The sequence below is a fragment of the Pleurodeles waltl genome, chromosome 3_1 (genome assembly GCF_031143425.1).
Source record: "Pleurodeles waltl isolate 20211129_DDA chromosome 3_1, aPleWal1.hap1.20221129, whole genome shotgun sequence".
Classification (NCBI taxonomy): Eukaryota; Metazoa; Chordata; class Amphibia; order Caudata; family Salamandridae; genus Pleurodeles; species Pleurodeles waltl.
The window spans coordinates 1,868,515,045-1,868,659,223 of NC_090440.1; the positions used below are offsets into that span (position 1 = coordinate 1,868,515,045).

The 144,179-nt window shown below is 44.2% G+C and overlaps 2 protein-coding genes across 2 annotated transcripts; both read left to right on the forward strand.

Annotated features, from left to right (window-relative positions):
• The first annotated feature begins 27,021 nt into the window (after positions 1-27,021).
• On the forward strand, positions 27,022-32,349 carry LOC138285687 (gamma-crystallin-3-like). The gene is made up of 3 exons (XM_069225953.1): positions 27,022-27,124; positions 30,428-30,670; positions 32,017-32,349. The coding sequence occupies exons 1-3, from the start codon at positions 27,116-27,118 to the stop codon at positions 32,290-32,292; spliced, it is 528 nt and encodes a 175-aa protein (XP_069082054.1). The 5' UTR covers positions 27,022-27,115; the 3' UTR covers positions 32,293-32,349.
• A 42,436-nt stretch (positions 32,350-74,785) lies between these two features.
• LOC138283453 (gamma-crystallin-3-like) lies at positions 74,786-82,152 on the forward strand. The gene is made up of 3 exons (XM_069221407.1): positions 74,786-74,871; positions 80,160-80,402; positions 81,806-82,152. Exons 1-3 carry the CDS (start codon positions 74,863-74,865, stop codon positions 82,079-82,081), a joined length of 528 nt encoding a protein of 175 aa, XP_069077508.1. The 5' UTR covers positions 74,786-74,862; the 3' UTR covers positions 82,082-82,152.
• Positions 82,153-144,179: the final 62,027 nt, after the last annotated feature.

Sequence of the window (144,179 nt, forward strand, 5' to 3'; positions counted from 1 at the left end):
ATAGTTAATGAAAAAAGTGGCAAGTGGCCCATTTAGAGGTCCCCAAATGGAACGAAAAAGCCACGTATGATAAAAATGCATCTTGGCACTTAATTGAAGATGAAATTTAAGGCAGAAGTAAGTCACAAGGTACTAACTTTTCCATGATATGAGGGAAGAAGAAACAGCAAAGCAAAGATATCTAGTAGAAGACCCACAAGAAAATATTAACTATAAGAAACAAAAAAAGCACGGACAATAATACTATATACAGGACAATAAATATGACGAAAACTATAAGGGAACAAACAAAATGCAACACTTCTTTCACTTGTCAGCAACTTCACATGTATGATTCAAACAGGAAGTCACATCACAGGAAAATATGTTGAACTAACATCTTGGGAAGGGCAAATCACAAGATTTTCAATGCCCCTTTCATGTAATTGAAGCATCAGCCTGACAGACAAAGAAGTTCAATTTTGATACCTTTTACACAGCACAGAATTGCACAGTCAGATCACTGTCCTTCTATCTAGCACTCCACACTGATTGTAGAAACCCCTTTAGGTGGCCATGACCATGAAATGAGTAGCACCGTCTCAGACTGCCAGGACATTCAGTCATGGTGCCTGACTGCATCACAGATGCACTTTCTTCTTGTTGATACTCATAAGATTCCCAAAATGTATGTCCCCAGGATTAAGTAATTTGACCTTACTCAGATGAACAACAGCCCAAAGTGACAAAAGCCATCCACAACTCATAAAATCTGCAATCGCTTGATATGACTTACAAGAATACAGGTAGTGAAACTAAAGAATTATTGTGACAGGAATACTGTATGTAAGAAAGAGCCTCTTCTTGCATGGTCACTCCCATTTTTTGTGGATTGATGCTGTTGGTTTTTAACTCTGTGCCTTGGGAGGCTGCTAATCAGGCCTCCTTGCATTCTAACCCCTATAAAATGTAGAAATTGGCTAACAGCCTAATTTGCATATTTAAGTTTCCTGTAAGGCCATATGACATGGGCCTAAAATACATCCATGGCATTGAAAGTTATATCTTAACTATGGACTACAGATCTACTGTGCCATCCAATAATGTGACAAGAGAAACAGGACTCCAAGCCTACCACTTTAGCCAGGTTGCAGCAGTTTTAAAACTGCAAACTGGCCTTCTAAACTAAATCCTATTGATAGGAGAAACTCCCCCTTTTAAATACTAATACATCACCCCTATGTAGGCCTTGTAACCCACAAGGCAGAAAGCATGTAGGATATGTAGAAATTCAAAGTTAACATTTCCTTACAGTGACTAACCTTCAGCCTCAAATGCTATGTTCACTACTGCCAGACAGACTGCTCCATAGAGAAACAGTGGAAAGCTATATTAAATATTAATTCTGTTATCTCAGGCTAGGAACCAGCTAGATTTTTAACATTTATACAACTCAATGCTGAAGTTGGATGTTTAATAAATATTAAGGAAAATTGGCTTTTAGAACGTTACCTTTCCCTGCCTGAAGCTCCCGGAGTCATCTACCTGGTGAACAACCCTAATGAGATGTGAAAACTGCTTTCAGAGTGTAGACAATGGCCTGGGTATGGGGAGGTGTTTTGTTACTCTGGCAGGAAGATCAATTGGGCAGTGCCCAGGAGCCTAATTTACCTCAAAGGGGCCTCACTTGAACAGGTCCCTTCTTTTGTCCTCCCAGACATACAGACACCAAATCCAGCAGGTTAAAAGCTGCCTCCAAAACTCATTTGGAGTGACAAAGGAGGAGAGGACTGCTCATTACACGGACCACACCTCGAGGTGGGCACACAGGCTTTGTAGAAAGGGAGAAGGGTTTGTCTTTCTTGGATTTAGTGAGTGAGGGGTACTGTGGGACTTTTTCCAATAGTACACACAGGAAGTGCAGCAATAGACGGTATGGTTATCCCTGAGAACTTGTTTCCCTATTGGTTAGGTAGGGCCCAGGAGTCAGCCCCACAAGCTAGTGTCAGGCACAAATGTGGCATTCATTGGCACCTTTTTGACAATACATCTGGATCTATGGAAGAAGAAAAGAAGGACTGCACCTGCTGGTTAAAGCCTGTGCGTATATCTGAAGGAAGGGACCTACTTGCATTTGTACCCAGGACATACAAATGGACCTCAACGGTCAGTTGGTTTACTGTCTTTGTAAGCAAGAGGACCACAAGAAACTGCAAGAGACCTTTTCCTGAAGTGGCAACTGAGTAGTACCAACTGGACCTGACCTGGATCCTGCTAATAGTCTCTGGAGGACTGAGTTTCAACCCCAGACGCTGTTCCTGAGGCCCTGGTAGGTCCTGGAACCCTTGACTTTGTCAATTAGTCTTCTCCTAATAATCCTGAAAACTTGGTACTTGGAAATTTTTTGGACTTCAGGATCTCCAGATTACAGGGGCACATTTGCCAAGCTGATCCACCCAAGGTGGTTGCTGTTGGGCTAAAGAAACACATTTGCCTCTCTGGGAGCTTCTCTGCAGCACTAACTTCATTCCAGTGGTCCTTCAGCTAGATGATACCTGGCCTTGTGCAGCCCTTGTCAAACACAGCCTTCAACCTAGCCCTACTGGATGATTTAGAGCTTTGAAAAAAAGACTAATGCCCATATTTTGGGGATTTTGGCTAAGAAGGGCACAGGAAGTCACCTTCTTGCACAAAAGCAATCCTGAGAGATGTTTTCCTCTTTCTATGTGCTGCAGAAATCAGCACACATAGAAAGACGGAGAAATAAAGCTACTTCTCCTTGTTGTGCCTCCCCTGGTGAGGCAAAAGGTTTTGGCGCCTCCCCAGGTTTACATGGTCTTATAAATCCAGGGATGCGTCAAAATCCATAGGTGTTGCATGGGAACACTCAACGCAATGACCATGGAACACCTCCAATCAATGAATCAATAAATCAGATTTTTGTAAAGTGATACTTATCACCCAGGGGGTCTCAATATGCTGATGGGTGACGCAGATCAGTCGAAGAGCCAGGTTTTGAGGTCCTTTCTGAATTGAGCCAGCAAGGGGCACTACCTGAGGTGAAGCAACAGTGTGTTCCAGGTCTGCCAGCGAGGTAGGGGAAGGATTTTCCTCGAGCCATGTTTTTCCTGATCCTAGGGGATGGTGGCAAGGGCCAGTTGAGCAGAGTTGAGTTGCCTGGGGAGTGTGATGAAGGAGAAGCGGTGGTTGAGGTAAGCAGATCTGATGTTGTGTAGGGCCTTGTAAGCGTGCATCAGGAGTTTGAAAGTGATACCGTTTGTTGATGGGGAGTCAGTGTAGGTTTGTCAGGTGGGAGAAGATGTGGCTGTAGTGGGGGGATATCCAAGATGAGTCTGCCCGTGGCGTTCTGTATTCTCTGGAGACTTGTTTGGAGTTTCTTGGTAATGCCGGCATAGAGTGCGTTTCCGTAGACGACTTTACTGCTGACGAGTGCATGGGTGACTGTTCTTTGCGAGTCAAAGGGGATCCACTTGAAAATCTTTCGGAGCAGGCAGAGGGTGTGGAAGTTCGAGGTTGACTTGGCAGGCCATAGACAGCGAGGAGTTGAGAATGATACAGAGGTTGCGTGCGTGGTCGGTGGGGGATGGGGAAGTTCGAGGGCAGTGGGACACCAGAAGTTTTCCCAGAATGTATGGGTAGGGCCCAGGGTGAGGATCTCAATCTTTGTTGAATTGAGCCTGAGGCAGCTGTCTTTCATCCAGTCAGCGACTGACTTCAGTCAGTTGTGAAAGTTGTTTTTGGCTGTTGATGTTCATCGGAGAGGGATAGAATTAGTTGTGTGTTGTTGGTGTATGAGACTATGCTGAGCCTGTGATGTCTGACGATCTTTGCAGATGGGGTCATGTAGGCAATGAAGAGCATGGGGCTCAGAGTGGTAGTTTCCTTCGGTTGTGAGGTAAAAGATGAGAGCGTGGCTCTCTGGGTTTGGCCGGTGAGGAAGGAGCAGATCCACTCAAAGGCTTTGCCGGGGATGCTGGTGTCGTGCAGTCTGGTGCACAAGGTGGTCCAGGAGATGGTGTTGAATATGGCAGAGAGGTCGAGGAGGGTGAGGGCAGCTGTTTTGCTGTGGTCCAATAGGGTGCGGATGTCATCCGCGGCTGCTAGGAATGCAGTTTTGGTGCTGCGGTTGCTCCTGAGTTTGGATTGGGAGGGATCTAGGATGTGGTTAGTCTCAATTAAATCAGTGAGCTGTGTGTTGAGTGATTTTTTGACTACCTTGGCAGGAAAAGGGAGCAGTGAGATTGGTCTATAGTTTTTCAGTTCTGTTGGGTCTGCAGAGGGCTTCTTCAGTAGGGGGTTTATCTCTGCATGTTTCCAGTCATCCGGGAAGGTGGTAGTCTGGATGGAGAGGTTGATGGTATGGCATAACAATGGTGGAGCCAGCTCAGTTGAAGATGTGGTAGTGGCATAACCCCAAGTGTGCCCCCGAGTGGATGGAATTCATGAGCTTCCCTCCCTTGCACAAAGTAAGGCAACACAGCGATTTGCCCTGCCTTTACTTACACTAAATTTATGAGGTCATTGAATGCCATACAAAGTGACTTTGCATGGTCTCATAGATATGATTTCAAGGTTTGCAATGCTGTTGCATCACATAAAGTGACACAACAGCTACAGAAGGGGCTTGTAAATATGCCCCTAAATCTGAAGGTAGTAATCTTGACTGGACTAAAGCACCAAAACTATCTGGCCAGTGACAGAACTTTCCTGCCAGAGAAGTTTCAATTTCTCTCACCCAGAGCTTTTCCCACCAAAACCAACAGCATCACCAGGACCTTGTCTAATGCCTATCTGATGTACTGTTTGGATATAGCCTGCTGGCTTGCCCCACTGAAGAATTTTGACTTCCAGAAAAAAGACTAAAGACTAGTTTCCACCAGTCAGCCCACTGGAAAATATGAGGTGGCATTGGGCTTGGCTCGCATGGAGCTGAGTCCAAAGCCATCACTCAGGGGCCTCCCTAGCACCCTCAAAATGTGCACTGTCTGCACAGCAGAGAGTGTACATTCCAACAGTGCTGGGAAAGCATGGGCAGTGCAGGGACCCCACTTGTGGCCCCTTGCACTTGTTGTCTGCCAGCCTTTTCATGGAGGTTGAACCGCCATACTTAACTTGGAGCAATTTTTAAAGTATTTATGCAGTAGCAAACCACTATTAAAGTCACAATATCAAGCAGACAAAATCCCAAACCCAATTAGAAAAATAGATAAAAATGTAATCAACTAAATTACACTAAAACAACAAATATCCAATAAGGGGGAACACCAATCAGGTCTGTCCTGGTGACGTTCAAAGTTACTATCCTCTGGATTTAGAGAATCCACTGCCAGAGGCACCGGAATTCTTGTTTGGTGATGATGGTACTTCGGCACCATTGTGACTGACTACCCTCTCTTTCATACTCTAAATCAGGTAAATCTTCAATAACAGGAGTACACTCTTGGTCAGAGTCCAAGGGCAAAGTCCAGTCCAACTCATGGTGTGCTTATTCAGCTGGGGACATTAAGAAAAAGGCCACTTGCAGTTTTTAGGCACACAGGAGATCCGCCAACTGACCCTTTGTCCAAGGGTACATGGGTGAGTATGCCCAGTCCTTCAGGGTCCCTGTCAGGTCAAACACAGTATGTCCAGTTATCTTCTATTCTACCACAGGTGCAGATGTGTTCTTAAATGGGCACCTGGAGGTGTCACCTTAATGCCTGTGACCAACTACTGTGTAGGGGTGGATCCTGGGCATTTCCTAGCCACTGGAGTAGGTCCTGGGCCAACCCCACCCACTTTTCCAGTAGTTTCTGGTTTCTTTACTGCAAACAGGCCCAGCATGTCATGTGTCAGGGCATTTTCACGATGGTTAAAGCCTCCAGCCACACAAACAATTGGGCTCTTAGGGGTGATTGAGTGAGTGTTCAGGGGGTCTAAATTATGGTATGCCTAGTTTCCTCCTACATCTAACACGAAAATCAAGTGTGAAGCAGGCACTGTACCCAGAACAAACTGAGAAGACAAAATTGGGTCCTTTGACATCCAGATGAGGAATCAACAAGAATTGTCTTGGAATCCTGTTCTTTCCTTGCCAAGTGTGTAAACAAAACTTACATGTGGCTAAAGAACTATCCCAAGCAGAAGTTGTTTCTGTGGTGTCACAGGATGCCCACAGATGAGTCATCTCTACCCATCCAGGTCAACTTGCTGTTTCCTCCTGGGGAGGCAATTTGCATCTCAATCAAACATATTCAAGGCTAAACTCAGGCTAAGAGCTGGCTAATTAGCACTCTAACTGTTCAGGCAGGTAAGGGGTAATTTTTAAAAGTTACATTTCCTTACTGTTTATTGAAATACAATTTGACCATTGAATTGGATTTTTAATAACTATTAGAAATAGTGACAATTATATTTCTAGCCAGTGTCATTCCTGGGAAATATTATTAGTATTTAAATTTTTACTCTGGGTGTTGGCATAGGATAGCTAGGCCTGCCACAATGAAAATACAATTGACATTGTAGGAACCTGGTAAGAATAAGTTTTTACGTGTCCCACTTTAAAATACATTTCACCCTACTTTGTGGACTACAAGTCATACATTGGGGTGATTTACTCATTTTTTTAAATGGAAGTCTTTACATATCAAAAAATTCTATTTTACAGGTCACACTGCAGCAGTCAGGATACAATGGTAGGCCTGAAGCCATATTTTCTCTAGTGGATGGCACAAAAAGGCTGTGTTCCATAGGTAATAATTAACTTTTCATGCCATAGGTGTATTTCCCCACCGAATACTATGGCCTTATAGAAAAGTTAAATATGTAAATCAGGGATTAGCCAATTTCTCAATGTTTTAAGGGGTTAGCGCTCACATAATGGGCACTGGACAGCAGTGCCTCAATATGAAGAGTCTAAAAGGCAGAAGTGAAAGTGGGTCCAACAATAGGTGAAAAAAAGATAGATTTCCTACATGTAGTCAACAAAAGTGGTTTCAGCGAGCATGGCAGAAATCTGGAGTGACCCAGCAGAAAGGACCAGGTCCAACACACCTCCATGAGTAATTCCTATTAATTTATGGCACTGACATCCTAACCTCCAAGCATTGCAGCATTTAGACTTCAAGAAATTCGGTAAAGTCACTATCTTTTTATTTATGAAAGTATGACTGCCATGACATTCCCAAAAGTTTAATGTAAACATGAGTAACAACGTTATTACTTTCTGTTGCTGCTTCCCACAGTAACCAAAGGAGTTAGAGAAAAACACACTAAGAAAATGCAAGTAAAACTCTCTTCTAGGAAAAACATATTTAGGAACTTTCCTATATTTGGAAAGAGTGCCCTACACTAGCCAGAAGAAACAAGTCTGCTTCTAAATATACTGTTTAATTGTTTTTCCCTATCTTTCCATATCCCTAGAATATATTTTTCACATAAAGGCCCACTGAATAGCTAACCAATTTATAATGTTCTCCACAAAAATATAACAATCCTCATATTCATTCTAAAAAAAGAAAAACAAATTTAATTCTGCCTGACGCTAATTTTGAATCTTCCATTATAAAACAATATAAATACTTGTATGGTTTTAAAACCATTAGGACTAAATCAACAATGTAACTGCACCTTGAAACATCAGGATTATGTTACCATACAGTTGATTTGTGCAAACAACAAGGAGGATATCACCGGGGTTTAAATTTATTGGCACACTTGCATCACATGGAATTCCATAAGGTCGAACATGTATATTTAAATAAACCTAGGTTTCAGGCATACACTCTATATTAATTTCCACTTAGCAATATTTGGATTTGGCAGAAAAAGTTTTGCAGGAACTCTGAAATTGGATGTGTGCAAGTAGTGCAATGTTATTAATGTTAATTTGGTCACTTACAAACACTGGATACAGGTGCTTTTCTTTTTGCTTTGTAGTCCATGAATCATTCAGTGAAATTCAATTTTGGGTGGTTTGTAGCATGAAGGAACCCTTCAGGGAATTTTAGATATACAATATCAACTTCCTCCTCAGAGTCCTTTCATGGGGTTGTTAGGCCCTCTGATAATTTTGAAAGTGATAGTGGAGAGAATTCATTGCTTTTTCTTTATCTGCATCCTAGCTGCTTTACTTAAAAAGTAAGGTATTTGTGTTTGATTGGCTACTTGTTGAGGGAGGCACAAGGTGCCCCACTAAACATTTTTTAACTCTTCATTTTTTTGTTCTGTTGCTGAAGGACCTGGGGATGGAGATTTAGGCCCAGGATAGGCAAATGTGGGAAGTGAGGTACAAGAGTACATGGTATATTGTAAGAGTGATAAGCTTGGTCTTTATATTATTACTATTTTCCCCTTTTTCGTAAATTAAATCTCTGTTGAACTACATTTTCTTCCCGTCCAGGCCACAAAGGATTTAGGGTCAAGGGTGGGGAGGAAATCTGGGTTATATGCCAACTGGGTGTAGGAAGAGGAAAAGTAGTTGAGCCCTTTTTGATAGCTTTATGTGCCCATATGTCCAGGACAGATCTTGTGGTCATTGCTAAATATGTGGTTTAGGGGCGGGTGTCTTTGAAAAACTGGAACAGGTTCCACAGTGTTCTGAAGGCTAGTGCCCAGGCAATACTGAGCCACGTTCTCTCACTTCACAACTACCCACTCAGAAGCAAACCAAAGATGAGCTTCCCAATTCCATTTCTGCAGGTACGGGCATGGTCGCCCCCTTCTGACAATGGTATCATCAAAATTTTGTTTGGATATTTGGGGTCGTGCCCCACTCTCCAAGATAAAGAGCCTTAGTTTTTTCAGCAGAAAAATGCTGAGATGCTGAATTTCGATCTAAGGGATAGGTGTGTGCAATGTCTGGATTACATAAAGCACCCTGAGGAGATTATTCATTTTGCCAATGTGATAAATTGCGTAACTAATTGAGGGGGGTGAAACCTTACTTAAACAAGAATCACAATCCCTGTCAGGATAAAGCCACTAGCAATTCCTAAATTAACAAGTGCGCAACCCTCTGGTAGCTTGGCACAGAGCAGTCAGGCTTAACTTAGAGGCAATGTGTAACGTATTTATTCAGCACTTTAACAAAGTGAAAACAAACAACATTAAGGATCCCACACCACATTAGAAAAATAGAATACATTTAATAAATTAAAGAAGACCAAAATAACAAACATCCAAGCAGTAAAACCGGAGATGTGTAGGTTTTAAAGAATTATGTCAAAATAATGCCAAGAAGCACAAAGTGTCCGCTGTGAGTTGCATCTCCCCGCAGCATGCAAGTGAGATGCAACTACTAAGTCAGATTTATCAAACCGTGCAAGACCACCTTGGGTGGTCCTTCATGGCTTGATAAAACTAGAGTAAGGCAACACAGCGCAAATGGCTGTGTTGCATAACTGTTCCCGAGGGAGGTGTTCCAAATGTGGAATGTGGGTGATTTTGGTGGTTTCCCACACTTATCAACACTGCTGCACACTTAGAAAGATAGAAATAACTTTGAGGATTGTTTTATGCAGGAAGGTGCTCTTTCCTGCACAAAACCAATCTTGCCTAGAATGCAGGCACACTTACACCATGGCGCAAGGGTGTCTTCAGTGCTAGGAAGCAAAAAGGGCACCAGCACAAGGAAAGGAACGGAATGAGCAGTATGATGTTAAATACTGTGCATTTATGCCCTTTCCCTTACAGGCATCATAGCGCAGTAAGGTGGCGTGGTGTGCTGGGTGAAGTCTGATAAATCTGCCCTTCGATGCAGAGCTTTGTGAGGTCCTTTGTTGAGGATCTACGTATAGTTGAGGCAATGAGTGATTCAGGGGAGAGAAGTGCAACACAGTTCACATTCTAGGGACCTATGAGGCTGCCTTCTGAGGTCCTACATCATTGTCGAGTAGGTCATAAATGAGAAAGGCTTGCAATGTGAAGTCCTGTGTCATGTATGTTGCATACCAGCTGGTTCCAAGGAGGCTGTGGGCCTTGGGGTGGAAAGTTCTATGTTATCAACAAGGGGCTTGCATTGCAAAGTCCTGAATCGAGGATGCGTCATACCCCGGCTGGTTCAAAAGAAGGAGGCCTGCATGAATGTTGAGGATGCTGTTTGATTAAGTGGCTTGCCATGTGAGTGCTCGCATCAAGGATGCAGCTCACAGCAGAAGTTCTGATGAGGCTTTGGGCTGTGGTGGTGATGTGAAGTCCTTGGGATGGGCAAGTCCATGCAGCAGAGGTGATATGTTGGTTCTGCTTTGAACTGCACCATACAGCAGAGGAGATGTGTTGGTTGTACAGTTTCTTAGTCCAGATGCTGATTACAAAAGACTAGTCCTTGTGTCAGTCTGGTGGTCCTGGGTTCAGGTTGTAGGCCTAGACCTTATCACCAATGCGAGAGGTCAGCACAACAGGGCAGCAGTCCTTCAGGTCAGGAGCCCAGCAGAGTGGCAGTCCTTTCAGCAGCACAGCAGTTTTTTTTCTGGCAATGTCTTTCTCAGGTCCAGAAGTGTATTGAAGAGTTGGTGTTCTGAAGTCCAATAGCCTTCCTTTGGAGTGGGAGAAGCATCTAAAGGTTTCCCTATGAAGTGTACAGATTTCCTGCCTTCCCTGCCCTGGCTCCAGACTAACTACAAGGGGTGTGCAATCCTTTGTATGAAGGCAGAACACAACAATTCAGGTGTAGGTGAAGCTGTGCCTAACTCTGCCATCTCATCTTGCCAGTGATGGCCAATCCAGGAACACTTAAGCTCTCTCTTGTGTGTGGTTGTCTAGGAGGAATGCATAAAGACCATGAGCTAACTACACCTAGTCACGTGGCCCAGAGACAGGCTGCAGGCACTCAATAGCTAAGGCAGGAAAATGCCAACTCTCTAAAAGTGGGATTTTCAAAATTGTAACAAAAAAAATCAATAAAAGAGGAATTTTCATTACAATTCTAAATAACCACAAGCATCAGCTGGCAACCTGTTCCCATTTGGAAGTTCTAGTTTATTATAGTTATGGGAAAAAAGCCAGCACAAGTATAAGGGTTCCGCCTTCTTAGGTCTTCAAGGATGGCGTGACACATGGCTGGCCAGATGGCGTTGTCCACACTTCAAGGTAAGGTGTGATATCAATGACAAGATACAAAACATGGGGCCCATCGGAATAGTGACAGTCTCTGCAGTGGTGGGACTGGGTCACCAGGTATAGTGAGGTTGAGAGCCTGGGATTTATCAGTGTTTACTTTAAAATCCAAGACATGTTCAAAAGTCATGTTGTCAGTGAAGAGGTGCACCTTGTGAGTGCTACCTACAGAAGTGAGTCCTGAGATTCTGGTAATCTCTTGGATGTGGAGGGCCAGTGGCTCCATCGCTATGGCAAAATGAAGGCGAGAGAGAAGGCATCCCTGTCTTGTGCCCCTTTTGATTTTAATGGGAGGCAGATGAATCTGTACCTCACATTCTATTTGCTTGTGCAGCTTATGCTTGACCCCAAGAGATGTGGTAAAAGCACTTATGTAAACAGTTGGGCATACAAAGCCATTCCTCTGCTTTCAGAATTTTAAGGATTGACTCTCGCCCTTTGTTTGGTTCTTCAGTAGCTAAATTTCGCTGATGCATGTGGAAAATAAGAAGAAGGGTGATCCTTTCAGAGCTGAAACAAGTGTGAGTTTGGACTTTGCACTTTATGTCGATTTGTGAGACTTCTGCCTCTTGTGCTAATGTTTTGTCTACTTTTAACTATGTATGATTATCTGTTTTATGTATTTAATCATGCTTGCTTGCCCAAATTCCGTAAAGATTTTTATGATTGATATCATGCACTTCTGTGATAGTCTGCACTGTTGTTTTTACTCTTTTTAAATTTGTCAAACAAGATGTATTTTATTCCATACTTTTATGTCTTGAGTGCCTAAATAAAGTTATTAGAACTTAACTGTACTTAATGGGAGGCTTCCAGGGGCCATTAGGTGAATGAAAGCTGAGTGAAAGGTATATGCTATCATACTCCTGCTGCTAATCTTCAGAGCTATCCCAAGTCTGAGTAGGCCCTACTGGAGGAAAGTCCAGCTCAAGCATTCAATTGCTTTCTCTTCGTGCAGAGACAGCATCGGAGTAGGGATTTTACACCCATGCCATCATAGACTGCTCAGGAAGTTTAGAGTGAGGGTAGAACAGGCACTGAACAAACACCAAAATAACTTAATTGCTCATCTCAGTGCTAAATAGGTTAATACACTTATAAACATGATATTACACACTGTATAACCTCAAGTACTCAGAGACTCTGGTTCAGGGACACTGCCCTATGGGCAAGGATACCCCTTCTGCTCACCACACATCCCCACATTCCTCCATTCTCTCTCAGTGACAGGGTAACTCTGGTGTACATCTCAGGCACAGGTACAGTTCACCTGCCGACCCCAGGCTGATTCATGTCCCTAGCATCTCAATGTACTGTTTCTCACCAAATGTGGATCTCAGCCAGAACTTGGTGCCCTTTAGTTCATGTCCTCTACCCTGTGCAGGAAAGATGGACCGACTGCTGGAGTGCTGGGCCTCTGCTCTGATCCCTGGAGCAGGTCTGGCAGTATGGTGATTCAAGAGGCAGCGTCAGGCAGAAGTACAGCTGAGACTTAGGATCAACAGGCCATAACAGGATCCTCCTCCCTGGGTCAAGGTGGCAATGCAGTCCGTTTCTTCCAGGTGGCAATAGATGGACCACTTGTAGGCTCTTCAAAATTCAGCTGCAGAAGCATAGTGCAATGAGCCACTTAATGCCAGTTAGTGCCTTGGTCAGCCGTGCAGACACTTGGGGACACAGTGAACAGGTGCTACAAGGAAGCAGCTTCAAATACAGTGGCACAGTCTGCTCCAGAATACAAATCAAACCATTGATTTTTCAAGTCTTCAAAATTCAGATTGCTTGGTTTATGTGCTGGTATGTTTTTTAGCTTGATTCAAAACTAATGAACTCTATGTCCAACCATTTGCATACAGGAAATCTCCCCTTCAGTCCCAAATTAAAAACACATAAATGAACAAACCTCATGCTGCATCTCTGACCTTCCTTATCTTTCACAACTATCAGACAGGGGCGGCTCCTCTATAGGGGGAGCGTAGCCCCCCCACTAGCAGCGGCAACTGCAAACCTTTTTCCTAAAAATGATCATAAACTATGTTTATCATCGTTTTTGGGGAAAAAGGGGTTGGGCCACGGGGGTGACAAGTGTGAGTGCTCAGCACTCCCCCTCAGAGAGCATGTGTGTTTGGGTGGCCATCTCGGCACAGGGCACACATGCGCACAGGGCTCTCTTCAGCCCAGCATCACGGTTGATGGGCTGGAGGGAGCCTGCACAGGCTCCCAGTCTACCTGGGAGAGCCCAGTTAGGAGACTCCCAGCCAATCCTAGCGCTGCTCTAAGCAGCGTCGGGATAGGCACAGGGCATTCTGGGATCCTGTGCCTGCCTCACCAGCGAGATGGAGGAGCAGAGGAGTGTCACGGCGTGGGAGTAAAAGTACGTGTTTTTTTTAAAGAAAATTGTACATTTTGACAGGGCCCGCCGCCCTGCCCCTTTCCATCAGTGCAAGCTATGACTGCTACCAGACCTTGAAACAAAAGGACAGTAGCTGAATTTTACGCAAATCCATATGTAATACATACTTTTAAAAACTCTTCTCTATCCATTAATGTTTAAATATTTCTCTAATATCTTCCACACATTGCTTCAGCAAACACAGTACCACATCAATTAAAAAATGCACAGGTACAACTTCTAGTAAAAAAACAAATGGATTAGACCCCTTATGTGACATAACTTGTCTAACATAATTTAACCATCTTTACTTCTAGAATTTCATAATGACAACCTTTTCAAACACCAACCCTGAAACATGCTCCCAGCTCAAAACTACACAAATACGTATCCTACCATTCTAGCAAACGGGACATTTGTTTACTTTGAACAAATGTAGAAATTTAATGAAATAGTTTCCAGGCTCAATGTTTTCCATTCAACTACTAAAGAAACATTAACACATTTCAATAACCTGACCATCAAATTTTACTACATGATGTTATGACTTGCATGTAAAACAAGCATTCGCAAACACAATTTATATGGCCTTGAGACTCTGCCAATACAGACTTATTGGCTTTTGCGTTTGAAATGTTAAAGTGCAAAATTATATGCAAAATTGCATGATAGCGCAAGATGCAGCTCAGTAGCTAATTGCAACTGTTGGGCCCGCCCCCAAAACATAAATAGGTAAATAGCGTGTGAGTGTGCTTTCTTTTTTTAATGAGTTGGTATAGCGGGGTGGGTCGCAAAGAGGAATTTAAAATTGTAAAAGTGGAAAGGGCAGGGAAAAAATAGACTAGAAGGGTGAGATGGGGGAGCATCATGTAGAGTGGAAGAATATATAAGGGTTCAATAAAACTCATATATTCTCACAGAGTGAAAAAGGTAAAAGAAAAATATAGCGCCCAGAATATAAGCAGTGAATGGACATAAGTGATCCAATGAAAATGATGGTACAAAGCTGTGCTCCAGGGGAGACACAAAAAGAGACACAAAAAGAGGAAGAAAAACCATTGCGTAAAAAGTAAGAAGTAAATAAGGCAGGAAAGACCACCAATGATAAATAATGAGTTGATCCAAAGTTTACTTTTGTACATATTTCAATGCATTGGAGACAAGAGGTTTTCAGTAATGGATAGCTAAAGCTGTCTGTAAATGATACCTAAAAAGAAGCACTCACAAAAGGACCAGGTTTAATGTAGTACCATATGCAAACAATGGAATGGACAATTGGACAAATCTATGTGCATATTTGTGCTTAACTGTCTTTGTATCACACAACCTCTCACCTGATTGACAATCGCATCACAGGAAATGTAATGATTTGACCAAGATCACCATTCAGTGTAGCCCACTGACCCATAAGAAATCACAAGAAATTACATGAAATGAAATGGCAAAAGTCAACAAAGTGGGAACATTAACTAACACAGTTGTTCACTTCACTTCACTAACACTTCAGTAACAACTATTACATGTGGTACAGGTGAGAACCAGACTATGAAAAAAGTGATTTGATAACAATCACACATTTTGGTGATGTGCAGAAGGTAGATTTACAATTTACATTGTTTAATGATAACACATGAACACTTTTGTCACAAGAACACATCTTCCTGGTGGGTAGTAAAGATGTGAAAGGACTGTTAAGGACATTTTATGGAAGGATGTTGCTGTAGCAAACAAAATAAAAATGAAATGGTAAGTTTCAGAATAGATTTGTTTGAATAAAAGGTGGACTGTGACAAATACCCCTGGACACATGGGTACCAAATCATCCAGTGAATAGAACCCAGCTGCAGTGAGAGCTGAGGCAATCCCTTCACACACTGAGGGATTTGTTGCAGTCAATGGGGCTTCGAATTCTGATCCTGGATCTTCAAATGCTTCAAGCTTTGCTCATAGTTTGTATGTAGTAAAGTGCTCTTTCCATGCAAACATTGTTGGAATGCTGGGTGACAAAGAGAGCCTGACTAGTAGACCATCTCCAATGGGTTTCTGGTGCTGTAATGACAATACATTGTCCTTCTTTCTGACTTCAGGACCTCGATGGAACTGAGAAACCAGTATTTTGTTTTTCCTCTTGATTTTGGAGTCTCCTGTGCCCCACGACAACAGCTCTGTGACACATTAGCCACTTTGCCATCAGCAGAATTGTTCCCTCTTCTGCCATGAGGGGATGGAAGGAAGACTCTTTTTCCCCATGTCTAGACCAAGTATATTTCCTAATAGGAGGTACTATTTGATGGTTAAGAAATAATAGAGCAGAAAAGCAGCACCCTTTGAGGCAGTCCAGGTCCGAGTGTCCTAGTTTTACGATTGGGAGAGCTACCTTCCTGCTATCCTCCTTGGTATATCACACATCTAACGATTTACAGCTCTGAAGAGACATGTATTCTTTACATATGCTCATACCCTGTCAAAAGTCAGGCTGTTCTGTCTCATGATCCACTACTGGACCTCTGAGATCTACCAAATAAGAGGTTGGGTGTCTGCCTAGACTTCAGAGTGGGTTTTCTTCCACACCAAATGTTCTGTATAAGACTGGGCCATTCCGTGGCTGTGCCAGGTAAACGTTATTTATGGATTCTTAGAGTATGTGAATTTAGCATGGTCATAGTGTGATTTTTTTCAGTCTGTTTGGTTTGCACATTCAGGCTGCAAAGACTAAGGCCCTCATTACAACCCTGGCGGGCCACGGTATTTTGGAGAAGGGTACTGCCAACAGGCTGGCGGTACCTCTCCCCAAAATATGACAATGGCTGTTTGGCTCAAGCCAAACGGCTAATGTCCACCAGGGCAGTAACAGCCGCCGGGCTGTAGACTTCAGTCTCCAGCCATGCGGCCGTCACTGTCCCACCAACGGGATTATGACCCCACCTACCGCCATGATTTTCGTGACTTTCTTACTGCCATGAAAACCATGGTTCTAGGCACTAACAGGCACCAACATACGCATGCATACACACACTCATAACCACATTCACCCACGCATGCATACATACATTCACACACACATCCACACACACTGACAGACATACAAGCACACACGTGTTCACACAACACAACATACACGCACACTCACACCCACACACCCGCATGCACGCACACACAAACATACAACCACACCCCCTCAAACACACACAACACTCCCCACCCGCCTTCCCTGTCAGAGCACCCGACTTACCTGCTTGCAGGGGGTTCTCCGGCAGGAGACGGGACGTGGCGCTGCTGCCAGCAGCAGTGTCCGCCAGCAGAACATCAACATCGCCAGACCGTATCATGGATCATGATACGGTCTGCGGTGCTCTGAACTGGTGTGGTGCTGCTGCTGGCAGCAGCGCCACCTTACCGCCGTCCACCGCCATGACCGTAGCCAGAATTCCGCCAGCCTTCTGGGGGAATTCCAGTTACAGTCACAATATGGCAGACGTAGGTAGCTGCAGCAATGGTGTTTTGGCGGCCGTTGCCGCGGCGGTAGGCAGTCATTACTGCCATTGACATAATAAGGGCCTAAGTGTACATTTTTCAATAAAAAAACAAAAAAACTCAAAAGTAATGCAGTGTAAGCAGCAGACGCATCCACCGGGGATGCACCGCTGGCCCTATTGTCCTGTGAATCTACATTTCCATCCCATTTCGTGTCTGCTGCCTTTTTTATTCTGGTGTCTAAAAGTCATGCTTAGTCTGAAACAGGTTCCATGAATTGAGCCCTCCCAGATGCTTGAGATGCTTGTTGCTACTCCTGGACCATGGAGTGACACGTAAATCCCTAAGACCAGCAGCTCATGGAGATAGCCATAACTGGGAACACTGAGCCACAGCATCATTGCAATCATCACAACAGCAATCGTCCTTGCAAAGAGAAAAGATTAATAAACTAGCTTGATGGATGAATTAGCTTAATACGCAGCTACAAGCAGATATGTATTTGTGACAAGGCAAGTGCAAGGTATAGAACATTGCTTCCATGAAGTTGTGCACTGAGTAGCTCTGTAGTCCATTCAATTTAGAGGGGAATCCTTTTGTCTGAGATCGTTGGCATTTTCACTATCACATAGCGGCCATGTAAACAATTTCCCACACACCCCAATGCTGGGACAGGCTGTGCATTATGCTGTGTCGCAATGACCCTGCTGCTGTTGACATTTGCAGCAGGAAGTGCTGCTGCTATGACAGCCTTGCATGACACTGAGGCTGCACATACTGGCATTTTGACTTTGGAGGTGGTGGGACTTGGGGCTAGCAGGGCCAAAACTAATTAAATATGTATAAACGCTGGAGTAACTGGTAGGGGCCCCCAAAATAATCATGTTTGAGTCCAGAAGGTGAATGAGCAATAAAGATCCCTTTAAAGTTTTTTTTTTATTTTGTGACATTGGTGTACATTCAAAGACAGAGGTCAAATGTCAGGTTATGTCTTGAGAAATTGATACTCATTCTTTAAATAAAGGAATTGGTGTTTACTTTTCCTACTCTGACCCATTGAGATGATTTTGTAATGTGAAGGATGTTACAATATTGCTTGGGTACAAGGGGTGTGAAAGGAAAGGCAGTAGAATGCATTTTTTTGTAAAACACAACAGCATTTAAATATGTGTAGCGGTCATTTACAGGTATTTAAAGTATATCACCAGTTAGGATAGCAGGAATAAAACACATTTTTGTAATTATGAAGAGTGATGTTAACAATGAATGTTATAGGACCAAAACAAACCTAGACAACTTCATAAAGCTCAAAAAGCATCATCATTGAGGGAAAAGCATCGCCATTGAGGTTTTTTAAATGTATGTTGGTAGTAAGTGCTTCTGTGGGTTTTCGAAGTTGTGGTTCTCGCGTCTGATCTAGTGTCCACTTCGCTGTGTGAAACCTGTTTTTGCGTCCAACACTGCCTGCACTCTGAAAGCCTGACGTTGCCGTGGATGTAATAGCTGCCTCACCAGCTGGCAAATGCATCACAAGGACTAAGTACGAGATCTCTCCGTTCCGCCACAACTGCCATTCAATTCAACGTGAGCTGCGAGAGCCGCCGCAAGACACGATGCAGGAGACGCTGGGGGTGCTGCCGGCCAGAGGGAGAGACGGAACCATTAGGCTAGGAGTGGCCTACATCTCCACAGCTACGGGCAGTGAAGAAAGCTGCGGGAGCCGCTGGACGTGCTGGTGTGCTATCGCGGGCAGCAAAAGCCGCAAAGGGAGCCGCGCGCTACAGGCCAGAAGGTGAGCAGGAAGGAGAAGCGCTGCGGTAACTGGACCTGAGCAGCCCCACAAGCCCTACGAGCCCGTTCAGCTCACTCAGCTTTTACGGTGCCTGCTGGCCTGTAGCTGAGCCTTGCAGTGCCATGGAAACCCTTCCGAGCGGCTGGGAGGCTGAGCTGGTGGCCTTCCCACTCGCTCCTTTCTCCCGTCCCTGCTACGAGGAGTCGGCACGGCCATTTTTCTTGGCCCCATTAGCTCTATGGACACGTTTTGCACCGCACCTATGATGTTGCGGTTTTATGAGCTTTAAGAGCCAGGAGGCTGTGTATAGTCTGCCCCCCAACTGACAGCATCAAGTGGTGGATGGGCACAGGTCAATTTAGCCATTGATTGTTGTGTTCACTCTGCATCATGCCTGTTTTGCCTGACCCTAACGAAGTCGGAAGAACTACCTCAACTTAATAAGTTACTGCATGTTACTGCATGTGGAGATGTTTACTTTAAAGAAAGGGCTGTGACGGGAGAGACGGAGTGACGCACTGAGTGAGACGGAGCGAGCGAGACAGAGCTGAAGCGCTAACAAGGGCGCCACTGTAGACGCGGACGAGGGCATCCGCTGCCGTTGCGGCCGTTGCTGTTGCCATGAAGGCTACTGAGAGAGGCAGGGTGAGCGCAGCTGTGTCAGTCACAGCAGCGGAGTGAGTGCACCAGGGCCACAGGGAAGTGGCCCAGCCAGGTCTGGGTGCAGCTTGTGGGCCCTGTGTGCCCCGCTTACCCACCGCACCTCCCAACTGCACCTCGCTCCTCACCTACCTCCTCACTTACGAAACCTATGAACATTCAGCCCTCGGACACCCAGCCCACTGCTGTACGTCGCCACGTGTACAACTTCACCTACTATTACCTAAGCAGAAGGTGTAGTGCTCAGGGCCTACCAGGGCCCACCATTCTCTACAGGTCGCAGTGAGCGCAGCAGTTTTTGCAAACTGCAGCAGTGAGAGTGCACCGGGGTTACACGGAGGCGGCCCACTATGTTGGGTGCGGCTTGTGAATCCCCCGGGTGCCCCGCTCACCTGCTGCTGTAAGCCACTGTAATCCTGCAATCCTAAACATCAGGAAAAAGCTAATTGCGCTTCTCTTTCACCAATCCTGGCCAAGAGATAGCCACCATGAGATCAGGGCTACTCAGGATTCTAGCAAAGAGCAAAGTCAAACCTTTAAAACCCCAAAGGAGGGCGCAAGGCAAGGGAAAGTGTTCAGCGAAGCACTCAGCGCCAAGTCTGCAAAGTAGCAGACCGGATCAGCTGGTAGTGCCCCTCACTCCTTTTCAGCTCTACTTCAAACAAACAGGACTCACTAACAAGGCTGACTTTTTGAAAGACCCAGCGGCGTCTTTCTTCTCAAATCTTGACACCGACATGGGCCTTCCAACCCCACTGATTCCACAACCTCTGATCACGGGGCAGCTGGGGCCCGGGCTGCTAACAAACCTGACACAACAATTAGGGGTAGCCCTCCCCTGTAAGGAAACATCAAAGGACCAAGCTCCTGAAGAGCTTAGTGATCCCCTGGTCCAAGGGCAACAAATCAACTTCAGTTACTTAAGTAGCCCAATAGCGCACAAAAATTCGCAAGCAGGTAGAATCGTGACTATGGCTCAGGTACATGCCCAGGAGTGGGAAACTTCTCCAGGTGCTCATCTACAGGTTTTAACGGGCAACCCTAGTAACTCCGAGCTTCCAATCTCTACGGGTAATGCGACAGAGGTACATAAAGACACTGGGTATGTGAAAACCCACCAACAATCGACCCCAATCCTGTGGTCAAATTTCAACACACAGGGGAACAATGAGAGACTGGACATTGGTTCCGAAGTAATTACAGGGTTGGAAGATTCCTGGTTACAGTCGCTCTCTATAACAAATAACAAAGACCTGGGAGAAGCGCTGGACTTAAAAACTTTTCCTCTAGTGAATCCCAAGGACCAGCAGTTGAGCCATCATCTGGTGGTAGGAAGCATTAAAAACAGTATTACTACGCACCAACAAGAAATAACTTTTAAATCGATTATTGAAATTTCTGGTGAGATGTCCGAAATACAATCACTTGAGGAATTAATGGTACAAAGCAACTCAACTTCTTCACCTTCCAATAATATCCCCTCAGTGTCCATTAACAGGGAAATTCTATTAAAAAATCCCGCCCACGCAGGCCACCCTACTTGTGATATGGGAGATCTAACGCGACTACACACCTCATTGCTGAATGCTCTACATACTTCAACAGCGGTTCTTAACATGCAACCAAATAAATTAGACTTGCAAATGGATCTAATGAAGGTAATGGCCACATGCATTGCTGACATCAATCACAAACTGGACTCGCTGGCCATTCGTCCAATTGAACAAAATTGCAACCACCAGCACATTCCTTGTAATTGTGGCCCAATATTAGATAAGCTGTGTACGTTACCACAAGTCTTAGTAGAGATTCTGCAGGAAGTTAAACAAGGAAAACCAATGAGGCCATCCCCAGGAACCAAGATACATCTCAAAAGACACCAGCCTTTGGGGTAAGCAGCCAAGCAAAAAAAGATGCAAACATTCAGTGCATTAACCCAATGGTCACAGACAGATCAGTTAGATCTTCACAGTCGGAACAAACAGCATCTACCAATTTGGAGAGTATAATTGAACAGCCAGCTCCAGCACTGAAACCCCTAACAAAGAGACAAAAAAAGCGAGCAAGAAAGGCAAGGAAACAAACACGTGCCAAGGCAATTAATGACAATCTGTATTCCATATTTTCAACGCTTCGGCAACCACAAAATCGAGCTTTAGGAACCGCTAGCAGCATGCAAATCTCAAATAACTTCAAAGCCATAAGGGAGGGGGTAGTCACCAGTCCAGAACAACAACTCACTGGAGAACATCTACCTGCTGACTCACCAATGTTGCTCAAATATAACATGCCACACCCAACATCCCAAGACCAATTGAACGGGCACGCATTGGCCACGAGGTTGGCAGCTCCTTGTCAGGGAGACCTAACGGCAGGAAATTGCATCTACAAGGATAAATCTGAGACCCGTTTAGATGCCCAATTACCAGTGAAGATTCCACCAGAGCCACCCTCCTATGCAGCTGTCGCACAAGCCACTATCTCACTATCTACAATAACCCTTACGGACAAGACCCAGGGCATCTTGTCGAGTCTCAAAACATCTTCCAGGCGAAGATCGTCCGCCCAGGTCAATGTGGGGCAGGTTATAGTAATCCCCGCAGGCACAAAGAACAATAAATTCACTCCTTTAGCAGAAGACTCGCAGTCCAGAGTCAATCTGTTCACCAGAGAAACACACCTGTCACCGACCCTAAATCTCAAATATCCTTCTAGGGAGGTCGCAACTACTCATCATGATGGACTAATAAAGACAAAAGTAATGATTCAAAATACTTGAAAACTAAGCCTTTTTGAGCAAACAATCATGCACGCTCAAAAGGGCCCCAAGTAGAAACAAGTCGGAGGATGGTCAACGGAACAGGCCTATGCCAAACAGAATTATAGAGCATTCCCAATCTAGTCATGTTATTGAAAATGATAGGGAATCACAGCAGGTCATTCTAACCCCAGATTATGACTCACGCGGCCAACTAGATAGCCTGAACAGGGGCAACATTCTGAGGCTTTTGGCAGAGCTTCCTTAAACTAAGAAAATTATGTCCCCAGATTTAATATCAAGGAAATTCCTCTCAAACAGCGCTCAGAATGACCGGGAACAAACTCTGACTATGTGGAGAACAAGCGAAATCGCTGCATTAATTATGGCAGTTAAGCATCAGTTTGAAAACTGGGGTATACGGCTATCACAACCAACCAGCCCACGTTATCCTTTTCCCCTATTGTTAAATCTGAAAAGTGAACCAATCCAAAAAACAGAGTCACAGGCCCGCAAGCGCAGGTGGGGCCCGGACGTCGGGGAAGCAGGACAGCATCAATCCAAATGGGGGAAAAAGATTCAAATACCTCTATTGACCCCCTAATTGTAGGTAATGGAGTACAAGACTAATGGAGATGGATGGCACGTACCTTAAATTCAAGGAGAAGTAATTGACCCACCATACGCAATGCACTAGATACAGATCAAAGCCCGACTGTTACTATTATGTCCTGGAACATTGCAGGAGCAAAAGCAATTATTAAAGAAAGATTTACAGTAATGTCCAGTTGCAACTACTCGATAATAGAGCTTCAAGAAACATGGCTGGGAGACCCGATAGAACTAGGAGGCTATTCTCTACACCACATTGGAGCTGAAAAATCAAACAAATCAGGCAGGGCAAGCAGTGGTCTAGCCACATGCATCTCTACGGCACTTCAGGTCACAACAGAACAGCTAGCCTTCTCATTGACAGACTTTTAGGCAATAAAAATCCATTTTAGTTTCAATCATCACGCTCCACTAATTATCCTTAATGTCTACGCCCATCCGCGGAAACATCGTAAAGTACTTCTCTTTGAGAAGTTACTACAAAAGGTAGAAGAGATACAGTGCGCTAATCCAGCATGGGACATCTTAGTAACAGGCGACTTTAGTAGCAACCTGATATATACTCCAGAACCTGACGAGCTATTGGCAGCAGAAAACGCAATTTGGTCAGTGCTACCACAGTTACCGTCAATACAGATGAAACTGGATATAAGGGGCAAGCAATTGGTAGAGGCCTTAGAAAATCTGATTATGAGGGTGCTAAACGGCAGGGTGAAAGGTGATGTCCCGCCCAGCTTTACTCATCATAGTGCAAAATCTGCAACTACAATTGACTATACTGCCGTCTCTCTTCCCCTGCTGGTACATGTTAAAAAATTCAAAATCATACCTACTCTTCACATATACCATTCGCTTCAGCACATAGAATTGGCTTGGAACGCTCCGTGTTTTCTTCCAGCCATAAATGAATTAGGAGCAGTACCCTCTGTCAATCTAAACCGCTTGTTTTGGACGGAGTCCTCTTTACCACAGCTGTGCAAAAATATAAAAATCCTGCTTCAATCAACAGCACGCCAAGATCTCTCAGCTGGGGAAGTGTGGTCCAGCTTTCTACAGTTAGTACCATCACTTGGCTCGGCCAGGCGTCAAGCTCCAAATCATAACCGGAGGTCACTAACTATTCCACCAAATATCTTAGAATTAAGAAAGGATCTCAGACGTAAACTCAGATCCACAAAAGATAGACCTCCTACAGAATCTTTATATGCCCAAATAAAAACCCTTCGGAAAAATTATAAGAAATAGCTATGGCAAATACGAACCCAAAAGGAGGATGATTTCTGGATCAAATTACTTTTCAACTTAAGAAAGGCTAATACTAGAGAATTCTGGATGTCAGTGAATGAAATAGACCGAAAAGTAAGAGTAATAAACTGTACTTCAATTTCAGAAGATAAATGGGTGGATTACCTGTTAGACATCTTTTTTAAGCCAACCCCTCCTGTAGAAAATCAGCAACTGAAGGCTTCACTAAAACCTACAGACGTTCCTCAGAGTGATATGAGATTCAGTGCCAATGAAGTAGCCCAGGTGATCAGAAGGAGCTGTAGTGACGGGGCTCCCGGCCCTAATGGTCTCTCCCAAGCCATATTTAAGGCGGATCTCGATTAATGGTCAGCCACTCTGTCAATATTATATGCTGAAGTCGAACGTAACAGTACCATTCCTGATAGTTGGAAAGGATCCATCATTAATCCTATATACAAAGGAGGCAGCAGGGCAAACCCAGCTAGCTATAGGCTGATAGCTCTAATTGGCAGTGAGGCCAAATACTTTGCCTCTTTAATCCTAGCAGACCTGCTCACCTGGTCTAATTTAAATAACCTGGTCCCTATGAATCAAAATGGTTTCCGGAAGGGCTATGGCACAGTGACTAACATTCTTGCGCTAGGAGATATAGCCAACCGAGCAAAGAGCTTAAAGAAAAATTTACACATATGTTTTGTGGATTTCAAAAGTGCTTTTGATTGTGTGGACAGAGCAAAACTTGGGTACGAATCAAGGTAACAGACGGCTCAAAAGTTTCCAGGAGAATACCAACAAATATAGGATTAAAGCAAGGCTGCGTGTTGGCCCCGCACCTCTTTAACCTGTTCATGGCAGATCTCTCTGCAAAACTAGACGCAACCAACTCACATTCTCCAAGGATGGGAAGTCTGGCTATAACACATCTATCGTATGCTGATGACATTGTTCTGTTAAGCAACACAAAAATAGGGTTGCAACGACTGTTTAATGCCTTGGGCGAATTTGCAAAGACAAACAAACTAGAGGTTAAACTTCAAAGACAAAAACAATGTCAATAGGCTGCTCTTTGAATCCTGCAAACAAAATAAAATTGAATGGTTTCAGTCTTGATACAATCTGCAGCTACAAATATCTTGGACTTACAGTAGACAATAAGATCAATTTTGTGCCGCAAAACCAGTATATTCTACAGAAGTCCAAAGCCTTGGCGTTCACTTTCTGCACTCTTGCTAAAAGATTAACGGGCCCATCATATAAACCACTAATGTCGGTTATATCCGCTAAATTCCTTCCAGCAATTACATACGGAAGCGCAGCCCAATACGGGAAAGATGCTAGCCTTCTGGAAAAGCAGCAAATAAAAATCTATAAGCAAGTCTTCAATCTTCCTCGATCTGCTTCCCCTGCACAGATAAGGCTGGAATTTGGTCTAACACAACAGCAGCTAGACAGGAAGGCCCACACAATAAAGATCTGGTACAAAATAACTAAAAACACTGTCAGCCCGCTGGTAGCGGCACTATGGAGTTCAGTAAACGGCAATCCTAATTCAGTATACAACAGATACCTGAACAACTCCTTGCAAGAGACGAAAACAAAGTACCTATGTGATTCCAACATGTTGTATTCCCTTTTGTGTCAAGCGATAAAAAAGAAAATAAGTATCCAATCTCTTCTAGATGATAAAGCTAAACATTCGCAACGCTCACACGCCTGGCTGGTAATGCACACTTATACCACCATGGCCCCATCACAATACCTGGCCGAAACCTTCGCACTACACATCAAGCATCTCTTCATGACTCTGCATTTGGGAGCATCTCCTGCTAGAGCGGATCAACCATCGTAGAAGAATGGAGGAGAGACTTCCTGCAGGCTATGCAAAGGCCTGAAAGAAGATATGGTTCACCTGATTTGTATTTGTCCAGCCTTAAAAGAAGCCTGCAGACAACTATTAAAACCGCTTTTTATGAGAAATGGGACTCGTTCCTGTCGGTCAGCGGTGATGTCAATTTTTGATCCTAATGATGCACAATCAATATGCAAATTTATCAAATTCTTGACTGCACACACCAAAGACGTAAACCTGCCATCCGGGATGCATACTTAATCACGGGCATCTTAGAATTAAGAAACTGATTTTAGATCCTCGCATGGTTTCATGGCCAAGGAATTTACGGAATTTTATAGAATTTTAGAGATGTTTTATCTTTAAATATGTTGTATTATGAGATGATTGTTATGGTTTTTAATCACTAAACAATAAAGATTATTATTTATCATAAAGTGCAAATGATAAATATTCACTGATACTCCATTTTCACATATTGTTTATATTAGTAAATCTGCATGTCTGTGCAAATGTAGTGGCCATTGCAATGGAAAATGTGCTGTCTGTGAATGACAGTGCCTTACCAGACTATGCTTTAGTAATATAGTTGTGACAGTGTGCTCCAAAATGCACCACTGGTTACACACCACCACTGCTGAATGGTCCTGTCTTATTTACTACATATGTTCTTAGGGAGACAGTTTGATTTTCTGCAATCCCTATGACTTCATTGATTTTCCACTGATGGCAGCATCCCTGACCCCCTCTGTGATTGTTTCAGCAACATTGTGTGCAACTGTGCAAAACCTATCTATACATTCTCTATTTATTCACTTTTATTGTTCTGGTGGCCAAATAAAACTAATCAAGATCGTGGAAATCTCAAATCCTTGGGACGCGTTTCTGTTGCATAATCCTTCCAACTGTATCTAGCAGTTGAAAACCGCTTATTTCCAGTCAGCAGGAATGCTTTAAAAGGTACCTTGTTTAAAGCACAATATGCTGCTTTCAGACAATGATGTGCTTTGGTTGGTATTCACAGTCAATAGGACTCCCCAGGAAGGGAATACATATAATCCCAGCACGCGTGTTATAGAACTCAGAGGGCCTCTATACATTCACATTAGTGGGCAGAAACCGTTGTGTGCGTGCAGTGTATTGTTCTCCTGCAGGCAGCAGGTTCACAGGGTGTATATAAAGGCTGCTAAGCGCCCATCTACAGCACCGAGGTCGACAAACCATTCAGCAGCCAACATGGGGAAGGTGAGTGAGAAATGCCAGGTTGTGATTTGTTTTATAAGAGAGACACATTCATACACAAGAATCTTCTCATTTATATGATTAGCAGGATCTGAGAATTTAATCCGGGCATGAACATTTGATATGCACCAAATTAACCGTAATATAATTTTATTTCTAAAAGATTCCTTCCTTTATAGTTTTGTTTGGCACTTTTATATCACCAGCTGATCACAAGGAGGTATTGGCTTGTTGAAGTATTTTCTGTGAAATCAGGATTTATTATGGAAGGCCTTGGTTGACCATTGCCTTACTGTACTACATCGACACATGGCTTGGCCTCTCTTAACACACAGCAAGCATATGTCATTTGAACAGCTAATATAGCGTATTAAAATGACGTACACATTTTATGTATACAGATGCTGTAGCACATCTTTATTAGTTTAGAGCTCTTCATGTTGGAACACACCAGATCACCCGGCCATCTGATGTTATGCAGTGCGAAGTTTACCTACTTAGATAGCCACACAGGGTTTTCTATAAAAACAATGCCTTCTTGAACAAGGAGAAATGCTTTCATTTCTCAAAAAATCCACCAATTAATTGCATGTGTGCTGAAATTTACAGCACACATTATGTGTGGTATTTTCTAACTTTGTCTAGACAAAGGAACATGTACTGCAAGTGTGTGCTTCCAACACAAATCCAGGGCTAGACTATGCGCCCTGCCCTCCGTGAAGTTGGGGGTCACACAAGGCAGCCTTTTAGAGCGCCAACTAGGAAGGGCCAATCATAGCAGATTGACTCTTTTGCACAATGCAGTGCAGCATTACGCAAAGGGGATAATATTCTGTGTGCTGTGTGAAAAAATAGTAACTCTACCCCATCGTTTCCTTCAAAGTGGGCAGGCTACTTCTCAACATGCTTTTCTACTGTGTGGTGGTGGTGGTATGATCTTCAGTTTATTACAGAAACTGCCTCAGCTCTACTCTTTCCACAGCTGTTTCACCATTTGTGATATGATTACCCTGTTTTGGGTTTTCAAGTCTTCTTTCCTCATGGCCTTCTATTTAAGCCCCAAGCAAAAGGATTTTCCCTTGGCTGTATTGAGGCAAACTATTTCCGCCACCGGATATTTATTATCTACAACTAATCCACACCTGGAATTAGAACAGTAATAACCTTACGAAAACTCCCAATACTGTTTAAATAATAGGATTTTAAATTAGTTTTCCTTTTACTTAGCTACGTTCTTTTCAATCCATACCCTGGTTCTTGTTAAGTACAGCAATCCAAGTTACACAACAAAAGATCAGACATAAAAATGTAATTTTATCATTATCATCTAGTATAGGTAAAAGTAGCCATAAACATATCTGTCCATATTATAGATGAACTTGGCTAGACAAAAGGAAAGTCACTGGCATGATTTTAAGAGCCGTTTTTCTAATATTTAGGTACTGATATAGGTCTGCATAATATCAATTAACTTGTTTTAAATTGCTTTCAGTTTTGGCACATTAGGGAAATGAGGCACAAGGATTCAATGTGAAAACTGGTCTGTGGCCTATAAAATCATCAAATAGTCATTAGCCGGCAATTCCCTTGTTTAGGTGTTTCCCAGGATTTTTCTTTATTATACAATTAAGAAATGAATTACTCAACAGTTGTTCAGAAGGAACAGTATGAAATGCAGACGGAGGTCTATGGAAGTCCGTCCCCAAGGTTTGAACTGTATTGTCAATCAATCAATCAATCAATCAAAAACACTTGTTAAGCGCGCTACTCACCCGTTAGGGTCTCAAGGTGCTCAGGGGGAGGGTCGCTAATGCTTGAATAGCCAGGTCTTGAGTCGTTTGCTGAAGGTCAGGAGGTCCTGGGTCAGTCGTAGGTCGACGGGGAGGGAGTTCCAGGTTTTGGTGATGAAGTGAGAGAAGGATCTGCTGCCAGCTGTGGTACAGTGGATGCAGGGGGTGGTGGTGAGGGCGAGGTTGGCAGAGCGGAGCTGGCGGTGGGTGTGTGGAAGCTGAGACGCTCGTTGAGGTAGGCAGGGCTTTGTGGGCGTGGATGAGGAGTTTTAAGGTGATCCTCTTGTTGACGGGGAGCCAGTGTAAGTCTCTGAGGTGGGCTGAGATGTGTTTGTGGCGTGGGATGTTGAGGATGAGGTGTGCAGAGGCGTTCTGAATACGATGAAGTTTTCTCGCGAGCTTGGCCGTTGTTCCCACTTAGAGTGCGTTGCCGTAGTCCAGTCTGCTGCTGACGAGGGCATGGGTGACCGTTCTAGTTTCAATGGGAATCCATCAGCATGCGGAGGGTGTTGAAACAGGAAGATGAGACGGTGTTGACTTGCTGGGTAATGGTGAGCGATGAGTCTAGGATGAAGCCAAGGTTGCATGCGTGTGTGGTGGGTGGTGGGAGTTGGTGCGGTTCTGAGGTTGGCTGGCCACCAGGAGTCGTCCCATGCGGAACGGTTAGAGCCGAGGATGAGGATCTCAGTCTTGTCCAAGTTTAGTTTGAGGCGGCTCATCTCCATCCAGTTGGCGAAGGCATGCAGTCCGTTGTGGAGATTGATCTTAGCGGTGGCGGGGTCCTTGTCCAATATGAACCTACTGATCTTGCAGCAAGGCTTTTCTTGTTACTCCACTAGTTAGACATTGCCACAGAAGTGGCCTCCCTTACCAGGGTGACAACCAAGTTGAGGAATATTTTGCTTCTTCACAATAGGTCCGCTACAGAGCAGTCAGTCCATATAAAGCAGAATAAAACTTGTCTTTTAATCTATTTTACAAAAAAATTCTTAGGTCGTTAGCTGGTTCATTATTTTAAGTTTCTCAGCACCAGCGACACTTTTGTTTACTTAATTGTGCTCAATAAATCAAAAACAAAAGATTTAACTGAGAACTAGATTTAGATATGACTTTTCAACCCTTAATGCACTAAACTCAATATTCGAAATTTCAACCAACAGGCAATTTCGTATGTCTTACTTCTATTTCACTATTATGGTTTCCCTGCAAATTAACTAGCAACAAGGAACCTGAGCCAAAAGAAGCATTGTGAAACTCCAATATAATTATTTGCTATTAGATACTATTAGCCCAATCTGGAATTGATTTGGTAAACCTGAACCCACAGAATGAAAGCACGGGCTGCAGGTGATCGATCTTTAGTGCTTGACATGCATTAATCAAGAGCTATGAAAATAATGTGTGGTACTTCACCTTTCATATCGATGTATTTATTATCTTCTGTTCCACTACAAGTTTATCCCAAGAACATGCAGAAATACATTTAAATTATCAATGTGTGTAATTTTTGTTACAGATCATCTTCTATGAGGACAGGAACTTCCAGGGCCGCTCCTATGAGTGCAGCTCTGAGTGTGCCGATCTGAGCACCTATTTCAGCCGCTGCAACTCCATCCGAGTGGAAAGTGGCAACTGGATACTCTATGAACACCCTAACTTCAGGGGACACCAGTACTATCTTAGAAGGGGGGAGTACCCCGACTTCCAGCACTGGATGGGCTTCAATGATTCGATCAGGTCCTGCCGCTTGACCCCACAAGTGAGTGTTACTCTGTTTCCTTTTGTGTATTTGGAGTGTCCTTTTAAGTTTAGCTCTTCAAATATGCTAATCTATAAAATAGTCTCATGACCTTTACTACTTTTTGGAATTCACAAACTAGAAGTTTAATTTTACTACTAGTGTAAGTTTACTTTTGTGAATGCGGCTCTTAATTTGCATCTACCCTATGCCAAAATGGTCATATACAATTAAGAGGGCAGCCATGCAATTCTAGATTGCAACACACCAAGAAGAAAATAAATGTGTTGGTGGTTTGTGAAGGATAGAATTGTGTGGCATGTCACATAACATTCCCACAGTATATTATTCAGGCACATCCTGCAATCTTATATTTGCAAAGTTAACTTCCAGTGCTTTATTGGTTACTAAAACTACCTTGAAATTAGATGGTAAATTCTGACTAGACCTATTCCTTCTCTATAAATGTGTGTCTTTGTGATGTAATGAAAGGTACTTGATGGTCCACAGGAACCATTATGTGAGTGTTCTTGTTATAAGGCAATGTCATTCATTGAATAGTTCTATTGGTTGTAGTAATGCATCCCTTTGACTCTTTGCCAGGTAAAGTGAAATGGGCTTGCACCAGGTGCCGGCCTCCGTTGTGCATAAAATTCTGCAAAGTACTGTCCCCTAGTAGGAGTAGTTGCTGCATCAGTCAGGGGCATCATCCTGGCCTCCTGACCCACATCACAAAAATTACTGACTGTCTTGCAGGAATTCTAGAATTTTAGCCAATCATCTAGACCACCTCTATACCACTGATTGGCTTGGCCAATGGGGCAAGTGCCTGTTGCCTAGTCATCTGCAGATTTCCCTATTTCCATTAAAAGTGCCACAATGAAAATCAGAGTCTATTATCACATGCATGTGATTTATAATCTCCACTGCATATTAGTTATTGCTGAAACTGCTGCACCTCTATTTTATAATACAGAACTGCACCCCACACAGTAAAAGCAGGTCAAACTGAGTGTTGATCTGGTTCATATAACCAAGAATGCCTTATCCAATACACTTGTTCAAGGAAATAGGAAATATATGTGAAAAATAGTTCTGTAGCACAAAATACCAGCTTAGAATTATAAACATATGTGAATTAATTGTTGTCTTTTATTATCAATTATCGTTTCTGAAAATATAATACTGCCTGTTGTTATACAGACAGAGATCACAAGTTTAGTTTGAAAAGCGAAGTAATGTATTCCAATATTTTTTAGCAAAGGTTTTGTCATTCAATTAAATTATCCAGTTTATCTTTTATTTTTTAATACATTTTTATTTTAAGAAGGGTTTTAATACTGATTTGCCTTCCCTCGCCATTACAGCACCGTGGATCCTACAGAATAAGAGTTTATGAGAGAGAAAACTTTGGAGGTCAAATGATGGAGTTCTCAGAAGACTGTCCACATGTGTATGAGGAGTTCCGCTACAATGACATCTATTCCTGTAATGTGCAGGATGGGCACTGGGTCTTCTATGAAGAGCCCAATTACAGAGGACGTCAGTACTACTTGAGACCCGGCGAGTACAGGAGATACAGCGACTGGGGAGCCTCAAGCCCCAAAGTTGGTTCTTTCAGGAGAGTTAGAGATCATTATTAAAGTTACCTCTTTTGCATAGGCCTGTACATGTAACCAATAAATTCATATGCAACATAATTTTGTTTTTTGGGGTACTTATTAATATTGCATTGCTACATATCTGTGAACATCTGATTTAAGGTAAAGAGAAGTCAAACATGTTCACAAGAAGTGTAAATATCTCTATATAATATTTGAATGTATCACTAATAATCACCCTAAGTATGTGATTCTAAGTATCAATTTGACCAAAGTAGATTCATGTTTCAAACCTCAACACTACAGCACACCACAACTATCTCTTTCCCATCCCCATCCTCCTTGAACTCTACCATAACTTTCACATCTTTGACCATAACACCGTCATACCAACATCTAATCTAGTTGTCATTGGCACAGCACTCTCCTGATTCATCACTTAAAGAGATAGCCAATTCTGTGTTATGGTGTCACTATATTATCATTCCTACCCTCCTACAAAGGGGCATCATTGATGAGCGTGTGCTAATAAATACTGCTTGTTGTTTATGTCCAAATATTGTTCTCCTTTGCCTTCTCTGATGTATATCTCTTTCAACAACAATTCTAATGCCTTGACATCATCATGCATTTGATGGTAATTCACTGCCTCATTCTGAACTCAGCAAAACATATTGTTCCCTGCCCAAGGTAGTGACCATTTACTTACACATCTAGAACTCCATTTTCATCACATGTGCTTCAACACTTGAAAACTAATAGAGTTTGGAGAGTTTGATGAAGTATCCCCTCTGAAGAGAGTAAAATGGACTCAAGAGACTATGCACACTACCAGAATGTTTAAAAACAATTGTACCGGGTACCAACAGCAGAGATAAAATTAGCTTTTAAATGGGTTTGCCAGGTGGGAGGAGCATATGTCATATATTGGATAATTTGTCTGACCCTCCTAAGCCAAGGGCCCAAAGAGGCCCACTGGAAAAAAATATGACATTTTAATGAATGAACAGTTATGAAGAAGTCTCTTTTACATAGTATAACCCCAACTTTTTGCATTAACTGTTGTGGCTGACTGGTAAATGTGCAGTTTACCGCTGCTAACCAGAGGTAATGTGCCTGTGCCTCTACTTTCAACATGATGAAATTGGTATACCACTAATTAACATATTTAACCAACCTATTAGTCTCAAGTATATGGTAGAACGTCTACCCAGGGCCTGTAAGTTAAATATCACCAGTGGACTGTAGCACCCATTGTGCCATCCACTACAGTGACACTGTAAACCATGCCCTCAGGACTCAGGCCTGCCATTGAAGCCTGACTGAAGCAACTTTTAAACAGCAATTATATCTGTCAAAATAAACCCTTTTGTCTGGTCAGAACATTTATTTGGAAGATTATTATGTCACCGCTAGGTAGGACTTACTGCCAATGAGGTAGGGTGGATGGTATTTAAAAGTAGAACATGAAGAAATGTAAGGTTAAACATCCTTACAGTGAAGAAATCCTAAAAACTATTTTCAGTGTAGCAATGCTGGTATTTCTAAAGAAAATACTGGATTACTATGTTACATTTAATAATGCTATTTTCAGTTACAAAACAGCTAAAAGTGTAATAAAAGGAATATTTTTAATAGTTATTAAAAATCAAATTCAAAGGTAACATCTATTTTTTATGATTATTAATGAGAAAGCACTTTCAGAAAGTTACTTTTTTCCTGTCAAAAGCCTCTAGAGGCCCGTTTTTATGAACTCCAACTATGACCCAGCAGCTGGATAGAACCTCAGTGAAGTATGAAAAGTGTTCCTAGTGCAGGGACAAAACTTGGGTGTGCACTGGTGTTTCTGTTGCTTCAGCAGGATGGCCCTTTGGGCTGTACCCAAGAACTTGATGATCTTTAAAGAAGGCCTACTCATAGGCTGAGGATAGCTCCTTTCTTTTTTCCCCCATCCAAGCATCAGGCTCCAATTACAGCTGTAAAAGCACCCCCAGAACTGGTTTAGAATTACCATAGAGGAAAGTTTACCTTCAATATTTCTCTTTCCCTGTGTAGAGTCCAAGTGCCCAACCCAAACGTTTTGCCATGTTGGATTTAGACAGAGAGGGGCACTGTGAGATCTTTGTTATAGGGCACACAGGAGGTGCTGCAAAAGTGGGCAGGGTCTCCTCTTACCCAATCACCTGGTGTTAAGTGCACTTCTTTTAGTCCATTTTGTTTGTCATAATATGTTGTTTTACAATTCTTTCATTTTCAGCATGTTCCCTTTTCCTACAGAAGGGGACCATTTGCTGCAATCTTTCCTACCCTTCCAAACTAGGTTGTCTTTTGGAAACAGTTCTCTCCCTCTTAAAATTCTAAATGTACTATACTCTGTTCCTGTGGGAGTAATTCTATATGCCTGGACTGTACTGTTCAACTCGTTTACCCAATTCTTGCCAGCTTTAATAGCTGCTTGTATGCTGGCCATTATCACTTGTTAAAGTGTTTTACCAGCAGGATGGTAAACTGGGATTTTTTTCCTGTAACTCTATTCCTGTTAAAAAAAATTCCATAATTCTCAGAATTACATTGTTGTCTATTCTCACTTAAAACATATTTGGGAATATCGTCTCCTAAAAATAGCCTTTCTAGAAATGCAATCACAGCTTTAGCATCAATTTCCTCCATCTCCTCAGTGTCTGTCTATTTAGAATAATGATCCATTACTACAATTCTATACTTCGGTACACCCCATTCATATAAACTGGGTCCCAGGGAGGTTATGCTCCTCATGTCCCATGGATGTTTTGGGTACTTCCGTTCACCCAAAGATGGTGTAAGCATAGATTGGGTTTTGTCTGAATTTGCACGTACTTCAAAGTTCTTTACAACCCTTTCTATTTCTGTATCGATCCCTGACTACCGATACATAGATTTCACTCTTTTCTTTAGCTTTACGATACCCAAACGACCTTCATGATTTACATTCAATATTGTCTTCAGAGGTACTAATCTGTCTTCTCTGAAAATGTTTCCTGCCTCACTAAGAGATAATTCTTCTTTAATCTCTCACAACTTCTTACATTCATCCTGTAATTTGTTTTTATCCGTCCAACCTGTAATAATGAATTATTTTATCAAACTCATATTTTCATCTTATTTGTTTTTCAATTCCCATTCATCCTTCAATATAACATTTTTGCTATCCTAAATCATTGCCACAATGAAGTCATTCCATTATTTTTCTGTTTGTTTATCAATTGGTAAAAGCTAGTAACTGAAATAAACTGCTACCTTGTTCAGTTTTCCAGGTAAATATTCAATTTTCGTAAAGATAATCTAACAATCTCAGACTCATTTTTGATATTCGTGATGTTTCTCTAATATTGCCTTTAGAAGTAACTACTATCATGACTTTTTTTTTTTAAATGGGTTGCAAAGATTATTACTTAAATCCACAATCGCTGGAAAAAATAACCAGGAGAGAACTGAGGGCCTTGACACTGAAGTATTTGGAAGAACAGAGATGGGAAGAGGAATCAAAAAAATCCACCGTAATGTCTAACCAACTAATTTTGTCTACGGATACCATTCAGCCTTACCTAGTAAGCGTGGTAAACCCCCGACATCGATTTGTTCTTACAAGACTCCGTCTAGACATCTTCCACCGGTTAGTAACTTTTCCGACCATGAATGACTGGAGTACAATTTTAAGAGTTTGTCCTTGTGACGCGAAGGCCCCCCAATCCACAATGCACTTGGTCCTTTTCTGCAAATTTTATAACGCACAAAGAAAACGGTTTTTACTGCCTCTTTTAAGGTTGATTAATTTGCGTCGGTGCCGCGACGTGTATTTTAGCTTACAGCTTTTATCCTCAATTGAAATGTGTGGAATTTTAGCAAACTTTTTATGCACAGTATTGACTGTAAGGAAGTCTATGGGAGTTTTGGACTAATTTTATTGGATTGTTTGGAATTTTTTACCTTATGGAAAACACAAAAGAGAAAACAAAAACTGTAAGGATATTTGACTTGGTATTGGTGTAAATCTATTAGGGGTTTATATATCTGTATTGAATGAATGTAGAATGTGCTTGTACTTCCCCTTATTTTATTATTTATTTCTTTTACACATATTTATTTATCATTAAATGTGTTATTATTTGATACTTTAATGGCTGGTTGAAAGCCGAATAAAGTCTGTTTTGATGAAGTACTATCATCAGTGGTTTGTGGCTCATTTGGAATGTATATCTTGAGTCCCAAATATACTGCCTAAACTTTTCCATTGCCCACACTGCTCCTAACATTTCTCTATTTATTACGGAGAATTTCTCTTCAGCAAGTGACAATGAATGGGAAGCATGAGCTACTGTACATTCTTCTCCTGATTCAGATGTTTGGGTTATAACTGCACCAAAGCCTTTCCCACTAGCATCAGTGCTTACAAGACTATGGGGGTCATTCCGACCCCCGGCGGGCGGCGAGCGCCGCCCGCCGGGCGGAGACCGCCAGAAGACTGCACCGCGGTCAAATGACCGCGTCGGTCATTCTGACTTTCCCGCTGGGCGGGCGGGCGACCGCCAAAAGGCCGCCCGCCCGCCCAGCGGGAAAGCCCCAGCAACGATGAAGCCGGCTCCGAATGGAGCCGGCGGAGTTGCTGGTGTGCGACGGGTGCAGACACTGAAAATCTGAATGGGGCCCTGTTAGGGGGCCCCTGCAGTGCCCATGCCAGTGGCATGGGCACTGCAGGGGCCCCCAGGGGCCCCATGACACCAGATCCCGCCAGCCTCTTCCTGGCGGTGTAAACCGCCAGGAACAGGCTGGCGGGAAGGGGGTCGGAATCCCATGGCTGCGCTGCTTGCAGCGCCGCCGTGGAGGATTCTCTGGGGCAGGGGAAAACCGGTGGGAAACCGCCGGTTCCCCTTTTCTGACCGCGGCTTTACCGCCACGGTCAGAATTGCCCCTGAAGCACCGCCAGCCTGTTGGCGGTGCTTCCTCCGTCCCCGGCGGACCGCCAGGGTCGGAATGACCCCCAATGTGTCCCTGCTTAAAAACCTTACAAAGGTCTATCCTTACAGATATATTTTACAAATATAGCCTGACAACATTTCATTTGATGTTTTCAAAATCTGTTTGCAATTGTTCATCCCCTTTGAATTCCTGCCTCACTTTTAATAATTGCCTCATTCTTGATGTTTTCATGGCAAAGTTTTCTACAGACAGAGTAAAATTCTATAAGTTCCAGAAAGGATCTTTCATTATCTTTAGACTTTGGAGCTGAGAAATGTCTTCTAGCTTTAGTGATGTTTTTCTTTGGTGAAATATCCACACTACCTACTTCGTCTCCCAGATATGTTACTGAATTTACTGAAAATTTGCATTTCTTTAATTCAGCCATTAGCCCCTTATCAGCTAATTTCTTTAATACCAACTTCAGTCAATAATCATGTTCCCTTCTGCATCAACCAATTACTAGTATGTTGTCTTGAAAATAAGGGCCAGATGTAGCAAGCAGTTTTGCCCATTCTGTATCTATGGGAAAAAGTGTTCGTACATATGGCCTAAGTCACTTCCTCAATACCTTTGAAAAGTCATCCGGTGCTGAAAAACTGCTGCCACTGAAGCACGGGCAAACGGCATTGAACAAATGTATAATGTCCAAATGGAGTGATAAATGTGTAAGATTTCTGCTAAATGTATCTAGAGGGACCTGGTGATAGTCGCACGTTAAATATATTGTTGAACACCATTTGTATAGTTGAATTGAGATAAAAGTTAATCGATCTTAGGCAATGCAAACTTGTCAATACCATGGTTTTTATTCAACACACCAAGGTCTATGCATTGTCGTAATCTCCCGTCAGATTTGCGTGCTACTACTTGGGGAGCTAACCATTCTGCACTTTCCAGTGGTTCTATGATCCCTTTCTTCTCTAAGACTTTTTCAATTCCGTCATGCCATTTTCTCTAATACTCACAGATATTTTTCTGACCTTGTGACAAATTGGTTTAGCCCCCTTCATACAATTTTATTGACAAATCCTTTCAATTTTGCTATATCACCAGAAAATACACTCAGAAATTGTGTCTTGATCTCTTCTTCAGCATTTATTGCCGAATCACCCAGTAAAATTACTTGGTCTCCATTGTTCGTATAAAGTAAAGAGCTCCCTGGTCAATCCATCGTAGTACTGAGGTCCCCTTCTCAGCTACATTCAATTTTCCCCTGGTTGTTCTGTCCCCAAATTTAAATTCTATTTCTTTAAAGCTTGCCATGAGGATCTTTTCTCCCAGGAAGGTGACTGGGCGTATATCTGTGGAACTCAACTGGTCACCTAAAACTGCTATGAATACATCTTCCCACACCGAACGTTGTACCATGGTTTATGGAGCTCCTGAATCTGCAACCACTTGTATATGTGCACCACAAATGCTTACATCACATTTTGTTTGTTCTTGGAACTAATATTTACATCTAAAACTGCATCTTTATTGTTGAGTATACCTTCATTGCTAGTAGAATCATTTTCTTCTTTTACATGTTATTCCTTATTTAACACACATTTGACTGTATATTTTCAACTTTTTTTGCAGATTCTAGCATAGTGGCCCATGATCCCACAATGAGCACACTTAGGTGGTCATTATGAACTTGGAGGTGTGGCCTGCCATGCCGGCGGTGGCGGGAAAACCCGTCAGCCGGCATGACGGGCCACGCCGCCACATGGCTGCCATCGGCGGCCCTCACTCACTGCCAGGCTGCCTCCGTCAGGCAGCCTGGCGGCGGACGGAATCATTATCCGGCAGGGCAGCGGTGCTGCCCCTCGGATAATGATCCCGCAGGCCCCAGCCTTTTTCTGGTGGGTTTCCCTGCCAATGAAAGGCTGCCAGAAGGGGTGCACCAAGGCACCCCTGTGGGTCCCTGCACTACTTATGCACTTGGCATGGGCAGTGCAGGGGCCCTTGTGCTGTGCCCCATCGCACAGGTCACTGCCCAATTTTCGGGCAGTGATCTGCGTGACAGGTGCAGCTGCACCCGCCGGACAGAGGCATTGGTGGTGGCTCCATGTGGAGCTGCCACCAATGTCCCGGCCCACAGGAATGTTCATTGTACGGCCGGCAGGGATCTGGGGACGCTGGCGGTCAGTAGTTTGACTGCCAGCATGAACACAGCGGTTTCTACCACTGTGTTCATAATGAGGGCCATAGATCTGATTGCAGGACAAATTTAGCGTTTGGCTATATGCCCCTTGTTACCACACCTAAAACACACTGGCCTTTTGTTCTCTAATTCAGGTTTGCTATTTATTGATTTCTTCCACCCAGAATATTTGTGCATTTCCTGTCCACACTCTTTTCATCTTTTTTAGAATGAGTTACCTTGCATACTGTCTCTGCTTTGCTACTATTCCTTAGAGCTACTTTATCACACCTTCTTGACTTTTCAGCTGTCTTTACTATTGCAATAATCCTACTTAAAGGTGAATCACCACAAGCCTATGGTTTTTCTTGAATATTTGCATTACTACAGTACACAACTATTTGATCCCAAATGAGATCATATAAGGTCCCAAATTTGCAGTTGATTGGCAAATTGTTTAGTGCGAATACATAGTGTTCTACTGTTTCATTCTTCATCTGTTTCCTTTCGAACAATGCATACCTATTGATAGCCACACAAACAGTTCATTGGTAATAGGCATTCACATACTCCAAGGCATCTCTAAATGCGTCTGTTGAATCAGCTCAGCTGTCTTTCTTTTCAATCTGATTGTATATACACAACCCTTCAGGACCAAGACTATGTCACAATATATTTTTCTTTCTAGACAGTGTAAATTCCTCATCATTCTCTTCCTCTAAGCATGATATATAGTTTACTAAATATTCTGTCTAGTCCAACCATTTTACTAAAGGATCACCTGGTCTGAGAAGAAAAGGTACAGGAGGAGCGAGACACTTATTTTGAGAACTCATTTTAATTTACAAACTTCTAAAACGTATTATCAATATTTAGCAATAGTTAATTTACATGCAGTTAATAATAATCTGTTCAACCAAGGTGTGCGAATCACTGAAATGCGCACTCTATTCCATAGCTCATCTTAAATGTTTACCTAATATGGTGTGTGAATCGCCAAGATTAGCATTATGTTTAAGGTGTGCGCATCACTGTGATTCATGAAAGATTCCTGTGACGTGCTGGAAGTATTAAAATTAGAAGCAGCTTACAAGAACAGTGTGTGTATCACTGGACATGCTACTAAACTGAATTATGCCAATTTAATATGGTGTGCGCATACCATGATGCCTTCAAAAAAGTAAGTGAGCCCAAACTAAGATGGCTCTCTGTGTGACTCGGTGCTGTGTCTTTTGCATGCACATCCAGGGGATGCAGTATAAAGTGGTGCAACATAGGGTTCTTCTTGCTTCCATTACGTACCCTAAATGCACATATACCATTCTTCAATGCATGCAAGCTGTAGGGTGAGCAGTTCAACAAGTTGGAGTGCAAGGGGCCCAATTGCTTCCCCTCCCAGTTGCTCCTACTCACCACAAACTTCTGAAATCGGGAAGAAGTTCTCAATTATTCCTTTCCTTTCTACTGCCAATTCATCTCACGGCCAAGATCAGTAGGAATACCTTCAACGCTGGCAATACAGGAACTACCAGCTTGCTCTTCTTCTGTATGCACTCCAGCCCAGAGTGAGCTCTATGACAACTGCACTTCCTCCTTGTCACCAAATTTGTAAGATAGACTCCAGTACTAAGCAGGTAAGTTTACTAGTGCATTTATGAAGGAGAGCAATGCTAGTAACGTCTGATCACACTACAAGGTTCTCTCCAACGGCTCCAACCCTCTCCTTATGTTCCTGCATTCTAGAACATGTTACCTAGGTACATGCAACTAGCATACCACAAAGTTATGTCCCGGAGTACTGGAATCTTCAACCGTGTCATAATGCTCCTCTTAACATCCTGAGAAACCTGTAACTTAGAAACTTCTTGGCTCAAAGAGCACTGGAGGATTGGGCAAATCTGCCAATAAGATCCAATAAAGGTGCATTGCTGCTGGGCAGAAGATTCAGGTTCCCCCACACCTATCTTTTCTGTCGCATCAAATCTGATTTAGTGGGTCTTCACACAGAAGTTACCAAACCTTGTCGAGCTCTCTTCATCCAGAGACTGTACTCTAGTCCTACCAGAATAGTCTGCACTCTAAAACTCCAAAATTAGAAGTGTTCACTGGACGAAGGTGTCAAAAGTATGAGGCCGGTGAGGGACCTTCTTTGGGCATGAAATAAAAATTTCTCCTGCTTTCTCTCCTAAACAGAATACCAGTAACCCAAGACCACTTTCAGCCTAGTTGGATCTCTTCAGTCAGGTGAAAGTTGATTCCAGTGGCGCAGTGAGCAAGGGATCCATGGCTAGATATACCCAGGGGCATTTAGAGCATTATATCAAACACAAATCAATTGACTGGAATAATGCTTGCAGGTAGTCTAACCATATTCACTATTGTTTGTTTTTTCCCACCATGTCACCTCAGATTGGCCCCAGGCACATGTGACTTAGTTCAACTTTGACAAAGTTATGCCATTTGATATACTGCTAATTACTTAGCTGTCAATAATGTTATCATTAACTATATTACTTGGAAAGATTTATCAAATGCATTATGATATGCTTTGAGGGCTAGTATGTAACTCATTTCAAACCATCAAAGTTAGCAATTTTGAATTTCTTTTTTGACCTAAAATGATATTCAAGTCTGGAATACTGCCACATTTTCCTGTATTCCAAGTGTGGTGATTCAATCTTATCAAACTATATCTGATTATCTGTTTTTTAGGGAACCTATTACAAACCTAATTGATTCGGTGCGGGATTATGCTTGTCAACCCTTTTGGGTATTCTTACACTGTGAATTTATCTTCTAGTAGGACATTTCCTTATTGAATGATACATTCTCCATATTTCATGCTTTTAAACAGAAAACTTTGTGATAGATCTCATAATATAGACCAATTATGCCCCATCAGTTTAAGAGTCATCTGAGTTAGTAGTTATCACAAACAGTCCAAAGTATCTTTCAAGAGCATTATGATTACCCCTTCACTCTATAGTTTATTCTTCTATTATGGATCATTTACATACATTTTCATAGTGCAAGGTGTGCTCCTAATGCATTGCATATTTATTTTCCTTGCTGGTTTGTCCACATTATTTGTTATTCCCATTCTGTATTTTAATATATACTTCTCTTCTTTAGAGAACTTGCCTGTTCTGATGTGTCTTCAGTGAAAAAAATGGATCTTGGGCTTTGGACTGCTTTTCACTTCATATCATTTCCTTATTGAAATCTGGAGGACATCCCATTAGGTTCAATATCCTGTCAATTAGTGTACAACTGTCTTTCATTTAACTGTTTCAGAAAAAGTTCCAAGTTTTTGAAATGGTTGCAGCTGACGCATTTACTTTTGTAAAAATTGTTTTCAGAAATCTTTTGAACATGTACATCCACCTATCTAATCCTATTTAATGTCTTCTATTATCTGGCGAGTTTCTGTTGTCTCTCTTCAGTGACTTTTGTAAATTCAATTTCACTCTAAATGTAAGTGGAGTTGCATGTCTGTCCTTTAGGTTATGATGGATGGAAACATTTTTCTCATAGACAGACAATATAGGAAACAATGAGGAAATGCACTGCAGGTGGGCCTGTACCCTGTAACTAGCATTGGTGTGCTCGTCATGCAACATTTCCTCGGTGCACTGTTCTGGACAGAACATCATTTGATAGAAATAAAAAGACAGACTGTTGCTTTAACACTGGTTGTTGCCACCCCTGCAATGGCTTTTGGTTTCATTTGTTAGGCAGCTGCCATTCTACTGCCTGGCCAATGTACATAGCCTAGATTACATACAAAAAAAAATATGACATGGCTTTGGTAGTTACTGATAGTGTCCCAGTTCCCTACCCTCCAACCATATAGCCTTTGGCAATGAGGTCAGATGGAGGCCTTGACAGTGGGGCAGCGGTGGCAATGCTGCCAACAGAGGTAAATGTGGGTTGACAGGACATCAAGAAAGAAAAGGAGGACATTAGAGAGCAAAAACTGATGGAAATACACTTGAAGGTGCTGATGGAAAGCAATAAAATCCTGATGAAAAATCATGAGAATAAGAATACCATAATGATAGCTCAGAATGGGCTTTAGCTAGCACTGCTATTTCCCCACAACCACCCTCTTCCTACTCTGCTTTACTTACCTATTATACATATTACATAACTCAAATGTACACCCCTTTTTTTACTCTTCTGTCACAACCCCTCAGCTGAAATCAAGTTTTAATTAGAAATTACAAACTGCTGTTTCGATTGCAAAGCTCACATGCAACTGAGCTCTGAGGAGTCTTCAGTCATATGCCTCCTAATTTACCCAGGACCAGAAACTCCGGACACAGAGGAGAACCCATGAAGTGTTCTGAAACATATGGGGCTCAGACTTTCAGAATAAAATGCTCCCTCTCCAAAGGTCTAATAAGCCCAGAGCTTTCAATAACATTAAAAGGAAAAATGGTTCCAAAAAATCAAGCAACATGACTAAACTTAACCACCTACACAGAGTCGATACACTGTAGAGCGATAATCTATTGGTTGTCCTTGCCTTCAACTACTTGCATGTTATCTTCAAAAGGAGTGTGAACCAGATGTTGGAAATGTTTGAGAAATTCAAAATAGATCTTTCTAGAAAATAATAAATCTTTAATGAGAACATTGCAGATAAGGAAGATAGGAGGCCCGTCATAAATAGATCTGTCAGGGATCAGATAAGCAGTCTATCACATTATAAAATAAGCAGACACCGAACAATGGCCATGGCTATGCCTCAATAGCAGAAAGGCATTAGCATGAATGAAAACACATGTGGGTCATAAACCAGTAGGGTGGTGAAGAAAATAATTGGGTTAATATGTTCTGTTTATACCATTGAACTAAAGCATTCTGAAAACATATTGTTAGAAATTGAAGCAATGCCACCAATGAGGCAACTATATTTCTTACATAGATCGCAGCTCCACTAAGACACTATTCACATAGACTTGTGAATAGTGAAAAGAATGTAGTAGGCAGAGACTGACCAACTTTAGAAAAAGGCATCTTACAGGAATTGGGATTGCAAGTACTTGTATGGTCCAATCAGGATTCAGGTCTATTGGTAAACGGCCTCAATCTGTTTTGTTCTGTTTGAAATCTTCATTCTCATTTTGTCTGAAAACCTTGAGGGTGTTGTGGGTTCCTCCTCTCCACCTCCTTTGTTAAATGTTTAAGGTATGCAATAGTAAGCAATTGTAAAGGATATAAAGGTTATATATGATTATATATTCATTTTGTTTTTCCCTGGAAGGATTGTTGTTTGGAACTGTCACCATGCACAAGTAGGGAAACGTAGTTCCAGTGAACTTAATCCCTAATTAATATTGAATTTTTGCTAGTACTGCAGGTAATGTTGCTGAGCTTTACACGGGTAATGCATATTTCATTTTATTTTTACTTGCCAAGTATGAGACTTTTATTGAGGTACTCACTACCTTTTCCATATCTTTTACTGATACATTGATGCAGCTCCAGGAATTCTTTGGCATCCCAACCAGAGGGTAGTAACTTTAATGAGATGAATCATGCAAGTCTTTATGACATCACTTGTATGGTTCATAGGTTTCATATGGAAAAAGTGTGGGTGTGCAACATAAGTTAACCTCCTGACAGACTGACTTGCCTGCCAGCCCTCTGGATTTTCATTATGTCTTCTACAGCCAGATATTGGCCTCTGGGTTTGGTACTTTATTGTGTATCCAAGTACAGTTAATAATGGTTAAGGTTGGCTGTTTAGCTAATAGTCTGTAATAAACATTATGAATGTCTGACTGAACTAATAGTCACTATGGCCACCACCAATGATTTATTAGTTAGACTTGCACAAATACAGGCAAGTATACCTTCTCTTACCACTACATGAGACATCAGATGCTTCCACTAGCAAGATATACCAGAGTGGATGATACACTCTGGGCATATGTGAATGACAGCATAAAATCCAGCAACCACAGCTCTCCGTTGAATATTTATTGGGGGCTCTCTAAAACTATATGCATTCCTTGCACAATAGAATTTACATTACCTGTGCAGGCCACCAGTATTTGAAGGCAACCTTGTGATTTTTCATTTTGGTTTCTTATCCCTGTGGAGAGGCTACCTCAAGAGCCTTTCCATGGGTAATTGATAGCCACCCTTTGTTCTATAATTGGAATAGGTTCTAAGGTGTGTGAACACTGACAAGGTCAGTAGTACATTGAAAACACATTACAGAATTGAAAAAAGAAATTCAAGGTTTATACTGTTACCTAAGTCAGTTTAATCAGTTTGTTCATGAGCACCCTTGAGAGTGAACAAAAAAGCAGTTTTTCCATGCCGTAAAAGTTGGCTTAAAGGATGGCTTGAGATTCTACAGTACAATCAACAGCATCCTCCTAACTATTTTCTATCTCTAAATCTGGGATTTATGAACTTCTATATGGTAAGAACATTAAAGAGAATGAACATAGATAATATATATCCTTGGCCTTTGATTACCAATCTCCTAGACCAAGTTAAGAGTTTACCCAAATGTCATGGGGCATATCATCATAAAACAATGTGACAAATAGAAAACCACACCTTAGACCAAATCCTATATCAATATCAGTAAGCAACTATTGCCCTTTAGTATGTTTTTACATTGGCTGCATTTTAGCACCCAATGGACAAAGCATTAGGCAAATTTGGTTGACATTTATACAGATTCTCTATTACTTTTTCCAGCAGTTATGAGAACTATGTGAACACATTTAGAGGAGGTTGTAAAAACTGAGGCGTAGTATTTGCAAAATCACAGAAGTGCACATTTTATTCACTCACCAGATAATTTTGGCACTTTATATAGGCATAGAAAAGGATACTCAAAATGTGCAGGTTTGTAGGATCCAATATTGTGACAGGAATACTTTATGTAAAAAAGTGCCTCTTTTGTATGGTCACTTCCATGTTTTGTGGATTGATGCTGTTGGTTTTTGACTCTGCCTTGGAAGGTTGCTAACCAAGCCTCATTGCATTCTAACCCCTATGAAATGTAGAAATTGGCTAACACCCTAATTGGCATATTTAAGATTCCTATAAGGCTATATGATGTGGCCCTAAAATACATCCATGGCATTGAAAGTTATATCTTACTGTGGACTACAGATCTACTGTGTCATCAACTAGTGTGACAAGAGAAACAGGACTCCAATCCCACCACTTTAGCCAGGTTGCTGCAGTTTTACAACTGAAAACTAGCCTGCTAAAGTAAACCCTATTGATAGGAGAAACCCTCTCTTCTAAATGCTAATATGTCACCCCTATGTAGGCCTTGTAACCCATAAGGCAGAACACATGCTTTTTAAAAGTAGGACATGTAGAAATTCAAAGTTAACATGTCCTTACAGTGACTAGTCTTCAACCTCAAATGCTATGTTCAATATTGCCAGACAGGCTGCTTTATAGAGAAACAATGGAAGGCTATATTAAATATTAATTCTGCTATCTCAGACTGGGAACCAGCTAGATTTTTAATATTTATTTAAAGGTACAACTCACTGCTGAAGTCAGATGTTTAATAAATATTAAGGAAAATTGGCTTTTAGAAAGTTACTTTTCCTGCCTGAAGCTCCTGCAGTCATCTACCTGGTAAACAACCCTAATGAGATGTGAAAACTGCATTCGGAGTGTAGACAATGACCTGGGTATGGGGAGGTGTTTTGTTACTCTGGAAGGAAGCTCAATTGGGCAGTGCCCAGGAACCTAATTTTTCCTCAAAGGGGCCTCACTTGAACAGGCCCCTTCTTTTGTCCTACCAGACACACATGCACCAAACCTAGCAGGAGAAAGGCTGCCCCCAGCACTCATTTGCAGTGACAAAGGTGGAGAAGACTGTTCATTTGCAAGCACAACACCTCGAGGTGGGCACACAGGCTCTGTAGAAAGGGTTTGGCTTTCTTGGATTTAGTGAGTGAGGGGTACTGTGGGATTGTTTCAAATAGTACACACAAGAGGTGGAGCAATAGACAGTAGGGTTATCCCTGAGAACTTGTTTCCCTATTGGTTAGGTAGGGCCCAGGAGTCAGCCCCACACCCCACAAGCTAGTGTCAGGCATAAATGTGGCATTCATTGGCACCTTCTTGATAATACTACTTGATCTATGGAAGAAGAGAACTGCACCTGCTGTTTAAAGCCTGTGAGTATATCTGAAGGAAGAAACCTGCTTGCATTTGTACTCAGGACAAACAAGTGGACCTCAACGGTCAGTTGGTTTACCTTCTTTGAAAGCAAGAGGGCCACAATAAACCGCAAGTGACCTTTTCCTGAAGTGGAAACTGACTAGTACCAACTGGACCTGACTTGGATCCTGCTAGTGGTCTCTGTTGGAGTGAGTCTTGACCCCAGGTTCTGTTCCTGAGGTCCTGGTAGGTCCTGGGACCCTTGATGTCTTCTAATAATCCTGAAAACGTGGGGCTGGGAACATTTTTGGAACTCAAGATCTCCAGAGGACAGGGGCACATTTTCAAAGCTGATCCACCCAAGGTGGATGCCTAGGGCCGAAGAAACACATTTGCCTTTCTGGGAGTTTCTCTGCAGTACTAAATTCATTCCAGTGGTCCCTGAGCTAGAAAGTAGCTGGCCATGTGCAACCCTTGTAAAAAAAACACAAAAAAACAAAGCCTTCAACCTAGCCCTACTTTAGAGCTCTGAAAAAAAGGCTAATGCCCATATTTATGGGATTTTAGCTCAGAGGAGCACAGCAAGTCACATTCCTGCACAAAAACAATCATGTGAGGTGTTTTCCTCTTTCTATGTGCTGCACACAAAAAGAAATGAGGAGAAATAAAGCTACCTCTCCTAGTTGCACCTCCACTGGTGACGCATATCCCCAGGATTACAAGGTCTTATAAATCTAGGGATGCGTCAAAATCCATGGCTGTTGCATGGGAACACTCACCGCAATGCCTATGGAACACCTCCAATCAATCTATCAATCAATCAGATATTTGTAAAGTGCTACTCTTCACCCAGGTGTTCTCAAGGTGCTGATGGGGGACTCAGATCATTCGAAGAGCCAGGTCTTGAGGTCCTTTCTGAATTAAGCCAGCTACGGGGACTGCCTGAGGTGAAGCAACTGCATGTCCCAGGTCTGCCAGCGAGGTAGAAGAAGGATTATCCTCCAGCCATGTTCTTCCTGATTCTAGGAGTGATGGCAAGGCCCAGTTGAGCAGAGCGCAATTGCCTGAGGGGATGTGTTGACGGAGAGGCGGTGGTTGAGGTAAGCAGGTCTGATGTTGTGTAGGGCATTGTAAGCGTGCGTCAGGAGTTTGAAAGTGATGCTTTGTTGATGGGGAGCCAGTGTAGGTCTTTAATGTGGGAGGAGATGTGGTTGTGGTGGGGGATGTCCAGGATGAGATTGGCCGCGGCGTTCTGTATTCACTGGAGTCTTGTTTGGAGTTTCTTGGTAATGCCAGCACAGAGTGCTTTTCAGTAGTTGAGTTTACTGCTGATGAGTGCGTGGGTGACTGTTCTTCTCGGTGGGGATCCACTTGAAAATCTTTTGGAGCAGCCACAGTGTGTGGAAGCGCAAGGATGAGACGGCGTTGATTTGGCAGGCCATAGACAGAGAGGAGTCGAGAAGGATGCAGAGGTTGCGTGCGTGGTCGGTGGGAGATGGGGCAGTTCCGAGGGCAGTGGGACACCAGGAGTTTTCCCAGGCTGTGTGGGCAGGGCCCAGGGTGAGGATCTCTGTCTTTGTCGAACTGAGCATGAGGCAGCTGTCTTTCATCCAGTCGGCGACTGCCTTCAGTCAGTTGTGATACTTGCTTTTGGCTGTTGATAGTTCATCGGTGAGGGGGAGAAATTGATGTATGTCATTGGCGTATGAGACTATGCTGAGCCCGTGATGTATGACGATCTTGGCGAGTGGGGCCATGGAGAAAATGAAGAGGGTGGAGCTCAGAGAGGTGGTTTCCATCGATTTTGAGGTGAAAGATGGGAGCCTTGCTCTCTGGGTTTGGCCGGTGAGGAAGGAGCGGATCCACTCAAGGGCTTTGCTGGGGATGCTGGCGTTGTGTAGTCTGGTGCACCAGGTGGTCTGGGAGATGGTGTTGGATTCAGCAGAGAGGTCGAGGAGAATGAGGGCAACTGTTTTGCTGTGGTCCAATAGGGTGCGGATTTCATCCACGGCTGCTAGGAATGCAGTTTCAGTGCTGTGGTTGATCCTGAATCTGGATTGGGAGGGATCTAGATTGTGGTTAGTCTTGAGGAACTCAGTGAGCTGTGTGTTGAGCGATTTTTTGATTACCTTGGCTGGAAAGGGAGCAGTGAGATTGGTCTGTAGTTTTTCAGTTCTGTTGGGTCTGCAGAGGGCTTCTTCAGTAGGGGGTTTATCTGTGCATGTTTCCAGTCACCCTGGAAGGTGGTAGTCTCAATGACGTGGTTGATGGTAAGGCAGTCTGACTGCAAGGGTGGAGCCAGCTCAATTGAAGATGTGGTCGTGGCATAACTCCAAGTGTGCCCCCTAGTGGATGGAATTCATGAGCTTCCCTCCCATGCACAAAGTAAGGCAACACAGTGATTTGCCCTGCCTTGCCATACACTATATCTATGAGGGCATTGAATGCCACACAAAGTGACTTTGCTTGGCCTCATAGATATAATTTCAAGGTTTGCGATGCTGTTGCATCACACAAAGTGACACAACAGCTACACAAGGGGCTCTTACATATACCCCTGAAGCTGGTAATCTTGACTGGACTAAAGTACCAAAACTGTCTGGCCAGTGACAGAACTTTCGTGCATGAGAAGTTTTAATTTTTCTCCTCTCACTCACAGCTTTTACCACCAAATCCAACAGCATCACAAGGACCTTGTCTAATGCCTGTCTGATGTACTGTTTAGATGTAGCTGGCTTGCCCCGCTGAAGAATTTTGACTTCCAGAAAAACACTAAAGACTAGTTTCCACCAGTCAGCTGAGTGGAAAATGTGCAGCAGCATTGGACTTGGCTCACATGGAGCTGAGTCCAAAGCCGTCACACAGGGGCCTCCCTAGCACCCTGGAAATGTGCACAGCAGAGAGTGCACATTCCAACAGTGCTGGGAAAGCATGGGCAGTGCAGGGATCCCCCTTGTGGCCCCTTGCACTTGTTGTCTGCCAGCATTTTCATGGAGGTTGAACCTCCATACTTAACTTGGAGCAATTTTTTAAGTATTTATACAGTAGCAAACCACTATTAAAGTCACAATATCAAGTAGACAAAATGCCAAACTCAATTAGAAAAATAGATTAAAATGTAATCAAACTAAATTACACTAAAACAACAATTATCCAATCAGGGGGAACCAGAGATATTCATTTTGAAAGATTCAAGAGAAAATAGCACCTAAAAGCACTAAGGGCCAGATGTGGGTAGCGTTTTGCATGGCGCGCATCGCCATTTTGCGTACCGGTACCGACTTGCAAAATGGGAATGCGACGCGCAAATAGGAAGAGATGTCCCCTTTCTATTTGCGACTCGCACCGCGATGCTAAATTTCTTTTTGACTGCGAACGCGTTCGCAAAGCAATTCACTGTTACCACCAGTGTCACACTGGTGGTAACCCCTTCCCCTTTGTGAATGTTGCCATAAATGTTTTTTCAGAGCAACGGACCACTGCCTGCTCTGAAAAACCAAAACCAAATGGTTTCATTATTTTTTTGTATTGCAACTCATTTTCCTTTAAGGAAAACGGGCTGCAATACAAAAAAAAAAAAACTGCTTTATTTAAAAAGCAGTCACAGACATGGAGGTCTGCTGTCTCCAGCAGTCCACCATCCCTGTGAGTGCAGGGAATCGCAATGGGGTCACAAAATGCAACCCCATTGCGATTTGCAGTCGGTGTCTAAGACACTGTTCTGCATCCGATTTTGTGATTCGGAAATTGCGAGTCACTCCGACTTGCAATTTCCAAATCGCAAAATCAGAAATTGGTACATCTGGCCCCAAGCACCAATGGTAGTCAATGGTCCCCATAGACCGGTCAATAGGCATAATTTCAGGTTGACCAGGATGGAGCAAAGGTCAGATACACCAATCAGGTCTGTCCTGGTGAAAGATACCCCCTTCCATCTTTGAGTCTGATTTAAAGTTCAAAGTTAGTATCCTCTGGATTTAGAGAATCCACTGCCAGAGGCAGCGGAATTCTTGTTTGGCGATGATGGTACTTCGGCACCATTGTGACTGACTACCCGCTCTTCCAGTCCAGTCCAAGTAATGGTGTGCTTATTCAGCTGGGGACATTAGGAAAAAGGCCACTTGCAGTTTTTAGACAGGAGATCCGCCAACTGACCCTTGAAGTCCACTTCCTTGTCCAAGGGTACATGGGTGAGTATGCCCAGTCCTTCAGGGTCCCTGTCAGGTCAAACACAGTATGTCCAATTATCTTCTATTCTTCCACAGGTGCAGATGTGTTCTTAAATGGGCACCTGGAGGTGTCACTGTAATGCCTGTCACTAACTACTGTGTAGGGGTGGATCCTAGGCCCTTCCTAGCCAGAGGAGTAGGTCCTGGGCCAACCCCACCCACTTTTCCAGTAGTTTCTGTTTTCTTTACTGCAAACAGGCCCAATATGTCATGTGTCAGGGCATTTTCATGATGGTTAAAGCCTCCAGCCACACAAAAATTGGGCTCTTAGGGGTGATTGAGTGCGTGTGTACAGGGGGTCTATATTATTGTATGCCTACTTTCCTCCTACATCTAACACTAAAATCAAGTGTGAAGCAGGCACTGTACCCAGAACAAACTGAGAAGAGAAAAAAAATTGAGTCCTTTGACATCCCGATGGGGGATCAACAAGTGTGTAAAAAAACTTACATGTGGCTAAAGAACCCTTCCAAGTAAAAGTTGCTATTGTGGTGTCACAGGATGCCCACAGATGAGTCATCTCTACCCACCAAGGTCAACTTGCTGTTTCCTCCTGGGGAAGCAATTTACATCTCAATCAAACATACTCAAGGCTAAACTCAGGCTAAGAGCTGGCTAATTAGCACTCTAACAGTTCAGGCAGGTAAGGGGTAATTTTTAAAATTTACATTTCCTTACTGTTTATTAAAATACAATTTGACCATTGAATTACTCTGGGTTTTGACATGGGATAGCTAGGCTTGCCACAATGAAAATACAATTGACATCGTCGAAACCTGGTAAGAATAAGTTTGTACTTGTCCCACTTTAAAATACAGTTCACCCTACGTTGTGGACTACAAGTCATACATTGGGGTGATTTACTAATTTTTTTAAATGGAAGTCTGTACGTATCAAAAAATGCTATTTTACAGGTCACACTGCAGCAGTCAGGATACAATGGTAGGCCTGAAGCCATATTTTCTTAACTATTCATGCCATAGGTGTATTTCCCCAATGAATACTATGGACTTATAGAAAAGTTAAATATGTCAATCAGGGATTAGCCAATTTCTCAATGTTTTAAGGGGTCAGCGCTCATATAATGGGCACTGGACAGCAGTGCCTCAATATGAAGAGTCGAAAAGGCAGAAGTAAAAGTGGGTCCAACAATAGGAGAAAAAAAGATAGATTTCCCACATGTAGTCAACAAAAGTGGTTTCAGCGAGCATGGCAGAAATCTGGGGTGACCCAGAAGAAAGGACCAGGTCCAAAACACCTCCATGAGTAATTCCTATTAATTTATGGCACTGACATCCTAACCTCCAAGCATTGCAGCATTTAGACTTCAAGAAATTCGGTAAAGTCACTATCTTTTTATTTATGAATGTATGACTTCCATGACATTCCCAAAAGTTTAATGTAAACATTAGTAACAACGTTATTACTTTCTGTTGCTGCTTCCCACAGTAACCAAAGGAGTTAGAGAAAAACACACTAAGAAAATGCAAGTAAAACTCTCTTCTAGTAAAAAAACATTTAGGAACTTTCCTATATTTGGAAAGAGTGCCCTACACTAGCCAGAAGAAACAAGTCTGCTTCTAAATATAATGTTTAGTTGTTTTTCCCTATCTTTCCATATCCCTAGAATATATTTTTCACATAAAGGCCCACTGAATAGCTAACCAATTTATAATGTTCTCCACAAAAATCTAACAACCCTCAAATTCATTCTAAAAAAAGAAAAACTAATTTAATTCTGCCTGACGCAAATTTTGAATTTTTCAATATAAAACAATATAAATACTTGCATGGTTTTAAAACTATTAGACCTAAATCAAAAATGTAACTGCACCTTGAAACATCAGGATTATGTTACCATACAGTTGATTTGTGCAAACAATAAGGAGGATATCACCGGGGTTTAAATTTATTGGCGCACTTGCATCACATGGAATCCCATAAGGTCGAACATGTATATTTAAATAAATCTAGGTTTCAGGCATACACTCTATATTAATTTCTACTTAGCAATATTTGGATTTGGCAGAAAATGTTTTGCAGGAACTCTGAAATTGGATGTTTTCAAGTAGTGCAATGTTATTAATGTTAATTCGGTTACTTACAAACACTGGATACATGTACATTTCTTTTTGCTTTGTAGTCCATGTATCATTCAGTGAAATTCAATTTTGGGTGGTTTGTAGCATGAAGGAACCCTTCAGGGAATTTTAGATATACAATATCAACTTCCTCCTCAGAGTCCTTTCATGGGGTTGTTAGGCCCTCTGATAATTTTGAAATTGATAGTGGAGAGAATTCATTGCTCATTCTTTATCTGCATCCAAGCTGCTTTACTTAAAAAGTAAGGTATTTGTGTTTGATTGGCTACTTGTTGAGGGAGGGATAAGGTGCCCCACTAAACATTTCTTAACTCTTCATTTTTTGTTCTGTTGCTGAAGGACCTGGGGATGGAGTTTTAGGCCCAGGATAGGCACATGTGGGAAGTGAGGTACAAGAATACATGGTATATTGTAAGAGTGATAAGCTCTATCTTGACATTATTACTATTTTCCCATTTTTCATAAATTAAATTTCTATTGAACTACATTTTCTTCCCGTCCAGGCCAAAAATGATGTAGGGTCAAGGGTGGGGAGGAAGTCTGGGTTATATGCCAACTGGGTATAGGAAAAGGCAAAGTATTTGAGCCCTTTTTGATAGCTTTATGTGCCCATATGTCCAGGACAGATCTTGTGGTCATTGCTAAATATGTGGTTTTGGGGCGGGTGTCTTTGAAAAGCCGGAACAGGTTCCACAGTGCAGGCCACATGGGGCCCATCGGAATAGTGACAGTCTCTGCAGTGGCGGGACTGGGTCACCAGGTATAGTGAGGTTGAGAGCCTGGGATTTATCAGTGTTTACTTTAAAGCCCAAGACATGTCCAAAAGTCAAGTAGTCAGTGAAGAGGTGCACCCTGTGAGTGCTACCTACAGAAGTGAGTCCTGAGACCCTGGGAATCTCTTGGATGTGAAGGGCCAGTGGCTCCATCACTATGGCAAAATGAAGGAGAGAGAGAAGGCATCCCTGTCGTGTGCCCCTTTTGATTTTAATTGGAGGCAGATGAATCTGGACCTCACATTCTATTTGCTTGTTCAGCTTATGCTTGACCCCAAGAGATGTGGTAAAAGCCCTTATGTAAACAGTTGGGCATAGAAAGCCATTCCTCTGCTTTCAGAATTTTAAGGATTGACTCGCGCCTTTTGTTTGGTTCTTCAGTAGCTAAATTTCGCTGATGCATGTGGACTATAAGAAGAAGGGTGATCCTTTCAGAGTTGAAACAAGTGTGAGTTTGGACCTTGCACTTTATGTCGATTTGTGAGACTTCTGCCTCTTGTGCTAATGTTTTGTCTACTTTAACTATGTATGATTATCTGTTTTATGTATTTAATCATGCTTGCTTGACCAAATTACGTCAAGATTTTTATGATTGATATCATGCACTTCTGTGATAGTCTGTACTGTTGTTTTAACTCGTTTTTAAATTTGTCAAACAAGATGCATTTTATTCCATACTTTAATGTCTTGTTTGCGTAAATAAAGTTATTAGAACTTAACTGTACTTAATGGGAGGCTTACAGTGGCCATTAAGGTGAATGAAAGCTGAGGGAAAGGAATATGCTGTCATAATCCTGCTGCTAATCTTCAGAGCTATCCCCAGTTTGAGTAGGCCCTACTGGAGGAAAGTCCAGCTCAAGTATTCAATTGCTTTCTCTTCGTGTAGAGACAGCATCGGAGAAGGGATTTTGCACCCATGCCATCACAGACTGCTCAGGAAGTTTAGAGTGAGGGTTCAACAGGCACTGAACAAACACCAAAATAACTTAATTGCTCAATCAGTGCTAAGTACGTTAATACACTTACAAACATGATATTACACACTATATCAACTCAAGTACTCAGAGACTCTGGTTCAGGGACACTGCCCTATGGGCAAGGATACCCCTTCTGCTCACCACACATCCCCACATTCCTCCGTTCTCTCTCAGTGACAGGGTAACTCTGGTGTACATCTCAGGCACAGGTACAGTTCACCTGCCGACCCCAGGCAGATTCATGTCCCTAGCATTTCAATGTACTGTTTCTCACCAAATGTGGATCTGAGCCAGAAATTGGTGCCCTTTAGTTCATATCCTCTACCCCGTGCAGGAAAGATGGACCGACTGCTGGAGTGCTGGGCCTCTGCTCTGATACCTGGAGCAGGTCTGGCAGTATGGTGATTCAAGAGGCAGCGTCAGGCAGAAGTGCAACTGAGACTTAGGATCAACAGGCCATAACAGGATCCTCCCCCCAGGGTCAAAGTGGCGATGCAGTCCGTTTCTTCCAGGTGGCAACGGTTGGACCACTTGTAGGCTCTTCAAAATTCAGCTGCAGAAGAATAGTGCAATGAGCCACTTAATGCCAGTTAGTGCCTTGGTCAGCCTTACAGACACTTGGGGACACAGTGAACAGGTGCTACAAGGAAGCAGCTTCAAATACAGTGGCACAGTCTGCTCCAGAATACAAATCAAACCATTGATTTTTCAAGTCTTCAAAATTCAGCTTGCTTGTTTTATGTGCTGGTATGTTTTTTAGCTTGACACAAAACTAATGAACTCTATGTCCAACCATTTTTATACAGGAAATCTCCCCTTCAGTCCCAAATTAAAAACATGTAAATGAACAAACCTCATGCTGCATCTCTGACCTTCCTTATCTTTCAAAACTATCAGACAGGGGCGGCTCCTCTATAGGGGGGGCGTAGCCCCCCACTAGCAGCGGCAACTGCAAACTTTTTTCCTGAAAACGATTATAAGCTAAGTTTATGATCGTTTTTTGGGAAAAAATGGTAGGGCACGGGGGTGACAAGTGTGAGTGCTCAGCACTCCCCCTCAGAGACCATGTGTGTTTGGGTGGCCATCTCGGGCATAGGGCACACATGCGCACAGAGCTCTCTTCAGCCCAGCAACACAGTTGCTGGGCTGGAGAGAGCCTGCACAGGCTCCCAGTCTACCTGGGAGAGCCCAGCCAGGACACTCCCAGCCAATCCTAACGCTGCTCTAAGCAGCGTTGGGATAGGCACAGGGCACTCTGGGATCCTGTGCCTGCCTCTTAAGCGAGATGGAGGAGCAGAGGAGTGTCACGGCGTGGGAGTAAAAGTATGTGTTTTTTTAAAAGAAAATTGTACATTTTGACAGGGCCCGCCGCCCTGCCCCTTTCCATCAGTGCGAGTCGTGACTGCTACCAGACCTTGAAACAAAAGGACAGTAGCTGAATTTCACTTTAAAATACAGTTCACCCTACGTTGTGGACTACAAGTCATACATTGGGGTGATTTACTAATTTTTTTAAATGGAAGTCTGTACGTATCAAAAAATGCTATTTTACAGGTCACACTGCAGCAGTCAGGATACAATGGTAGGCCTGAAGCCATATTTTCTTAACTATTCATGCCATAGGTGTATTTCCCCAATGAATACTATGGACTTATAGAAAAGTTAAATATGTCAATCAGGGATTAGCCAATTTCTCAATGTTTTAAGGGGTCAGCGCTCATATAATGGGCACTGGACAGCAGTGCCTCAATATGAAGAGTCGAAAAGGCAGAAGTAAAAGTGGGTCCAACAATAGGAGAAAAAAAGATAGATTTCCCACATGTAGTCAACAAAAGTGGTTTCAGCGAGCATGGCAGAAATCTGGGGTGACCCAGAAGAAAGGACCAGGTCCAAAACACCTCCATGAGTAATTCCTATTAATTTATGGCACTGACATCCTAACCTCCAAGCATTGCAGCATTTAGACTTCAAGAAATTCGGTAAAGTCACTATCTTTTTATTTATGAATGTATGACTTCCATGACATTCCCAAAAGTTTAATGTAAACATTAGTAACAACGTTATTACTTTCTGTTGCTGCTTCCCACAGTAACCAAAGGAGTTAGAGAAAAACACACTAAGAAAATGCAAGTAAAACTCTCTTCTAGTAAAAAAACATTTAGGAACTTTCCTATATTTGGAAAGAGTGCCCTACACTAGCCAGAAGAAACAAGTCTGCTTCTAAATATAATGTTTAGTTGTTTTTCCCTATCTTTCCATATCCCTAGAATATATTTTTCACATAAAGGCCCACTGAATAGCTAACCAATTTATAATGTTCTCCACAAAAATCTAACAACCCTCAAATTCATTCTAAAAAAAGAAAAACTAATTTAATTCTGCCTGACGCAAATTTTGAATTTTTCAATATAAAACAATATAAATACTTGCATGGTTTTAAAACTATTAGACCTAAATCAAAAATGTAACTGCACCTTGAAACATCAGGATTATGTTACCATACAGTTGATTTGTGCAAACAATAAGGAGGATATCACCGGGGTTTAAATTTATTGGCGCACTTGCATCACATGGAATCCCATAAGGTCGAACATGTATATTTAAATAAATCTAGGTTTCAGGCATACACTCTATATTAATTTCTACTTAGCAATATTTGGATTTGGCAGAAAATGTTTTGCAGGAACTCTGAAATTGGATGTTTTCAAGTAGTGCAATGTTATTAATGTTAATTCGGTTACTTACAAACACTGGATACATGTACATTTCTTTTTGCTTTGTAGTCCATGTATCATTCAGTGAAATTCAATTTTGGGTGGTTTGTAGCATGAAGGAACCCTTCAGGGAATTTTAGATATACAATATCAACTTCCTCCTCAGAGTCCTTTCATGGGGTTGTTAGGCCCTCTGATAATTTTGAAATTGATAGTGGAGAGAATTCATTGCTCATTCTTTATCTGCATCCAAGCTGCTTTACTTAAAAAGTAAGGTATTTGTGTTTGATTGGCTACTTGTTGAGGGAGGGATAAGGTGCCCCACTAAACATTTCTTAACTCTTCATTTTTTGTTCTGTTGCTGAAGGACCTGGGGATGGAGTTTTAGGCCCAGGATAGGCACATGTGGGAAGTGAGGTACAAGAATACATGGTATATTGTAAGAGTGATAAGCTCTATCTTGACATTATTACTATTTTCCCATTTTTCATAAATTAAATTTCTATTGAACTACATTTTCTTCCCGTCCAGGCCAAAAATGATGTAGGGTCAAGGGTGGGGAGGAAGTCTGGGTTATATGCCAACTGGGTATAGGAAAAGGCAAAGTATTTGAGCCCTTTTTGATAGCTTTATGTGCCCATATGTCCAGGACAGATCTTGTGGTCATTGCTAAATATGTGGTTTTGGGGCGGGTGTCTTTGAAAAGCCGGAACAGGTTCCACAGTGCAGGCCACATGGGGCCCATCGGAATAGTGACAGTCTCTGCAGTGGCGGGACTGGGTCACCAGGTATAGTGAGGTTGAGAGCCTGGGATTTATCAGTGTTTACTTTAAAGCCCATGACATGTCCAAAAGTCAAGTAGTCAGTGAAGAGGTGCACCCTGTGAGTGCTACCTACAGAAGTGAGTCCTGAGACCCTGGGAATCTCTTGGATGTGAAGGGCCAGTGGCTCCATCACTATGGCAAAATGAAGGAGAGAGAGAAGGCATCCCTGTCGTGTGCCCCTTTTGATTTTAATTGGAGGCAGATGAATCTGGACCTCACATTCTATTTGCTTGTTCAGCTTATGCTTGACCCCAAGAGATGTGGTAAAAGCCCTTATGTAAACAGTTGGGCATAGAAAGCCATTCCTCTGCTTTCAGAATTTTAAGGATTGACTCGCGCCTTTTGTTTGGTTCTTCAGTAGCTAAATTTCGCTGATGCATGTGGACTATAAGAAGAAGGGTGATCCTTTCAGAGTTGAAACAAGTGTGAGTTTGGACCTTGCACTTTATGTCGATTTGTGAGACTTCTGCCTCTTGTGCTAATGTTTTGTCTACTTTAACTATGTATGATTATCTGTTTTATGTATTTAATCATGCTTGCTTGACCAAATTACGTCAAGATTTTTATGATTGATATCATGCACTTCTGTGATAGTCTGTACTGTTGTTTTAACTCGTTTTTAAATTTGTCAAACAAGATGCATTTTATTCCATACTTTAATGTCTTGTTTGCGTAAATAAAGTTATTAGAACTTAACTGTACTTAATGGGAGGCTTACAGTGGCCATTAAGGTGAATGAAAGCTGAGGGAAAGGAATATGCTGTCATAATCCTGCTGCTAATCTTCAGAGCTATCCCCAGTTTGAGTAGGCCCTACTGGAGGAAAGTCCAGCTCAAGTATTCAATTGCTTTCTCTTCGTGTAGAGACAGCATCGGAGAAGGGATTTTGCACCCATGCCATCACAGACTGCTCAGGAAGTTTAGAGTGAGGGTTCAACAGGCACTGAACAAACACCAAAATAACTTAATTGCTCAATCAGTGCTAAGTACGTTAATACACTTACAAACATGATATTACACACTATATCAACTCAAGTACTCAGAGACTCTGGTTCAGGGACACTGCCCTATGGGCAAGGATACCCCTTCTGCTCACCACACATCCCCACATTCCTCCGTTCTCTCTCAGTGACAGGGTAACTCTGGTGTACATCTCAGGCACAGGTACAGTTCACCTGCCGACCCCAGGCAGATTCATGTCCCTAGCATTTCAATGTACTGTTTCTCACCAAATGTGGATCTGAGCCAGAAATTGGTGCCCTTTAGTTCATATCCTCTACCCCGTGCAGGAAAGATGGACCGACTGCTGGAGTGCTGGGCCTCTGCTCTGATACCTGGAGCAGGTCTGGCAGTATGGTGATTCAAGAGGCAGCGTCAGGCAGAAGTGCAACTGAGACTTAGGATCAACAGGCCATAACAGGATCCTCCCCCCAGGGTCAAAGTGGCGATGCAGTCCGTTTCTTCCAGGTGGCAACGGTTGGACCACTTGTAGGCTCTTCAAAATTCAGCTGCAGAAGAATAGTGCAATGAGCCACTTAATGCCAGTTAGTGCCTTGGTCAGCCTTACAGACACTTGGGGACACAGTGAACAGGTGCTACAAGGAAGCAGCTTCAAATACAGTGGCACAGTCTGCTCCAGAATACAAATCAAACCATTGATTTTTCAAGTCTTCAAAATTCAGCTTGCTTGTTTTATGTGCTGGTATGTTTTTTAGCTTGACACAAAACTAATGAACTCTATGTCCAACCATTTTTATACAGGAAATCTCCCCTTCAGTCCCAAATTAAAAACATGTAAATGAACAAACCTCATGCTGCATCTCTGACCTTCCTTATCTTTCAAAACTATCAGACAGGGGCGGCTCCTCTATAGGGGGGGCGTAGCCCCCCACTAGCAGCGGCAACTGCAAACTTTTTTCCTGAAAACGATTATAAGCTAAGTTTATGATCGTTTTTTGGGAAAAAATGGTAGGGCACGGGGGTGACAAGTGTGAGTGCTCAGCACTCCCCCTCAGAGACCATGTGTGTTTGGGTGGCCATCTCGGGCATAGGGCACACATGCGCACAGAGCTCTCTTCAGCCCAGCAACACAGTTGCTGGGCTGGAGAGAGCCTGCACAGGCTCCCAGTCTACCTGGGAGAGCCCAGCCAGGACACTCCCAGCCAATCCTAACGCTGCTCTAAGCAGCGTTGGGATAGGCACAGGGCACTCTGGGATCCTGTGCCTGCCTCTTAAGCGAGATGGAGGAGCAGAGGAGTGTCACGGCGTGGGAGTAAAAGTATGTGTTTTTTTAAAAGAAAATTGTACATTTTGACAGGGCCCGCCGCCCTGCCCCTTTCCATCAGTGCGAGTCGTGACTGCTACCAGACCTTGAAACAAAAGGACAGTAGCTGAATTTCACTTTAAAATACAGTTCACCCTACGTTGTGGACTACAAGTCATACATTGGGGTGATTTACTAATTTTTTTAAATGGAAGTCTGTACGTATCAAAAAATGCTATTTTACAGGTCACACTGCAGCAGTCAGGATACAATGGTAGGCCTGAAGCCATATTTTCTTAACTATTCATGCCATAGGTGTATTTCCCCAATGAATACTATGGACTTATAGAAAAGTTAAATATGTCAATCAGGGATTAGCCAATTTCTCAATGTTTTAAGGGGTCAGCGCTCATATAATGGGCACTGGACAGCAGTGCCTCAATATGAAGAGTCGAAAAGGCAGAAGTAAAAGTGGGTCCAACAATAGGAGAAAAAAAGATAGATTTCCCACATGTAGTCAACAAAAGTGGTTTCAGCGAGCATGGCAGAAATCTGGGGTGACCCAGAAGAAAGGACCAGGTCCAAAACACCTCCATGAGTAATTCCTATTAATTTATGGCACTGACATCCTAACCTCCAAGCATTGCAGCATTTAGACTTCAAGAAATTCGGTAAAGTCACTATCTTTTTATTTATGAATGTATGACTTCCATGACATTCCCAAAAGTTTAATGTAAACATTAGTAACAACGTTATTACTTTCTGTTGCTGCTTCCCACAGTAACCAAAGGAGTTAGAGAAAAACACACTAAGAAAATGCAAGTAAAACTCTCTTCTAGTAAAAAAACATTTAGGAACTTTCCTATATTTGGAAAGAGTGCCCTACACTAGCCAGAAGAAACAAGTCTGCTTCTAAATATAATGTTTAGTTGTTTTTCCCTATCTTTCCATATCCCTAGAATATATTTTTCACATAAAGGCCCACTGAATAGCTAACCAATTTATAATGTTCTCCACAAAAATCTAACAACCCTCAAATTCATTCTAAAAAAAGAAAAACTAATTTAATTCTGCCTGACGCAAATTTTGAATTTTTCAATATAAAACAATATAAATACTTGCATGGTTTTAAAACTATTAGACCTAAATCAAAAATGTAACTGCACCTTGAAACATCAGGATTATGTTACCATACAGTTGATTTGTGCAAACAATAAGGAGGATATCACCGGGGTTTAAATTTATTGGCGCACTTGCATCACATGGAATCCCATAAGGTCGAACATGTATATTTAAATAAATCTAGGTTTCAGGCATACACTCTATATTAATTTCTACTTAGCAATATTTGGATTTGGCAGAAAATGTTTTGCAGGAACTCTGAAATTGGATGTTTTCAAGTAGTGCAATGTTATTAATGTTAATTCGGTTACTTACAAACACTGGATACATGTACATTTCTTTTTGCTTTGTAGTCCATGTATCATTCAGTGAAATTCAATTTTGGGTGGTTTGTAGCATGAAGGAACCCTTCAGGGAATTTTAGATATACAATATCAACTTCCTCCTCAGAGTCCTTTCATGGGGTTGTTAGGCCCTCTGATAATTTTGAAATTGATAGTGGAGAGAATTCATTGCTCATTCTTTATCTGCATCCAAGCTGCTTTACTTAAAAAGTAAGGTATTTGTGTTTGATTGGCTACTTGTTGAGGGAGGGATAAGGTGCCCCACTAAACATTTCTTAACTCTTCATTTTTTGTTCTGTTGCTGAAGGACCTGGGGATGGAGTTTTAGGCCCAGGATAGGCACATGTGGGAAGTGAGGTACAAGAATACATGGTATATTGTAAGAGTGATAAGCTCTATCTTGACATTATTACTATTTTCCCATTTTTCATAAATTAAATTTCTATTGAACTACATTTTCTTCCCGTCCAGGCCAAAAATGATGTAGGGTCAAGGGTGGGGAGGAAGTCTGGGTTATATGCCAACTGGGTATAGGAAAAGGCAAAGTATTTGAGCCCTTTTTGATAGCTTTATGTGCCCATATGTCCAGGACAGATCTTGTGGTCATTGCTAAATATGTGGTTTTGGGGCGGGTGTCTTTGAAAAGCCGGAACAGGTTCCACAGTGCAGGCCACATGGGGCCCATCGGAATAGTGACAGTCTCTGCAGTGGCGGGACTGGGTCACCAGGTATAGTGAGGTTGAGAGCCTGGGATTTATCAGTGTTTACTTTAAAGCCCAAGACATGTCCAAAAGTCAAGTAGTCAGTGAAGAGGTGCACCCTGTGAGTGCTACCTACAGAAGTGAGTCCTGAGACCCTGGGAATCTCTTGGATGTGAAGGGCCAGTGGCTCCATCACTATGGCAAAATGAAGGAGAGAGAGAAGGCATCCCTGTCGTGTGCCCCTTTTGATTTTAATTGGAGGCAGATGAATCTGGACCTCACATTCTATTTGCTTGTTCAGCTTATGCTTGACCCCAAGAGATGTGGTAAAAGCCCTTATGTAAACAGTTGGGCATAGAAAGCCATTCCTCTGCTTTCAGAATTTTAAGGATTGACTCGCGCCTTTTGTTTGGTTCTTCAGTAGCTAAATTTCGCTGATGCATGTGGACTATAAGAAGAAGGGTGATCCTTTCAGAGTTGAAACAAGTGTGAGTTTGGACCTTGCACTTTATGTCGATTTGTGAGACTTCTGCCTCTTGTGCTAATGTTTTGTCTACTTTAACTATGTATGATTATCTGTTTTATGTATTTAATCATGCTTGCTTGACCAAATTACGTCAAGATTTTTATGATTGATATCATGCACTTCTGTGATAGTCTGTACTGTTGTTTTAACTCGTTTTTAAATTTGTCAAACAAGATGCATTTTATTCCATACTTTAATGTCTTGTTTGCGTAAATAAAGTTATTAGAACTTAACTGTACTTAATGGGAGGCTTACAGTGGCCATTAAGGTGAATGAAAGCTGAGGGAAAGGAATATGCTGTCATAATCCTGCTGCTAATCTTCAGAGCTATCCCCAGTTTGAGTAGGCCCTACTGGAGGAAAGTCCAGCTCAAGTATTCAATTGCTTTCTCTTCGTGTAGAGACAGCATCGGAGAAGGGATTTTGCACCCATGCCATCACAGACTGCTCAGGAAGTTTAGAGTGAGGGTTCAACAGGCACTGAACAAACACCAAAATAACTTAATTGCTCAATCAGTGCTAAGTACGTTAATACACTTACAAACATGATATTACACACTATATCAACTCAAGTACTCAGAGACTCTGGTTCAGGGACACTGCCCTATGGGCAAGGATACCCCTTCTGCTCACCACACATCCCCACATTCCTCCGTTCTCTCTCAGTGACAGGGTAACTCTGGTGTACATCTCAGGCACAGGTACAGTTCACCTGCCGACCCCAGGCAGATTCATGTCCCTAGCATTTCAATGTACTGTTTCTCACCAAATGTGGATCTGAGCCAGAAATTTGTGCCCTTTAGTTCATATCCTCTACCCCGTGCAGGAAAGATGGACCGACTGCTGGAGTGCTGGGCCTCTGCTCTGATACCTGGAGCAGGTCTGGCAGTATGGTGATTCAAGAGGCAGCGTCAGGCAGAAGTGCAACTGAGACTTAGGATCAACAGGCCATAACAGGATCCTCCCCCCAGGGTCAAAGTGGCGATGCAGTCCGTTTCTTCCAGGTGGCAACGGTTGGACCACTTGTAGGCTCTTCAAAATTCAGCTGCAGAAGAATAGTGCAATGAGCCACTTAATGCCAGTTAGTGCCTTGGTCAGCCTTACAGACACTTGGGGACACAGTGAACAGGTGCTACAAGGAAGCAGCTTCAAATACAGTGGCACAGTCTGCTCCAGAATACAAATCAAACCATTGATTTTTCAAGTCTTCAAAATTCAGCTTGCTTGTTTTATGTGCTGGTATGTTTTTTAGCTTGACACAAAACTAATGAACTCTATGTCCAACCATTTTTATACAGGAAATCTCCCCTTCAGTCCCAAATTAAAAACATGTAAATGAACAAACCTCATGCTGCATCTCTGACCTTCCTTATCTTTCAAAACTATCAGACAGGGGCGGCTCCTCTATAGGGGGGGCGTAGCCCCCCACTAGCAGCGGCAACTGCAAACTTTTTTCCTGAAAACGATTATAAGCTAAGTTTATGATCGTTTTTTGGGAAAAAATGGTAGGGCACGGGGGTGACAAGTGTGAGTGCTCAGCACTCCCCCTCAGAGACCATGTGTGTTTGGGTGGCCATCTCGGGCATAGGGCACACATGCGCACAGAGCTCTCTTCAGCCCAGCAACACAGTTGCTGGGCTGGAGAGAGCCTGCACAGGCTCCCAGTCTACCTGGGAGAGCCCAGCCAGGACACTCCCAGCCAATCCTAACGCTGCTCTAAGCAGCGTTGGGATAGGCACAGGGCACTCTGGGATCCTGTGCCTGCCTCTTAAGCGAGATGGAGGAGCAGAGGAGTGTCACGGCGTGGGAGTAAAAGTATGTGTTTTTTTAAAAGAAAATTGTACATTTTGACAGGGCCCGCCGCCCTGCCCCTTTCCATCAGTGCGAGTCGTGACTGCTACCAGACCTTGAAACAAAAGGACAGTAGCTGAATTTCACGCAAATCCATATGTAATACATACTTTTAAAAACTCTTCTCTATCCATTAATGTTTAAATATTTCTCTAATCTCTTCCACACATTGCTTCAGCAAACACAGTACCACATCAATTAAAAAATGCACAGGTACAACTTCTAGTAAAAAAACAAATGGATTAGACCCCTTATGTGACATAACTTGTATAACATAATTTAACCATCTTTACTTCTAGAATTTCATAATGACAACCTTTTCAAACACCAACCCTGAAACATGCTCCCAGCTCGAAACAACACAAATAAGTATCCTACCATTATAGCACACTGGACATTTGTTTACTTTGAACAAATGTAGAAATGTAATGAAATAGTTCCCGGCTCAATGTTTTCCATTCAACTACTAAAGAAACATTAACAGATTTCAATAAATTGACCATCAAATGTTACTACATGTGATATGACTTGCATGTAAAACAAGCATTGGCAAACCCAATTTATATGGCCTTTAGACTCTGCCAAGGCAGACTTATTGGCTTTTGCGTTTGAAATGTTAAAGTAAAAAATGATATGCAAAATTGCATGAAAGCGCAAGATGCAGCTCAGTAGCTAATTGCAACTGTTGGGCCCGCCCCAAAAACATAAATAAATAAATAGCGTGTGTCTGTGCTTTCTTTTTTTTTCATGAGTTGGTGGAGCTGGGTGGGTCTCAAAGAGGAATTGAAAATTGTAAAAGTGGAAAGGGCAGGGAAAAAATGGACTAGAAGGATGAGATGGGGGAACATCATGTAGAGTGGAAGATTATATAAGGGTTCAATAAAACACATATATTCTCACAGAGTGATAAAGGTAAAAGAAAACTATAGCGCCCAGAATATAAGCAGTGAATGGACCCAAGTGATCCACTGAAAAGGATGGTACAAAGCTGTGCTCCAGGGGAGACACAAAAAGAGATGCAAAAAGTGGAAGAAAAACCATTGCGTAAAAAGTAAGAAGCAAATAAGACAGGAAAGACAACCAATGATAAATAATGAGCTGATCCAAAGTTGACTATTTGTACATATTTCTATGCATTGGAGACAAGAGGTTTTCAGTAATGGATAGCTAAAGCTCTCTGTAAATGATACCTAAAAACAAGCACTCACAAAAGGACCAGGTTTAATGTGGTACCATATGCAAACAATGGAATGGACAATTGGCCAAATCTATGTGCATATTTGTGCTTAACTGTCTTTGTATCACACGACCTCTCACCTGATTGACAATGACATCACAAGAAATGTAATGATTTGTCCAAGATCACCATTCAGTGTGGCCCACTGACCGATAAGAAATCACAAGAAATTACATGAAATGAAATGGCAAAAGTCACCGAAGTGGGAACATTAACTAACACATTTGTTCACTTTGCATTTGCCATAATCAACACTTCAGTAACAACTATTAAATGTGGTACAGGTGAGAACCAGATTATGAAAAAAGTGATTTGATAACAATCACACATTTTGGTGATGTGCAGAAGGTAGATTTACAATTCACATTGTTTAATGATAACACATGAACACTTTTGTCACAAGAGCACATCTTCCTGGTGGGCAGTAAAGATGTGAAAGGACTGTTAAGGACATTTTATGGAAGGATGTTGCAGTAGCAAACAACATAAAAATGAAATGAGAAGTTTCAGAATAGATTTGTTTGAATAAAAGGTGGACTGTGACAAACACCCCTGGACACGTGGGTACCAAATCATCCAGTGACCAGAACCCAGCTGCAGTGAGAGCTGTGGCAATCCCTTCACACACTGACGGATTTGTTGCAGTCAATGGGGCTTCGAATTCTGATCCTGGATCTTCAAATGCTTCAAGCTTTGCTCATAGTTTGTATGTAGTAAAGTGCTCTTTCCATGCAAACATTGGTGGTATGCTGGGTGACAAAGAGAGCCTGACCAGTAGACCATATGCAATGGGTTTCTGGTGCTGTAATGCCAATACATTGTCCTTCTTTCTGACTTCAGGACCTCCATGGAACTGAGAAACCAGTATTTAGTTTTTCCTCTTGATTTTGTAGTCTCCTGTGCCCTACAACAACAGATCTGTGACACATTAACCACTTTGGCATCAGCAGAATTGTCCCCTCTTCCTCCATGATGGGAAGGAAGGAAGACCCTTTTTCCACATGTCTAGACAAAGTATATTTCCTTATAGGAGGTACTATTTGATGGTTAAGAAATAATAAAGCAGAAGAGCAGCACCCTTTGAGGCAGTCTGGGTCCGAGTGTCCTTGTTTTACGACTGGGTGAGCTACCTTCCTGCTATCCTCCTTGGTATATCACACATCTAACGATTTACAGCTCTGAAGAGACATGTATTCTTTACATGTGCTCATACCCTGTCACAAGTCAGGCTGTTCTGTCTCATGATCCACTACTGGACCTCTGAGATCTACCAAATAAGAGGTTGGGTGTCTGCCTAGGCTTCAGAGTGGGTTTTCTTCCACACCAAATTTTCCATATAAGACTGGGCCATTCCGTGGCTGTGCCAGGTGAACGTTATTTATGGATTCTTAGAGTATGTGAATTTAGCGTGGTCATAGTGTGATTTTTTTCAGTCTGTTTGGTTTGCACATTCAGGCTGCAAAGACTAAGGCCCTCATTACAACCCAGACGGGCCACAGTATTTTGGAGAAAGGTACTGCCAACAGGCTGGCGGTACCTCTCCCCAAAATATGATAATGGCGGTTTGGCTCAAGCCAAACGGCTAATGTACCACTCCGTCCACCAGGGCAGTAACAGCAGCCAGGCTGGAGACTTCAGTCATGCGGCCGTCACTTTCCCACCCACAGGATTATGACCCCACCTACCGCCATGGTTTTTGTGGCTTTCTTACTGCCAGAAAACCATGGTTCTAGGCACGATCATCCCCCTCCTCAGAGTCCTACCCCACCCTCCCCTCCAAACCCCCCACGACATATAAGCACACTCAGGCACCAACACACGCACGCATAAACACACTCATACCCACATTCACCCATACATGCATTCATACATTCACACACAAATCCACACACACTGACAGACATACAAGCACACACGTGTTCACACAACACAACATACACGCACACTCACACCCACACACCCGCATGCATGCACACACAAACATACACCCACACCCCCTCAAACACACACAACACTCCCCACCCCCCTTCCATGTCAGAGCACCTGACTTACCTGCTTGCAGGGGGTTGTCCGGCAGGAGACGGGACGTGGCACTGCTGCCGGCAGAAGTGTCTGCCAGCAGAACACCGCCAGGCCGTATCATGGATCATGATACGGTCTGCGGTGCTCTATACTGGTGTGGTGCTGCTGCTGGTAGCAGCGCCACCTTACCGCTGTCCACCACCATGACCGTAGCCGGAATTCCGCCAGCCTTCTGGGGGCATTCCAGCTACAGTCACAATATGGCAGACGTAGGTAGCTGTGGCAATGGTGTTTTGCCAGCCGTCGCTACGGCGGTAGGCAGTCATTACATTGTACATTTTTCAATTCAAAAACAAACCTCAAACCTAATGCAGTGTAGGCAGCAGACATATCCACCGGTGATGCACCGCTGGCCCTATTGTCCTGTGAATCTACATTTCCATCCCATTTCATGTCTGCAGCCTTTTTTATTCTGGTGTCTAAAAGTCATGCTTAGTCTGAAAAAGGTTCCATGAATTGAGCCCTCCCAGATGCTTGAGATGCTTCTTGCTACTCCTGGACCATGGAGTGACACGTAAATCCCTAAGACCAGCAGCACATGGAGATAGCCATAACTGGGAACACTGAGCCAGATAAATCATTGCAATCATCACAACAGCAATCGTCCTTGCAAAGAGAAAAGATTAATAAACTAGCTTGATGGATGAATTAGCTTAATACGCAGCTACAAGCAGATATGTATTTGTGACAAGGCAAGTGCAAGGTATAGAACATTGCTTCCATGAAGTTGTGCACTGAATAGCTCTGTACTCCATTCAATTTTGAGGGGAATCCTTTTGTCTGAGATCGTTGGCATTGTCACTATCACATAGCGGCCATGTAAACAATTTCCCACACACCCCAATGCTGGGACAGGCTGTGCATTATGCTGTGTTGCAATGACCCTGCTGCTATTGACATTTGCAGCAGGAAGTGCTGCTGCTATGACAGCCGTGCATGACACTGAGGCTGCACATATTGGCATTTTGACTTTGGAGGTGATGGGATTTGGGGCTAGCAGGGCCAAAACTAACTAAATATCTATAAACGCTGGAGTAACTGGTAGGGGCCCCCAAAATAATCATGTTTGAGTCCAGAAGGTGAATGATCAATAAAGATGCCTTTAAAGTTTGTTTTTATTTTGTGACATCGGTGTGCATTCAAAGACAGAGGTCAAATGTCAGGCTATGTCTTGAGAAATTGATACTCATTCTTTAAATAAAGAAATTGGTGTTTACTTTTCCTACTCCAACCCATTGAGAGGATTTTGTAATGTGAAGGATGTTACAATATTGCTTGGGTACAAGGAGTGTGAAAGGAAAGGCAGTAGAATGCATTTTTTTGTAAAACACAACAACATTTAAATATGTGTAGCAGTCATTTACAGGTATTTTAAAATATATCACCAGTTAGGATAGCATGAATAAAACACATTTTTGTAATTATGAAGAGTGATGTTAACAATGAATGTTATAGGACCAAAACAAACCTAGACAACTTCAGAAAGCGCAAATGATAAATATTCACTGATACTCCATACCCCCCTCCTCCCTCTTATGGCGGGCGCTGTGCGGCCGCGCCGCTGGCGTGCCAAAGGCAAGCCTGTCTGCGCCCGTCCGTGCCTGGACTGCACCCAGCGCCATGACCCCTGGCCCCCAGCACTCCCAAATCCCGCAGCACCGCTACGACCCCTCCTCCCTCCACGCTCTCAACCTGGGACGCTCCAGAACCTGCTTCCAAGCCAACCCTAAACGCACCCATGGACCCTTCACCTGCCTCACCTGCAAACACACCTTCCACAGCGACTGCACCCCGCCCGCCAGCCCACGCGCCAATAACCACCTCAAATGCATCCTCATCAACGCTCGCTCTGTCCACAAGCACGCCATTGAACTATGGGACCTCCTGGACTCCACCTCACCGGACGTCACCTTCATCCCTGAGACCTGGATGAACGCCTCCTCGGCCCCCGACATCGCAATAGCCATCCCCAACGGCTACAAGATCACCAGGAGAGACCGCACCAACCAAGTCGGTGGAGGAATCGCCATTGTTTTCAAGGACTCCATCAACGTCACCACCTCCACTGAAGACACCCCCCTCGCCGCCCACATGCACTTCCAGATCCACACCGACCCCTGAACCACCCTCAGAGAAACTCTCATCTACAGACCCCCTGGACCACGAGCCCTCTTCAGCGAATCCATCGCTGACTTCATCTCCCCGCACGCCCTAGCCTCGCCGGACTGCATCCTCCTCGGAGACCTCAACTTCCACCTGGAGCAGAACAACGACCCCAACACCACCACTCTACTTGCCAACCTCGGTCTCAAGCAACTGGTGAACACCCCCACCCACATCGCCGGACACACGCTCAACCCCATCTTCTCCGCCAGCAACCACGTATCCTTCAGCCACTCCTCCGTAATACATTGGACCGACCACAGATGTGTCCACTTCACCTTCCAACGCAAGACTCTCCACCTCCGCACACAACCCATCCCACGCAGAAATTGGAACAAAATCCCCACGGAACAGCTTCTCTCCACTCTCAGCGACAACCAACCCACCTTCTCCACCGACCCCAACAACGCAGCCCTCAGCCTCACTCATTGGATCACCAACTGCGCGGACAACCTCACACCCCTCAGACGCCTCCCAAGACAGACCAGCACCAGGAAACCTCAATGGTTCACAGACACCCTCAAGGAATCCAAAAAAAACTGCTGTACCCTCGAGAAAGCCTGGCGCAAAGACCACACCCCAGAAAACATGTCTGCCCTCAAATACGCCACCCGCGAACACCATCAGCTGATCCGCGCCACCAAAAGAACTTCCTTCACAGACAGACTGGACAAGAACACTCACAACAGCAAAGAAATCTTCAACATCGTCAAAGAGCTCTCCAATCCTAACGCCATCACGCCCTCACAAGACCTCTGCAACTCCCTCGCTACCTTCTTCCATCATAAGATCACCGACCTACCTGACAGCTTCAGACACCAGACCCAGCCAACCACCACAGAACCTACAACCCCTGCCATCACCCTCAACGCCTGGACTCACATCAGCGAGGAGGAGACCAAAGCTACCATGAACTCCATCCACTCCGGTGCCCCCTCGAACCCCTGGCCACACTTCATCTTCAACAAAGCCGACGGCATCATCGCCCCTCATCTCCAGACCATCATCAACAGCTCGTTCGCTTCTGCCACCTTCCCCGAGAGCTGGAAACACGGCGAAGTCAACGCCCTCCTGAAGAAACCTACGGCGGACCCCAGCGACCTGAAGAACTTCCGCCCCATCTCGCTCCTCCCCTTCCCTGCCAAAGTATTCAAGAAGACCGTCAACAAGCAACTGACCAATTTCCTTGAAGACAACAACCTACTCGACTCCTCCCAGTCCGGATTCTGAGCCAACCACAGCACAGAAACCGCCCTCATCTCAGTCACAGACGACATCAGAACTCTGATGGACAACGGAGAAACAGTCGCCCTCATCCTCCTCGACCTCTCGGGTGCCTTCAACACCGTCTGCCACCGAACCCTAATACCCTGCCTGCGCTCCAACGGTATCCAAGGACTGGCCCTGGACTGGATCATCTCTTTCCTCTCTAACCGCTCCCAAAGAGTCTACCTCCCTCCGTTCCACTCAGACCCCACCGAGATCATCTGCGGCGTCCCACAAGGCTCCTCGCTCAGCCCGACTCTCTTCAATGTCTACATGAGCCCCCTCGCCGACATCGTACGCAAACACAACATCAACATCACCTCCTACGCCGACGACACTCAGCTGATACTTTCCCTCACCAAGGACCCCACCAGCGCCAAGACCAACCTGCAAGATGGAATGAAAGACATCGCAGAATGGATGAAACTCAGCCGTCTGAAACTGAACTCAGAAAAAACTGAAGTCCTCATCCTCGGAAACAACCCGTCCGCCTGGGACGACTCTTGGTGGCCCACGGCCCTTGGCACCGCACCAACCCCCTCAGACCACGCACGCAACCTCGGATTCATGCTGGACCCACTTCTCACCATGACCAAACAAGTCAACGCCGTATCATCTTCCTGCTTCCTCACTCTCTGCATGCTCCGAAAGATCTTCCGCTGGATCCCAGCCGACACCAGAAAAACTGTGACCCACGCCCTCGTCACAAGCCGCCTGGACTACGGAAACACCCTATACGCAGGAACCACCGCTAAACTCCATAAACGTCTTCAGAGAATACAAAACGCCTCCGCCTGCCTCGTCCTCGACATACCCCGCAACAGCCTCATCTCCGCCCACCTGAGACACCTGCACTGGCTCCCCGTCAACAAAAGGATCACCTTCCGGCTTCTCACCCACGCACAGAAAGCCCTCCACAACAAGGAACCCGAATACCTCAACCGTCGCCTCAGTTTCTACACGCCCACCCGTCAACTTCGCTCTGCCAACCTCGCACTCGCCGCCGTCCCCCGCATCCGCCGCACCATGGCAGGTGGGAAATTCTTCTCCTACCTGGCGGCCAAGACATGGAACTCCCTCCCCGCAAACCTCAGGACCACCCAGGACCACCCTGCATTCCGGAGGCAGCTCAAAACCTGGCTCTTCGAGCAGCAGTAACCCCCTTCCCCTAGCGCCTTGAGACCCTCACGGGTGAGTAGTGCACTTTATAAATGTTTTTTGATTGATTGATTGATTGATTTTCACATATTGTTTATATTAGTAAATCTGCATGTCTGTGCAAATATAGTGGCCATTGCAAAGGAAAATGTGCTGTCTGTGAATGACAGTGCCTTACCAGACTATGCTTTAGTAATATAGTTGTGACAGTGTGCATAAATATTCACTGATACTCCATTTTCACATATTGTTTATATTAGTAAATCTGCATGTCTGTGCCATTGCAATGGGAAATGTGCTGCCTGTGAATGACAGTGCCTTACCAGACTATGCTTTAGTAATATAGTTGTGACAGTGTGCTCCAAAATGCACCACTGGTTACACACCACCACTGCTGAATGGTCCTGTCTCATTTACTACATATGTTCTTAGGGAGGAAGTTTGATTTTCTGTAATCCCTATGACTTCATTGATTTTCCACTGATGGAAGCATCCCTGACCCCCTCTGTGATTGTTCCAGCACCACTGTGTGCAACTGTGCAAAACCTATCTATCCATTCTCTGTTTATTCACTTTTATTGCTCTGGTAGCCAAATAAAACTATTCAAGATCGTGGAAATCTCAAGTCCTTGGGACGAGTTTATGTTGCATGATCCTTCCAACTGTATCTAGCAGTTGAAAACCGCTTTTTTCCAGTCAGCAGGAATGCTTTAAAACGTACCTTATTTAAAGCACAAAATGCTGCTTTTAGCACGGCGACAATGCTGTGCTTTGGTTGGTATTCACAGTCAATAGGACTCCCCAGGAAGGGAATACAAACAATCCCAGCGTGCGCGTTATAGAACTCAGAGGGCCTCTATACATTCACCTTAGTGGGCAGAACCGTTGTGTGCGTGCAGTGTATTGTTCTCCTACAGGCAGCAGGATCACAGGGTGTATATAAAGGCTGCTAAGCGCCCATGAACAGCACCGAGGTCGACAAACCATCCAGCAGCCAACATGGGGAAGGTGAGTGAGAAATGTCAGGTTGTGATTTGTTTTGTAAGAGAGACACATTCAAACACAAGAATCTTCTCATTTATATGATTAGCAGGATCTGAGAATTTACTCAGGGCATGAACATTTGATATGCACCAAATTAACCGTAACATAATTTTATTTCTAAAAGATGCCTTCCTTTATAGTTTGTTTGGCACTTTTATATCAGCAGCTGATCACAAGGAGGTATTGGCCTGTTGAAGTATTTTCTGTGAAATCAGGATTTTTTATGGATGGTCTTGGTTCACCATTGCCTCACTGTACTACATCGACACATGACTTGGCCTCTCTAAACACACAGCAACCATATGTCATTTGAGCAGCTAATACAGCTAATACAGCGTATTAAAATGACGTACGCATTTTATATATACAGATGCTGTAGTACATCTTCATTAGTTTAGAGCTCTTCATGTTGGAACACACCAGATCACCCGGCCATCTGATGTTATGCAGTGCGAAGTTTACCTACTTAGATAGCCACACAGGGTTTTCTATAAAAACAATTCCTTCTTGGACAAGGAGAAATTATTTAATTTCTCAAAAAGTCCACCAATTAATTGCATGTGTGCGGAAATTTACAGCACACATTGTGTGTGGAATCTTCTAACTTTGTCTAGACAAAGGAACGTGTACTGCAAGTGTGTGCTTCCAACACAAATCCAGGGCTAGAATATGCGCCCTGACCTTCGTGAAGTTGTGGGTCACACAAGGCAGCCTTTTAGAGCGCCAACTAGGAAGGGCCAATCATAGCAGATTGACTCTTTTGCACAATGCAGTGCAGCATCACACAAAGGGGATAATATTCTGTGTGCTGTGTGAAAAAATAGTAACTCTACCCCATAGTTTCCTTCAAAGTGGGTAGGCTACTTCTCAACATACTTTTCTACTGTGTGGTGGTGGTAGTATGATCTTCAGTTTATTACAGAAACTGCCTCAGCTCTACTCTTTCCACAGCTGTTTTACCATTTGTGATATGATTACCCTGTTTTGGGTTTTCAAGTCTTCTTTCCTCATGGCCTTCTATTTAAGCCCCAGGCAAAATGGTTTTTCCTTGGCTGTATTGAGACAAACTATTTCCGCCACCAGATATTTATTATCTACAACTAATCCACACCTGGAATTAGAATAGTAATCACCTCACGAAAACTCCCAATACTGTTTAAATAATAGGATTTTAAATTAGTTTTCCTTTTACTTAGCTGCGTTCTTTTCAATCCATACCCTGGTTCTTGTTGAGTAAAGCAATCCAAGTTACACAACAAAAGATCAGACATAAAAATGTAATTTTATCATTACCATCTAGTATAGGTAAAAGGAGCCATAAACATATTTGTCCATATTATAGCATGAACTTGGCTAGACAAAAGGAAAGTCACTGGCATGATTTTAAGAGCCGTTCTTCTAATATTTAGGTACTGATATAGGTCTGTATAATATCAATTAACTTGTTTTAAATTGCTTTCATTTTTGGCACATTAGGGAAATGAGGCACAAGGATACAATGTCGAAAACTGGTCTTTGGCCTATAAAATCATCAAATAGTCATTAGCCGGCAATTCCCTTGTTTAGGTGTTTCCCAGGATTTTTCTTTATTATACAATTAAGAAATGAATTACTCAACAGTTGTTCAGAAGAAACAGTGTAAAATGCAGACGGATGTATATGGAAGTCCGTCCCCAAGGTTTGAACTGTATTGTCAATCAATCAATCAATCAAAAACACTTGTTAAGGATGCTACTCACCCGTTAGGGTCTCAAGGTGCTGGGGGGGAGGGTCGCTACTGCTCGAATAGCCAGGTCTTGAGTCATTTCCTGAAGGTCAGGAGGTCCTGGGTCAGTCGTAGGTCGACGGGGAGGGAGCTCCAGGTTTTGGTGATGAGTTGAGAGAAGGATCTGCTGCCAGCTGTGGTACAATGGATGCAGGGGGCGGTGGCGAGAGCGAAGTTGGCAGAGCGGAGTTGGCGGGTGGGTGTGTGGAAGCTGAGACGCTCGTTGAGGTAGGCTGGGCTTTGTGGGCATGGATGAGGAGTTTGAAGGTGATCCTCTTGTTGACGGGGAGCCAGTGTAAGTCTCTGAGGTGGGCTGAGATGTGTTTGTGGCGTGGGATGTTCAGGATGAGGTGTGCAGAGGCGTTCTGAATACGGTGAAGTTTTCTCGCGAGCTTGACCGTTGTTTCCGCTTAGAGTGCATTGCAGTAGTCCAGTCTGCTGCTGACGACGGCATGGGTGACCGTTCTGGTTTCGATGGGGATCCGTCAGCATGCAGAGGGTGTTGAAACAGCAAGATGAGACGGTGTTGACTTGCTGGGTCATGGTGAGCGATGAGTCTAGGATGAAACCAAGGTTGCATGCGTGAGTGGTGGGAGTTGGTGCGGTTCTTAGGGTGGCTGGCCACCAGGAGTCGTCCCATGCAGAGCGGTTAGAGCCGAGGATGAGGATCTCAGTCTTGTCCAAGTTTAGTTTGAGGCGGCTCATCTCCATCCAGTTGGCGAAGGCATGCAGTCCATTGTGGAGATTTAATTTCTCAAAAAGTCCACCAATTAATTGCATGTGTGCGGAAATTTACAGCACACATTGTGTGTGGAATCTTCTAACTTTGTCTAGACAAAGGAACGTGTACTGCAAGTGTGTGCTTCCAACACAAATCCAGGGCTAGAATATGCGCCCTGACCTCCGTGAAGTTGCGGGTCACACAAGGCAGCCTTTTTGAGCGCCAACTAGGAAGGGCCAATCATAGCAGATTGACTCTTTTGCACAATGCAGTGCAGCATCACACAAAGGGGATAATATTCTGTGTGCTGTGTGAAAAAATAGTAACTCTACCCCATAGTTTCCTTCAAAGTGGGTAGGCTACTTCTCAACATACTTTTCTACTGTGTGGTGGTGGTAGTATGATCTTCAGTTTATTACAGAAACTGCCTCAGCTCTACTCTTTCCACAGCTGTTTCACCATTTGTGATATGATTACCCTGTTTTGGGTTTTCAAGTCTTCTTTCCTCATGGCCTTCTATTTAAGCCCCAGGCAAAAGGGTTTTCCCTTGGCTGTATTGAGACAAACTATTTCCGCCACCAGATATTTATTATCTCCAACTAATCCACACCTGGAATTAGAATAGTAATCACCTCACGAAAACTCCCAATACTGTTTAAATAATAGGATTTTAAATTAGTTTTCCTTTTACTTAGCTGCGTTCTTTTCAATCCATACCCTGGTTCTTGTTAAGTAAAGCAATCCAAGTTACACAACAAAAGATCAGACATAAAAATGTAATTTTATCATTACCATCTAGTATAGGTAAAAGGAGCCATAAACATATTTGTCCATATTATAGCATGAACTTGGCTAGACAAAAGGAAAGTCACTGGCATGATTTTAAGAGCCGTTCTTCTAATATTTAGGTACTGATATAGGTCTGTATAATATCAATTAACTTGTTTTAAATTGCTTTCATTTTTGGCACATTAGGGAAATGAGGCACAAGGATACAATGTCGAAAACTGGTCTTTGGCCTATAAAATCATCAAATAGTCATTAGCCGGCAATTCCCTTGTTTAGGTGTTTCCCAGGATTTTTCTTTATTATACAATTAAGAAATGAATTACTCAACAGTTGTTCAGAAGAAACAGTGTGAAATGCAGACGGATGTATATGGAAGTCCGTCCCCAAGGTTTGAACTGTATTGTCAATCAATCAATCAATCAAGAACACTTGTTAAGGATGCTACTCACCCGTTAGGGTCTCAAGGTGCTGGGGGGGAGGGTCGCTACTGCTCAAATAGCCAGGTCTTGAGTCATTTCCTGAAGGTCAGGAGGTCCTGGGTCAGTCGTAGGTCGACGGGGAGGGAGCTCCAGGTTTTGGTGATGAGTTGAGAGAAGGATCTGCTGCCAGCTGTGGTACAATGGATGCAGGGGGCGGTGGCGAGGGCGAAGTTGGCAGAGCGGAGTTGGCGGGTGGGTGTGTGGAAGCTGAGACGCTCGTTGAGGTAGGCTGGACTTTGTGGGCATGGATGAGGAGTTTGAAGGTGATCCTCTTGTTGACGGGGAGCCAGTGTAAGTCTCTGAGGTGGGCTGAGATGTGTTTGTGGCGTGGGATGTTCAGGATGAGGTGTGCAGAGGCGTTCTGAATACGGTGAAGTTTTCTTGCGAGCTTGACCGTTGTTTCCGCTTAGAGTGCATTGCAGTAGTCCAGTCTGCTGCTGACGAGGGCATGGGTGACCGTTCTGGTCTCGATGGGGATCCGTCAGCATGCAGAGGGTGTTGAAACAGCAAGATGAGACGGTGTTGACTTGCTGGGTCATGGTGAGCGATGAGTCTAGGATGAAACCAAGGTTGCATGCATGAGTGGTGGGAGTTGGTGCGGTTCTTAGGGTGGCTGGCCACCAGGAGTCGTCCCATGCAGAGCGGTTAGAGCCGAGGATGAGGATCTCAGTCTTGTCCAAGTTTAGTTTGAGGCGGCTCATCTCCATCCAGTTGGCGAAGGCATGCAGTCCGTTGTGGAGATTGATCTTAGCGGTGGCGGGGTCCTTGTCCAACATGAACCTACTGATCTTGCAGCAAGGATTTTCTTGTTACTCCACCAGTTAGACATTGCCACAGAAGTGGCCTCCCTTACCAGGGTGACAACCAAGTTGAGGAATATTTTGCTTCTTCACAATAGGGCCGCTACAGACCAGTCAGTCCATGTAAAGCAGAGTAAAACTTGTCTTTTAATCTATTTTACAAAACAATTCTTAGGTTGTTAGCTGGTTCATTATTTTTAGTTTCTCAGCACCAGCAACACCTTTGTTTACTTAATTGTGCTCAATAAATCAAAAACAAAAGATTTAACTGAGAACTAGATTTAGATATGACTTTTCCACCCTTAATGCACTAAAATCAATATTCAAAATTTCAACCAACAGGCAATTTCGTATGTCTTACTTCTATTTCACTATTATGGTTTCCCTGCATATTAACTAGTAACAAGGAACCTGAGCCAAAAGAAGCATTGTGAAACTCCAATATAATTATTTGCTATTAGATACTAATAGCCCAGTCGTGAATTGATTTGGTAAACCTGATTCCACAGAATGAAAGCACGGCTTTCAGGTGATCGATCTTTAGTGCTTGACATGCATTAATCAAGAACTATGAAAATAATGTGTGGTACTTCACCTTTCATAGCGATGTATTTATTATCTTCTGTTCCACTACAAGTTTATCCCAAGAACATGCAGAAATATATATAAAATATCAATGTGTGTAATTTGTGTTACAGATCATCTTCTACGAGGAAAGGAACTTCCAGGGCCGCTCCCATGAGTGCAGCACTGAGTGTGCCGATCTGAGTACCTACTTCAGCCGCTGCAACTCCATCCGAGTGGAAAGTGGCAACTGGATACTCTATGAACACCCCAACTTCAGGGGGCACCAGTACTATCTTAGAAGAGGGGAGTACCCTGACTTCCAGCACTGGATGGGCTTTAATGACTCAATCAGGTCCTGCCGCTTGACCCCACAAGTGAGTGTTACTCTGTTTCTTTTTGTGTATTTGGAGTGTCCATTTAAGTCTAGCTCTTCAAATATGCTAATCTATAAAATAGTCCCATGACCTTTACTACTTTTTGGAATTCACAAACTAGAAGTTTAATTCTACTTTTGTGAATGCAGCTCTTACTTTGCATCTACCCTATGCCAAAATGGTCATATCCCATAAATAAACTGTCTGTGTTATTTGTGTGTGCTTGCAGTACAATTAAGAGGGCAGCCATGCAATTCGAGATTGCAACACACCAAGAAGAAAATAAATGTTGTGGTGGTTTGTAAAGGATAGAATTGTGTGACATGTCACATAGCATTCCCAAAGTATATTATTCCGGCACATCCTGCAATCTTATATTAGCAAAGTTAACTTCCAGTGCTTTATTGGTTACTAAAACTACCTTGAAATCAGATGGTAAATTCTGACTAGACCTATTCCTTCTCTATAAATGTGTGTCTTTGTGATGTAATGAAAGGTACTTGATGGTCCACAGGAACCATTATGTGAGTGTTCCTAAATATGTGCTGGAAACAGCGTACTAGTTATAAGGCAATGTCATTCATTGAATAGTTCTATTGGTTGTAGTAATGCATCCCTTTGACTCTTTGCCAGGTAAAGTGAAATGGGCTTGCACCAGGTGCCGGCCTCCGTTGAGCATAAAATTCTGCAAAGTACTGTCCCCTAGTAGGAGTAGTTGCTGCATCAGTCAGGGACATCATCCTGGCCTCCTGACCCACATCACAAAAATTACTGACTGTCTTGCAGGAATTCTAGAATTTTAGCCAATCATCTAAACCACCTCCATACCACTGATGGGCTTGGCAGTGTAATGGGGCAAGTGCCTGTTGCCTAGTCATCTGCAGATTTCCCTATTTCCTTTAAAAGTGCCACAATGAAAATTATTAGAGTCTAGCATCACATCCATGTAATTTATAATCCCCACTGCACATTAGTTATTGCTGAAACTGCTGCACCACTATTTTATAATACCCAACTGCACCCCACACAGTAAAAGCAGGTCAAACTGAGTGTTGATCTGACTCATATAACCAAGAATGCCTTATCCAATACACTTGTGCAAGAAAGTAAGAAAAATATGAGAAAAAGAGTTCTGTAGCACAAAAGACCAGCTTAGAATTATAAACATATGTGAATTAATTGTTGTCTTTTATTATCAATTATCGTTTCTGAAAATATAATACTGCCTGTTGTTATACAGACAGAGATCACAAGTTTAGTTTGAAAAGCGAAGTAATGTATTCCAATATTTTTTAACAAAGGTTTTGTCATTCAATTAAATTATCCAATTTATCTTTTATTTTTTAATACATTTTTATTTAAAGAAGGGTTTTAATACTGATTTCCCTTCCTCGCCATTACAGCACCGTGGATCCTACAGAATAAGAGTTTATGAGAGGGAAAACTTTGGAGGTCAAATGATGGAGTTCTCAGAAGACTGTCCACATGTGTATGAGCAGTTCCGCTACAATGACATCTATTCCTGTAATGTGCAGGATGGGCACTGGGTTCTCTATGAAGAGCCCAATTACAGAGGACGTCAGTACTACTTGAGACCTGGCGAGTACAGGAGATACAGCGACTGGGGAGCCTCAAGCCCCAAAGTTGGTTCTTTCAGGAGAGTTAGAGATCATTATTAAAGTTACCTCTTTTGCATAGGCATGTACATGTACCCAATAAATTCATATGCAACATAATTTTGGTTTTTTGGGTACTTATTAATATTGTACTGCTACATATCTGTGAACATCTGATTCAAGCTAAAGAGAAGTCAAACATGTTCACAAGAAGTGTAAATATCTCTATATAACATTTGAATTTCTCACCAATAATCACCCTCAGCATGTGATTCTAAGTATCAATTTGACCAAAGTAGATTCATGTTTCAAACCTCGACACTACAGCACAACACAACTATCTCTTTCCCATCCCCATCCTTCTTGAACTCTCCCATAACTTTCACATCTTTGACCATAACACCGTCATACCAACATCTAATCTAGTTGTCATTGGCACAGCACTTTCCTGACTTATCACTTAAAGTGATAGCCAATTCTGTGTTATGGTCCATTATATTATCATTCCTGCCCTCCTACAAAGGGGCATCATTGATGAGCTTGTGCTAATAAATACTGCTTGTTGTTCCTTGTCCAAATATTGTTCTCCTTTACCCTCTCTGATGAATATCTCTTTCGACAACCATTCTAATGCCTTGACATCATCATGCATTTGATGGTAGTTCACTGCCTCATTCTGAACTCAGCAAAACATATTGTTCCTGCCCAAGGTAGTGACCATTTACCTACACATCTAGAACTCAATTTTCATCACATGTGTTTCAACACCTGAAAACTCATAGAGTTTGGAGAGTTTGATGAGGTATCCCCTCTGAAGAGAGTAAAATGGACTCGTGAGACTATGCACACTACCAGAATGTTTAAAAACAATTGTACCAGGTACCAACAGCAGAGACAAAGTTAGTTTTTAAATGGGCTTGCCAGGTGGGAGGAGCATATTTCATATATTGGATAATTTGTCTGACCCTCCTAAGCCAAGGGCACAAAGAGGCCAACTGGAAAAAAAATGACATTTTAATGAATGAACGGCTATGAAGAAGTCTCTTTTACACAGTATAACCCCACATTTTTTGCATTAACTGTTGTGGCTGACTGGTAAACGTGCAGTTTACCGCTGCTGTAAAGTGCCTGTGCCTCTACTTTCAACATGATGAAATTGGTATACCACTAATTAACGTATTTAACCAACCTATTAGTCTCAAGTATATGGTAGAACGTCTACCCAGGGCCTGTAAGTTAAATATCACCAGTGGACTGTAGCACCCAGTGTGCCATCGACTACAGTGACACTGTAAACCAGGACCCTCAGGACTCAGGCCTACCATTAAAGCCTGGCTGAAGCAACTTTTAAACAGCAATTATATCTGTCAAAATAGACCCTTTTGTCTGGTCAGAACATTTCTTTGCAAGATTATTAAGTCACCGCTAGGTAGGACTTACTGCCAATGAGGTAGGGTGGATGGTATTTAAAATAAGAACATGAGGAAATGTAAGGTTAAACATCCTTACAGTGAAGAAATCCCCAAAACTATTTTCAGTGTAGCAAGGCTGGCATTTCTAAAGGAAACACTGGATTACTATATTACATTTAATAATGCTATTTTCAGATAGGAAACAGCTAAAAGTGTAATAAAAGGAATATTTGTAATAGTTATAAAAAATCAAATTCAAAGGTAAAATCAATTTTTTATGATTATTAATGAGAAAGCACTTTCAGAAAGTTACTTTTTTCCTGTCTAAAGCCTCTAGAGGCCCATTTATATGAACTCCAACTTTGACCCAGCACCTGGATAGAACCTCGATGAAGTATGAAAAGTGTTCCTAGTGCAGGGACAAAACTTGGGTGTGGACTGGTGTTTCTGTTGCTCCAGCAGGATGGCTATTTGGGCTGTACCCAGGAACTTGATGAACTTTAAAGAAGGCCTACTCATAGGCTGAGGACAGCTCCTTTCTTTTTTCCCCCATCCAAGCAGCAGGCTCCAATTACAGCTGTAAAAGCACCCCAGAACTGGTTTAGAATTACCAGAGAGGAAAGTTTGCCTTCAGTATTTCTCTTTCCCTGTGTAGAGTCCAAGTGCCCAACCCAAACGTTTTGCCATGTTGGATTTAGACAGAGAGGAGCACAGTGAGATCTTTGCTATAGGGCACACAGGAAGTGCTGCAAAAGTGGGCAGGGTTTACTCTTACCCAATCACCTGGTGTTAAGTGCACTTCTTTTACTCCATGTTTTTTTATCATAATATGTTGTTTTACAATTCTTGCATTTTCAGCATGTTCCCTTTTCCTACAGAAGGGGACCATTTGCTGCAATCTATCCTACCCTTCCAAACTAGGTTGTCTTTTGTAAACAGTTCTCTCCCTCTTAAAATTCTAAATGTACTATACTCTGTTCCTGTGGGAGTAATTCTATATGCCTGGACTGTACTGTTCAACTCGTTTACCCAATTCTTGCCAGCTTTAATAGCTGCCTATATGCTGGCCATTATCGCTTCTTAAAGTGTTTTACCAGCAGGATGGTAAACTGCGATTTTTTTTCTGTAACTGTATTCCTGTTTAAAAAATGTCCATAATTCTCAGAACTACATTGTGGTTCATTCTCACTTAAAACATCTTTGGGAATATCTTCCCCTTAAAATAGCCTTTCTAGAAATGCAATCACACCTTTAGCATCAATTTCCTCCATCTCTTCAGTGTCTGTCTATTTAGAATAATGATCCATTTCTACAATTCTATACTTCGGTACACCCCATTCATATAAAATGGGTCCCAAGGAGGTTATGCTCCCCATGTCCCATGGATGTTCTGGGTACTTCCGTTCACCCAAAGATGGTGTAAGCATGGATTGGGTTTTGTCTGAATTTGCATGTACTTCAAAGTTCTTTACAACTCTTTCTATTTCTGTATCGATCCCCGGCTACAGATACATAGATTTCACTCTTTTCTTTAGTTTCACGATACCCAAACGACCTTCGTGATTTACATCCAATATTGTCTTCAGAGGTACTAATCTGTCTTCTCTGAAAATGTTTCCTGCCTCACTAAGAGATAATTCTTCTTTAATCTCTCACAACTTCTTACATTCATCCTGTAATTTGTTTTTATCTGTCCAAACTCTAATAACGAATTATTTGATCAAACTCATATTTTCATCTTCTTTGTTTTTTAATTCCCATTCATCCTTCAATATAAAATTTTTACTATCCTCAATCATTGCCACACTGAAGTCATTCCATTATTTTTCTGATTGCTTATCCATTGTTAAAAGTTAGTAACTGAAATAAACTGCTACCTTGTTCAGTTTTCCAGGTAAATATTCAATTTTCATATACATAACCAAACAATCTCAGACTCATTTGTGGTATTCGTGGTGTTTCTCTAATATTGCCTATCATCAGTGGCTTGTTGCTCGTTTGGAATGTATATCTTGAGTCCCATATATACTGCCTAAACTTTTCCATTGCCCACACTGCGGCTAACATTTCTCTATTTATTACAGAGTATTTTTCTTCAGCAAGTGACAATGAATGGGAAGCATGAGCTACTGTACATTCTTCTCCTGATTCAGATGTTTGGGGGTATTACTGCACCAAAGCCTTTCCCACTGGCATCAGTGCTTACAATACAATGTGCCCCTACTACTTCAAAGCCTTACAAAGGTCTATCCTTACATTTATCTTTCACATATAGAGCCTTACAACATATTTGATGTTTTCAAAATCTGTTTGCAATTGTTCATCCCCTTTGAATTCCTGCCTCACTTTTAATAATTGCCTCATTCTTTATGTTTTCATGGCAAAGTTTTCTACAGACAGAGTAAAATTCTATAAGTTCCAGAAAGGATCATACATTATCTTTAGACTTTGGGGCTGAAAAATGTCTTCTAGCTTTAGTGGTGTTTTTCTTTGGTGAAATATCCACACTACCTACTTAGTCTCCCAGATATGTTACTGAGTTTACTGAAAATTTGCATTTCTTTAATTCAGCCAGTAGCCCCTTATCAGCTAATTTCTTTAATACCAACTTCAATCAATAATCATGTTCCCTTCTGCATCAACCAATTACTAGTATGTTGTCTTGAAAATAAGTCACTTCCTCAATACCTTTGAAAAGTCATCCGGTGCTGAAAAACTGCTGCCGCTGAAGCAAGGCCAAACGGCATGCAAACAAATGTTTAATGTCCGAATGGAGTGATAAATGTGTAAGATTTCTGCTAAATGTATCTAGAAGGACCTGGTGATAGTCTCACATTAAATATATTGTTGAACACCATTTGTATCGTTGAATTGAGATAAAATTTCATCGATCTTAGGTAATGCAAACTTGTCAATACCATTGTTTTTATTCAACACACCAAGGTCTATGCATTGTCATAATCTCCTGTCAGATTCGTGAGCTACTACCTGGGTAGCTAACCATTCTGCACTTTCCAATGGTTCTATGATCCCTTTCTTCTCTAAGGCTTTTAATTCCTTCATGACATTTTCTCTAATACTCAAGGATATTTTTCTGACCTTGTAACAAATTGGTTTAGCCCCCTTCATACAATTTTATTGACAAATCCTTTCAATTTTGCTATATCACCAGAAAATACACTCAGAAATTGGGTCTTGATCTCTTCTTCAGTATTCTTTGCCGAATCACCCAATAGAATTACTTGGCCTCCATTGTTCGGATAAAGTATGATACCAAGAGCTCCCTGGTCAATCCATCGTAGTTCTGAGGGCCCCTTCTCAGCTACATTCAATTTTCCCCTGGTTGTTCTATCCCCAATTTTAAATTCTACTTCTTTAAAGCTTGCCATGAGGATCTTTTTACCCAGGAAGGTGACTGGGCATATATCTGTGGTACTCAATTGGTCAACTAAAACTGCTATGAATGTATCTTCCCACGCCGAACGTTGTACCATGGTTTATGGAGCTCCTGAATCTGCAACCACTTGTAAATGTGCACCACAAATGCTTACATCACATTTTGTTTGTTTTTGGAACTAATATTTACATCTAAAACTGCATCTTCATTGTTCAGTATACCTTCATTGCTAGTAGAATCATTTTCTTCTTTTACATGTTATTCCTCATTTAACACACATTTGACTGTATATTTTCACCTTGTTTTGCACATTCTAGCATAGTGGCCCATGATCCCACAATGAGCACACTTAGGTGGTCATTATGAACTTGGCGGTGTGGCCTGCCATGCCGGCGGTGGTGGGAAAACCCGCCAGCCGGCATAGTGGGCCACACCGCCACATGGCTGCGGTCGGTCGGTGCTGCTCCTCGGATAATGATCCCGCAGGCGCCAGCCTTTCCCTGGTGGGTTTCCCCGCCAATGAAAGGCTGGAAGAAGGTGTGCACCAGGGCATCCCTGTGGGCCCCTGCACTAACTATGCACTTGGCATGGGCAGTGCAGGGGCCCTTGTGCTGTGCCTCATTGCACATGATCTGCGTGATGGGTGCAGCTGAACCTGCCGCACAGAGGCATTGGCGGCGGCTCCATGTGGAGCTGCCATCAATGTCCCGTCCCACAGGAATGTTCATTATACGGCCGGCGGGGATCTGGGGATGCTGGCGGTCAGTAGTTTGACTGCCAGCATTAACACTGCGGTTTCTACAGCTGTGTTCATAATGAGTGCCTTAGATCTGATTGCAGGACAAATTTTGCGTTTGGCTATATGCCCCTTGTTACCACTCCTAAAACACACTGGCCTTTTGTTCGCTAATTCAGGTTTGATTTCTTCCACCCAGAATTTTTGTGTATTTTCTGTCCACACTCTTTTCATCTTTTTTAGAATTATTTACCTTGCATACTGTCTCTGTTTTGCTACTATTCCTTATAGCTACTTTATCACACCTTTTTGACATTTCAGCTGTATTTACTATTGCAATAATCCCACTTAAAGGTGAATCACCACAAGCCTATGATATTTCTTGAATATTTTCATTATTAGAGTACACAACTATTTGATCCTGAATGAGATCATGTAAGGTCCCAAATGTGCAGTTGATTGGCAAATTGTTTAGTGCGAATACATAGTGTTCTACTGTTTCATTCTTCATCTGTTTCCTTTCGAAGAATGCATACCTATCGATAGCCACACAAACAGTTCATTGTTAATAGGCATTCACATACTCCAAGGCATCTCTAAATGCGCCTGTTCAATCAGCTCAGCTGTCTTTCTTTTCAATCTGATTGTATATACACAACCCTGCAGGACCAAGACTATGTAAGAATATATTTTTCTTTCTACACGGTGTAAATTCCTCATCACTCTCTTCCTCTAACCATGATATGTAGTTTACTGAATATTCTGTCTAGTCTAACCATTTCACCTGGAGGAGCAAGACACTTATTTTGAGAACTCATTTTAATTTACAAACTTCTAAAACTTATTATCAATATTTAGCAATAGTTAATTTATATGCAGTTAATAATAATCTGTTCAACCAAGGTGTGCAAATCACTGAAATGCGCACTCTATTCCATAGCTCACCTTAAATGTTTACCTAATATGGTGTGTGAATCACCAAGATTAGCATTATGTTTAAGGTGTGCACATCACTGTGATTCATGGAAGATTCCTGTGACGTGCTGGAAGTATTAAAATTAGAAGCAGCTTACACGAACAGTGTGTGTATCACTGGAAATGCTACTAAACTGAATTATGCCAATTTCATATGGTGTGCGCATACCATGATGCCTTCAAGAAAGTAAGTGAGCCCAAACTAAGATGGCTCTCTGCGTGACTCGGTGCTGTGTCTTTTACATGCACATCCCGGGGATGCAGTATAAAGTGGTGCAACATAGGGTTCTTCTTGCTTCCATTACGTACCGCGTGCAGGGTAAATGCACATATACCATTCTTCAGTGCATACGAGCTGGAGCATGAGCAGTTCAACAAGTTGGAGCGCAAGGAGCACAATTGCTTCCCCTCCCAGTTGCTCCTACTCACCACCAACTTCTGAAATCGGGAAGAAGTTCTCAATTATTCCTTTCTTTTCCTCTGCCAATTCATCTCATGGCCAAGATCAGCAGGAATACCTTCAGCGCTGGCAATACAGGAACTACCATCTTGCTCTTCTTCTGTATGCACTCCAGCCCAGTGTGAGCTCTAAGACAACTGCGCTTCCTCCTTGTCGCCAATTTTGTAAGATAGACTCCAGTACTAGGAAGGTTCTCTCCAACTGCTCCAACCCTCTCCTTGTGTTTCCCCATTCTAGAACATGCAGCTTCCTGTTACCTAGGTACATGCAACTAGCATACCACAAAGTGTTGTCCCAGAGTCCTGGAATCTTCAACCATGTCATAATGCTCCTCTTAACATCCTGAGAAACCTGTAACTTAGAAACTTCTTGGCTCCAAAGACCTCTGGAGGATTGGGCAAATCTGCCAATAAGTTCTGATGAAAGTGCATTGCTGCTGGGCAGAAGATTCAGGTTCCCTCACACCTATCTTTTCTGTAGCATCAAATCTGATTTAGTGAGTCTTCACACAGAAGTTACCAAACCTTGTCGAGCTCACTTCATCCAGGGACTGTACTCTAGTCCTACCAGAATAGTTTGCACTCCAAAACTCCAAATTTAGAAGTGTTCACTGGACGAAGGTGTCAAAAGTATTAGGCCGGTGAGGGACCTTCTTTGGGCGTGAAAATACAATTTCTCCTGCTGTCTCTCCTAAACAGAATACTGGTAACCCAAGACCACTTTCAGCCTAGTTGGATCTCTTCAGTCAGGTGAAAGTTGGTTCCAGTGGCGCAGTGAGCAAGGGATCCATGGCTAGATATACCCAGGGGCATTTAGAGCATTATATCAAACACAAATCAATTGATTGGAATAATGCTTGCAGATAGTCTAACCATATTCTAAACTATTGTTTGTTTTTGCCCACCATGTCACCTCAGATTAGCCCCAGGCACATGTGACTTAGTTCAACTTTGACAAAGTTATGCCATTTGAAATACTGCTAATTACTTAGCTGTCAATAATGTTATCATTAACTATATTACTTGGAAAGATTTATCAAATGCATTATGATATGCTTTGAGGGCTAGTATGTAACTCATTTCAAACCATCAAAGTTAGCTATTGTGAATGTATTTTATGACCTAAAATGATATTCAGGTCTGGAATACTGCCACATTTTCCTGTATTCCAAGTGTGGTGATTCAATATTATCCAACTATATCTGATTATTTGTTTTTTAGGGAACCTATTACAAACCTAATTGATTCAGCTAAGTTTTGTATGTGATTATGCTTGTCAACCCTTTTGGGTCTTCTTACACTGTGAATTTATCTTCTAGTAGAACATTTCCTTATTGAATTATACATTCTCCATATTTCATGCTTTTGAACAGAAAACTTTGTGATAGATCACATAATATAGACCAATTATGCCCCATCAGTTTAAGAGTCATCTGAGTTAGTAGTTATCACAAACAGTCCAAAGTATCTTTCAAGAGCATTAAGATTACCCTTCACTCTATAGTTTAGTCTGCTAGTCTGGATCATTTACATTCATTTTCATAGTGCAAGGTGTGCCCCTAATGCATTGCATATTTATTTTCCTTGCTGGTTTGCCCACATTATTTGTTATTCCCATTCTGTATTTTAATATATACTTCTCTTCTTTGGAGAACTTGTTCTGATGTGTCTGCATTGAAATAAATGGATCTTGGGCTTTGGACTGCTTTCACTTCGTACAATTTCCTTATTGAAATCTGGAGGACATCCCATTAGGTTCAATATCCTATCAATTAATGTACAACTGTGTTTCATTTAACTGTTTCAGAAAAAGTTCCAAGTTTTTTAAATGGTTGCAGCTGATGCATTTACTTTTGTAAACATTGTTTTCAGAAATCTTTTGAACATTTGCATTCACCTATCTAATCCTATTTAATGTCATCTATTATTTGGCGAGTTTCTGTTGTCTGTATTCAGTGACTTTTGTAAATTTAATTTCACTCTAAATGTAAGTGGAGTTCCTTGTCCGTCCTTTAGTTTATGATGGAAGGAAACATTTATCTCGTAGACAGACAATATAGGAAACAATGAGGAACTGCACTGCAGGTGGGCCTGTACCCTGTAACTAGCATGGGTGTGCTCGTCATGCGACATTTCCTCAGTGCACTATTCTAGACAGAACATCATTTGCCAGAAATAAAGAGACAGACTGTTGCTTTAACACTTGGTTGTTGCCACTCCTGCAATGGCTTTTGGTTTTATTTGTTCTGCCACTGCAATTCTACTGCCTGGCCAATGTACATAGCCTAGATTACACACAAAAAAACATATGACATCGCTTTGGTAGTTACTGATAGTATCCCAGAGCCCTACCCTCCAGCCATATAGCCTTTGGCAATGAGGTCAGATGGAGGCCTTGACAGTGGGGCAGCGGTGGCAATGCTGCCAACAGAGGTAAATGTGGGGTCACAGGACTTCAAGAAAGAAAAGCAGGACGTTAGAGAGCAAATACTGAGAGAATTACACTTGAAGTGCTGATGGAAAGCAATAAAATCCTGATGGAAAATCATGAGAATCATGAGAATAAGAATACCATAATGATAACACTGCTATTTCCCCACAACCACCCTCTTCCTACTCTGCTTTACTTACCTATTATACATATTACCTAACTTAAACGTGCACCCCTTTTTTTGCTCTTGTGTCACAGCTCCTCAGCTGAAATCAAGTTTTCATTAGAAATTACAAACTGCTGTTTCGATTGCAAAGCTCACATGCAACTGAGCTCTGAGTCTTCAGTTCACATGCCTCCTAATTTTCCCAGGACCAGAATTTCCGGACACAGAGGAGAACCCATGAAGTGTTCTGAAACACATGGGGCTCAGACTTTAAGAATAAAATGCTCCCTCTCCAAAGGTCGAATAATCTCAGAGCTTTCAATAACATTAAAAGGAAAAATGGTTCCAAGAAATCAAGCAACATGACTAAACTTAACCACCTACACAGAGTGGATACACTGTAGAGCGATAATCTATTGGTTGTCCTTGCCTTCAACTACTTGCAAGTTATCTTCAAAAGGAGTGTGAACCAGATGTTGGAAATGTTTGAGAAATTCAAAATAGATATTTCTAGAAAATAATGAATCTTTAATGAGAACATTTCAGATAAGGAAGACAGGAGGCCCGTCATAAATAGATCTGTCAGGGATCAGATAAGCAGTCTATCACATTATAAAATAAGCAGACACCGAACAGCAGCCATAGCTATGCCCCAATAGCAGAAAGGCATTAGCATGAATGAAAACACATGTGGGTCATAAACCAGTAGGGTGGTGAAGAAAATAATTGGGTTAATATGTTCTGTTTATACCATTGAACTAAAGCATTCTGAAAACATATTGTTAGAAATTGAAGCAATGCCACCAATGAGGCAACTATGTTTCTTACATAGATCACAGCTCCACTAAGACACTATTCACATAGACTTGTGAATAGTGAAAAGAATGTAGTAGGTAGAGACTGACCAACTTTAGAAAAGGCATCTTACATGAATTGGGATTGCGAGTACTTGTATTGTCCAATCAGGATTCAGGTCTATTGAGAACCTGTCTAAATCTGTTTTGTTCTGCTTGAAATCTTCATTCTCATTTTGTCTGAAAACCTTGAGGGTGTTGTGGGTTCCTCCTCTCCACATCCTTTGTTAAATGTTTAAGGTATGCAATAGTAAGCAATTGTAAAGGATATAAAGGTTATATTTGATTATATATTCATGTTGTTTTTCCCTGGACGGATTGTTGTTTGGAACTGTCACCATGCACAAGTGGGGAAACGTGGTTCCAGTGAACTTACTCCCTAATTAATATTGAGTTTTTGCTAGTACTGCAAGTAATATTGCTGAGCTTTACACAGGTAATGCATATTTCATTTTATTTTTACTTGCCAAGTATGAGACTTTTATCGAGGTACTCACTACCTTTTCCATATCTTTTACTGATACATTGATGCAGCTCCAGGACAGAATTCTAAATTTTGTCTCCATCTAGATTGTGCTTTGGCATTCCAACCAGACGGTAGTAACTTTAATAAGATGAATCATGCAAGTCTTTATAACATCACTTGTATGGTTCATAGGTTTCATATGGAAAAAGTGTGGGTGTGCAACATAAGTTAACCTCCTGACAGACTGACTTGCCTGCTAGCCCTCTGGATTTTCATTATGTCTTCTACAGCCAGATATTGGCCTCAGGTTTGGTACTTTATTGGGTATCCAAGTACAGTTAATAATGGTTAAGGTTGGATGTTTAGCTAATAGTCTATAATAAACATTATGAATGTCTGACTGAGCTAATAGTCACTATGGCCACCACCAATGATTTATTAGTTAGACTTGCACAAATACAGGCAAGTATACCTTCTCTTACCACTACATGAGACATCAGATGCTTCCACTAGCAAGATATACCAGAGTGGATGATACACTCTGGGCATATGTGAATGACAGCATAAAATCTAGCAACCATAGCTCTCCGTTGAATATTTATTGGGGGCCCTCTAAATCTATATGCATTCCTTGCACAATAGAATGTACATTACCTGTGCAGGCCACCAGTATTTGAAGGCAACCTTGTGATTTTTCATTTTGGTTTCTTATCGCTGTGGAGAGGCTACCTCAAGAGCCTTTCCATGGGTAATTGATAGCAACCCTTTGTTCTATAATTGGAATAGGTTCTAAGGTGTGTGAACACTGACAAGGTCAGTAGTACATTGAAAACACATTACAGTATTGAAACAAAAAATCAAAGGTTTATACTGTTACCTAAGTCAGTTTAATCAGTTTGTTCATGAGCACCCTTGACAGTGAACAAAAAAGCAGTTTTTCCATGCCGTAAACGTTGGCTTAAAGGATGGCTTGAGATTCTACAGTACAATCAACAGCATCCTCCTAACTATTTTCTATCTCTAAATCTGGGATTTATGAACTTTTATATGGTAAGAACATTAAAGAGAATGAACATAGATAATATATATCCTTGGCCTTAGATTTCCGATCTCCTAGACCAAGTTAAGAGTTTACCCAAATGTCATGGGGCATATCATCATAAAACAATGTGACAAATAGAAAACCACACTTTAGGCCAAATCCTATATCAATATCAGTATCAACTATTGTCCTTTAGTATGTTTTTACCCTTGCTGCATTTTAGCACCCAATGGACAAAGCATTAGGCAAATTTGGTTCACATTTATACAGATTATCTATTACTTTTTCCAGCATTTATGAGAACTATGTGAACACATTTAAAGGAGGTTGTAAAAGCCGATGCGTAGGATTCTCAATATTCATGTCCCTAGAGTTATGTATTTGCAAAATCACAGAAGTGCATATTTTATTCACTCACCAGATAATTTTGGCGCTTTATATAGGCATAGAAATGGATACTCAAAATGTGCAGGTAATAATCAAATACCTGAACTTCAATAAAAGACATTTAACGTTTCATATATTTCAAAAAGTTTCATAGATGTTTCTTACAAGATGTTTCTAGGGTATTGACTCCTATTGCAAAGCTCTTGAGAAAAGTTTCCCCATTCCTCTGGGATGAAAAAAACTGGCAATGCTTTGACTTTCTCAAGGTGTTACTCATGACTGTTTGTATATAAAGCCACCCTGCTCCGCTATTGCCTTATTGTGGAGTAGCACATTTTGGAATCTGCTGTATACATATTGGGGGTCATTACAACCTCGGCGGTCGTTTAAGAAGACCGCCGAGGGACCGCCGTGCGGAAGACCGCCAGAAGTGGCGGTTTGCCGCTCGGCGTATTATGACCGTTGGCTGCCCTCCGTCGTTTTTCAGACGGAGAGCCGCCAACAGCCATACTTGTGGGTGGCGGGGAAGTGGAGGTTGCTCCACCTCCACCGCCACGCCAACAGAACACCGCCGAGCTAATCACGTCCTGTGATTCTGCGCGGCGGTGTTCTGTTGGCGGTGTGGTGTTGGCAGAGCTGCCCCCATGGCTCCCGTCCCCTCCCGGAGGATCGACGTAACAGGTAAGTCAATCGTCCTTTAGGGGAGGGGGGTGGGGGGGCGTTGTGTGTTGCGTGGGTGCATGGGGGTGTGCGTCTGTGTATGTAGGTGGGGTGTGTGAGTGCGTGTATGCTTGCGCGGGTGTTGCGTGTTTCAGAAATGTGTGCGTGTCTGTCTGTATGTCTGTATGGATGTGTGCGTGAATGTGTGAATGTGGGTGTACGTGTCTGAGTGTGTGTGAGGCAGTTGGCATGTATGTTGGTGTGTGTGCGTGTATGTGTGTTGGTGGTGCCTACGTGCGTGTCGGGTGTGTATGTGTAATGTAATGTCGGGGGTTGGTGTGGGGAGGGGGGCCCTGCCACCTTTGGTGGGTGGCAGGGGTGGTGGTGGGTGTAGGGGAGGGAGGCAGGGTGGGGGTGGCGGGTGGGGGAGACCCCTATCAGTGGCAGGGAAGGAATTCCGTGGCACTGATAGTGCTTACCGCCATGGATTTCATGGCGGTTCCTACCGCTGGAAATCCACGGCGGTAAGCCGGGTCACAATACTGGCGGCGGTATTGTCATGGCCGCTGGGCTGGAGACCCAGGTCTCCAGCCCAGTGGTCGTCTCCGCCCTGGCGGGCGGAACGGGGAAGCGGCGGGTGACCATGGCGGTAACCGCCATGGTCATAATACTAAAAAAAAGGCCGCCAGCCTGTTGGCCGTCTTACCGCCGCTTTAACACCGTCAGCCAGGGTTGTAATGACCCCCATTGTCCCAAAGGTATCCAGGCCTAAGTAAATTATACCTTGTTGTTACTATGTACAGGAACACACTGCGTAATTCTAGACAAATAATTATTGTCCATAAATTACTCTATTTAAAACACAGTGTCCTAATTTGTTTGGAGCTAGACAAACTATCACTGTCGTTAAAAATGTGTGGTATCTAAAAACCGCACAGAGACTTTGTACTGGACACTTGTGATGTGTTTTTTTAAATTTTACATTTGTTCTCATATTCCAAATATGAAAATACATTGGAAAAACACATGCTCTCTCAAGAAACCTGTAGCATCCACTTTGATACTTGTACTCTATTTAAATTGTGGAGCTAAATTGTGATGAGACATTCTGGTAGACATGAAACTACTTCCAAGCTGAATCGTAAAACGTTTGTAGGGTCCAATATTGTGACAGGAATACTGTATATAAAAAAGTGCCTCTTTTTGCATGGTCACTTCCATGTTTTGTAGATTGATGCTGTTGGTTTTTGACTCGGAAGGCTGCTAACCAGGCCTTATTGCATTCTAACCCCTATGAAATGTAGAAATTGGCTAACACCCTAATTGGCATATTTAAGATTCCTATAAGGCTATATGATGTGGGCCTAAAATACATCCATGGCATTGAAAGTTATATCTCACTATGGACTACAGATCTACTGTGTCATCCACTAGTGTGACAAGAGAAACAGGACTCCAAGCCCACCACTTTAGCCAGGTTGCTGCAGTTTTACATTGAAAACTAGCCTGCTAAAGTAAACCCTATTGATAGGAGAAACCCTCTCTTCTAAATACTAATATATCACCCCTATGTACACCTTGTAACCTGCAAGGCAGAAGACATGCTTTTTAAAAGTAGGACATGTAGAAATTCAAAGTTAACATGTCCTTACAGTGACTAGTCTTCAACCTCATATTCTATGTTCAATATTGCCAGACAGGCTGCTTTATAGAGAAACAGTGGAAGGCTATATTAAATATTGATTCTGCTATCTCAGACTGGGAACCAGCTAGTTTTTTAATATTTATTTAAAGGTACAACTCACTGCTGAAGTCAGATGTTTAATAAATATTAAGGAAAATTGGCTTTTAGAAAGTTACTTTTCCTGCCTGAAGCTCCTGCAGTCATCTACCTGGTAAACAACCCTAATGAGATGTGAAAACTGCATTCGGAGTGTAGACAATGGCCTGGGTATGGGGAGGTGTTTTGTTACTCTGGCAGGAAGCTCAATTGGGCAGTGCCCAGGAACCTAATTTTTCCTCAGAGGGGACTCACTTGAACAGGCCCCTTCTTTTGTCCTACCAGTCACACAGGCACCAAACCCTGTGAGGGAAAAGCTGCCCCCAGCACTCATTTACAGTGACAAAGGTGGAGAAGACTGTTCATTACAAGGAAAATACCTCGAGGTGGGCACACAGGCTCTGTAGAAAGGGTTTGTCTTTCTTGGATTTAGTGAGTGAGGGGTATGTGAGACTGTTTCAAACAGTACACACAAGAAGTGGAGCAATAGACAGTAGGGTTATCCCTGAGAACTTGTTTCCCTATTGGTTAGGTAGGGCCCAGGAGTCAGCCCCACACCCCACAAGCTAGTGTCAGGCATAAATGTGGCATTCATTGGCACCTTCTTGATAATACTACTTGATCTATGGAAGAAGAGAACTTCACCTGCTGTCTAAAGCCTGTGAGTATATCTGAAGGAAGGAACATGCTTGCATTTGTACTCAGGACATACAAGTGGACCTCAACGGTCAGTTGGTTTACCTTCTGTGAAAGCAAGAGGGCCACAATAAACGGCAAGTGACGTTTTCCTGAAGTGGAAACTGACTAGTACCAAATGGACCTGACTTGGATCCTGCTAGTGGTCTCTGTTGGAGTGGGTCTTGATCCCAGGTTCTGTTCCTGAGGTCCTGGTAGGTCCTGGGACCCTTGGTGTCTTCTAATAATCCTGAAAACGTGGGACTGGGAACATTTTTGGAACTCAAGATCTCCAGAGGACAGGGGCACATTTTCCAAGCTAATCCACCCAAGGTGGATGCCTAGGGCTGAAGAAACACATTTGCCTCTCTGGGAGTTTCTCTGCAGCACTAAATTCATTCCAGTGGTCCCTGAGCTAGAAAGTAGCTGGCCATGTGCAGCCCTTGTAAAAAATAAATAAAAAAAAAAGCCTTCAACCTAGTCCTACTGGGTGATTGTCAGAGTTACCAGATCCTCGGGGTCTGTGCACGTGCCCAACACGTCCACCACTGAACAGCTCCAAGACTCTGATAGATAAATCACAGAGACTGAGAGAGTTCAAGAGGGGAATAGGGGATTAGGAAGGGAACAGCTGGGAAGGAGACCTGTAGTAAGAAAAAGGTTAGAACACACAATATGAAAATTACATCTCCTGAAATCAATACTAGACTATGATTCTAAGCCTAGTCACTCTGAAAACATGAACAATCTAAGAGTTAAGTTTAAAATGACTAAGTTTCAAGATGGCCGGATACCTGTAAGGGAAACAAGATGAATTAAATGAAAACTTTCTTATTCAAGTTCTTTCCTTTACATGAGAATCAGAAAAAACATTCTGACTAAATTTTAAACCAGTCATATAAATCCTGTTTTGAGAATGTATACTAGGACCATACAATATTGCATCTAGAAACTCTGGCCTTCTGTGTACTCTTAAAATGTTTCAACACAAATTGCGCATATTGCAGATACATATATAGTAAACACGATAAAAGGATTGTGCACCATGAATAACACAATATTGATTCAGGAAACAATTCACATAACTTATCAACTCGAATATTACATAATAAATATCTTAGGAAGTGGCATGCAATAAACAACATGAAATAAACTCGAGGAGAGAATCGTGCGTCTTGCCGATTCGAGTGTCACCATGTACAATACCAAGAAATGGTAGCACGCAATGAATATCAAAGTCAAATCATCATTAATCGAATCGCGCGTCTTGCAGATTAGTAAAACACAATGTAAATGTCAAGAAATACCAGCTCACAATAAATAACAAGATCAAAGTACAATGAAATTAATCGCACTTCTTTTGTCGATTCTTAAGCCACCATGTAAATGTCAAGAAATGGTAGCGCGCAATGAACAACAAAGTTAAATCCTCAAGAAACGAGTTGCGTGTCTTGCCAATTTGTAAAACATCATGTAAATGTCAAGAAATAGTAGCGCGCAATGGACAACAATGTTTAAACACCATAAAACGAATCGCGGTCTTGCTGATTCTTAAGCCACCATGCCAATGTCATGAAATGGTAGCACGCAATGAATAACAAAGTAAAACCTTTATGAAACAAATCACCCATCTTGCCTATTTGTAAACTACCATATAAATGTCAAGAAATGGTAGCGCGCAAGTAATCTGTTACTCATTTAAGAATTTAACCAAGAATATAAAAATTCTCAATAACAGTGTCAGAACAGTCCAACCACCGTTTTACCGCCTGGAACAATGATCACCAATGAAGGACGAAGGGCAGAAGACTGGAAGATCCAAATAGGCCGCCGGGACAGGAGCTCAGGAAGAAGCTGCTGCTCTGCACCGGGATCTCTGAATAGTGAGCACTGGGAGTTGGGCTGGCTCTCTTTTATAGAGTCTTGGCCCAGCCCAGAACCACTCCCAGGCATGTTGCAGGGATAGTCTCTGGAAGGCCCTGGAAAGGGGCCACACCCAGCACACTCTGAAAACCTGCAGCAATACATTGCAAAGGAACAGTATTTGTAAGCATATAAAAATACGTTTTCAGGATTGAACTCTGCAATGCAAAAGGATAAACCACAACATATCAGTACAATGCATAAATTACGTTGTTTTGAGAGTGCTGGGTTTTTGCATTTTTGTCGCCAATAGAGCGCGTACTGCTCTGGTGTTGACAGTGTTTTAGAGCTCTGAAAAAAAAGCTAATGCCCATATTTATGGGATTTTGGCTCGGGGAGCAGCAAGTCACCTTCTGCACAAAAACAATCCTGAGAGGTGTTTTCCTCTTTCTATGTGCTGCACACAAAGAAAGACGGAGAAATAAAGCTACCTCTCCTAGTTGCACCTCCCCTGGTGAGGCATAAGGGTTTGGCACATCCCCAGGATCACAAGATCTTATAAATCTAGGGATGCGTCAAAATCCATGGGTGTTGCATGGGAACACTCACCGCAATGCCCATGGAACACCTCCAATCAATCAATCAATCAGATATTTGTAAAGTGCTACTCTTCACCCGACAGCATGTCCCAGGTCTGCCGGCGAGGTAGAAGAAGGATTATCCTCCAGCCATGTTCTTCCTGATTCTAGGGGTGGTGGCGAGGCCCAGTTGAGCAGAGCGGAATTGCCTGAGGGGGTGTGTTGAAGGAGAGGCGGTGGTTTAGGTAAGCAGGTCTGATGTTGTGCAGGGCCTTGTAAGCGTGCGTCAGGAGTTTGAAAGTGATGCGTTTGTTGATAGGGAGCCAGTGTAGGTCTTTCATGTGGGAGGAGATGTGGTTGTGGTGGGGGATGTCCAGGATGTGATTGTCTGCGGCATTCTGTATTCACTGGAGTCTTGTTTGGAGTTTCTTGGTAATGCCAGCACAGAGTGCTTTTCCATAGTTGAGTTTACTGCTGATGAGTGCATGGGTGACTGTTCTTCTCAGTGGGGATCCACTTGAAAATCTTTTGAAGCAGCCACAGTGTGTGGAAGCGCAAGGATGAGACGGCGTTGATTTGGCCGTAGACAGCAAGGAGTCAAGAAGGATGCAGAGGTTGCGTGCGTGGTTGGTGGGAGATGGGGCAGTTCCAAGGGCAGTGGGACACCAAGAGTTTTCCCAGGCTGTGTGGGAGGGCCCAGGGTGAGGATCTCTGTCTTTGTTGAACTGAGCATGAGGCAGCTGTCTTTCATCCAGTCGGCGACTGCCTTCAGTCAGTTGTGAAACTTTCTTTTGGCTGTTGATAGTTCATAGGTGATGGCAAGAAATAAATGTATGTCATTGGCATATGAGACTATGCTGAGCCCGTGGTGTTTGACGATCTTGGCGAGTGGGGCCATGTAGACAGTGAAGAGGGTGGAGCTCAGAGAGGTGGTTTCCTTTGATTTTGAGGTGAAAGATGGGAGTCTGGCTCTATGGGTTTGGCCGGTGAGGAAGGAGAGGATCCACTCAAGGGCTTTGCCGGGGATGCTGGCAATGTGTAGTCTGGTGCACCAGGTGGTCTGGGAGATGGTGTTGGATGCGGCAGAGAGGTCGAGGAGAATGAGGGCAACTGTTTTGCTGTGGTCCAATAGGGTACGGATGTCATCCACGGCTGCTAGGAATGCAGTTTCAGTGCTGTGGTTGCTCCTGAATCTGGGTTGGGAGGGATCTAGGTTGTGGTTAGTCTCGATTAACTCAGTGAGCTGTGTGTTGAGCGATTTTTTGATTACCTTGGCTAGAAAGGGAGCAGTGAGGTTGGTCTGTAGTTTTTCAGTTCTGTTGGGTCTGCATAGGGCTTCTTCAGTAGGGGGTTTATCTCTGTGTGTTTCCAGTCACCCTGGAAGGTGGTATTCTCAATTGAGTGGTTGATGGTAAGGCAGTTTGACTGCAAGGGTGGAGCCAGCTCAGTTGAAGATGTGGTAGTGGCATAACTTCAGGTCTGCCCCGAGTGGATGGAATTCATGAGCTTTCCTCCCATGCACAAAGTGAGGCAACACAGTGATTTGCCCTGCCTTGCCATACACTATATGTATGAGGACGCTGAATGCCACACAAAGTGACTTTGCTTGGCCTCATAGATATAGTTTCAAGATTTGTGATGCTGTTGCATCACACAAAGTGACAAAACAGCTACACAAGGGGCTCGTAATTATGCCCCTGAAGCTGGTAATCTTGACTGGACTAAAGTACCAAAACTATCTGGCCAGTGACAGAACTTTCCTGCATGAGAAGTTTAAATTTTTCTCCTCTCACTCACAGCTTTTACCACCAAAACCAACAGCATAACAAGGACTTTGTGTAATGCCTGTCTGGTGTACTGTTTAGATGTAGCCTGCTGGCTTGCCCCGCTGAAGAATTTTGACTTCCAGAAAAATGCTAAAGACTAGTTTCCACCAGTCAGCTGAGTGGAAAATGTGCAGCAGCATTACACTTGGCTCACATGGAGCTGAGTCCAAAGCCGTCACACAGGGGCCTCCCCAGTACCCTCGGAATGCGCACTGTTTGCAAAACAGACAGTGCACATTCCAACAGTGCTGGGGAGGCATGGGTAGTGCAGGGCCCCCCCTGCGGCCCCCTGCACTTGTTCTCTGCCAGCATTTTCATGCAGTTTGAATGGCCATACTTAAATTAGAGCGATGTTTAACGTATTTATGCAGAAGAAAACCAGTATTAAAGTCACAATATCAAGCAGACAAAATCCCAAACTCAATTAGAAAAATATAGAAAAATGCAATAAACTAAATTAAACTAAAATGACAAATATCCAAAAAGGGGGAACCAGAAATATTAATTTTGAAAGATTTAAGGGAAAATAGCACCTCAAAGCACTAAGTGCCAATAGTAGTCAATGGTCCCTATAGACTGGTCAATAGGCATAATTTCAGGTTGACCCGGATGGAGCGAAGGTCAGATATACCAATCAGGACTGTCCTTGTGAAAGATTTCCCCTTCCATCTTTGAGTCTGATTTAAAGTTCAAAGTTAGTATCCTCCAATTTAGAGAATCTGCAGCCAGAGGCAGCAGAATTCCTGTTTGGCGATGATGGCACTTTATTACTATTGTGACTGACTACCCTCTCTTCCAAACTCTAAATCAGGTACTAAGGCCCTCATTATGAACATGGCGGTCCGCTTTGCTACACCGCCAGTGGCGGTAGAAACCGCAAACAGAGGAGCGGTCCGGATTGCAAAATAATGATCCAAAGGAAACACACGCATCCCGCGAACCACCCACCGCCAGGAAAGTAGTCCCGCCGACAACGGCAGAGTCCGCCCACAGGCCGTCGGAAAGGCCCAACCCACCCATCAAATTATGAACCACCATTCTGCCACCAGTTCCGGGGCGGGAACCACCGCCACACAAAGCCAGGCAGAAATGAACCAAATATAAGGAAACACTCATCGGAGTTCCACAGAACCTGCAGCGGCAGCCATGGACAGAGAGCTACTGATCATGCCAGCCCTGCTCCTTGCCATATACCCATACGACCGAGACCGCCGATGAAGACGACAATGGTAAGTGCCGCAACCAACGACACAAGGGAGGAAAGGGCACAGTTACATACCCACCCACCCCACCCACACTTCAATGTCATCCCAACCCTTCCCAGCAGCACAAGTCAGACACCCCACACCAAGAGGTACGTATCCGACAGAAGACCACTGCAACTTGACCATAGTACATACAATAGCCCCAAACCCATAAAAATGTAAAACAAACACCAGGGTGAAACTGCGTGCAGCCCAAACACAGGCCACACAGAAACTTTAATTATTAGCTCACTGAGCCAAACAGTGCTAACAGGGCCAGTGGCCAGTCCATAAAATGTACATTGTCCTGGGCCACAACTGGCCACACCTGACTCCCACAAGTGCCCACCAAACCCAGACTCACCTGTACCTCTAGCCGTCCGTAGAGTCTTCCGTACAGGTGCAGGACCCCTTCCACTAGCTTCTCCAGTTCTTCCTGGGTGAAGGCCAGGGCCCTTTCCCCTGCACCACGTGGAACATCCATAGCCAGAGGCAGGCCACAGCAGTACACAGAGTGGAGTACCTGTCTGCACGAGATCAGGGAGTCAAGTGATCAAACGATAATGAAAGCGCGTACGTTCCACGGCGGTATGCACCGTCACCGCTGGCAGCGATCATGATATGCCAGAATTCCCCATTGGCATTTATGTTAGCCAATGAGGGTGCGAACAGCAGTCAACACCGCCGTATGCTGTGACATCAACCGCTAGCGGTATGAGGTCACTTCCACAATGAAGGGGCAGAACTACAGTGGGCAGACATTTTGCCATCATGAATTACTCTGTTCCCTACTAGTGATGTACATGTACATCTGTCAGATAGCAGTTATCGTACAGACACTACTATGAACAATGCAGTGCATGTATTTTGAAAATGTTGCCCATGTATGTGTGCAGATCACTCCTTTTTGTAATCCTTCGTAGGTACCGACCCATGTGGCGAGGAAGGGCACCATCGGTGTACAGACCACTTGTGGATATGGGGACCATGGTGGAGCGTCAGATCATTATCACTTACAGACTCACACGTGCAACTATTCAGGCCCTATGTGCATTACTGGATCCTGCACTAACTCCCGGAAATCGTAATCAGCATACCATTCCAACTCAGGTGCAGGTGCTCTCCGCACTCCATTTCCTGGCCACAGGCTCTTTTTAAGTGATAGTGGGCATGGGTGCTGGTTTCTCACAGCCAATGTTCAGCCAGATACTGACAAGATTTCTGAATGCATTTGTACAACATCTGCAATCCTATGTGCGATTCCCCAAAAGTGCTGACCTCCCTGCCATCAAGTTTGACTTCTATGCCTTTGCAAACATTCCCCATGTCATAGGTGACATCGATGGCACACACATACCCATCATCCCCCCAAGAGTGAGTGAACAGGTGTACAGAAACAGGAAGAATTTTCACTCCATGAACATCCACTTGGTGTGTACTGCAGACCAGTACCTTTCCCATGTGAATGCCATGATTCCAGGTTCAGTCCATGATTCATTTGTGTTGAGGAACAGTAGTGCGCCGCAGAAGATGGAACAACTACAAGAGGACAGAAGAAAACCAGCCTGTCTGAATAAGGGACATTACAATGATGACTCTGTATTGAACCATTTTCTGGGTGATTCTGGACATCCAAACTTGCGTTGGCTCTTGACACCAGTGAGGAATCCCAGGACGGATGCAGAGAGGAAATACAATGAGTCCCATGGACGTACTAGGAGGGTCATAGAGCATCCTATAGGTCTCCTGAAGGCTAGATTCCGGTGTCTACATATCTCTGGGGGTTCCCTGGCCTATGGGCCTGATAAGGTGTTTTGAATTGTGGTGGCCTGCTGCATGCTGCACAAAGTGGCAGTGAGACATTCTATCTCCCTTTTAGAGGTGGAAGGTGCTATAGGTCCTGATCAGCTACCTCAGAGAGGTAAGGAGAGTGATGGTGAGGATGAGGAAGGGGAAGATGTCCATTCCAGGAACCAAGTGATACAACTCTACTTCCAATAACTGTGTGGGACTTAAGCCTGTCATTGGGGTTAGTGACTAATACTTTCACTGTGCTCTTTCATATAGGGGGGATTGGTCATGATAGGCGATACATGGACCACTTCTGCATGGTACTACCATAAAATATACGCATTCCCTCCTTGCCTAATTTAAAAAACACAGTACCACCATCAAGCACAAATTGACAATAAAGTTGTTCTCTGCCAGTTACATCCATACTCCACTTTGTTCAACATTGAAGACAGAGAACAGTGTTACAGGTGTGAAATGTGTTTTATTGGTGGAATAGAGTGAATTGTGCTATATACAGTGATGGGAGTTGTAAGGGTTGGGTGTCCTCCAAACCTACTTGGTGGCAGCCCTGTTGGATGTCTTAGATGGATCCATTTTGTAGAATAGTACTTCAATTTGCCCACAGCTAAGTGTTGTTGGTGAATGGGTGGGATGGTTGCTTTGCATTAGTAGCTGTGTCAATTGTTGGAGGGGGGCTTGTTCTTAGCTCGGTTTCCAGTCTCATATCTTGGCCTAAGACTACGTTTGGGTGCCTGCTGTGGAGCTTCTTGGGGTGGCATGGTTGGCCCTTGTGATTCCTGGGAGGGTATTTCCTGTGCTGTTTCTGCTGCTTGGGTCACCTGTTGCTGGTTGTCCAGGGCTGTTCTGTGGGCCTCTTGTCCGGTGTGGGTGTCAGACTGTTTTTTTAACCAACTGCAGCAGTGCTCCAGCAATGGTGGCCATTGTGGCATTGTGCTCTTTCCACTGCTCCATGGCCTTTTGGTGTTGTTCCAGCTGCATCCTCTGACTTTGCCCCTGTGTGGACACAATCTGTGCCGACCTGTCTTGGGTATGTTGGTAGGCCCCCAATACCTCAGCAATAACGTCCTGGGCTGCTGCATCTATCCGGTGCACTACCCCCTGACCCACTGGAACACTTGAACTTGCCCCGTCCCCCTGTGCCTGTGTCCCCTGCACAGGTCTTGACCTGCCACTTGTACTGGGGCCCTCACCTTCCTGCATGTTGGGAGTGGGAGACTGTGGCCTCTGTTGCTGTGTCCCACCAGTCTGTGCCCTGGGTACACCGGTGGGGGTACGCCTCACCTGGCCTGCTGGTCTTGACTAGGTGTTAGGGGTGACAGTGGTTTCCTGGGTGGGGCTGCTGCATGGTGAGAATCCAAGACTGTGTGAGGGGCCTGCCTGCTCATCAGTGTCCAGGGATCCTTCGCTAAGGTCTTGTGATGTGCCTCTGTCTCCCTGGAGGGCTGTGGCACTCCTTGTCCCATCCATTAGGGTTGCATGGGTGGTGGTGCCTGTTGGGGGACATATGCACGTCTGTTACATATGCCTGAAGGTTTGAGGTGTACAGAACTGGGCTACTTTGGGCTGGCGTTACTTTCAGTGGCCTGGACTGGCCAGATTCTGTTCACCGCCGACACGACGGTCGGCGGTCTTTCCCACCATGTTCATAATGACCACCTAAGTCTTCAACAACAGGAGTACACTTCTGGTCCGAGTCCAAGGCCAAAGTCCAAGTCAAGTTGTGCTTAGTCAGCTGGGTACTTTAGGAAAAAGGCCACTTGCAGTTTTTAGGCACAACGGAGATCAGCCAACTGATCCTTGAAGTCCACTTCCTTGTCCAAGGGTACATGGGTGATTATGCCCAGTCCTTCAGGGTCCCTGTCAGGTCCATTTCTCTTCTATTTTCCACAGGTGCAGATGTGTTCTTAAATGGGCACCTGGAGGTGTCCCGTTAATGCCTGACACTACTGTGTGGGGGTGGAGCCTAGGCACGTCCTAGCCAGAGGAGTAGGTCCTGGGCCAACCCTATTAACTTTTTCAGTAGTTTCTGTTTGCTTTACTGCAAACAGGCCCAAAATGCCATGTGTCAGGGTATTTTCATGATAGTTAAAGCCTTCAGCCACTCAAAAATTTGAGTCTTAGGGGGGATTGAGTGAGTGTGTGCAGGTGGTCTATTTTATGGTATGCCTGGTGTCCTCCTACATCTAACACTAAAATCCAGGGTGAAGCAGGCACTGTACCCAGAACAAACTGAGAAGACAAAATGAGGTCCTTTGAAAACAGGATAAGGAATCAACAATAATTGCCTTGGCATCCTGTTCTCTCCTTGCCAAGTGTGTCAAAAAACTTACATGTGGCTAAACACCCTTACCAAGCAGAAGTTGCGACTGTGATGTCACAGGATGCCTTGATATTATTACTATTTTCCCATTATTCATAAATTAAATTCTATTGCACAAAATTTTCTGCCTGTCCAGGCCACAAATGCTTTAGGGTCACGGGTGGGGAGGGAATCTGGATTATATGCCAACTGGGTGTTTGGAGAAGGAAAAGTAGTCAAGCCCTTTTTGATAGATTTATGTGCCCATATGTCCAAGACAGATCTTGTGGACATTGCTAAGTATGCGTTTTTGGGGCAGCTGGCTTTGAAAAGCCAGATCAGGTCCCACGGTGTTCTTAAAGCTAGTGCCCAGGCAATACTGAACCACATCTTCTCACTTCTCGGACTACCCACTCAGAAGCAAACCGAAGATGAGCCCAATACTATCCCTACAGGTTTGTGCATGGTAGGCCCCCTATGACATTGGTATCATCACAAGTTTGTTGGATATTTGGGATCTTGCCCCCCTCTCCGAGATAAAGAGTCTCAGTTTGTTCTGCAGAAAAATACAGAAATGCAAAGTTTCGGTCTGGGGGATAAGTGTGTGCAATGTCTGGATTACATAAAGCACCCTGAGGAGAATATTAATGTTGCCATTTAATTGAGGGGAATGAAACCTTACTCAACCAAGAATCACAATCCTTTTCAGAGTAAAGCCACAAGCAATTTCTAAATTAACAAGTGTGCAACCCTCTGGTAGCCTGGCACAGAGCAGTCATGCTTAATTTAGAGGCAATGTGTACTATATTTATGAAGCACTTCAAACAGTAACAAAGTGAAAACACACAACATTAAGGATCCCACACCAGATCAGAAGAATAGAATACATTTAATAAATGAAAGAAGACCAAAAAAACAAACATCCAAACAGCAAAACCGGAGATTTTAAGGTTTTAAAGAATTAAGTCAAAAGAGTGCCAAGAAGCACAAAGTGCCCACTGTGAATATCTGGTTATGCCAGACTCATACAAAGTCACAATTTCAGACTGACCATGCTGGAGCATGGGTCAACTATGGGGATCCAGCTAGGCCCTCTGAACAAGAATATCTTAAATCCTGTGGGGCATATTTATCATTAAGTTGCAAGTCCCTTGCACCATGCAAGAGCGATGCAACTACGAAGTAAGATTTATCAAACCGCAAGGGCGCCTTGTGTGGCCCTTCATGGCTTGATAAATCTAGAGTATGGTAACACAGCGCAAATGGCTGTGGTACTTAACTGTTCCCGAGGGAGGTGTCCCATGGGTGGAATATGGATGATTTTGGTGGATTCCCACACTTATCAACACTGCTTCACACTTAAAAAGAGGGAATTAACTCTGAGGATTGTTTTATGCAGGAAGGTGCTCCTTCCTACTCAAAACCAATCCTGCCTAGAATGCAGGCACACTTACACCATGGCGTAAGGGTGTTTGAGTTAGTGCTAGGCAGAAAAAAGGGCACCAGCACAAGGAATGGAACGGAATGCGCTGTATGATGCTAAATACAGGGCATTTCTGCCCTTTCCCTTTCAGGCATAATAGCGCAGTAAGATGGCTTGGAGCGCTGTGTGAAGCTTGATAAATCTGCCTCTGGATGCAGAGCTTTGCGAGGTCCTGTGTTGAGGATCTTCACACAGTTGAGGTAATGCATGGTTCAGGGGATAGAAGTGCAGCACAGCTCATATTCTGGGGACCTATGAGGCTGCCATCTGTGGTCCTTCATCATTGTTGAGTAGGTCCTAAATGAGAAAAGCTTGCATTGTGAAGTCCTGTGTCAAGTATGTTGCACACTGGCTGGTTCCTAGGAGGCTGCGGGCCTTGGGGTGAAAAGTTCCATGTCATCGACAAGGGGCTTGCAATGCAAAGACCTGAATTGAGGATGCGTCATACCCCAGCTGGTTCCAAAGAAGGAGGCCTCCTTCATCATTGAGGAGGCTGTTTGATGAAGTGGGTTGCCATGTGAGTACCAGCACACAGCAGAAGTTGTAATGAGGCTTCAGGCTGTGGTGATGATGTGAAGTACTTGCGATTGACAAGTCCATGCAGCAGATGTGATATGTCAGTTCTGCTTTGGATTACACCATGCAGCAGAGTTCTGCTGGATCAACAGGTGGGCTGTCAAAACACCTTCAGACCCCCTTCATTTTTTTGCAGATTTATTTATTGAATTTTAAAAAACAATCACAGGTTTACATTCTCTACCGTACTACATGAAGGTAAACATATAAAAAAAGGAAAGAAAGAGAAGATTAGGAAATAACGCAAAATCATAATGTTGAATAGCGGGAGCCATCACTTACATCAAATGCAATACATAACCAGATGCACACTATTTGGCCAACGTCCAAGGGTCCAGAGTAGGGGTGGTACCACTTGGCATGAAAGGACTCACAGTTTCTGAGTCCAGATGCTTGTTACAAAAAAGTAGTCCCTGTGTCACTCTGGTGGTCCTGGGTTCAAGTTGCAGGCCTGCACCATCTTACCCATGCGAGAGGTCAGCACAACAGGGCAGCAGTCCTTCAGGTCAGGAGCCCAGCAGAGTGACAGTCCTTTCAGCAACAGAGCAGTTCTTTCTGGCAATGTCTTTCTCAGGTTCGGAAGTGTATTGAAGAGTTGGTGTTCTGAAGTCCAATAGCCTTCCTTTGAAGTGGGACAAGCTTCTAAAGGTTTCCCTATGAGGCGCACAGGTTTCCTGCCTCCCCTGCCCCGGCTCCAGGCTGACTACAAGGGGTGTGCAATCCTTTTTATGAAGACAGAACACAGCCAATTCAGGTGTACTGGAAGTTGTGCCTAACTCGGCCATCTCATCTTGCCAGTGATGGCCTATCCAGGAACACCTAAACTCTCTCTTGTTTGTATTTGTCTAGGAGGAATGCATAAAGACCAAGTGCCAACTATACCCAGTCATGTGGCCCAGAGACAGGCTGCAGGCGCTGAATAGCTAAGCCAAGAAAATGCCAAATCTCTAAAAGTGGGATTTTCAAAATTGTAACAAAACAAATCCATAAAAGAGGATTTCCATTACAATTCTACATATACCCAAACATGAAATGGCAACCTGTTCCCATTTGGAAGTTACAACGTATTATATTCAAGGGCTAATGCCAGCACAACTATAAGGGTTCCCCCTTCTTAGATCTTCACGGATGGTGGGACACAGGGCTGGCCAGATGGCCTTTGTCCACCCTCAAGGTGAGGTGTGATATCAAGGACAAATTGCGGAGTTAACACAGGGCCCATTGAATAGAGACAGTCTCTACAGTGGTGGGACTGGGTCACCAGGTATAATGAGTTTGAGAGCTTGGGATTTATCAATGTTTACATTAAAGCCCAAGACATGTTTAAAAGCCAAGTCATCAGTGAAGAGGTGCACCTTGTGAGTGCCACCTCCAGAAGTGAGTCCTGAGATCCTGGGAATCTCTTGGATGTGGAGGGCAAGTGGCTCCATCACTATGGCAAAATGAAGGAGAGAGAGAAGGCATCCCTGTCTTGTGCCCCTTTTGATCTTAATGGGAGGCATATGAATCTGTACCTCACATTCCATTTGCATGTACAGGTGATGCCTAACCCCAAGAGATGTGGTTCAAGCCCTTATGTAAACAGTTGGGCATATAAAGCCATTCCTCTGCTCTCAGACATTTAAGAATTGACTTTTGCCCTTTGTTTGGTTCCTCAGTAGCAAAATTGCGCTGATGCATGTGGACTATAAGAAAAAGGGTGATCCTTTCAGAGCTGAAACAAGGGCGAGTTTGGACTTTGCATTTTATGTCTATTTGGGAGGCTTCTACCTCTTGTGCTAATGTTTTAACTATGTATGATTATCTGTTTCATATTTGTAATCATGCTTGCTTGCCAAAATTACCCAAAGAATGTTATGATTGATATGGACTTCTGCGATAGGCTGTAATGTGGTTTTAACTATTTTTAAATGTGTCTGACAAGATGTATTTTATTCCATACTTTTATGTCTTGATTGGCTAGATAAAATTATTTGAACTGAATGAATGAAAACTGAGGGAAAGGTATATGATGCCATAATCCTGTTGCTAATCTTCAGAACTATCCCAAGTTTGAGTAGGCCCTACTGGAGGAAAGTCCAGCTCAAGCATTCAATTGCTTTCTCTTCGTGCAGAGACAGCATCGGAGAAAGGATTTTGCACCCATGCCATCACAGACTGCTCAGGAAGTTTAGAGTGAGGGTACAACAGGCACTGAACAAACACCAAAGTAACTTAATTGCTCAACTCAGTGCTAAGTACGTTAATACACTTATAACCATGATATTACACACTACATAAACTCAAGTAGTCAGAGACTCTGGTTTAGGGACACTGTCCTATGGAAAGGATACCCTTTCTGTTCACCACACATCCCCACATTCCTACACTCTCTCTCAGTGACAGTGTAACTCCTGTGTACATCTCAGGCTCAGGTACAGTTCACGTGCCGGACCCAGGACGATTTGTGTCCCTATCATCTCAACAAATGTGGATCTCAGCCAGAACTTGGTATTCTTTAGTTCATGTCCTCTCCCCGGTGCAGGAAAGATGGACCGACTGCTGGAGTACTGGCCCTCTGCTCTGATCCCTAGAGCAGGTGTGGCAGTATGGCGATTCAAGAGTCAGCGTCAGGCAGAAGTGCAGTTGTCTTCCAGGTGTACAATGATTCGGCTTCGGCTTAGGATCAACAGCCCATAACAGAATCCTCCTCCCGGGGTCAAGGTGGTGATGCAGTCCGTTTCTTCCAGGTGGCAACGGTTGGGCAACTTCTAGGCTCTTCAAAATTCAGCTGCAGAAGCATAGTGCAATAAGCCACTTAATGCCAGTTAGTGCCTTGGTCAGCCGTGCAGACACTTGGGGACACAGTGAACAGGTGCTTTGAGGAAGCAGCATCAAATACAGTGGCACAGTCTGCTTGGGAATACAAATCAACCCACTGCTTTTTCAAGTCTCCAAAATTAAGCTTTTTTGTCTTATGTGCTGCTATGTTTTTTAGCTTGATTCAAAACTAATGAACTCTATGTCCAACCATTTGTATACAGGAAATCTCCTCAGACCCTGCTGTTTTGTTACTTTCTGGTTTCTTTCCCTTCTTCCTCTTTTCCCCCTTTTGTTCACCCAGCAGATGTCTGTCTCATAAAAACTGAAGACTGTGAGTGATTGATTAAGAGTTTACATGGTAGAAACATACACAGTACAACTGGAAAAAATGCTTCTAGGCCTAATGTAAAGAATCTGCTCTATTTAACAAGCATACAAATATAACGTAGTGGAAGCAATTGCAGAATTTTCAGATTGGAAAACGTCTGTAAAAAACTCAAGTTTGAAAAGGTGCACTGATTTTACTCTCATACCCTACTGTATACAACTTGCACATTTTAAACAGCAACTATTTTGGTCCACATGCAGAAACTGGCCCAGTAGTCCACGTGGTGTAATGGCTCTGTTACAAAACTTGTCACCTAGATTCCATTGAAAGCAGTGGTCTTTGGCCTGACACACATGTGATCCTAGTCACATATATATCCTAGTGCCAGAAATTGAATATAATGCATGGTAATGTGTCTGCATTGAAAACATGTAATAAATTAATTTAAAATGTCTTCTTCTTTTTATATGAATTGAAAAGGGAGAGCCAGCTCTAGAGGAGGAGCCTCCATAGCCCTATCGTACTGATGGTTTGAGTTCCACATAAGGTCAAACCACACAAAGTCCTGTTTGCTCTTACTCTGTCTGCAAACCTCACCTGCTATGGAAAAACAATCCAAAGTCAAGCTTCAGATGACATTGTAAAGGTGTACACCTTAACTTCCCAAATGTATTTATCAAATATTTGCTGTCTTTAATCAGCCCCAAAAGATTATTCAAAGTGGTCAATGATGTAAGCTGCTTATTAGCCTAAATTACTGAAAAAATTCAGTCCCAAAATGAAATAAAAACACATAAATGACCGAACCCCACGCTGCTTCTCCACCTGTCCTTATCTGTCAGAGCTACCAGACAGGGATGGCTCCTCCATTTGGGCGGAAGAGTGTCACCCCCCACCCCGCCAGCAGTGGCAACTGCAAACCTTTTTCCCAAAAAACGATCATAAACTAGATTTATGATTGTTTCTTTGAGAAAAAGGGGCGGTCCATGGGGTGACAAGTGTGAGTGCTCAGCATTCCCCCTTAGAGCACATGTGTGTTTGGGCGGCCGTCTCAGGACGGACAAACACTCATGCGCACAGGGCCCTCTCCAGCCCAGCAACCCGGTTTCACAGGCTCCCAGTCTGCTTGGGAGTGCCTAGTCAGGGCTCTCCCAGCCAATCCTAACGCTGCTCTAAGCAGTGTCAGGATTGGCCCAGGGAAGGCTGGGAGCCTGTGCCTGCCTGGCCAGACAGACAGAGGAGCAGAGGAGCAGCGCGGTGCAGGAGCGGAAGTAAGTGTTTTAAAAATATGTAGATATTCAATTTAATTATCCCCCCGCAAGAACACATGGAGCCCCCCCTTTTCCATCAGCGCAAGCCGCGACTGCTACCAGACCTTGAAACAAAAGCACACTAGCTGAATTTCACCCAAGCTCATATACAATACAAACTTTCATAATCTCTTCTCTATCCATTAATGTTTAAATATTTCTCTACAGTCTTCTACACATTACTTCGGAAAATACAGGACCACGCTAATAAAAAAATGCACAGGTACAACCTCTAGTTTAAAAAAAAACAGATTAGACCCCTTATGTGACATAAATTGTCTAACATAATTTAACCATCTTTACTTCTAGAATTTCATTATGACAACCTTTTCAAACACAAACTCTGAATTATGCTCCCAGCTCGAAACAACACAAATACGTATCCTACCATCAAAGCGCAGAGGACATTTGTTTACTTTGAACAAATGTAGACATTTAGGGGGTCATTACAACATCGGCGGTAAAAGCCGCTTACCGCCGTGCAGAAGACCGCCAATACACCGCCGCGGCTGCGGAATTCCGCCACAGCTATTATGACCCACATCTTGGAAACCGCCGAAATTCAGACACCCACACAACTCCGTCACAACAAAGGTCAGTGATAAACTGGCAAAAACAAATCTTCCACCATCACGCCAGCAGAAACACGCCCATGCTATCACGACCCACGAATCCACGCGGTGGTCTTTCAACCGCGGTATTCCATTGGCGGTACACACCGCTGCGTTCAAAATACACACACATCTCCAAAACACCGCCACATTGGACAATTCAAGATACACACACCTGATACACATACCAACACCACTCCCACACACCCAACACAATATAAAACACACACCCACATCACCCACAAACCCCTACGACCAAAAATTGTAGACGAAGGCGACAGACAGAGAGAACAGCAATAGACAACCCCACCACACAGAGGCACACAACACCATCACCCATACAACATCCACGCACAAAACACCCCACACCACCACATATCACAACACTCATCAACAAATACACCACCCCACACATCACCTACACCACCCCATGTCACGCCAAAGATACCCCAGGTTTTCCCAGGAGGAGCTCAGGGTCATGGTGGAGGAAATCATCCGGGTAGAGCCACAGCTATTCGGAGCACAGATGCAGCACACCTCCATAGCCAGGAAGATGGAGCTATGGCGAAGAATCATCGACAGGGTCAACGCTGTGGGACAGCATCCAAGAAATCGGGAGGACATCAGGAAGAGGTGGAACGACCTACGGGGGAAGGTGCGTTCAGTGGTCTCCAGGCACAACATCGCGATTCAGCGGACTGGTGGCAGACCCCCACCTCCTCCACCACAACTAACAACATGGGAGGAGCAAGTCTTGACCATCATGCATCCAGAGGGCCTCGGAGGAGTCGGTGGAGGAATGGACACTGGTAAGTCAAATCTTAACTATCATATCCCCCACCCTACCTGCATGCTATCACACACCCCCACCCTCACCCCCTCCCCTATCCCTCCAACTCCTCACTAATGTACTGATAACACAAACCACACATCCCAACACCAAGCCCTGCATGACACAACAAAGCAGGGACACCCATCACTAAAGCATGCCCACTGCACATACCCATAACAACCCCCTCAACCATCATCACACAAGCCACCACACAGGAATGCTAGCACTGGGGTACACGCTCACCCACCCATTGCACACCATGACACACACAGATGCAATAATCATGCTTTTATAACCCTGCAGGACCACTACCTAACGTCACCAGACAGGAGGGTCCAGACGTCTCTACCCCACCCACAGAAGAGGCCCACAGTGATGACAGCAGCTCTGGCCAAATGGATCCATATGACCAGCCCGGACCATCGTGGGCCTCGGGACAGTCGGTTCCCCTCGCACAGGCACAGCCCAACACTGATCTTCCACCCTCTTGTAACACCAGCACAGCACCCACCCAGCAGGCCCATACCTCCGTCCCTAGGACACGTCAATCAGCTGTGTGTCCACTACTACAGGGAACCCAGGATAACCAACCACCCCAACAACAACAGGGACCTGGGGGCAGTGGTAGTGGGCACACGGTCCAGGGGACGGAGGCACAGGAACACAGGGGAACTGGGAGGGCTGCTGTGCGACAGGGGGGCGGACAGGCCAAGGGAACCCACTCTCCACGAGGCCCTCTCCTCCATCATGGGAGCATACCCCCACTCCCAGGAGACAATGGCTACATTCCTGGCCAAGTTTCAGGAGACCCAGCACCTGCAGGACGAACAGTATTTGGGCTTCAGGGAGGAGCTCAGAACCATCAGCTCCGCCCTGGGCACCATCGTAGGGGTGCTGAAGGACATACAAAAGACCATGAGGGACACCGTGGCGCTCCAAGGGGCCCCTGACACTAGCCTGGTCGATGAACTACCCACCACCTGGCGCTAGTGGACATGACGCCCCGGCACAGGACTACCACACCAGCACCCCACCCCCTGCAGATGGCCCTGAGATCCAGGAACAGGACAGAGCAAGATGGCAAGACCCCCGCCAGGAAATGAGACCGCCCTGATTGTCATCTCACTGTCCCACTTTGTCACCCTGTCCATACTTAAACTGCCCCAGCTCCACTTCCTATGCCCATATGGGCAGTGCACCTGTGAGACTAATAGACTGGACTCTGCCATGGACATTCCTCCACCATCACCCCTCACCATTTTACTCCCCCCTCCAATAATTAGCACTTCAATAAACACCCTTGAACCACAAAACAATCTGGAGTCAGTCTGTGATTTTGATAATGTGTATTAGCTTTGACAGTCACAAAATGCGTTTTCAAATGTAATACCAACATACCTATGTCACACATCACAAGTCCATGAAGGATGCAAGCAGTTGACACACGTTGGTAACCACACCTGTGAAACCATAATGGAAATGTACAACTCAGTTACCAAATACTTCCTCAAATTGACAGACAGGATAGAGGTAGAAGTGTGAAAGTGAATGTAATAGTAAAAAAATTGTTCTCATCTGTGTGTCACTGGAAATATTGCTGTATGACTGACTCCCTGTTGTCTATGTCTTCTTCCTCAGCTTCCGCATCATCACTGTCCACAGGCTCCACAGCAGCCACAGCACCGTCATCTGGACCATCCTCCTGCAGAAAAGGCACCTGGCGTCGCAAAGCAAGATTGTGAAGCATCGAGCAGGCGATGATGATCTGGCACACCTTCCTTGGTGAGTAGAATAGGGAACCATCTGTCATATGGAGGCACCTGAACCTGGCCTTCAGGAGTCCGAAGGTGCGTTCAATCACCCTCCTAGTCCACCCATGGGCCTCATTGTAGCGTTCCTTTGCCCTGGTCCTGGGATTCCTTACTGGGGTCAGTAGCCATGACAGGTTGGGGTAACCAGAGTCCCCTAATAGCCACACACAGTGCCTCTGGATTTGACCTATCACATACGGGATGCTGCTATTCCGCAGGATGTAGGCGTCATGCACTGAGCCAGGGAGCATAGCATTTACCTGTGAGATGTACTGGCCTGTCAAACATACCATCTGTTCATTCATGGAATGATAACTCTTCCGGTTCCTGTACACCTGTTCACTCCTGCGGGGGGGGCCGGAGCTAGATGGGTGCCATCAATAGCACCTATGATGTTGGGGATATGTCCCAGGGCATAGAAGTCACCTTTAACTGTAGCCAAATCCTCCACCTGAGGGAAAACAATGTAGCTCCTCACGTGTTTCAGCAGGGCAGACAACACTCTGGACGACACGTTGGAAAACATAGGCAGGGACATCCCTGATGCCATGGCCACTGTTGTTTGAAATGACCCACTTGCAAGGAAATGGAGCACTGATAGCACCTGCACGTCAGGGGGTATTCCTGTGGGATGGCGGATTGGTGAGATCAGGTCTGGCTCCAGCTGGGTACACAGTTCCTGGATTGTGGCACGGTCAAACCTGTAGGTGATGATCAAATGTCGCTCCTCCATTGTTAACAGGTCCACCAGCGGTCGGTACACCAGAGGATTCCGCCATCTCCTCAAATGTCCCAGCTGACGGTGCCTAAGAATGACAACAGCGACCACAGAGTCAACAAATTCTCAGGTATGTACCCACAGCTACACAGAACACAACACCAAATACAAAACTCTTCCTGTATGTATGTTGAGTGTAGGCCTAGGTATGTGTGACGCAGTAGTAAATGAAGCCATGTGGGCCCCTGAAATGGCAGATGTCTGACCTCTAAAGTGGGACAATGGGATGTGAGGTAACTGCGCTGGCGTTGTACACCGTCGCGGTAGGCGATCGTAGACAGCGGCGCAATGCTGCATTGGTTAACATTGGACCCTATGGGTCCCAGGAGCCAATGATGAATTGCACCGGCGGTGATGATACGCACCACCGCGGACGTCACCGCCGCGGACCTGACCGCCATTTTCTATCTGTTAAATCACTCGATACCTGATCTTTGACAGGAGAGGACCTACACTGCAAGTGCTGCTGTGACCTCGGTCTGGAAGAGACAATGGCTGCTGCGTCTGGGGAAAGGGCCCCTGCCTTCACTGCTCAGGAGTTGGAGAAGCTTGTGGACGGGGTCCTCCCCCAGTACACGCTACTCTACGGTCCTCCAGACCAACAGGTAAGTACACAGGGAGCACGTTGTATGGGCTATGCTGGGCGGAGAGGGCTGGACGTCAGTAGGAACGGGGCAGAGTTTTGCGACCATGAAGGACTGTGAATGCATGTGCCACATGGCAAGGGTAGGGATGGGGGCCACTCACTTCGACGGTGCAGTTGGTAATGACTTCTCTTCTTCCCCTGTCCATGTCATGTAGGTCAGCGCCCACCAGAAGAAGGACATTTGGCGTGCCATCGCCAAGGACGTCCGGACCCTGGGGGTCCACCAGAGATGGGGCACCAACTGCCGGAAAAGATGGGAGGACATTCGCCGCTGGAGCAAGAAGACGGCGGAGGCTCAGCTGGGGATGGCCTCCCAACGTGGGAGGGGTGCCCGTCGCACCATGACCCCCCTGATGTTCCGTATCCTGGCGGTGGCCTACCCTGAGTTGGATGGGCGCTTGAGGGCATCACAGCAGACACAAGGGGGTGAGTACACTCTCATTCTGCGGACTTTGCGTGCAGTGGAGGGGTCTGGGTGGGGGAGGAGGGCTGTGGGTTTCCCTAGGCCAGGGCGAGTTCCGTAGGCTAGGCCCCTTCATAAGGCATGGCCCGGTGGCCCCCCACCCCACCTCTGTAGAGTGCCAAGTACAGGTATACATGCCCCTGTGTCATCTATGTGGACAGATGACACTTATAGCCATGTAGGCCATATCCCAGAATTTGCATCTGTAGAGGCCAAGAGCACGGCGTAGTGCAGGGGGCTGCTGTGTCTGTATTGTCCGCCAACGGTAGCAGTAAGCCATGCACTCAACCTGTCTTTCTCCTGTCGCCCCCCCCCCCTTTTTGTGCTCTCCCTGTTCTTTTGTGCATCAGCATCATCAGGCAGAGGTACAGGGGCACCGGAGCACGAGGGAGCTGCATCCCACATGGCCATGGCGGGCCACACCACAGACTCTGAATACACCAGTGGGACGGAGGGCGAGGGGAGCTTCACGTTGGTCACCGGATCAGCAACCAGCGACACGGACGCGTCTGCCGATGAGAGATCCCTTGTGGTGGCGGCACCATCTGTGCCCCCCACTTCTACAGGTACAGCCACCACCCCACCTACCAGCACCGCCCTCCCAGCAGCCCCTCAGCCTTCGCTCCGTGCCCGCTCACCCAGGAGGGTGGGCATCACCTTCGCCCCAGGCACCTCAGTCCCTGCCCCTGTCACCCCTGCTGCCCTCAGTGAGGAAGCCATTGACCTCCTCAGGTCACTCACTGTTGGGCAGTCTACCATTGTGAATGCCATCCAGGGTGTAGAAAGGGAGTTGCAACACACTAATGCATTCCTGGAGGGCATTCATTCTGGTCAGGCTGCCCATCATCGAACCCTGCAATCTCTGGCCTCAGCACTGATGGCAGCCATTGTCCCTGTGTCTAGCCTCCCCCCTCCAACTTCCTCCACCCAGACCCAATCCCCTGTACCCCAGCCTATCCCAAGCACACCATCAGACAAGCATGCACACACCTCAACACACAAAAGTAGCTCAGGCAAACATAGGCACCACTCATCCCACAAGCACTCACACAAGCATCACCCACATACAGACACAGCAACATCCACTGCCTCCACTGTGTGCCCCTCCTCGTCGTCTTGCTACTCCCTCCCAGTGTTGTCTACACTCTCACCTGCATGCACTACATCTACAGGCACTAGGTCTCGCAACAGAACACCCAGCACCACACCCCGCTCACCTGCACTCACCACCCCCACTACCATTTACCCGTCCCCTGTGTCCACTCCCAGTGTGTCTGTGATGCCCCCTCCCAAAGTACACAAACGCGGGCACCCACACACCCAACATCCATCCACCTCACGACAGCCTCCAGTACGTGCACCTGCACCCAAATCACCTAAAGTTACACCTCCTAAAACCACCTCCTCTTCCTCCACTCCCAGACCCCCTCCAGCTACCCATCTCAGTGTTCGTCAGAAAGTTTTCCTGAGCAACATTGACCTCTTGCCCACCACCCCCACACCTCCAATTCATAGGTCCTGTAGTAGCACCTCAGCCAAAAAAAGTGCGGTACCAGTGGTGCGTGTTAAAGGTCTGTGGAGTGCACCGGCCACCAGGACAGCAAGTGTGACACGGAGCCAAAGCACTGCCAGTCCACCCCCTGTAAAGCACCTTAAGTTGGAAAGTGCCCGACGGGAGAGGGTGAAGACTCCTGCCGGCAAAACAGCTCACAAGGGTCCTGGGGGGAGTGCTGAGTCAGCTGTGACTCCTCCCAAGGTGGTGAAGGGCCAGAAGAGGCCTCCAAGGTCTGGTAAGAGCAGCACGGCGGAGAAGGCCGCCATCCTCCCCGCCGGCCGGGACGCCACCGCCAGTAGTATTGTCACTGGTCCGGTGACCACCGCCAGAGTCAGTGCCCTGGAGGGCAGCAGTATCGTCACTGGTCCGGAGACCACCGCCAGAGTCAGTGTCCTGGAGGGCAGCAGTATTGTCACTGGACCGGAGACCACCACCAGCGTCAGTGCCCTGGAGGGCCCCGGCAGCCACAGCCCCGCTGGGCACTGAGGGACCATCATGCCACACACCGCTGAACAGGTCAGAGACAGCAAAGTCATGCACCGCTGAACAGGGCAAAGATTGCCATGGTGAAGACACCGCTGAACAGGGCAAAGACACCAAAGTCAAGCACCGCTGAACAGAGCCAAGACCGCCATGGTGAAGAAAGCTGAACAGGGCAAAGCACCGCTGAACAGGTCAGAGACAGCAAAGTCATGCACCGCTGAACAGGGCAAAGACCACCATGGTGAAGACACCGCTGAACAGGGCAAAGACACCAAAGTCAAGCACCGCTGAACAGGGCAAAGACCGCCATGGTGAAGACCGCTGAACAGGGCAAAGCACCGCTGAACAGATCAGAGACAGCAAAGTCATGCACCGCTAAACAGGGCAAAGACCGCCGTGGTGAAGACACCGCTGAACAGGGCAAAGACACCAAAGTCAAGCACCGCTGAACAGGGCAAAGACTGCCTTGGTGAAGACCGCTGAACAGGGCAAAGCACCACTGAACAGGTCAGAGACAGCAAAGTCAAGCACCGCTGAACAGGGCAAAGACCGGCAAATCAAGCATCGTTAGCCCATGTGCAGCTGGGTCAGTGACGGAACTGGGACCCTCACGGGGAGCGTGATGCACTCTTGGCACCAGTCCCCCTCCAGAACCAGTGGAGACCTGCATCCACGCCATCTGTCCTGCACAGAATGAGGCACTCTGGGCACCAGTCCCCCTCCAGAACCAGTGGAGACTGTTATCCACTTGAGAGACTGTGGCTTTGCACTCCCCAGGATAAAGCAGTGGGCATACCACCCACTTGTGAGACTTGAGAGACTGTGGCTTTGCACTCCCCAGGATGGTACAGTGGGCAAACCACCCATTGGAGAGACTTGAGAGACTGTGGCTTTGTTTCCCCAGGATGGTACAGTGGGCAAACCACCCACTTGTGAGACTTGAGAGATTGTGGCTTTGCACTCCCCAGGATGGTACAGTGGGCAAACCACCCACTGTAGAGACTTGAGAGACTGTGGCTTTGCACTCCCCAGGATGGTACAGTGGGCAAACCACCCACTTGTGAGACTTGAGAGACTGTGGCTTTGCACTCCACAGGATGGTAAAGTGGGCAAACCACCCACTGGAGAGACTTGAGAGACTGTGGCTTTGCACTCCCCAGGATGTAACAGTGGGCAAACCACCCACTGTAGAGACTTGAGAGACTGTGGTTTTGCACTCCCCAGGATTGCACAGTGGGCAACCCACCCACTGTAGAGACTTGAGAGACTGTGGCTTTGTACTCCCCAGGATACATCAATGGGCATGGAGCCCCGTCGTGGATCTGGCGTGGTGCTGTAATCCGGCTGAGGTGCCCCCCCTTTCCCTTCCCCGAGGTGCCTGTTGTATTTCTATCTGATGCCCCTGCAGTGTTCTCTCCATTTGTGGACAGGTATCTAGTGTGGGCCTCGCTCATACATTGTGGGCCCAGTGGTCCACGGATATTGATATGTGCATACCTGCAGTACTAATCGTGATGTATGATTTTTAGAATGTTTATATATATCTGTATATAATTAGTTACTGTATTTGCATTCATCAGGGGGGGTTGTGGGTTGTAACTGTGCTGTTTGGAAATGCATTGGTGTGTGTGTTGTAGTGGGTGAGGGTCGGGGTGGGGGTGGGGGTGGGGTTGTTGCGTGTGTGTGTCCGTGACTTTTGCCTCCCCCCTCCCCTATGTCGTAGGTGCAGTACTCACTGTTGTCTTCGGCGCCTACGTTGCTGGTGTTCGTAGAGGAGCAGGAAGACAAGAGCAGGGAGTATTTGTAGTTCCGGCTCCATGGTGCCCTCCTTCTTCGTGGAGTGTGTTAAGGTGAGCGTTTTCCCATTGAAATAGCTGTTTCCGCCGTGTTTTTATCCACGGTGAATCCGCCCCGGAAAAGGTGGCGGATTGGCGGGTTGTGATACTGTGGGCGGTACATTGTCTTCCGCTTGTCTGTTGGCGGTGACCGCCGCGCTGCTTGTCTGTAACGCCGTGGCGGTCGGAGTGTTAAAGTGGCTATCTATGTTTGCGGTTTCAGCCACGGTCATAATTCCTTTTTTTGTCCGCCGGCCTGTTTGCGGTATTACCGCAGCTTTAACACCGTCAGCCAGGGTTGTGATGACCCCCTTAATGTGCTTTCTTTCTTTTTAAATGACTTGGTGGAGTGGGGGGGGGTCGCAAAGAGGAATTGAAAGTTATAAAAGTAGGAAGGGAAGGGGAAAAATTGACTAGAAGGGTGAAATCGGGGAGCATCATTTAGAGTGGAAGAATATATAAGGGTTCAATAAAACACATTAATTCTCACAGAGTGGTAAAGGTAATAGAAAACTATAGCACCCAGAATACAAGCAGTAAATGGACACACATGATCCAATGAAAAGGATGGTGCGAAGCTGTGCTCCAGGGGAGACACAAAAAGAGGAAGAAAAACCATTGCTTTAAAAGTAGAGGCAGGAAAGGCAATCAATGATAAGTAATGAGTTGATTCAAAGTTGACTATTTGTACATATTTGTATGCATTGGATACAAGAGGTTTTCAGTAATGGATAGCTAAAGCTGTCTGTAAATGATACCTAAAAACAAGCACTCACAAAAGGACTAGGTTTAATGTGGTACCATATGCAAACAATGAAACGGGCAATTGGCCAAATCTGTGTGCACATTTTTGCTTGCCTGTGTTCGCATCACATGACCTTTCACCCGACTGACAATGACATCACAGGAAATGTATTGATTTGACCAAGATCAGGATTCAGAAAATTAGTGTTGCTGTCTCACCCAGAAGAAATCACAAGAAATTGCATGAAATGAAATAGGAAAAGTCACCAAATTGGGACATTAAATTTACTAACACATTTGTCCTCATCAAAAACCCAGTACCAACTACTAAATATGCTACAGATGAGAACCAAGCTATGAAAAAAGTGATTTGATAACAATCCCACATTTTGGTGATGTGCGGAAGGTAGATTTACAAGTTCTATTGCTTAATGGTAACATATAACACTTTTGTCACAAAAGCACATCTTCCTGGTGGGCAGTAAATATGTAGAGGGGCTCTTAGGGACATTTCATAGAAGGACGTCCCTGTAGCAAACAAAACAAAAACAAAATGAGAAGTTGCAGAATAGATTTATTGGAATGAAAGGTGGACTGTGACAAACACCCCTGCACACCACTTAGATCACAAAGAGTGTGGCTAAGGGCTTGCAAGACTGACCCTCATACTGGGTAGAATACAGCATGAGACAGGGGTATCAACTCTTCCAGTGGACAGAACCCAACTGCAGTGAGAGTTGAGGCAATTCCTTCACACACTGAGTCATCTGTTGCTCTCACTGGGGCTTCGAATTCTGCTCTTGGATCTTCAGAAGCTCCAAGCATTGCTCATAGTTTAAATGTAGTGAAGTGCTCTTTCCATGCAATCATTGATGGTATGCTGGGTGGCAAAGAGAGCCTGACCAGTGAACCATCTCCAGTGAGTTCCTAGTGCTGCAAGACCAATACCTTGTCCTTCATTCTGACTTCAGAACCTCCATGGAACTGAGAAACAAGTATTTTGTTTTTCCTCTTGGTTTTGGAGCCTTGTGTACCCTACAACAATAGCCCTGTGTTACATCAGCCACTTTGGCATCAGCAGAACTGTTCTACACCTCCATGAGGAAGGAAAACCACTTTTCCCCATGTCTTGACAAAGTCTATTTGTTAGTAGGAAATAACAGAGCAGAAGAGCAGCACTCTTTGATGCAGTCTGGGTCTGACTGTCCTAGTTTCACTATTGGATGAGCCACCTTCCTGCTATCCTCCTTGGTTTATCACACATCTAACAATTTACAGCTCTGAAGAGACATGCATTCTTTACATGTGCTCATACCCTTTCATCATTTGGTCCTGTGGTTGACATTGAAGACTGGAATGGTCTACATTTATTGAGTGAGCCATTGGCATGTGAATGGGCATTTTAGAATGGAGAGCTCTCAGATCACCAATTGTCAAGCGTCAGGTTGTCCTGTCTCTTGATCCACTCTCTAGGCCTCAGAGATCTACCAGATAAGGGGTTGGGTGTCTGCCTAGGCTTGAGAGTGGTTTTTGTGCCACACCACATGCACTGTGTAAGACTGTGCTACAAAGTGGCTGTGCAAGGTGTGTGTTACTTAGTGATTATGGGGGGATGTGAGTTCAGCATGGTCATTGGGTGAGTTTTGTCAGTCTGTTCTGTCTGCACGTCCAGGCTGCAAAGACTAGGAGTACATTTTTCAATTTAAAAACAAACCTCAAAAGTAATACAGTGTAGACAGCAGAAGCAATCACTGCGGATAGACCACTGGCCCTATTGTCCTGTGACCCTGCATTTCCATCCCATGTCATGTCTGCTTTATTTTTTATTCTGTTGTCTAGGGCTTTTGCTCAGCCTGCAAAGTGGACCATGAATTGCACCCTCACCCTTGCAACTCCTGGGACCATGGAGTGATATGCTTTGACAAATCTCCAAGGCAGGCAGCATATGTTGATAGCCATAACTGGGAACACTGAGCAACAGTATTAGTGCAATCATATCAAAAGCAATCGTCCTCACAAAGAGAAAAGATTAATAAACTACCTTGAGAAGCAGCTACAAGCAGATATGTATTTTTGCAAAGGCAAGTGCAAGGTATAGAACATTGCTTCCATGAAGATGTGCACTGAGTAGCTATGTAGCTATGTATCTATGTACTCCATTGCATTTTGCCGGGAATACTTTCTTCTTAGATCGTTGGCATTGTAACTATCACAAAGCAGCCATATTAACTATTTTCCACACAACCCAATGCTGGACCGGCTGTACATTATGCAGTGTCACAATAACCCTGCTGCTACTGGAATTTGCAGCAGGAACTGCTGCTGCTATGACAGCAGTGTATGACCCTGAGGCAGCATGTACTGGCATTTTGGCTTTGGAGGGGATGAGATCTGGGACTAGCTTGGTATTTTGCAGAGCCAAAACTAATGCAATATGTATAAGTGCTGGAGCAACTGGGTGGGGCCCCAGACATAACCATGTTGGAGTTCAGAAGGTGAATGAGCAATATAGATGCCTATAAAGTTTGTTTTTATTTTGTGACACCCATTGTGAATTCAAAGACAGAGGTCAAATGTCAGGCTATGTCTTGAGAAATTGACACTCATTATTTTAATATAGAAATCGTTTTTTATTTTTCCTACTCTGACTAACAAGTGAGAAGAGTTTGTAAAGTGAACTATGTGACAAAGTTGCTGGGGTACAAGGAGTGTGAAAGGAAAGGCAGGAGGATGCGTTTTTTTCTAATACACAACAATAATCAAATAACTGTAAATGACTGCTACACATTTTTAACAGAATATCAACAGGATAGCATAAATGTCACACATTTTTCTAATAATGAAGAGCGATGGAAGTGATGAATGTTATCAGATCAAAACAAGTCTAGACAACTTCATAATGCACAGATGATAATTATTCACTGATACTCCATTTTCACATATCGTTTATATTAGTAAAACTGCATGTCTGTGAAAATGTAGTGGCCATTTGAATGTGTAAGTGACAACTCCTGTCCTCCCTCCTAGCACAGATGGCTCATCAGGAAATGCAGACTACACACCAGCTCCCTTTGTGTCACTGTCTAGTGGGAGGTGCAACCAGCCCAACTATCAAACTGACCCAGACAGGGAATCCACAAACAGGCAGAGTCACAAAAATGGTATAAGCGAGAAAATGCTCACTTTCTAAAAGTGGCATTTTCAAACACACAATCTTAAAATCAACTTTACTAAAAGATGTATTTTTAAATTGTGAGCTCAGAGACCCCAAACTCCACATGTCCATACGCTCCCAAAGGGAATCTACACTTTAATCATATTTAAAGGTAGCACCCATGTTAACCTATGAGACGGACAGGCCTTGCAACAGTGAAAAACAAATTTAGCAACATTTCACTGTCAGGACATATAAAACACATTACTATGGGGGTTATTCTAACTTTGGAGGAGGTGTTAATCCGTCCCAAAAGTGACGGAAAAGTGACGGATTTACCACCAGCCGTATTACGAGTCCATTATATCCTATGGAACTCGTAATACGGCTGGTGGTATATCCGTCACTTTACCGTCACTTTTGGGACGGATTAACACTCCTCCAAAGTTAGAATAACCCCCTATATGTCCTACTTTAACCATACACTGCACCCTGCACTTAGGGCTACCTAGGGCCTACCTTAGGGGTGTCTTACATGTAAGAATAGGGAAGGTTTAGGACTGGCAAGTCGGTACACTTGCCAAGTCGAATTTACAGTTAAAACTGCACACACAGACACTGCAATGGCAGGCCTGAGACATGATTACAGAGCTACTCATGTGGGTGGCACAACCAGTGCTGCAGGCCCACTAGTAGCATTTGACTTACAGGCCCTGGCACCTCCAGTGCACTTGACTTGGGACTTACTAGTAAATCAAATATGCCAATCATGGATAAACCAATCAACAATACAATTTACACAGAGAGCATATGTACTTTAGCACTGGTTAGCAGTGGTAAAGTGCTCACAGTTCAAAAGCCAACAGCAACAGGTCAGGAAAAATAGGAGGCAGGAGGCAAAAAGATTGGGGATGACCCTGCATAAGCAAAAAATGCCAACACAATCCCCTACCAGCCTAAAGCCAGGGGGGAGAACAATCAGTACATTGATGTACTTCCCTGATTGGGGCGATAGAACAAGGACCCAGGCCCACAACAGCAGGGGCATGTTCCAGTTCTACACCTTCCTGACTCCAGTCAGATCCCTCTGTCCATACTCTCAGGGCCCACTAAGTTAACCTGTGGGAAACCCTTCTCCACGTCTGCAGATACCATCTGTGCAGCACCTAACTTTGCATTGCTCACAGGTGTATCACAATGGGCAGAGAGCACCACCAGGGCCAACACAGTGGTGTTGCCCACTCCACCCCGGGGTGTGACTCTCGTCCCCCCTCCAGGGGCAACTCTGTCCACCAGGACAGCAAGCCACAGGGGCCCGGATAACATTCAGGGATGAGAGCCGACCTCAGGCCTCTCCAACCACTGTGAATGCGGAGAGTGGGGGGCGGTAGCCCCAGGTGCCTGGCACCCTTTGACCACTCTCTCTTCCACCAGGTCAGGGATGTCAACCTGACCCTCGTCCTCCCCTCTGGGGCTCTGCACCCTCCCTGGAGGAGAGGCATCCCCAGAGTCCAAAATTGTCAGGGTGCTTGTAGAAGCAGTCCTGCACAATTCTCCCGCCAGTATAGGGATGTAAACCTGTAACTGGTCCCCCAACCTGGGGTCTGTACCTTCAGGTTGGACCAGGGCCAGGGGTGAGGCCTCCCTCCCACTGCCCTCCCTTCTGGGGTCCTGCACCCCCCAACAAGGAGTGGACTCCCTAGAAGACAACGTGGTAGGGGCACTGTTAGCAGTAGCCCCTTCCTCCAGGTCAGGGGGGACACCCTGAACCTGGCCTTCCAATCTAGGGTCTGTACCCTTAGATTGCACTGGGGCCAGGGGTGAGTCTCTCTCTTCCCTGCCCCTATTCTCAGGGTTCTGCACCCACCCCTTAGGGAGAGTACCCCTTGAAATCACACCGGGGGGTGATTGGGCAAACTGCCCACCCCTTCAGGTCAGGGTTTACCCCCTGCACCTGATCCTCCAGTTCAAGGTCTGTACCCACAGACTGGACCACTGCCTGGCAACCCAGGACTTCCTAGGGGGCATACCTACCCCCAACCAGGTCAGAGTTTAACCTCTTAACCTGGTCATCCAACCCAGAGTCACCACCCTGCGGTTGAAACATTGCCTGGCCCACCAGGACTTCCAGGGGACACACTTACCCCCCCCAAGGGACACACCGTCCCCAAGGGGCACACAAGAGTCTGGCTGGCACAGGTTTCCTGACCTCTGCCCATCTGACAGAGTCTGGATTCCCCCCAACCCAGAAATGGTCTCACCAAGGTCATTCCTGGGGGGCTCTGCTCTCAGAGCTGACCCCTGACCCTCCAGGTTCTCCACTGGGGTCTGCAACCCCCCCTCAACCCTCTGTCTGGACTTCTGCACCCCCCCACTAGCAGTGGTACTGCCAAACACCAGAACTGGTGGACGCTGGCTACAGCAGTCCCCCTAAGTTCTCCTGACACAGTGTGATCTCCCTCTAAAGATGGCCCTACGGTACAGGCTAGGCTCCCCTCCTGGTGTTCCCTCATGGAACCCTCCAGGACCTGGGACTGGATCTCGGGCACCTTGGGCCTCAGCCTATCCCCATTCCCTCTCCTCGAAGACTGGACATGGGGTCCCTCACCCATCCCACTACACTGGGACCCTACCTGGGACACTAAAATCCTTCCCTACCTCACCTGGTTGGGAAATACCTAGACCACTTCTCTCAGGAGCACCCCCAAATGCTTCTTCAGACTCTCTGGTACTCATCCAGAGGTCTGCCTCCAGTGAAAGATGCCTGGGGTCAGAAAACTCACACTCCACCTGGTGTTGGCGTAGCTATGGAAAATAAGGACTAGACATATGCTCTCCAGCAATTACATCACTCATCCCCTCACATGAGTTAACCAAAGTACCCTTTACAAACCATCCAGTGACTCTGCTTTGAAAAAGCATACCACATCACCCTCCTGAGACTGGTGAGACAGTATCTGACTGTCCATGACACTCAACCCACACTCTTCTGGGATATCTTCACACTCCCTAACCAGGCCTTCTACCTGGAGGGAATACCTCTCCCTGTCACTCTCACCTAGAGTCAGTAGAGTGTCCCTCCCCCCAGTAGGAATATGACTCCTCATGCCAGTTCCCCAATCCACCTCAGGGACCCTGTGCATCACTGGAGCTACCTCATACCACGGAACCTCCTGGTGTGTGTTAACTCCTTCCTTCAAGTAGGGCCACACATCTCTGGGCATGTGCATTTCTCCAGCAACACTGGATATAAAATTGTGGCTGCCACCATTCCAGCTGGACTCAGCCATCCTGACTTCAAGCTCTTCCAGTTTTAGTTCATACGCCAAAATCATAGTTTTTATCTCTAAGTCCCTTTTGCACTCGTCAAACTCCCTTTGCATCCTCAACTTTTCTGCCTCTAACCGGCGAGCCCTTTCTGCCTGTCCTGCACATCCTTAGGAGTCAGACCCTTAGAGGACCTACTGCTACCTCTCCTGGAGACCCTCCTCCCAGGTGTAACAGGTACCTCTGCTACACCACTGTGTAGACTCTGCACTTCCCCATCCATATCTTCTGTGTGCCCCCAGGCTTCCTTGGCTGTTACCGAGGCCCTCAGTGCCTCTTGCAGCTCTCCCTTCCTGGCAGAGCTCTTAACGGGACAGGCAAGATCTTCACAGAACTGTTTCAATTGAGCAGCTGAGTACCTCTTCAGGTTCCCTAATTCAAACACAGCTTCAGCTGTTGCATCTCCAGATTGAGACATGATGGCAACAAGTGCAAAGTTCCACGGCAGAAAACAAGTTCCCAATGAAGTAGAAAGAATCAGTCAAGCGATCAGCAAAATCATGGAAGTAGAACAAAAAGGAGTCCTTAAGAGAAAAATGAAAGATCACCAAACAAGTAGTATGTGGTCACGTAGTGGTCTGAGATAAAAACAGTAGTGTACACTTAATCACTGTATGTCAAGTAGAAATACAAGGCCCAATCCCCACCGCTGATCACCAATGTTAGAAATGGGGTCTTTGGTTGAAAGTGAGGTTACCCCCTGTTCAAACAAGGACCCTCACTCTAGTCAGGGTAAAAGATAATCGCCCTCAGCTAAGCCCTGCTTACCTCCTTGATAGCTTGGCAGAGCAGTAGACTTAACTTCAGAGTGCTAGGTGAAAAGTATTTGTTCCAACACACACAGTAACTTAATGAAAACACTACAATATGACACAACACCAGTTTAGAACAATAGGAAATATTTATCTAAACAAAGCAAAACCCAAATGACAAAAATCCGACATACACAAGTCAAGGTATGAATTTTTAAAGATTTAACTCAAAAATAGTGCTTAGAAACACAAAGTGCTTCGATGAGGTGTTAACACGTCATCGTGACGGAGTCATTCCCAACAATCCAACACCAGCGGCGGCGGACACGGAGTCGCGTAGACCCCCAAGTACAGTACCTTTGGTGAAGAGTGAAAACAAGCCGATGTGCGAAGTCGGGGATTGTGGCATCTGTGCGAAATGTTGAATCCGCACACTTCGAGCGGTGTCACGTGGTGCGGCGAATTCCACGGAGTCGCAGACTTCAGTGGGGCTGCAGCGGCGTCGGGCCTGCGAAGGTCGTCGTGTTCCAGCGGAGATCACGGAGTCAGTTGCAGGCGGCGTTACCTGATTCAGGAGCAGCGTCAGTCCGAAGTCGTCCGAAAAGTCAATTTCCTTGGATTTCCACCAGCTTTCCTTTCAAGGGCCCAGGGACTGGATAGGGCACCACTTGTCAGAGCAGGGGTCTCTCCAGAGACTCCAGGTGCGGGTAGAGAGAAGTCTTTGCTGTCTCTGAGACTTCAAACAACAGGAGGCAAGCTCTAAATCATGCCCTTGGAGATTTCTTCACAAAATGGAAGGCACACAAAGTCCAGTCTTTGCCCTCTTACTCTGGCAGAAGCAGCAACTGCAGGATAGCTCCACAAAACAGTCACAGGCAGGGCAGTACTTCTCCTCAGCTCTTCAGCTCTTCTCCAGGCAGAGGTTCCTCTTGATGTCCAGAAGTGATCTGAAGTCTGTGGTTTTGGGTGCCCTTCTTATACCCAACTTATCCTTTGAAGTAGGCCTCTTTTGAATGTGAAATCCTGCCTTGCCCAGGCCAGGCCCCAGACACTCACCAGGGGGTTGGAGACGGCATTGTGTGAGGACCGACACAGCCCTTTTAGGTGTAAGTGACAACTCTTTCCCTCCTTCCTAGCACAGATGGCTCATCAGGAAATGCAGACTACACACCAGCTCCCTTTGTGTCACTGTCCAGTGTGAGGTGCAACCAGCCCAACTGTCAAACTGACCTAGACAGGGAAACCACAAACAGGCAGAGTCACAGAAATGGTATAAGCGAGAAAATGCTCACTTTCTAAAAGAGGCATTTTCAAACACACAGGGGGTCATTCTGACCCTGGCGGTAGACTACCGCCAGGCCAACGACCGCAGATGCACCGCCAACAGGCTGGCGGTGCATCCATGGGCATTCTGACTGCGGCCGTACCGCCGCGGTCAGAAACTGAAAACTGGCGGTGTCCCGCCGGTTTCCCGCTGCCCTGGGGAATCCTCCATGGCGGCGCTGCAGGCAGCGCCGCCATGGGGATTCCGACCCCCTTACCGCCAGCCTGGCTCTGGCGGTTTTGACCACCAGAACCTGGCTGGCGGTAACGGGTGTCGCGGGGCCCCCTAACAGGGCCCCACCAAGATTTTCAGTGTCTGCCAAGCAGACACTGAAAATCGCGACGGGTGCAACTGCACCCGTCGCACCCCTTCCACTCCGCCGGCTCCATTCGGAGCCGGCATCCTCATGGAAGGGGGTTCCCCGCTGGGCTGGCGGGCGGCCTTCTGGCGGTCGCCCGCCAGCCCAGCGGGAAACTCAGAATTACCGCGGCGGTCTTTTGACCGCGCAGCGGAATTCTGAAGGCGGTACTTTGGCGGGCGGCCTCCGCCGCCCGCCAAAGTCAGAATGAGCCCCACAATCTTAAAATCAACTTTACTAAAAGATGTATTTTTAAATTGTGAGCTCAGAGACCCCAAACTCCACATGTCTGTCCGTCCCCAAATGGAATCTACACTTTAATCAGATTTAAAGGTAGCCCCCATGTTGTGGGTACACTTGCCAAGTCGAATTTACAGTTAAAACTGCACACACAGACACTGCAATGGCAGGCCTGAGACATGATTACAGAACTACTCATGTGGGTGGCACAACCAGTGCTGCAGGCCCTCTAGTAGCATTTGATTTACAGGGCCTGGCACCTCCAGTGCACTTGACTAGGGACTTACTAGTAAATCAAATATGCCAATCATGGATAAACCAATCAACAATACAATTTACACAGAGAGCATATGCACTTTAGCACTGGTTAGCAGTGGTAAAGTGCTCAGAGTTCAAAAGCCAACAGCAACTGGTGCAGACAAAATAGGAGGCAGGAGGCAAAAAGATTGGGGATGACGCTGCAGAAGCAAAAAAGTCCAACAATTAAATAGATACAGGGCCTGATTCACAAAGGTAAAATCTCACTTTTGTGTGAATTTGCACTTTCTGTAGTTTCTGTGCTGCTTTTAGGTATTGTCAAATTACAAGTGTAATTTTACTACCAGTGTAAGTGTCCCTTTGTAAATCAAGCCCTCAGTCTGCATCAGTTCTTAATTTGTCCTTGTTGTTTCTGGTGCTGAGAACCAGCACTTATTTGTGAGGGCCGGCGCTTAATCTTCTGCCTTAAGCATTTGCTGAAAGCAAAATACACATATGGGAAAGAAGGAGGAAGACAAAAACAAAAAAGCATCACAAAGGTAGGAAGCAGAAAGCTGTGGAGTGAGCTGAAGGGGCAGTGAGTGGCTTTAATGAGATGGCTTCAGGATTACGCTGCCTCAGTATTCCGTGATCACACATTTATTTGGAGCAATTGCATGTTTAAGAGGAGGGCTTTGGGCAACAGCACATTATTATTTACAAATTAATCACTGGTCTGCATCTACCCCATGACAGTGTGGCCATATCCCATAAATAAACTGCTGTGTGTGCGCCTACAGGATAATTAAGAGAGCAGCCTTGCAATACAAGATTGCAAGACATCAGGAAGTAAAGGAGTGTGTTAGCAGCCTTCGAAGGACAGAATTATGTGCCATGTCCCATAACATTCCCACACTCAATTAATCTGGCACTTCATGCAATCTTATTTTAACAAAGTTAACTTCCAGTACATTATCTGTTGCGTCTGTCATTTCTCATATCCATTTTGACACTCACAAGGTTACTAAAACTACCTTAAAAATGGTTGGTAGATTCCGACTAGATTTATATTTCTTCTATATAAATGATTTTCTTTGTTATATAATGAAAGGCACTGTGTGATTTGAAATCTCCACTGCACATCAGCTATTACTGAAACTGCTGCACTGCAGCCATGTAATATAATCTGCACTTCACACAAAAAAGCAAGACAAACTGAGGTCTGCTCTCACTCCTATAATGAAACACACCTTATGCAAAATGCTTTTACAAGGACATTTGAAAAATATAAGGAAAAAGGTTCTGCAGCACAAAAGACCAGCTTATTTTGTGTATTAATTGTTGTCATAACATATATCAATTATAGTTTCTGATAATATAATACTGCCTGTTTTTATCCAAATATGGATGGCAAGCACTAAATTAGTTTAAAAAGCAAAGTAATCTATTCAATATTTTTAACAAAGGTTTTGTCATTCAATTAAATAATTTTCAATTATATTTTTTATTTTGTAATACATTTTTATTTTAAGAAAGATTTTAATGGTGGTTTGCGTTCTATTGCCGTTACAGCACCACGGATCCTACAGAATAAGAGTTTATGAGAGAGAAAACTTTGGAGGTCAGATGATGGAGTTTTCTGAAGACTGTCCACATGTGTATGAGCGGTTCCACTACGATGACATCTGTTCCTGTAATGTGCAGGATGGGCACTGGGTCTTCTATGAAGAGCCCAACTACAGAGGACGGCAGTACCTCTTGAGACCCGGCGAGTACAGGAGATACAGCGACTGGGGAGCCTTAAGCCCCAAAGTTGGTTCTTTCAGGAGTGTTAGAGATCATTATTAAAGTTACCTCTTTTGCATAGGCTAACATATACATGTAATCAATACATTCATATGCAGCATAATTTTGGTATTTGGGCTACTTATTAATATTGAACTGCTACATATCTGTGAACATGTGATTCAAGCTAAAGAGAAGTCAAACATGTTCACAAGAAGTGTAAATACATTCAAATGTTATATAGATATTTCACCAATAAGCACCCTCAGCATGAGATTCTAAGAATCAATTTTATCAAAGCAGATTCATGTTTCAAACCTCAACACTACAGCACAACACTACAATCTCTATCCCATACCCATCCTCCTTGACTTCTACCATACCTTTCACATCTGTGACTATAACACTGACTGTCCACATGTGTATGAGAAGTTCTGCTACAACGACATCTATTCCTGTAATGGCCAGGATGGGCATTGGGTCTTCTATGAAGAGCCCAATTAAAGGGGACGTCAGTACTCCTTGAGACCCGGCGAGTACAGGAGATACAGTGACTGGGGAACCTCAAACAACCAATTTGGTTCTTTCAGGAGAGTTAGAAACCAATATTAAAGTTGCCTGTTTTGCAAAGGCTAACCTATACATGTGACCAATAAATTCTTATGCAGCATCATTTTGTTTGGGGTATTTATTAATATTTAACTGCAACATATGTATGATCATTTGATGCAAACTAAAATGAACTCAAGCATCTTCACCAGAGGTGTAAATACATTCAAACGTTATATAGAGGCATCACCAATAAGCTCTCTCTACACCTGATTCTAAGTATCCATTTGATAAAAGCACATTCATGTTTCAATCCTCAACACTACAGCCCAACACTACTATCTCTATCCCATACTCATCCTCTTTGATCTCTGCCATAGCTTTGACATCTTTACCATAACACTCTTATAACAATGCTTACTATATTTGTCAATGGCACTGCACTCTCCTGATTCATCACTTGAAGAGATAGCCAATTCTGTGTTATGGTACCACTACACTTTAATTCCTGCCGTCCTGCCAAGGGGTATCATTGAAGAGTCTGTGCTAATAAATACTTGTTAGAAATTGGGTATCTAGTTGGCAGAGGTATACACCCTTGGCGAAGTAGAGACAACAATTCTAGTCAGGGTAACTCACATAGAGTCCAAATTATACTTTGCCCACCCTCTGATAGCTTGGCACTGAGCAGTCAGGCTTAACTTAGAAGGCAATGTGTAAAGTATTTGTGCAATAAATCATATGGTAACACAGGGAAAACACTACAGAAATACACAGACCAGGTTTAGAAAAATATAGGATATTTATCTGGTTAAATTAAGGTCAAAACGATAAAGATTCAGTAAGCACACATTGAGATATCATCTTTGCAGGATTAAAAAGAGTTTTAAATCTTAGAAATCAACAGTTGTCTCTTGTTTACACAAAGTAGCTGGTTTGTATAAAAAATTACATGCACGGAGATTGCAGATGAGGAGATGCGTGGAAAAATGGGCCGTGAATTGGATTTTCCAGCGTGGCACAGACGATGCGTAGTTTCGTTCCACGCTGCAAAGGGCTTTGCTTCGATTTCCGGTGCGCAGTCTTGGTTCCTCACTGCAATGTGAGGACTATGCAGAGAAATTCTGGGCAAGTGGAAAGAAGTCCTAGGCATTGTGCTGATCCGGTAGGTGATACATCAAATTTTCTTTCAGACGGCAGACATAGCTTTGATTCTTCACTCGGGAAGTGGGGCTGCGTCATTCCAGTTCGGCTGTGCATCGAGCCAGTAAGATGTGTGTTGATTTTCCGGGTGAAAGGCAGGTGTTGCATCAATTCTTTACTCAGGAAGTCAGGCTGCATCATTTCGGCATGGCTGTGCAGGAACTTCTCGGTCACAAAATGGCTGTGCTACATTTCCGGCAGCTGTGCGCCGACTTACAGTGCACAAGGAGTTTACTGAGGAGATTAAGACTTTTTGGCCCTGAGACTTCAGAAAACAGGAGGCAGACTCAATCAAAGCCCTTGGAGAGCACTTATCAGCAAAGTCAGGCAGGGCAGCAGGGCAACAGAACGGCAGCAGTCCTTCTCAGTAAAGCAGCCCAGATGAGTCCTTTGGACAGCCCGGCAGTTCCTCTTGGCAGGTTGCAGGTTCAGGTCCAGATGTGTCTGAGTTGGTGGGGTCAGAGACCCAATTTATATACCCAAAGATGCCTTTGAAGTGGGGGAGACTTCAAAGAGTGATTTTGAAGTGCACACATTCCCCTTTCAGTATAGGTCTGTTTGCCAGGGTCCCAGTAGGAGGTTTGGCATTCCATTGTGTGAGGACAGGCCACTAGCCTTTGAAACGTAAGTTTCAGGTCCTCCACCCTTCCAGCCCAGAAGAGCAATTCAGTATGCAGATGTGTGCAGGTGTGACTGAGTATCCTGTGTTTGTGGTTGTCTGGGTGAAATGCACAAGGAAGCTGACAGCCAGCCCAACCCAAACCTTGATTGGAGACAGGCTGTAAGGCACAGATGGATTTTAAGTGCAGAGAAATGGTCACTTTCTAAAAGTAGCATTTCTAAAATAGTAATATAAAATCCAACCTCACCAATAAGCAGGATTTTCTATTACCATTCTGGCCAAACTAAATATGACCTGGTTACCCCTTTCTGATCAGAAGCTACCACTCAAACAGTATATAAGGGAAGCCCTAATGCTATCCTATGAAAGGAGAAGGCTTCAGTAGTGGAAAACAAATTTAGGAGTTTTCCACTACCAGGACATATAAAACATACATGTACATGTCCTGTCTTTTACCTACGTAGCACTCTGCCCCATGGGATACCTAGGGCCTACCTAAGGGCTGCCTTATATGTAGATAAAGGGTAGCTTAAGGCTTGGCAAGTACTTTTAAAAGCTAAGTCTAGGTGGCAGTGAAACTGCACAGACAGGCCTAGCAATGGCAGGCCTGAGACATGGTTGAGGGCTACTAATGTGGGTGGATGTATTAAAATAAAAAATTGCTAATAGCGATTTCTTAAAATTTGCAAACACAATTTGCGAGATGCAAATACTGAATCGCTAAAAAAAATTCGATTCGGTAATTGAAAATCACAAATTGCGAAAATGGCAAACCAGAACAGCCTGATGACATCACAATCAGGAAGTGAGTCAGCCCATGCTGTTTCCAAGAGCCACACCCACAGGAGCAGGGAGAGAGACACAGCTCAGCACCAGGGAGTCAGCATTGTGAGCAAGCCAGGACCAAACAGCAACATGGCCAATGCTGGAAATGGGAAGGAGAAGGGAGACTGGAAGAGGAAGCTCAAATTCAGTGAGCAAGAATTGGAGGAGCTCACTGAGGAGGTTGTTAGGAACCATGACAAACTATTTGGCAAGAACTCACTCCAAGTACCTGAGAGTGATAAACAGAAACTCTGGTCTGACATCCAGACAAAAATATGTGCAGTGGGTATTGTGCAGCGCTCTGTGGAGGAGATACGCAAGCAATGGTACGACTTGCGTTCCCATGCCAAAGAGAAGGTGGCCAGCAGGCTAATTAAGGCAAGGAGCACCAGACGTGGACCATCCACCCAGACACCGTTCACTCCTATGGAAGACCTGGTGGAGGCCACATTGCTTCCAGAAGCTGTCAGTGGCGTTACTGACATTGGCACCTCAGGGTGCACCCAGCACCAGTAAAGGTAAAGCCAGTAATTATGTGTATCCCCTTATGTGCATGTACAAATGCCCCTTAGGAAATAGATATTAGCTTGCTGAACAGTGAAAAGTAGTCCATGTCAGATCTTACATAAAAAACAACTATGCCTTATGGGAGTGCTAGTACACAAATCTAAGGTGATAACACAACATAAATAGCAAGATAGTGGTCAGCCGCATAGAGAAACACCACAAACGACTTATATTGACAAAATTGAATTTTACCTTTAAAGCAACAATGCAAAAATCTGTGAAAAATGCAAAAACTGACATGCTGCACATTGTCCTTGCAGATGCCCCGATCCCTGCTGCTGCAGGATCTGAAAAAGTGGGGGAACCAGAAACACAGCCACAGTCTGACTCAAATACCAGTGAGTCCTACAGTATTGATCCTACTAGACACGTGGCAAGGGTGTTGCCACTCCCAGAGTATAACCTGGACTCAGATGAGATGCCAGAAGACGAACCCACACCACCACCACAGGCTAGCCCCACAGGAAGACAGCAGTCCCTGCACCAGCGACAGTTAACTCCCCTCAGGACGCACCATGATGCAGGCAGATAGTGCGCAGATGAAGGAAAGGGTCCATCAATCTTTGGTGGCCTTGAAGCTTCCATGTTGAAGGTGCAGCGCCTGCAATGCAAACACATGAGGTCACTGCACAGACAGTTTGTGTCTCACAATTATAATATGGCATTACTACACAAGGAGTTGGAGACTCTGATTGAGGGACAGCAAACAGCAGCTGAAAACACCAAGGAGTTGACACACGCCATTTGGGAACTCTGCACTGAGATACAGCAGGAGAGCGTCAGCCAGCACAGGCGCCATCACAAATTCTTGGGAAGGTTTGATAGCTTCTGTAGATCTGTCAATCGGCTCGCAAGTTCAACAGCCTTGGTATCATGGCGTGCTGTGGCCACACAGGTGGAGATGGCACATTGCAGTTGGGACTTTGCACAGGGATTGGTACAAATAACCAACGTACTGGATGCAATGCAAACAGCACGCAGTGCCACAACCAGCGAACTGGGTGTTGGGGACAGTGAGGAGTTCTCTAGCCTCAGCAGTCTGACAGTGCCTGTGATTGATCCAAGGCGTGGCAGTGCCAGACACAGTACTGCATGTGAACCTGCTACAAGAGGTGCCAGCGAGGGTACTGAGCACTCAAGTGGAGTGTGTGGACATAAGAAGTGATGTTGAGGGCTACAGGGAACTACCTAAACATGTAGCAATACAGTTATACTATGATGCTAATAGTGTGACACTGTTAATCGCTTATGTCTGCCTATTGTCATTAGCTATGTCCCAGTGACACATTTGTTACCTGAAGTCAAGGTAATAAAGATGCTAACTACAGAAATACATATTATTGAAGTGGAGTTGTCATTACTTACATCAAAAATGGTAGCGCATGATGTCAGCACGCCTTTGCCTGCCCTTTGCTGCACTGCTCTTGTCTGCTGGTTGAAGGGGTGGCAAGGGATCATCATCCTCATCTGAGTCTGGCTCCGTGAGTCACACTGGTATGCCCCTGGTGGTTGCTATGTTGTGCAAGATAGCACATGTGGCCACAATTTTGCATGTCGTCTCTGGGCTGTACTGTAGTGCACCTCCATGGATGCACCTGAAGCAGCTCTTTAGCAGCCCAGAAGTGCGCTCCACCACATTGCGGGTTGCCCTATGTGAAGCATTGTACCTCCTCTCTGCTGGAGTAGCAGGGCTCGGTAGGGCATCGGCATATAGGTGCGCGCAGCATAGGCACTGTCTCCTGAATGTACAGAGAGTGAAATGAGTACTTGTGATATCTGACATCACACTTACATCAATGCAACATTGTAAACCATCAAATTACCTAGTAGATATCCTTCACCAAACTCCCCAGCTAGCAGTCTTGTGTGAATCCCGCTGTGGTGAAAGATGTACGAGTCATGTGTGCTCCCTGGGTATCTGGCCACAAGATCAGTAATGATGTAGGAGGCATTGCATATCACCCGTATGTTCATAGAATGATTGCTTTTACGGTTGCGATACACATACTCGCTGGACGATGGTGGACATATTGCTACATGTTTTCCATTGATGGCACCTAGGACATGTGGGATCTGTGCTATCTGGTAGAAATTAATTTTAGTTTGTTGTAATGTGTGTGGGGTGATGGGGAATCTTCTGTACAGTTGTATTCTGGTCAGCATGGAACTGAGGAATGCGTTGAAAAATCTAGAGAGGGCACTCTGTGATACCCCTCCAGTTGCTGCTATGACCCCTTGTTAGCTCCCTGTGGCTAGTAGGTGCAGGGGGCATGATACCTGCACAAGGGTGGGTATGCAATTGCTCCTGTGTGTTGTGTGCTGCAGCATGGGTTGTAGCTCAGCTATCAGGTCAAGTATCATGGCTGAGCTTAACCTGTACTTCTCATAAATTTCCTCCTCAGTCTGGTCAAGAAGGGTAATGCGCACTCTGAAAATGCACTCCTGTCTCCTCCTCCCTCTCCTCAAAACTGCCAAGATCCTCATTCTCCTCGCCATGACGTAGAGTGCAGTTATTGTCGAAGAGCAGCTGAGGCATTCTGGGCCTCTTTATATAGGTTGCACCTGGTTTCAATTCATGGTAAATTGTATGAGCAAAAGGCCATTCTGCGAATAATCGCAATTTGCGTTTTTTATGCATCGCATTGCAAATCTTTTTTGCGTGTCGCAATCAGCGTATCGCAAATAGCATTATCGTTATCTGTGATTCGCTAATCGGTGATGCAATTTGCGTTTCGAAATTAGCGATTCGGTAATTCATATTGCTATTTGCGATACACTGTTTGCAACACGCAAATTCATGTCTCATTCGCAAAAAATCACAATTTTAACGATTCCTTATTTTCACACTGCGAATTCCTTTCATACATCGCAAAAGGCATTTTTGTATTCGCAAACGGCTGATTTTTGCGATTCGCACCATTTGTGAATGCCAAAAAGTTTGATACATCAGGCTCTAGAAGAGGCTAAGCTGACCAGTTCCAAATGGACTCTGCTGACGGCTTCTGCTAGAGTGAGTCTTTACCCTCAAGTGCTGTCCCTGAGGTCTTGGAACCACTGGTTGTGTCATAATGCATTTGTCTTAGCATCCTGATAAACATGGAACTTAAACCCCTTTTGGCTTCAAAGACTTCTGGAAGACTGGGACAAAACTGTTAAGTTGATCTGATGAAGGTGCGTTGCTGCTGGGATGAAGATTCAGGTTTCTCCCGCCTAGCTTTTCTGCAGCAGCAAATCTGATTCAGTGGGCCCTCACATAGTAGTGATCGAGCCTTGTGGAGCCCTCTTCAGCCTCAGCCTGCAGCCATAGTCCCACTGGAAGAATCCATGCTGCAAAAATTCTGAACTTGGAACTGTTCACTGGGCAAAGGTGTCAAAAGTATGAGGCAGGTGAGGGACCTTCTTTGGGTGTGAAATTAAAATTTCTCCTGCTGTCTCCATGAGAAAGAATACAGTTATCCCAGGACCAGTTTCTGCCTAGTTGTATATCTTCAGTCAGGTGAACTTTAGCTCCAGTGGCACAGTGAGCATGGGATGCATGTCTAGCAATACCAAGAGCCTTTTAGAGCGTTGCGTCAAACACAAAAACATTGACAGGAGTAATGCTTGCAAATAGTCTAACCTCTGGCATTCACTAGAGGCAGCATTCCAAACTATAATTTATTTTAGCCTTCCATGTCTCCTCAGTTTAGCCCCAGGCATATGTGACTTAATTCAACTTTGACAACGAAAACTGCTAATTACTTAGCTTTCAATAATGTTATTATTTAACTATAGCACCTGGAATGATCACATGTATTCTGCTATCTCTTAATGGGTTAGTACTCCACATTTCTATCCCTTTCAATTATCACAATATTTCCCAACGATATCTCACGAATTTTGTTAGGGAATCTATTAATTTCTTTATTCATTCTGTTAAGGTTTGTATGTGTTATTATTTGTTGGCCCTTTTGCGTCTTCTTATGCTGTGAATTCGCCTTCTAGTGGAAATGTTCCTAATGCATTATCAATTCTCCCTATTACATTATTTTGAATTGAGAACTTTTTGATAGAGACCAATTATACCCAACAGTTTAAAAATCATCTATGTTTGTAATTATCAGAAACAGTCCACAGTATCTTTCAGGAGCATTATGTTAACCTTTTGTCCTATGGTTTAGCCTTCTAGTCGGGACCATTTACATTTATTTTCATAGTGCAAGGTGTGCTCCTAGTACACCATATGATTCTTTTTCTTTTGTCCGTTTATCCAGATTATTATTTATTCCCATTGTGTATGTTATTGTTTACCTCTCTTTTTTGTAGAACTTGCCTGCTCAGATTCGTCCTAGGTTTGAAATAGAGAATTGTGGAATTTGGGCTACATATTCCACTGCATATCTTTTCCTTTTTGAAATCAGGAGGACACCCCTTTATTCCCATATTCGTATGCAACTATGTTTCACTTGACTGTTTCAGATTATGTTCCAAGTTTTTTTGCAAAGCTACATCTGATGCATTTAATTTTGTAGAATTCTTTTGAATTTTTGCACCCACCTTTCTAATCCTATTTAATGTCCTAGTATTTGGTGAGTTTCAATTGTTTCTCGTCAGTTGCTCTTACAAATTCAATTCCATTGTAAATGTAAGCGGAGATGCATGTGCGTCCTTTAATTTATGATGGAAGGGAACATTATTCTCATGGACGGAGAATATAAGAAACAACCAGAAAATGCGCAGCAGGTGATCATGCATAATGTAACTAACATATATGTGCACATCGTGCAACCTTTCCTCAGTGCACTGCTCTGGCCACAATGTCATTTAAGCCAAATGAAAAGACAGACCATCACTTTAACAATGGGTTGTTTCCACTTCTGCAATGGCTTTTAGGGGGTCATTCCAACCCTGGCGGTCGGTGTTAAAGCGGCGGCCAACCCGCCAACAGGCAGGCAGTAAAAAAAATGGAATTCTGACCCTGGCGGGAACCGCCAACACAGACCGCCACTTTAACACTCCGACCGCCACGGCGGGACAAACAAACAGCGCGGCGGTCACCGCCAACAGACAGGCGGCAGACAATGTACCGCCCACCCTATCACAACTCACCAATCCGCCACCTTTTCCGGGGCAGGAGCCCCGTCGATAAAAATACGGCGGAAACAGACTACGAACAGGAAAACGCTCACCCTACACACTCCACGAGGAAATTGGACAGCATGGAACCAGAACTACACATCCTACCAGCAATTGTCTACCTGCTCCTCTACCAGGAGCACGAACGCCGGCGCAGAAGGCAACGGTGAGTACTGCACCTACGACACAGGGGAGGGAGGAGGAGAAAAGAATACGGGCACACACATACGCGACACCCCCCCCCCCACCCAACTACCTACACACCAATGCAGAGCAACAACTCAGAGTGACACCCCCAAAGCCCCCGGAAGAATGCAAAGACAAAATAATATGTTATTGGAAATCAAATATATTGTAAGGCTAAGTAAATAAGTAAGTCGAACATCCCATAACTATATACACATATGTAAATTGTTCTGTCAAAATTGGCTTTCTGTCATTGTACGTGGGCAAATGGTCCCCAACACATGGGCAAAGCCCACACATGAGACACAAATCCATTTGAGAGAACACTGCAGGGGCATCAGATAGGAAAACTACAGGCACCTCAGGGGGAAGAGAAGGGGGGGCACATCAGCCACATGAGTCCACGACGCCAGATCCACGAGGGGCCTCCATGGCCACTGTTCAATCCTGGGGAGTGCAAAGCCACAGTCTCTCAAGTCCCTACAGTGGGTGGCTTGCCCACTGTGCCATCCTGGGGAGTGCAAAGCCACAGTATCTCAAGTCCCTACAGTGGGTGGCTTGCCCACTGTGCCATCCTGGGGAGTGCAAAGCCACA

What these genes read in the sequence shown, in the direction of transcription:
- LOC138283453 (XM_069221407.1), top strand. An exon ending in CCTGCCGCTTGACCCCACAA is followed by an intron (nt 80,403 to 81,805) that starts GTGAGTGTTACT and finishes TCGCCATTACAG; the next exon opens with CACCGTGGATCCTACAGAAT.
- LOC138285687 (XM_069225953.1), top strand. An exon ending in CCTGCCGCTTGACCCCACAA is followed by an intron (nt 30,671 to 32,016) that starts GTGAGTGTTACT and finishes TCGCCATTACAG; the next exon opens with CACCGTGGATCCTACAGAAT.